Genomic DNA, 138,752 nt, shown 5'->3' with positions numbered 1-138,752 from the left:
GTGCTAAATACATTATTTATGCAATTGTATATTGAATCTCTTTCAAATGTTTCAAACACTACTCATAACAACATAGCAGGAAATTTGATGGGAGATTACGATGAAAATTAAGGCAATCATTTTTAAAAGTCCTAATTCATGCGTATAGTACTATATTGAAGAAGAATGACACAAGAGCTTGTTTGTACCAGTATTGCATCTTAGGTTTCACACTTTTCTATATGTCAAATTTTGTGAAACATATTAGTTGTATTTTTTTCTGAGATATTTCGATAGATAGTATGTAATACTTGTGACTAGTTGTTAAACTTAGTGACTCTGTATTTCCTTTTTTTTAATTCTCTGTTATATTTCTCTGTAGTGTTGTTGTGGCTATTATGGTACTACTGGTTGGACTTTGTGAATGCCCTTGGCACCCTTTTGATATTGCACCTTAGTGTTTGAGATTACAAAACGAAGGCCAAATTATGGTCAAAAGAAAGGATGTCAAATTACTGCTGATGCAATGTGTGCTCAGTTATGGGTATTTTTGCTAGTGTTGTTGATCAGTTGATTTGGTCATGCACATTTATATCCTGCTTTTTTGTCCTTTTAGGAACTAAGTAGCTATGAACAAAGTAGGACATATTTTGTTCTCAATGAACCGCTGCAACATGAGAATTTTTGAAATGATATTAATTTAATATAAAATTATAAAAATAATGCTGGATTTAGTAAAATTGTAAGAATAAAAGCTTGTCGGTATTTAACATTACGAATCCCTCAAACTGGCATATAAAATGCTGACATGCTGGTGTGGTAGCCGCGTGGAGAAAGGAACATCTCCTGCCGGAGCTGGTCAGACCCGACAAGATCGATAAACACTTCCAATCCCAGCATGACTATTGGCATTCCAAATGCCGATACTTGTATTACATGTGCATGCCTCTTTTCTCTCCAACATTTATTCTTGCATGCATATTCATCTAGAGTACTATTTTGCTATAACATTTATTCTTATAGAGAATACCGATAGGTTTTTATTCTTACAATTTTGCTAAAATCGGTACTATTTTTATAATTTTTTATTAAAATACTATTATTTAAAAAAAATTGCAATATGATATAATAGATGTTCTTTATTTTATGGTCTCAGCGTTGATGCTTGGTTATGGAAGCTTGCTTTTCGTTGTTTTCTGTATGATGATTGGTGGTGAATTAATGATACATTTCATTGGTCAAGATAGCTTAGTTTTGATTGTGGCTGCTACATTCAAAATCAAAATTTTGGCGGCAGCAGCTAAGGTTGTAAAAAAAAACTCAAGCTTGCGGGGCACTCGAGTTTAACTCGTTCTAGTTCGATGTGAGATCGGCTCGATCTCAAATGGAGGGCAAATTTGGGAATTTAGACAACATACGTGACCGTATTTGCGAAAATAGACAACATGTCGACGTATTTACAAATCTAGCACTCGTATTCGGTATCTCAAATACCGAAATTTGATTTTCGGAAACTGAAAATCCGAAAACACCGTATTCGGCAACTGAGGTGCCGAATACGGCACTGTGGGCCGTATTCGGCACCTCAGTTGCCGAAATATGCCGGCCGACCGATTTTGCTGCGTCGCATCAATCTCTTTTACGTCACATCAATCATTTTTCCCTTCCCTCCCATGATGCTTTCGGCCGGTGCATGCATTTGTTGTTTTGGCGCCACACGCGGAGAGATCGCTGCTCTGCTGAATAAATTGAGGTCGCAGCAGCAGCAGAGCAGAGAAGGGAGAAGAGAAGGGAGCAGAGGAACGCGAGAAGCATCAGCAGAAGAGGAGCAACGCAAGCACTTAATTAGCTTTCGTACCGGTTAGTCCTTATATTACCTATTTAATACTTAGGTTAGTAATATTATTTAGAGTAATTAGCTTATTTGGTTAGTCCGTTTCGAAGTAGATTAGTTTTTTTTTAATCCGTTCAATTACATTTTTTTAATTATATTAATTTGATAAATTAGAGTACTTTGATTATATAAATTAGATTATTTAATTACGTTATTAGAGTACTTACAGTTTAATTAGAGTACTTAGTTTATTAAATTAGAGTACTTAGATTATACAAATTAGATTATTTAATTACGTTATTAGATTACTTAGATTAATTAATTAGAGTACTTAGTTTATTTAATTAGATTAAATGAATTAAATTATTTGATAAATTAGAGTACTTAGATTAATTAATTAAGATGCTTAGTTATAAGAATGTCTAATTTAAAATAATTTCATGCTATATAGGTTATGTAGCTATAAATGATATATTTTGTGAAAAAAATTAGTTAAAATTTAACTTAAAAACTGAGTAAAAAAAATACATCTGCTATTTTAAAAGTAGAGTGTATGTTGCATGTTCGCAAGATGGGGGCAGATTTTTAGCTAGGATTTGACATTTTTTGTTTGTTGCGTTAGTGAGAGGTCCAAATCGACGTGAATTAGGTAAATATATACTAGAATCTGCTGCAAATGGCTAGAATAAGCCAGACTAATTCTAGACAATGAGTTTTCTAGGCCAAAGTCTTAATCAGATCCATCAAAATTATTTGATAAATTAGAGTACTTAGATTAATTAATTAAGATGCTTAGTTTGATTATATGAATTTGATTAGTCTATATAATTATATTATTTAATTAGTTTGATATCATGAATTTCTTTCAACATTGTAATTAGATTGTGTCCTTAGTATAATTATATGAATGTCCTTATCCGGTAAAATTAGAAAAAATTACGTGTACCTTTATTTAGCAGATACAATATTATGAAGCTTGTAATATATTCTAATTTGTTGTTCACCTATTTGTTGAACCATGAAGCCTTAAATCATTATCATGGCTCATGGTGGTCTTCCCGAGCTTCTTCAGCAGCGGTACGACGAGAACCATAGGGGAAGGATGATATTCACAGGACAACAGGTACCACGTTTATATGTGCTATTTCATTGGTACGAGAATTTTGAACTAACGCTGTACATGTATTGGATAACTCATGCAGTTGGGTCCGTTACGAGCCCGGAGTGTGCACAAGATTAAGGAGTTGGACCCTCGATTCCACGAGCCACTCGCACGGGCGGGACTACTACCTTTCGCTCTCATGATGGCCGGAGCTCCCATGGAGGTCGGTGGTAGGACACCTCTCCCGGCAATTGATGAGGCACTGCTCACAGGTCTCGTCGACCGCTGGCGTCCTGAGACACACACTTTCCACTTTCCTTTTGGTGAGATGGCAGTAACACTGCGGGACGTGGCCATGCTGACCGGGCTGCCAATCAGGGGTGCCCCGTTAATAGTTTCGTGACCCGCAAGGGAGCAGTGGAAGGGTTATGTTGCAGATAGGTAATTATTTGTTATGTAATGCATTTAAAATATTACAGTGCTATTAAAGCGTCATTGACCATCTGCATCTTATAGGTTTGGTGTGCAATACGACGGGAAGGATGCTGGCCTCTCCATGTCCTGGGTTCATGGGCTGACACAGTTCGGTCCATGCCCACTGGATGCGGACGAGAATACACTTATGCAACACTATGAGGTGTACTTATACGTCCTGCTCGGAGGCATCATGTTCTGCAACACGGCAGGCGATTATGTCGTCCCACATATTGTATGGTTAGCAGCCCACCTCGCGTCACATCCTTATGAGCCTACATCTTACAGTTGGGGATCTGCAGTGTTGGCTGCAACCTACAGAGGATTGTGTGATGCAACCCAGCGAACAAAGAGGAAGGCAACCATTACAGGGTGCTTACATCTCTTACAGTTATGGAGTTGGGAGTACCTCCCGATTTCCAGACCTTGGGTGCTCAAGTGCTACTACCCAGTTCACATCTCTGATGGCATTGCAGATGACATAAGGCCAACGATGGGGTATCGGTGGATTCATGCCAGGCTAAGATGGAGTCAGCAGCAAGACCATGGTAACTACTCCAGGGTGATAAGTGACCTGGACATCCTTAGCGCTGATCTAGTGGATTGGGATCCATGGCGTATGGCACGAGTAAAAGAAATTGCAGATGGTGGACTCCTGGCATCCTCTTGTAGCCGTGACGCAGATTTATGGTTGACCACATGCTTCTTGTTGTACATGAACTGCGTGGAAGTATATTCTCCAGAACGTGTACAGAGGCAGTTCGGGTACCGACAGGTGGTGCCTGTTCCAGCACCACGAGACGCCGGACGGGCGCACGAGTAAGTGTGTTATTGTATGTTGCCTTAGTACATTGGTTATCCACGTTAACAAATTATAACTGTTTATGTCACGTACAGGTGGAGCTCAAAGGGGGGCGGAGGCACGCAGGACTGGGCATCCAAGAATGCCGAGTACATACGGAGGTGGACAGAATCAGCTGCGGTGGATGTCATCATTACTGCTGGACAATACGACGAGGCCACGTACTGGGACTACCTTGCTTGGTACCGTCCGCGCACGCGTGCCACCTTACTCAGCGGACCTGTACAGCCGGGCCCCAGACCCTTCCCCGAGGATCGTGCCCGCCTACTTCATGTTGTGGTAAGTGATGCGTTACTTATATTGGTTTTCTTTGGGAAATCTGTGTATTACTGACATGTCCCTCATCTTATACAGACTGAAGAGGCGTATGAGATGCATACGCAAGCGGATCAACCTTTTGGGGAACCAAGCAGGTCATCATCGCAGAGGGATCGTAACCCTCTCCGGGAGTACATGAGGACAAGAGGATCCCGCTTCCTAAACGCTATACGTGGTCTAGGTGGGTGTGCCCCGCAATGGAGGGGGTACGACCAACATGCCATGGACCCGTCTCGTGCCTCCCACAGCAGGCGGTCCTCCCACAGCAGGCGGTCATCCAGTGCTCGTGAGGAACCCGTCCGGTCAGAATCACGACATACATCTTCAGCTTCGGCGCGTCATGTCTCATGTTCCGGTGCTGAGGCCGAGGAGTGCACGCAGCCTCCTGCGCCCGAGCAGGTTACGCTGGGTTCACTAGCACCTCCGGCTACGATGACACCTCCGGCTGCAGCATCTACTCATCAGGAGGACGTCGTTGACTACACGCAGCAGACCCCTTGCTGGAGCGACCCTAATGCTTTTGACTGGGGTGCTGCAATGCATGCGACCGCCACCTTCACTGATCTACTCGGCGGACAGTCCTCCCATGATCTCAATGAACCTGGAAGTTCACATTGGTACCAGCATGGCGAGCCTTCGGCACACTGGACTCCATCGGAGCACGTTCTAGGGCCGTCCACACTTCCGCACGAGGATCCTTCGGCATGGTACATGCAGAGCCGAGTAAGCGGGGCGGGATACACGTTCGGTGGGGTTCCCACAGGGCAGGCAGATGATGATGAAGACGACCAAGGGCATGCAAGGCAGGGGCCTGCGCAGGCTGCTGGGATGAGAGCCACACACCCGCCAGACGCTTACACGCCTGGAGATTGTGTGAGGCATCGTCGCCGTTGAGTAGCCAGGACAATTTGTCATGACACATGTATTATTGATTTTAATGTCGAGGTCATCCCTATTATGTCCTATTCACTGTATTGTTAATTTAAGAAATTCTCAGTACAGAGGAAACAATAGTAGTTGTAAAGCATAAGTAGCATGGAACCCGGTACAGAGGTTACACATAAAGAGCGAACAACAACAAACATTATCATGTACGATACGCCTAAAGAACATAATATCATGCCTTAAGGGAATAAAATATATAGGGTTACAATAGATGCTTAGGGCGAAGGAAAGTGGCGACGCAAATTAGCGTAAGAATTCCAGGTGCGATGGTCAAAGCTATCCGGGTAAGATGGTTGTCGTCTCCGAGGTGGTTCTGGGAAGTTGTAAAAATGAGTACGAGCAAATCCATCATCATTTTCAGGGTCATCGGTGTCCTCCGGAGATGGAAGCCTCGGAGGGCGGGGTCGTTGTGGCATGAAATCGTCATCATCGTCATCATCTTGAGGTTTCTCCGAGGTGGTACCACGTCCTATTTCCCTATCAGTTGTATGGCATCTCGATGTTGTGCGTGAACGTCCTCTTGCAGTGTTCCTAGAACTTTCTCCTGTATTTCTGTTCGAACGTCTAGGCATGGGGGGCATGAAATCGTCATCGTCTTCGTCCTCGTCATTATCTGGATGATTCGTAGAGGTCACCTCTGTACCCCTTTGATTCGCTGACTGTCGTCGTCTTCTACGCGAACCAGGCATCACACCCCCGCCGAAGAGCATATACATCGTCAAGAAGTGTGAGATTTCTTTGTTGATCAACTGTTCGTCTTCCGAGAAAGCCTGACGCAGAAGAGGACCGTTCGAATCAATGAAAATAAGATAAGTAGGGTGACCAAATGTTTATATGACATACCTGAATATGGGATGCATACTGGTCTGGCGACATTACTATCGTTCTTTGCCTCCTAGAGAAACCTATCACAGAAGGATGGTCGGCCAGTTCGCGGACCCTCAGATACATTTGACACCGGTGATACAAGAGGGCCCTAAGGTCCTCGGTGGTTACACATTGGAGTGGCGCGGTTAACCTAGAACATATGGGTCTTGCATGCAATTTCGCCATGGCTTGGATTATGTTGTTCTCCTTTAACGGATCATCGTTTCCTTCGCGTACAACCTGTAAGGAGGCATTAAGTGCTATAGCGATCGTTGCAGGTGTCCATGGAAAGCCTGTACTAGAGGATCCCGCCATAGATTTCTTGCTCACTGACTACCTACGCTCTGTCTCTGCATCAAAACACGGATCCATGAATATTTAAGAAACACGAAATAAATAAATAAAATTACATTTACAATACAATGGTCACTTCTTGTCTAAAGGGGTACAGTGCAAACCACATAATGCACAATAAGTAGTACAACTAACAGGTGAATAACATTTTACAATACAAAGTCTCTAAGACAGTTCAGTTTGACAGTGGGCTGATAGTTTACTGGCGGGTCGGGCAAGTCCTCATGTTATGTCCAGGTTGTTTGCAAAGTTTGCACCTGCGAAGGCCATCAACAGCATCTGCTTCATCCATGTCACCTTGCAGCCTCGTAGATCTAGGCCTTCCAGGATCTGTGCGTCGTGCTCGTGGATAAGGTACCCACTTAGGGCCCTCGATCGATTTGTAGTTGGTTCCGATGTTAAAGGACCGCATCTTTGGAAGCCATGTGCTCCTCAATGCATCGATCGTGAAGTATGGTGATACGTACTGTGATCCGTCATTGCCACCTATGTCCCTGCAAGCGGCTAAGACATGCGAGCACGGGATATGGTGCAGTTTTGGCTTATTGCATGTGCATTTCACCTCGTTAGGTCCAAGTTGACATTGCTGCACGGTGTCCCCGGCGCTATACCCTGAAGCATACCTACGGCGGCACATGACCTCAAAGTCATTGTTGGCCAAGTCGTAGATCCTCGACCGATGAAAGTGTGCCTTGCTCCTCCTTCTTGATATGATTTTCTCCACCTTAGGTAAAAACCGTGTGCTGCACTTCATAGCAGCATTACCACGGTCTCGAAAGTAGTCCGCCGTTCTGTAGAATGTGAGCTCAATAATGGCACACAACGGGAGGCCCCGTACTCCCTTCAGGACATTGTTGAACGCCTCCACTATGTTCGTTGTCATGATGGAGTACCTAACATGGGATACAATAATTTTAGAATGGCTATTTGCATAAGAATCGGTACAATATGATCATTACAATTCTATGCGCTAACCTGGCACCATGAGTGTCATGGATAAGGGCCCAACGCTCCGCCGGCTTCCCCGCTATCCACTGGCTAAATGTACCACGTGAATGACTAATGATAGTTTGGCCCCCAACCATTTGCGCCCGCAGTTGATCCTCCCCTGCTTGCTGGTCTGCCATCATCTTGCGAGTGGTCTCATTTAACTCTCTCCATATCTCGTTGAACTTCGCCTGCTGGTTCTGAAGACATAGCCATTTGAATCTCTTTACAAGCGACTTGCTGCGGTACCTTGTGTACAGGTTCGCGCCCAAGTGTCGCATGCACCATCTTCTCTCCACATCAGGCCATGCAATGGAGCAGTTTGTGCTATCATGCAGCACGTCCAACGCATGCAGAAGACCCTTGTTGCGGTCTGAGATGACGCAAACTCGTTCCCTATTTCCCACGACACGTGTCCTTACCAAGGTGAGGAACCACAGCCAACTATCATTGTTTTCACTCTCAACCATTGCAAAGGCGAGAGGAATGATCTGATTATTTGCATCCGCCGCCATTGCTGTCATAAGGGTACCATGGAACTTACCGCTTAGAAATGTGGCATCCACGCATACAACCGGCCTACAATGCCTGAATGCTTCGATGCATTGTCCAAAGGACCAGAATAACCTAATGAGGTATCGGTCAGTGGTGCTATATGACCCATCATCTAGCCTGATCTGCTCATCCGCCATGGCCCACTGAGTCCCTGGATTCATCATGGTAATCTTCTGCAGCAGTCTCGGAGCATTGTTGTATGACTCTTCGAAGCTTCCAAATAGCATCTTCAACGCCTTCTGCTTCGCTCGCCACGCGGTGTGGTAATTGATAAGCATGCCAGTCTTAGTGTGCACCTCCCCCATAATCGATTTTGGCGACAAACAAATTTCTGTGCCAATAAGCGTGATGAGGAGTTGGGCTACGAACCTCGCATCAATGGCGTGGCTCACATTCCTAATAGCCTCTTCACTGCATGTATGTGGGGTGTGTCTACTAATCACAAAATAGTTCTCATATTTTGGCTGATGTGCTCGTACGAAGTAAGAGCAATTCGGGTGCTTCGTACACCTGACCTCATACTCCGTAGGGTTAGACCGGGCGCACTTGTGGTCCCTTCTTGTTATTACAGCATAGTTGCTAATAAAGTGGATGACCTCCCCTCTGTTACGAAACTGTTGCCCGACCTGAATGTCGCTATTCTGGTATCCCCAGTTAGATAAGGTGTTATACTCAACGAAACTGTTGCCCGACCTGACACACTCCAGGAGCCCAGTACCACGAAAGTACTGGATCGCCGGGACCGGGTCATCATTGTCAGCAGCTTCTTCATCCCCGCTACCACCGTCTTCATTATCCATGCATCCTGCATCGACCTCACCAGGGTCCACTCTACCTCCCTCTCTACTGGAACTGCCCTCCCCGACATGCCCTCCATCCTCTTCATGCATCACCTCCTGGCTTGAGCCTTCCACAGTGGTCACTGCATCACCTTGCACCAGTCGTGACACTATGTTTACGTACACCGCCATATCAAAGTTCTCCTCCAATGCCTTGCGTGAGTATAAAGCCCATGCGTTGTTCCTACTCATCTCGAACAACGTATGGACAACGACCGAGCTATTTGGAACAAGCCGCGGCCGTACACCCTCTAAGACAACAGTATGGGACTGCTGGTTCACACGCAAAAGGCGCATAATATGTGATTTCAGGCCATCTAGATCAATAGGTACCTCAACCGAACTCTCTATGTGCTGGTAGTTCTGAATTGTTACAAGTCTCCTGTGCAAAACTGTGGGACGTTCTCCATAATAAATATGGAAAATCATACCGTATCTCCTAAATAAATATACATGTAATAAATAATAAGTACAAAAATAATACTAATTAAATAGTGCAATATACAACTAATATGCATCTTTGTTGCTACTGGACACTATCTTCTACGGTTCTACCAAACCTAAGTGATTAAACTAATTAATCAAGTTAATTGATTAATTATATTACTTTAATAAAACTAATTACCTAGATTAAATCACGTAAATTCATGTTACTATATTAAGTAAAGAATCTAATCACACTTACTAATAAAAATTATATAACCCAACTAAATCATTAATTTAAATACTCTAATTTACCAAAATAATATAATTAATCAAATGTACTTGAATGAATTTAACAATATACTGACGAAATGACTAATATACTTCTGAACGAACTAAGAAAAATCTAATTATAATTACTAATTAACTACGTAATCTAAAAACTTACCTTAAGGAAATTGAGCGCGGCTGCTGCTCGCGTTGATCCTCTCCAGCTGCCCCCTCTGCTCGAGCTGCTTCTCCTAGCGTTGCTCCGCTGCTGCTCTCTTCCCTCCACTGCTGCTCTCTTTTCTTCTCCCTTCTCTCCTTTGCTGCTCTCTTCTCTTCTCCCTTCTCTCCTTTGCTGCTCTCTTCTCTTCTCCCTTCTCTCTTCTGCGAGCCAGGGCTTTTTATTAAGCGCAAAAGCAGCATCCCGCTGGCACGCACACACCGAAAGCATCGACAGGACGCGAAAGTGACATGATGCACTGAATTCGGCAACTGAGGTGCCGAATACGGCACTGTGGGCTGTATTCGGCACCTCAGTTGCCGAATACAGCAGAGTACAGGGTGTATTCGGCAACTGAGGTGCCGAATACGGCCCACAGTGCCGTATTCGGCACCTCAGTTGCCGAATACGGTGTTTTCGGATTTTCAGTTTCCTAAAATCAAATTTCGGTATTTGAGATACCGAATACGAGTGCTAGATTTGCAAATACGTCGACATGTTGTCTATTTTCGCAAATACGGTCACGTATGTTGTCTAAATTCTCAAATTTGCCCAAATGGAGCGAAACTTGAGCCTAGACCAATGCTCACAATCCTCACAAGCTTGAGCTCAAATAACTCGATAATGCTCGAGTTAATGAGTATTATGATTTTTATTTAATTTTATCACCCTGTTAAGTCTATACGGTCTTTAACTTTTTTATGTATCTTCAAGGCCAAAGAGAAGTTGTAAGGATGAGAAGGGAGAGATCATCTCAAGCCTACTAATTTGATATAATATTTGTCTTCTCTGTATTAATATACTCCTTCGATTATAAATGTAGGTCATTTTAGACTTATGCACAAGGATTAAAAAAGTAGATCAAATGACCGTGTTGCCCCTTATTTATTTATTTGTGAGAGTGATAACATTTATTAAACAAGAGCAAGAAGGGAACAAAAGAGAAAAAAGTGCATAGAAATTTGAGAATGACTTATATTTAGAAAATAGTTGAGGAGACTAAAACGACCTACATTTGTAATCAGATGGAGTAACTCTTGTTTCGTGAGGTTTCTTTTATTATCAAGCTTAGGCAAGCTGAATTCGAGCTCCGTAGCCCATCATAGACTCGTTGGCTCAATCTTTTATCAAACTCAAATATAGCCGAAGAAACTCACTCGAGTTCTACACATTGACAGCAAGACGTTTTGCTAGCCCTCTAAATTGTAGCAGGCAGTGCGAACGTAGGGACGGTTAGCCGCAACCGATCCCACCTATATCCTTAAACCATCCCTAACCGATTCCTGTCAGGGCTTAGAATCTCTTCACAAAGGGATTTTTTTTTTCCCTTTAACGCTTTAAGGGTTTCTCTTCACGATTTCTGTTACGAAGTGGTCTCTAAGGTTATTTTTTTCAGGATGAGATTCTCTCTTTTTTTCTTCATAAATCCATTAAAAAAAGTTGTTGAATATAAAAAAAATAAAAAGAATAAGAATAAGAAAAGGAATCAGAAAATAAGCTAAATGAAAGAAATATAATTGATGATGATATTAGCTGTGTTGATGTCACCGCACCAACCCAAGCACAACCACTACCAGATCGCATCTACCCACAACCAAACCAGCTGGGCGGGCCTCCGTATACAAAACCGCTCGCTCGCTCGCTGCCCTGCCCCGCCCTTCGCTTCTTCTACCAAGGTCCGGTCGGCGGCGGCGATGGCGCGGAAGAAGATCAGGGAGTACGACTCGAAGCGCCTCCTCAGGGAGCACCTCAAGCGCCTCGCCGGCATCGACCTCCAGATCCTCTCCGCGCAGGTCATTCCCCCGCTTCTCCTTCTCTCCCGCCACGCTGCTGCCTGTCGAATCGGTTGTAGAGTTGTGGGGTGAGGCAGGCTTGGGAGGCTTGTCCGGCGGGGGCGGACGGAGTGCTGAATTTGAGGAGCTGTTGGTGATTCCGGCTCAGGATCGTAGGGTGAAGCTGTGAAAGAGCTTGCACCTCTACGCTTTTTTTGGGGGGGGGGGGGGGGGGTTGCTACGAGCATCGCTGGTAGTGCCAGATTTCAGGTGGGTTGTTGTCTTTACCGCGGATTGTGTATGGGTACCATGTGCGAAGATGTCCGCTTTGAAGCGGTTGTTCGCAGCTATCTGATGCGTCGTGATTGCTGTAGTTGGTAATTGGTGAGGAATCTGGCTGGGAACTTGGGGACAAAATGCAATGCACTTGGGCAATTGCAAATTTTAGACAGTTTTTTATAGATCTGTTTATCACTTGATTCATCGTGTTGTTAGTATGTATTTCTGTGTATTATCCAGATCTATATTATTATTCAGTGTATGTAGGAAATCATTGTTAGTAGGTGAAATGGTGAATTGGCTGGGAATGCTCAACTCCTCTTCTTTTTTTAAGGAAATGATTGAGCCATAATAGTTGGTTACCTCTTTTACCATAATGGATTTGTTAGGTGTAGTGCTGCTATGATCTGAAATCTCAACCTTTGTTAGAATCTGAAATATTTAAGTAACAATATCTCCGGTTTGGGTTATGTTCTTTTTTTCTGTGATAAAATAGGTCTGTGTCATTCACTGGTACTGGTAACACTAAAACATTGTCTTAGTTTCTAATCACCAGATAGGAACAAGTGATTCATGTTTATCTGTTTTCTCTTGGGAGGTGTCCTTGCTGAGTATTTTACATTAGCTGGGTTTATCAGTTGGAGAAACTCAGCTTAAATTTGATTACTCTTGACTGGCATGCTTCAAGCTCTGATGTTCTATAGTAGTTATATTTTCCTCTCTATAGCATCCCTGTTTCCGATATATTCCTCAAGATCAATTTGACTGAATTTTCAGCATGCTTATTTGTAGGTCACACAATCAACGGATTTCACTGAGCTTGCAAACCAGGAGCCATGGCTCTCATCTGTGAAGTTGGTCGTGAAACCTGACATGCTGTTTGGTAAACGTGGGAAGAGTGGACTTGTGGCCCTCAACCTAGATCTTGCCCAAGTTCGCCAATTTGTCAAGGAGCGGTTGGGAGTTGAGGTAGTGTCAGAACTAACATCTTGCCATTCTTTTACAACACAAGCTTCATTATTAAAGCTATTTATAATCTATATGGGTATGCTTGTGTATCTAGGTCGAGATGGGTGGCTGCAAAGCTCCAATTACAACCTTCATTGTTGAGCCGTTTGTACCCCATGATCAAGAGTACTACCTTTCGATTGTATCAGAAAGGCTTGGTTGCACCATTAGTTTCTCAGAGTGTGGAGGTATTGAGATTGAGGAGAACTGGGACAAGGTTAAAACAATCTTTATTTCTGCAGAGAAGCAAATGACACCTGATGCATGTGCTCCGTTGATTGCCACCCTGCCATTGGAGGTAAGCTCTTCCACTATTGTTCCCCCATTTATTTGAACTTGTTACAGCTGACAATTCTCAAGTTCTTGATTAGCCTTCCTGTGCCCATTTCATTCTCACTCAAGATTTTTGTCTGAATTTCAGGTACGCACAAAAATAGGTGATTTCATTAGAGGAGTATTTTCTGTCTTCCAAGGTACCTCACTCTTGCTTTTCAATGGCATGCACTTATCAATTATTGCTTTCACTGACATCATATTATGATCGGCAGACTTGGATTTCTCATTTCTTGAGATGAACCCATTCACCTTGATAAATGGTGAAGCGTATCCTTTGGACATGAGAGGAGAGCTGGATGACACAGCCGCTTTCAAGAACTTCAAAAAGTATGATTCAGGATTTGATCTTCCTTAAAGATTCCAATTACCTCCTTCATACTGCTGATATCTATCTTTTTGTTTAAACGAAAGGTAGATCATTCTCTACCTTATATGCAATCATATTGACCGTTGTTTTCAATGTACAGGTGGGGCAACATTGAGTTCCCCTTACCTTTTGGAAGAGTGCTCAGCCCCTCAGAAAGCTTTATCCATGAACTAGATGAGAAGGTAAGCTCATGTAAACTTATATTTCATTCTGCCATTCCCTCCTGAAGTCTGCTATCTGTAAATCATTACTGTCTACGTTGTATATTAAATTATTTGGACAGAGTACTGCATGCTCCATAATATTTTTTGATGTACCATTTCTCTTCTTTCAGACAAGTGCTTCTCTGAAATTCACAGTATTGAACCCAAAAGGACGCATTTGGACAATGGTTGCAGGTGGTGGTGCTAGTGTCATATATGCTGATACAGTAAGCCTGACTTTCTTGCAGACCCTCCTTCAAGTTACTTTGCACCTTTTGATACCATCTTCTTTTAACTTGGATCTATCGTGGAACAAATTTCTGAAGGAACGAAATAATCTCATAGTTCCTCATGCATACCAGGTTGGAGACTTGGGATATGCTTCAGAGCTAGGAAACTATGCGGAGTACAGTGGAGCTCCCAATGAAGAAGAGGTTCTGCATTATGCTAGAGTAGTTCTGGATGTAAGGACTGAAGAGTAACCTTTTAGCCTATTGTTCTGTCCATTAGTTTTATATTTTAGTAATGACATTTTGGATCTGTGCAGTGTGCCACCGCTGATCCTGATGGCCGCAAGAGAGCTCTTCTCATTGGAGGGGGTATAGCTAACTTCACTGATGTTGCTGCTACATTTAGTGGCATTATTCGGGCTTTAAGAGAGAAGGTAAGTTGGACCCCACAGTTGGATTGCTGTTCCATTACCCAACCACTCCCACCTGTCTCCATTTATAATCTTGATGAACCCTGTTTGTTATATCGCTTCCAAATCTGCTTCCAGGAATCCAAATTGAAGGCCGCAAGGATGAACATTTACGTTCGGAGAGGTGGTCCAAACTACCAAACTGGGCTTGCTAAAATGCGCACCCTAGGTGCAGAACTTGGTGTTCCAATTGAGGTATGATCTATTATGCTTCTTTTACAGATGTCATATATGCCATTTTCCTGAAAGAAGATCGCTGGGGACCAGCTCCACCCCTATAGCAGATGACCCGATTACGCTCAACAAGTTGTCAAATTCATGGCAGGTATATGGACCAGAGGCGACCATGACTGGAATCTGCAAACAAGCCATTGATTGCGTCATGGCCGAAGCATAAATCACGGTATAGTTGCGCTGTTTGCAGTCGTATCCATTTTGTACCAGACCTTTAATGTAAGGGGTTGTTCGAGTGAACAGAGAACGATCATTGTTGTGAGTAAACTACCTTTGTAAGACAATTACAGAATAATCTAGATCTTTGTTTGGGGGAATTGCAGTAATCTAGATCTTGGTTTGAGGGGGGAGGTGAGGTATGAATGTATGATGGAATTGTTGTGATCCACCAGATTTCAGGGTTCATGGTTACTTCTTCACATCCAATACTGTTTGTGGTTTTGTTTTGGGTGGTTGCATTTTGAAACGGACTACTGCAGCTACATCAGCTGCCTGTGTTGTGAACCGTGATGTGGCACTCCTTCCCAGCCTTCCAGGGCAAGATATTCATTCATCTTCTGACCTATCCCGTGAAGTATGCCGATCTCAGATCAAGAAAAAAAGGGTGATATATGCCACTGAGAAATAATTTTTTTACCTGAAGTTTTTCACTTTACACTAAAAGTTCCAAAACTCTGAATTGTAGAATATATAAACTTCAATATATTTTTTCCTAACGCGCAAAGCTTTGTATGCCGATTCATTAAAAAGTGGTGCAAGAGAGCACAAAATCGGTACACCACCCAATGGACCAATTGGTTGTTGCAAAAATAGAAAAGGTTTTTAAACTACTTAGTGCCCCCTTCAGCATTCAATTGCAAAGATATGGGCTCACAGCTTTGGCGATGTTAGAGCATCTCCAATAATATATATATATATATATATGTTATTTATAAGAATAATACATGCCACCAATAGATGATAATATAGACAACATACCCAATAACTTAAAGGTAGCAGCGTCTATAATATTAATATAGACCTACATGCAATAGATTGTAAGATCAATAGATTAAATGAGTAGACTATCTACATAGTTAGTAATCTAGCTTTTATCTCTCCTCCTTACTTTTTCTTTACATAGACAAAAAGTCTAAGTAACTATCCTTAGAGCTAGCTCACATATATTATTCGAGACATCTTTACCCAACTTATTATGATGGAGCTTCATAAAAGGCATAGGATTGTGCCAGACCACAACAAGAGAGGCGCAAAATCCCTAGTCATAAAAGATAGACCAAGTGTAACCACAGCCAGAAAGATGCCAAATCCTAAAAGTGGATCAAGGTGTCATCGTTGCTTGCACACGAGCGCGAGGCATCACTCTTGGTGGCTTCATTAGGGTTACGATCGAGTAAGAGTATCTCTAATTGACTTTTAAATCTCACTCCATATATCTTTATATAGGAAACCTCATATTCCCTCTCTATTTCTCTACGCACTTCAACCAATTCTCTAAATCTCGCCCCTAAATTCCACTCACTTATTTTATTAGTATCCTATAAATAAAAAATATTTGCAACGACTATATTTTCAATGGCTATATTTTGTATATATTTGAATTTTTTAAATTTAAATTAAATTAAAAGAAGAATATCATATGAAATGATAAAAATGCATATAAATATAGCATTACAAAGGAATTCAATTTTTCACCATATAAGCTAGGGTTGGATTAATTTTAAAAATTAGTCCATTATATAATAAGAATATTAGTGAATTTTTCTAGATTTTTGAGAATTTATTTGAGGTCCTAATAATTGTTAGAAGTTATAAAAGTAGCATTTTTGATAATTTTAGTTTAAATTCTACACATGTTTTTTAGTTAATCCAATTAAAATAGGTTACATATGGATTATGAAACACATTAAAAAAATTATATAATTTTTAGAGTAACAAAATACTACTATTCTAAATAGAGCGGATGATAAGTAATAGTAGAGCTGTCAAATACTGTTTACATCAGGTCACATGTCATCAGCTAGTCCTTCCTCCGTTTGGGAGATAGCGAGTCCATTCTGGAGATAGAGAGTGCGTTTGCGTTCGAAGGAAGTAACGAGCCATCGAAAGGAGATAGCGAACACCTTAAAATAGTGAGGCTAGGTTGGAGCTGATCGAATCGCTATATGTAGCCATAGCGAGCAGGACAGAGAGTATAAAGAGATGATCTAAGGCAAACGTAAAGGCGGCACATGCGAATTCATGTACGAGAGGGAATTGCCTCGGTCCCTGTGCCTAGGACCGACAGCTCTACCTGTTCCACTCCATTGTTCGTTCAAGATGTGTTCTTGCAGTATCTAATCAAGCTTCACAAAAAAGAAAAAAAATCGAACCAAGCTTTCGAAAACATAAAACCGAATCCAGCAAGTTGTACAAAATGTATCGGACGCACATCCCAGCCAGCTCCCAGTGCTCCATCTGAACCATGGAGACTTTTTTATTTATATATTTTTTAAATCTAGAATTTACAAATATATGTGTTTGTTTTAAAAAATTACAAATGTTTGTCACTCGTCCGTTGGACAATAAGAACCTTTCACGGGCGATAGGAGGAGTTACTGCCTGAGTCACCTAGTTAAAGGGCTACGGTGGTGTGCCACATGTCACCTGTTAAACGAGCTATATGTATTGAGTCTTGTCCACGCTGGTAGGCCTCTTGTTGTCTGTTGGACGGGCAATAGATAGATATGTAAATTTTAAAAATAAGAGTATACATTTGCCCAATTCTGAAATATATATATACACACGACAAGTCATATATACACACATGACAAGTCTATTTTGCGTCTAGACACAGAACAAACTTTGCGTTGCACCACTGTGGCCGATCAAGCCCGGAGGGATTCGCGCGGCCGTGGCACCGCCATTCCATGTGTGGGCCTGTTCGGCGCCGCGCCGCGTGCTTTGTTGTTCACCCAACCATGTTGTGTTACCCTGCATCGCGGCCTTTCATCGGTACAAGTATGACATGTCGTGCCACTCATTCGTGCGGATTCGCCACAGGCCATGACGTCGGATGTGCTTTGGTTGGACAGTGCGAGCTGAGGGCTGCATCTCGCTCGAAGCTTGTTGCTTGCACACCGGATGTTCATGCCAATGTACAAATAGTTATAACATGTTACTGCTTTGTAGTAACTGACCTATCTTGTGGATCGCAACTATACTGCTTTTGTAATTGTAACTGGGGGTGTGCGCAGAGGTGAACGAGTTCGATCATACGATAAAAGTACTTAATTACAATCAGAGAAGGTACTGAATTACGATTAGCGAAGGTACCGAGTTGCAACTATGTATTTGTAATAACTGACATATCTTGTGGATTACAATTATACTACTTTTAGAATCGTAATTAGGGGTGTACGCAGAGATGAACAAGTTATGATCACATGATAAAAATATATACTAACTAGAGAAGGTACCGAGTTACAACCATATATATTTATAGTAACTGACCTATCTTATACATCATAACTATACTGCTTTTGGGATCGTAACTGGAGCGTGGAGCAATAGTAAACTATAGTGCACCTATGCACATAATATATATACACACTGTTGCGCCACCTCCTGTTATTGCTATCACCTTTGCGTCACCCCCAAGTTACGACTAAAAAAATAGTTAGTTACGACAATATAGATAGTTGAGTTACAATCACATGACAAAAGTCAGTTATGTAGTAACTATACTGTTTTTAGGATCGTAACTGGGGTGTGTATAGAGGTGAACAAGTTACGATTATATGACAAAAGTGCATAATTATGACTAGAGAAGCTACCGAGTTACGACCATATATATTTATAGTAACTAACATATCTTGTGGATCACAGCTATGCTACCTTTGGGATCATAACAGGGGGGTTGTGCATAGAGGTGAACAAGTTACGATCACATGACAAAAAATATATAATTACGACTAGAGAAGGGACCGAGTTACGATCATATATATTTATAGTAACTGACATATCTTATGGATCACAGCTATACTATTTTTGGAATCGTAACTGGGGTGGATGCAGAGGTGAACTACGTTGTGCATATATATATATATATAATAATGTGGATGGTAGTGTTCAAATCATATGACTGCTGGATATCATTAATCACTCTTCTAAGCCATGCGTATTTCTGTACGGCTTCATATAAAGCTATTATTTCTAAGTGGTTCATCAAAGTAGATATAAGATTTTACTTTGACGATTTCCAAGATATTGCAGTTCAACCATATAGGAAAATATAGTCAGTCTGTGATTTCGATGTATACGGGTCTGGTAGATACCCAATATTTGTGTATCTAACCAGACTTAGGTCATGATTCTTTTTGTCGAACAGACCCATATATTTGCTACCTTGCAAGTAACGAAGAATATCCTTGACACCCTTCTAATGCCTTTTAGTGGGCTTTACGTTATATCATACAAGTAGGTTTTCTACAAACACTATATATGACATATTATAATTAGCCAGATACATCAACGCACTATTGCACTTAAGTATGAGAATTCCGGTCCTAATACTTTCTCTTCCTTTTCTCTAGGTCTATAGGGATCTTGATATGCTTGCAATGACCTTCCGACCATGGTGATCTTAGTGGGAAATGATTTTTCAAAACCAAACCCCTCTAACACTTTCAGAGTGTAGTTTGACTGATGTACGAAAATTTAGGCCTAAGCAAAACTTGGTTTTACCCTAATCTTTGATTTCAACAGGGGCTGCAATGACATGGCGGCCCAGCGGTGATGCTTTGGGCAATGCATGCGAGCAGGCGGCGTGGTGGTGGCCATAGCGGGCGTGGCACGACGGTGTGTCCCAGCGCCGCATGCAGTGCGGTGCAAGACGACATGGGGGTCTTTGTCAGCGTGGCGTCGAGCGAGACATGGCATGGCCGCGTGTGCAGTGGGCGACCGGTACGACACGTGTGAAAGGATCGAGATGTTTCCTAGAGGGGGTGAATATGCATTTCCTTGCAATTCAAATAAACTCATAGCAGATTATTTAAAATTGGAGTCTCCGCAAATGTTGCTGAGCCTTTGCACTTTTGAAGACCTTTCACAGAAATAGAGGCAACTCGAATGTAAACTATGACTAATGAGTTCTAGCTCATTAGTCACTCGCATGGTTATTCGTAGCCAAGCCATTTGTCACCCCTTCACCATCTTTCCATCTTGAATCACATATAGCGTCACATCAACAATATGTATTCATTGAATTCCATTTCTCCAAAACATGATCATTGCTTGAATATTTGCTTTTATATCAATGTTGTGATCAAATAAGTTTCCATGTTGAATTTCTCTGAATTGCTAAGCCCTTGATCAACTTTTTTCTTTCTTGATTAAGAATACCTTCCATGTGACCAAGCAACCTATCATTGCAATTCCCTTTGATTTACCATTGCTCTTGATCACATATCTCTTCATCATCAATATGCACTCATGTATTCTATTTCTTCAACTTAATCTTCACTTCAATATCTTTCTTCGTATTGATGTTGTGACCGAGCAAACTTCCATATAAACTCTTCTTGATCTACTAAACCTTTGATCACTTATCTTCTTTCTTGATCAAGATACCAATTTTGTGACCAAGCAAGCTCTTAACTAAATCTTCCTTGATTTGATAAGCTCTTGAAATATTAATCCCTTGATCACCTTTGTTCTTAGTATTGCAATCTTGATAAATCTTTATGCATTTTTAATTTTCCTTTGATTATGCGAGCAAACAACCAATAGGACCATACAATTGCACTTGCATCCTTGTCTCCTTTGCCCTTTTTAATCTTTGCTCGCTATTCTTTACTTCTGTATAATTCATATGACATGAGCTTGACTTTGTCATTTGCAAGTAAAAACCTATTCAAGCTCAATAAACTTATTAATCCTTTAACTGTTTTATCATTCAACCACCAAAATCCACTAGGGGGCCTAGATGCACTTTTAATGCCCCCTGTTTTGGTGACTAATGATAACATAATTAAAGTTTACAAATGATTGATAAAAATAAGATTTTGAATCCTATGATATAGAGAGCTCCCCCTAAATATGTGTATTAAATGAATTTCAAATTTTGGTCTCAAATGCCACATGCATATTATTTAAAGTAAAGTGTGGGAACTCCCCCTATATCTTAGCATCAGTGGGGTGCACAAGGTGTGTGAACAAAAGTATTCGTGATGTGTATGACAAGATATATACGACAATAGAAAGCTGAGTCTCTGTCAAACTGTGAACAATTCGTAACTAGATACGGAACCCCCGTATCTCCAAAAGTGCGGAACCTCCATACAAATTTGCGGACTCTCCGCAAATTTCGTAGAAACTAAAATTGCATCACAACACAAAACATATAACCACATACTGACATGATAAGTACCTTAGTTCATAAACAAGTCTAGGGAGTTCAACACACACCATGCGAATTTAAAAAAAAAACTTATATACCTCCCCCTTACCCCTTTAAATCTACGAATCAATATTTACCCCTTATATTGTCCCCAAAAATCTCTCCCCCTTTGGCATCAATCTCAAAAAAGATCTTTCCACCAAAAGGAAGAAATTAAGGTAAACAAGTGAAGGCAAGAGTGGGGTAATAGTTTAACATATATGATTTCTCCCTGATTTGTTCTACCAAGCAAAGTATGCAACACATTAAGACAAGATTATGAGAATAAGCAAATTTAGCTCATACCTCACTTAGATGATAGTTTTAACATGAGACAAACTCATGTCATCATCATAACAAGAGGTATCAACCAAATATCTAAATAATTCTCTAATCGCCACTAAAATACAAACTCATGGTGTGACTAAAATTTTTGCATACACATGCACACACTAGCATGATAAGACCTAGATGCATAAAGGTAATACAAGAGTTCATAGAGCAATGTACCTTTGTTCTAAGGCTCACAATCTTCGTTTATGTGAAAACAACCCAATAGCTTGTATATGACTAATTTTGAAACCCATATGGTATCTTCTTTTGATATCACATTGATTTACTCACAAAGACAAAAGATAGCATCAAATTACACAAGCTAGACTTTCACATTTAGTGACCCTTTGGATGTGGAAGGTAAGTGGATCATTAAATGGTGAAACCTCATAATATAGACTAAATCCCCCCTTTTCCATAATGCATACATATGTATATAGAAGACACATACATATAAACTTTTGATCAATTAAGTCCAAATAAGGGAATTTTAGCTATATTATGAAGAGTAGCTATACAAGAGATAAAAATGCAATCCAATTGAAATTGAGAGATACTTTTACCAATTTGGATTGAGTTAAGGTAGCATATCCTTGAGAAACTACCTTGAGGAAATCATTTTCCCCAAGAGACTACACAAATTCACTAGAAGAAAAGGTTAGTCTCAAAGACACAAGACATATGACAGGCTCTCTCCTTAATACGTGCATCTAGTACTTGAATTACTTAGGACATCCACTTGATTTAATTTAGAGTCTAAAGGAGTTTATCCTACATCTTGGTCGAGGCATAAGAAATTTGCAAAATTAAAATTATGCCAAGAAACTCTTACCGCCACATAGGCATGTAGATCACCATATGATATAGGTAATTTTGATAATCCTCATATGATGCTCTTATCAAGTATAGCTTTGTTGATTTGAGTGATGAATTCCTTCACTCAATGTCTTGTGGTGAACTTGAGTTTTTCTTGCATGTCCAAGTTCCAACTTGAATTCCTAGTTCTTTTCCTTACCTAAAGCAACTCATGGGGAGAAAACAAGGTAAAATTTATAAAATTTACAAATTATGAACTAGGAGTTACCATAATTTGAAGATATGATCATGGATGATGAATGGGATGATCTCTTGGGTATTTGATGAGCTCTAGAGTGGAGGGCTTGTATAGAAAACCAAATTCCATTTTCTTCCTCCAACTTAGTTAAATCCAATTCCAAAGTAGAATCGAACCATCCAGTATTAAACCGGAGTACCCAGTTTATAAAGACTGGGACCTCCCAAAAATAGTTTCGGAGCATCTAAAAATTCCTCAGGAACCATTCCTCTTCCTTTGATATCTTTTTGTGTTCAACAAGTGAGACTACACAATATAAACTTGAAAGAAAGCATTAGTCTCACAAGATATATACTAAACTCCCCCTCAAGGTGTATATAAAATAATACACAAAGTATACTCATGTGCATTCTCAAAAAGAGGTTAAGGGAGAAGTTTACACTATATCTTAGTTCAAGCAAGCAAACTTTACCAAAAGAAAGGAATTTAAGGACTGGAAAGTAAAACATGCATTCATAAACCTCAAACATCACAATGAAGGAGATTAAATGATTTTATTCCACTTCATCCTCATTGTTTGGTTGTCATGAAAGTTCAACTCTCCCTTGATCCATTACTATTTCTTTTGTTCTTTTTATTTCATCCAACCAAGTGATCATGTTCTTCTTACAACTTTACTTGCTTCTGTTTGACAATATTTTGTTTATAAACTCTATCATCAGTGTGTGTTAAAGATGATATGCATGCTCACATGTGTGCTGTCCAAGAAACAAGAAAAAAGAAGAAGAAGAAAGCAAGCACCTGCATGGGCATTCATGTACATGCATGATAAAGAGTGCATACATTCACAAACCACATTCTTCTCTCTCTCTCTCTCTCTCTCTCTCTCTCTCTCTCTCTCTCTCTCTCTCTCTCTCTCTCTCTCTCCAGTACGTACAAGAATATGTACAGCGTGGCGGGAGTCATGGGAGAATGCTTGTTCTTGATCCACCAGTTAGCCTACACGCAGCTACATGTATATGAGATGAACGTCGAGGAACCACCAAGGCTACCAGCCCGCCAACGTACGGCACGCTCGACGCTCCCTTAGGCTCACATACCTGAGGGGTGGGCCTATCCTTATCTAGTCTCGCGGTTCAACAGACGCAAGCTAAGGAGTAGCATGCTTATCCATTCGGCGAAGCGGCGCTCTCATCCAACAACACAGCTAAACTGCTTCCAAGGATCACGCGCCTACTGAACAGAAAAGTGGCGGCACTCTCTCTCTCTCTCTCGTGAAGATCTCCTAGCTGGGTTCCCTACCACCTGCCTATAAAAGGCCATCGACTCCACAGCACCAAGGGAGATCCACTTTCGTTCACCCCTGTTGCCATTCACGTCTACGTGCATGCGGTCATCTTGTCGCCGCCACTTCGCACGCCACAAGAGCCTGTTAATCTCCAACTAGCCGACGTCTCCGACAGCCGACCGACGACTACACAGGCGTGCAGACCATCGCCCGGAGCTTGGAGGTCAATTTGCTAAGGACCGGAAGGCAGAGAAACCATTTGCTAGTAACTAGACATGAAGAGAAGCAAGAAAGCAAGAAGCAGACGTGAAGGCTAGAAGGACGAGGATGGTGTTCACGTCATCCATGGGTGAGCTTGTTTTCTTTTGATTTTTCCCTCTCTCTTATCTCATATCACATGCATGGATGGATGGCCTGCTCCTGCCATCCCAAACGCCATAGCTGAGACCTTAAGCCTGCCGCTGGAGATGCCGTCTGGGTTCATTAGTCAGTGTTGTACGCTGAGTCGCATATCCTCGATCGACAGACGCCCACATGTCCATGTGCGCAGTGAATGGCATCTACGTCGTCACCATGCAACCGTCGCAACAACCTGGGGAGGCGATGCTGGAGTTCACCCTCACGCTGCCTAGAGAGAAGCACTCCACCATGATGACCCATCCGTGATGCATCAGGTCATGGCATCCAATATACCACATTCATCGCCAAGTACAAGACGACGCCATCCAGCGAAGCAACTGCCAAGACGAAGACGAGAATCCCACCCAGACCATGCGCGCCGTGGAGCAACAGCGCTGCCCAGGTCATCTACAAGTCGATGAGGTCGACGCCCAGGCCACCAAGATCACTCGTGAGTCAATGAGGATGTCGCTCCTGCTGCCAACTTCGACGTCCGCTGGGCCTAACTGTGAGTCGGAGGGAGATGTTGAGCTTGCCAAGATGCCACACCAGTGCTCAAATCCTCAACGACACTGCGATGGCTACCAAAATCAACACCTGCAATAGGGAGGCCAAATAATGCACGTAGTGCTTGCATGCGTTTACATGCACGTATGTGTATTAGAGCACATGTACATGCACGTACATTTTACATGCAAGGAGATTGATGCCTAGCTCTGGAGCCTGAAAGTATCTGCGGATGGAGTTCCCTGGTCTACACGCGTCCACTTCCCGACGTCCGTCTCCACCATTTCCTTTCTCCTGCTTCTCACCTCGACCACGCTGCCAAGTCATCGAATCGGACAAGCCGAGTGCCACCATGCATGTTCTTCCATCTACTATGACGACTACGCGCCGTTCATGACCTACGAGGCCATGGATAACGCCGATGCCCCCATCTACACCAACCACATCATCACATGCATGGAGGACGCAAAGCGAAGACCGAAGAACACAACCACATACACAGCTTAATCGGAGGTGTTCTGTGAGCTCGACTCGCGTACGTAATTAACTAGGAGCCTTTCGAGGCCCTGGGAACTAGAGGACCACATCGCCCAAGTTAGATTGCCGTCAGCAGGCTATGGAGCACGCGCACACATATGGGAACCTATATTTGTATTATCTAATATGAATAAAATGTGTTCCCTACCTTTTGTCTTTTGTCTTTTTATTTTGTACTTAGGTACACTGGCACGCCTGCACCCTTACACCCTGGGTTGAGAAATTTTAGATGAATTACTCGCGTCCAAACAGCTTCGGTCCCGATTATGATATCAATTGAGGTGACACCAATTGAAGAGGAGCACACTTGAAGGGACCATGACTTATGTATAAGAACTTTGAAGCCAACTTGAAAGTACTTAGAAGAACCTTGCTACAACTCATAGAAAAGAGAAAGCATTAAAAGCACACGGGAGAGTTTCACGAATAATGATCCTTTGGATGTGGAAGGCAAGTGGATCAATTATTCATGAAACCTTATAATATAGACTAAATCACCCCTTAAAGTAGTGTACACATATGATGGAAGGCAAGTTTTTGTGCACTATTAGACATTTAATTCACAAGATTAATTCAATCTATATTATGGAAGGTAGCCAAAAAAAATACAATAAAGTACCAATTAAAAGAGAGAATTTTGCATACCTTCGAGGGTGTTTTTCACTTCCCATGAGACTAAACACAAATTTCACTTGTAAACAAGTTAGTCTCAATATCACAAAATATGGGATAAGCTCCCCCAAATATGTGCATCGAAGTATTTGAATTTCTTGAGACATGCACGAGTTCATTTAAGACTCAAGAGGAGTGTACCCTATATTTTGGACCAAAGCACAAAAGAGATTTTTTTTAAAAAGAAAATACTTATGTCAAGAACTACTTACAACTATGAAAGCATGTATAGTACCGTAAGATGTGATGATAATTTGACAATCTACCACATATGAGCTTTTATGAGTGGAACCCTCTAGAATTAAATGGTGTGCTCTTTTACTTCATTTGATCTTCACACTTGGCTTCTTTGGCTTTAAATTCATTTTATTCTCCAATGATGTGAGCCAAGTATCATCCATATCTTGCTTGCTGTGGAAGATCAATATGATTCTAATCATGACCTTTTACTTAGTCTTCCTATCAATGATCCAATTCATTCCTTTAAAGTGACTTGAATTTTCTTGCAAGGTTATCAACCAATGTAGGTTCTCGAGTGTTTCTTTTATCTCAAGTGGCACTTCTTTTTCAAATTTCTTCATGAATATAGTTGATGAGGTAGTCTCTTAGATTCTTAGATATGACCCTTTTGGATTGATCTTGACGCGTTCCTTCTACATCATTCTTCTAGAAATTCATTGGAGTCCTCATTGGGTTGATCTTGATCATGAACTCGGGCTTGGCCACTCTTCTAGCAATGTGTGGACTCTCCACACTTATTTGCGGACTCTTCACATTTTGTTGCAGCTGAAGGAATTTGATCATTTTCTTCATCTTCTTCAGCCTTCTTTTGACCTCGAGCTTCCTTGCAGCTTCACTTCTTCGATGGTTAGCTTATTGATTGCCATCACCAAGTATCCATAACCTATATTATTAACAAAATAATCGTGCTCTACTAGAGAGTCGTTAAAAGCATTATATTACACAAAGTATAAATTTTGCTTAAATTTTATCTAGCCACCTTAAAGTGTTCACAACCATGAAAAATTGTAAACATTAGCACCTATGCTAAGCTAAGTGGCTAGATAGCTTAAGTTAGATACTTGTTATCGATATATCATTGAAGATTGAAATAAAGCAATAATCCACACTCATAACACTTCTTTCCAAATATCATGAGAAAGCCCAATTTGAAATAATCTTGAGATGAGATATCCAATATAGTTCCTCTCAAGCAAGCCAAGTCTTTAATGTACCTTCAAGTACCTATTTAGCCTTTTTAAACATATTTTGGTATCCAAGCCATATTGGGTCCATCCCGATTAGTCACAAAAGATTTAGGCACCCAAATGGCCTTCGTGCTAGCAAATGATGAACTAATCATATTAGCAACACAAGTTTCATTTTTGGCCTCCCTAAGCGATAAATCATAACCAATTGAAGAGTTAGGCTTATGGATGTTACTAATGGGATAATTCTTATCAATATGTTCCTTGTCCCGGCAAGTATAGCAAATGTTGTGTATGTCCTTGCAAGAAGTTTCTCATCTTGTTTCTCCCTTGCTTACTTACCGGTGAGCCTCTTTCTTGATCACTTAAAGCCTTCATTCTTCATGTAGGGGCATGATTCAACTTCATGTCCCTTCTCATTGCATCCATAGCACTTTCTCTTGGTTCTTCTTGTTTTTTCTTTGGAAGTGTGGTCTTGTCATCAACCTGGTTGGAACACATAGAGGCATAGTGTCTCATACTTGAGCATTTGAAGCACTTGATATGAGCCATCTTCTTATCTTGGCTCTTGCTCATGTCATTCTCTTCCTTCTTCAAGGCGCAATCTTTCACATGGTGACTCTCATTCTTACACTTGAAGCAAGTGATGAGATCCTTATTCTTCTTTTGTTCTTGCCCCTTGATCTTGATATGATTGGACCTATTCTTCTTGTTGGATTTTTCTTTAAGTCCATGATCCTTGTACTTCTTATTTTTACCTACATGATCCAAGTTAGATATAGTGCTCGGGAAAATGTTTTCTTGAGAGCAACAAGGGTTAGCACAAGGCAATTCAATGTGAACTAGTGAGCATGTGCACTTGTGCATGTAAGATCGATATGATTTTACCATTATTACCACAACCTCATGAGCTATTTCTAGCATAGCATGTCAGTCTACAAGATTCTCATGCGAGCACACAAGCTCATCATGATTTTCTTGCAAAGCTACATGCTTGCTAGTGAGCTCTTCAAGTTACGTCTTTAGCTCATAATTTGCTTTCTCTAATTGAGCTACACAAGAAGTATAATTAGTAGCATAAGTATGCTAAATTAACAATTTTTTATACAGATTGACCAAGGATGCATGAGAGCACTTAAGCTCTTCATACTCTTTGGTCAAAGTCTTCAACTCTTTAATCTTCTTAATGAGGTACTCTTTTTTCTTCTCATGATCTTTCTCTTGTCTCTTGATGATCTTCAAGAGCTTCATCACTTTTAGTTTATCCTTCTTGCTCAAGTGATCAAATTCAAGGTCTTCATCTTCAATCTTATCATCACTATCATCCTCACTTTTATCTTTACTCTCACTTTCCACCTCCTTAGCTAGCCTCTTCTTATTTCTTGCCATATAGCACATGTTAGCTTTGGCAAAGGAAAGTGAGCATCTAGGTGAGGTTGATTCTTTATTTGGCCGGTGGTGGTCACAACCTTCTTCTTTCTTCAAAAGGTTAGTTTCATAAGAACTACAGGAAGTAGAAGTACCATAAGTAAGGTTATTGTTCCTACTCACCATTTCATTACCTTAGTACTAATCATATGTTGGTGAGGATATGAATATGGCAAAATCATCTTCACTATCGGAGAGCACTTCATCATCACTTTTGAACTTTTCATATCTTTCTTTAAGGGTTGTCCAAATGAGATTAGCATCCTTAAGCATACTACCATCTTCGAGCATACTATGGAGTCAAACACATTTTCACTCAAAGCATGAATTAAAACATCAGATGCTTGAGCATTGAGATGTAGGCATTTCTCTTCCTCTTTGGATAAGTTGAACCAATAACACTAAGAGGAGAAATACTCACATGTACAATCCGCTCGAATTGAGGACCCATGGCCCAAAAAATACTAAGCACACGAGCAGACCACAAAGAGTAATTTGAACCATCAAATAAAAGAGGTTCTAAAGATACATCACTGATAGTCGACATCTTCTCTCAAGGCAGTTAAGCTCGAATTTGAGAGCCTCGGCTCTATTCCTATTGAAAGGATTGGTATGTTGCCCAAAGGAGGAGTGAATAAGTGTTTCCTTGTAATTCAAACAAAATTACAGTGGATTAGTTAAAAGTGGAGTCTCCATAAATTTTGTGGACTCTTTGTACTTTTGCGGAGCCTCCGCACTTTTGTGGACTTTTCACAAAAACAGAGACAACTCGAATGTAAACTAGGACTAATGAGTTCTAGCTCAAACCAAACAAGAAGATATGCATCTGGAACTGTCCACTAGCAAATCCACAAAGCACTTGTACTTACAAGTATGCACAATCAAGTAGATCTAGTGGAAATCACAAATCAAAGCAAGAACTCAAAAGTAAACAAATAGAAGTGGAGACACAAAGATCTGTTTTTCGAAGTTCGGATTCACGTCTCTGTTGAGAAAGCTCCAAGGAGCCAAGTCTCTTTCAACGACTTTTCTTGATCCACTAGCTTGATCTCTTTTCTTACAGAGGCGAGATAGACCTTCACAAACTTTTTCGCGGCTCACAACAAGCACGAGGGCTCATCGGGCAATGCCTAGCCATCTAGGAGGCTTCATCTTTAAGAGTAACAAATGCTTTAATAACTGCTTAACGAAGCCCACAAGCGTTCAAGGATGAATTTCTCTCTCTTGTGATCTCAAACACCAATATATCAACCTAACTATTAGGATTTCTCACAAATCACGCACACACCTCAGACAGAGGGGTTGGGAAGAGCTCTAGAAACTTTTGCCTTAGTTGTGGACGTGAGTAACACCAGCACTAGCACCGACACTGTAACACCCTGAATTTTAGCATATAAAAATATAGCAAAATTCGCTCCAAATTAAAACCTTTTCTAATTATTAAACTAGTATAGAACCAAGGAAGTATATATTTGATGTATATATACTCATATGTATATATTCAAATATACTATTTTGGGCTAAGTATTCCAGAAAGAACCAAGTTAATTTCTAAATAAATTGTTGTAATGAATTGATTATATGCATTTTGGTGTATTGGTTCTTATGGTTCATTGTGTGGTGATTCGAATTTGAAGTTCTCTCAAATTCGAATCCATTTTAGTTCTTCTCGGCAATTTCCCAAATCCACATTCAAATTGAATTCAATTCTCCTGAATTCAAACATCTCCCAAATCCCGATGCTTCCAGTTCAAATATTATTCTTAATTCAAATACCCTTATTTGAATTATGCCTAACTCCATTTCAGATCCAAATTCGATTACTCTTTTTGAATCAATCTCAAATCCAGATTCATCAATCATTATCGATTTCGTACCCGCATGCAATTCGAATAATTCGCATTATATTCAATTCTTCCAGTTCTATCATTTTGCAAATTCAATTGAAATCATTCCTTCAATGACCATTCGTCTGTTTTCGAATTCGAATACGTTTATTCAATCAACATGCAATTCGAATCCTCATTACAAAGTCTTATCAATTTCTAATTCAAACTCATTTGAATTATGCCAATTCGATTCAATTTAACCTATTCAAATTGAATCATTACAAACTCAAATACATCAATTGAAATGGTCACAAATATCTTTTCTCTCTCATCTCTCCTTCTCTCTCAGCCCATCCCCTTCCCCATGCTTCTCTCTGTGTGATCACCGACCAAGGCAGGCCCATGCTCCTCTCCCTCTCCCTCTCCCTCTGATCTTTCCACCGCGAGCTCCACCTCCCTCCCTGCTCTCTCTCATCTGCACCAGCAAAGATCACACCCGAGCAGGCAAAACGAATTGGCCAATTGCCCTCCTCAAGCTTCATCTGCAAGCCTCCTCCTCCTCATACACACAACCACATACACACAAATGCATACGCAAAATAGCAGCAACACGGGTGCCCAGTACCACCTCCTCCACTGCCGTGCTATGGCTCGCCCGTGCATGGCTTGGTCACCGCTCCTGCACGCGTGCCGCGCCCAGCCGAGCCGCGCTGCGCACAGCCGTCGCCGTGCTCAGTGCCGAACGCGCCACCGTCGTGCTCGCGCGCCTCGTCGTGCCGCACCATCGTCGTCACTCAGCCGCGACGCGCCGTGCGCCGTCCAGGTGAGCTCCCTGCTCGGTTCGCCTCCCCCCTCTCTCTGTTTAGGGCAGCCACCCACGCATCTCCCGCGCCGTCGTCGTTGCTTGCCCGTGCGCGCCGCGCTGTAGCGCCGCTTGCGCCGCGCCGCCGTCCCGATACACTGAGCCGTCCGGCCTCCTCCCGTTCGCCGCACCGCGTCGCGCTGCGCCGCTGGTGTGTGCTGTTCCGCCGTGGTCGAGCCTTCTTCTTCTCCGGCCTCCCACCGGCGAGCCTTCTCCATCTCCCCGCCGCGTCGGCCCGCATGTCCTCCGAGCCGCCGCCCTCTGCGCCGTCCCGAGAGACCACCGCAGTTGGTCTTCTCTCCGCCGAGCTCTTCCTCCAGCCTCCTTCTCTCTCTCCAGCCCCCATCTCTGGCGCCGCCTCCATCCGCCAGCCGCTCCCTCTCTCCCCGGCGCTGCTCCTCCCCGAGCTCCATCACCGGCAGCCACCACCGTGAGCCCCTTTCTCCGCTGGCGAGCCCTCTCTTCCTCCGGCCACCGCCTCCCGGCCTTCTTCCATCCCGAGAACCCCACCGCCGCTGCTCCCTCCGGTGCTGGCCCATGCCGCGCCTCCGTTCGCCTGGCCGCCACGCCGTCCCTACCGGCTACCGTCTCCCTCCCCTCCCCTCTGCTCGGCCGCCGTCTCTCTTCTCCCCAGCGCCACCGTCTCTCTTCTCTCCCTTTCTTTCCTCTCTGCGCCGCACGCACGGGAAAAATCCCCAGCCGGAGCCGGCCGTGCCTTATCCTTTTGGCCCGCCTCCCCTCTCTGCCATGTGGGCCCACGGACCGGTCCACCGGCCTGGTTCACGGTGGACCGCACACTCGCAGCCCACACCGGTCCACAGCCCATGAGCCGAGTCCACCTGAGCCCGGTCCACGGTGCACCACCCTCACAACCCACTCCGGTTCACAAATCCCATAGACCGAGTCCGTGAAACAGTGGCATTTCCTAAATTCCAGGATTTTCTATTCCGGCAATCTTCCATCCGCTATAACTCCTCCGTTTCAACTCCGATTTCGGCGATTCTTTCGCCAATATTCCTCTAAAATCATAATCTTCATCCCTGCCAAATCTTGTAAATTTTGAAGTTCGTTTATTTTCTCATCCGGTATTTAATTCGTGTCGTCGTGTTTAATCTAGATTTAGATCTCGTCTTTGAATAAATAAAGTGAGTTAAATAATTCGATAATGATGTTTAGGTTGTAATAGTAGATTAGTCACTTATGATAACCTAGCTTAAGCAGGTTAATCCCTTTTATTAATAAGAATAACTAAATGTTGTTTTAATTAAGTGTTTAAGAATAAATTGATATTTCATGTGATATTTTATGCGTTAAGCTATAGGATTAATCTTAGTATATTTAATGATAATTTAACCAGTGTAGCGGTTAAATAAATACATACATGTTAAAAGAATATGATAGCAATAAAATATAACTTAATTAGTGCGGCAATTAAGCAACCCTAGGTAATTAAGTTTAATAGCTAAATAACCATATTTAGTGCTATAGATTAGAATATTTAATCTTCACACTTAAGCACAGATAATTGTCTAGAGTTATACTTATGTATATATGTATACATGCTTACATATTTATAGACATGAGTATTACACATATATTCATGTCTGTACACGTGCACTCACCTACACGTAGAATCTCTAGCTGTCGCCTTCCGGCAGTTAATCTAATAAGAGTTCACCTAGTTAATCGTGATTTGTTCAGGTTTTCTCTTAAGTTGATAAAACAACTAGGTTAATAGCCTAGCCTAACTTTGCTAAATGATCCCGTTATTCTCTGTGTATTAGTTTCATATTGATTAGAGTTGCCGATCGTCTTCCGCTAGGTTTAGCTTTCGTCGTTTTCTCCGTCGTTCTTCTTCCGCTTTGGTATTTCATTGGTTTTGTTCTGGTGTTCATTTGCTTAGTCGTTGTGCGCCTTTTGTCATTCATATGCATAGACTCGAAGTCAAGGTTCTAAGCAAGAACGCGAGGAAGGAACTGAAGGCAAGGCCTAACGATGAAGAAGAACCCCGGGAAACTCAAGAGACAAGATCAATGTTGAATTGACCCTTCAAGAAGGCAAGTCCTATCTCCTTGATCATATTGAACCTATGTTTTCGAATAATATACATGATCAACTAAAACCGGACTTATTATCGCATGTGCTATATATTGCGTTTTCTTTCAAACTACTTGTAGTAGTTAATCCTATCAACACTGCCATGCCTTATATGTCATCATCCTGAATACATATCACCCTAGGAATACCTGTTGTTAAATATATTAACAATAAACAACGCCTTGATATCTAGCATGCTTAGAATGGAATATGTCTCATCGGAGACGTCGCTTTTACAACACTTCTCTTCGGAGGAAAGATTTACTATTATCAATGATAACTCATATACTATGCTTCCTTGATGGTTGTGAATTCCGTGATGGTCGGGAAATCCTTGATGTCATGTGGGACATGGAAGGTGATATGTAAAAATAGTTGAAAACTGTTTTGGCGAGGGCAGGTAGAGTAGTCCTCCGAGGAGGGTGCTCTTGGGGGCGTGAGGTATCGTGGGGGTACTCATTGCTGGAAGATACCTGCCCTGGTCACTTAAGGACCGAGTCAATGCGCCGTCATGCTTAGCCACCCCGTGCAACCATGCGTCCTGTATGGGCAGGATTTGACTTTTCTTTCACCAGACTGAGTTGGGTATAATACCAGAAGGCTGAGAGCAGCGCTTGAGCCAAGTTACCAGTTGTCCTGATGTTTGGAGGTTGCTAGCCGGCTTAGGCTTAAAAATGGGACTGGCCTTCGGAACATGGCCTCTGGTACTTGATGGATCATGTGGAAAAGCCCGACATGAAAGGTGTTTGGAGAATCTCGGTATGATTCGCTCCTCCGCTAGCTACGGTGGAGGCTGAGCATATCGTATGGGTAAAGCTGTACAACCTCTGCAGAGTGTAAACCTATTCGAATAGCCGTGTCCACGGTTATGGACATGCGACAGCAGTAACCGTTTTGACTAGACTCTGGGTGCATGAGTTTTGATGAGTGAGTGTGTGGACTAGATGTCCGTGTGATGTGGTTCCTGGCTCGATCCGTCAGAAGCTGTGTGGTACTAGAGGTACACCAGATGTGATAAAAAGGACTGCAGAGTGAGGTATAGCCCCTCACAGGACTGCAAACCCCCAGATGCAACTTGTTACCCTAGTTTTGGTTTTAAAACTATTTCGACAGCTTTGCTACCAAGTCACCTTCTAATACGTTGGGGATTTGAGGTGATACTCAGTACCAACAGAAGATGCCTGAATTGTTTACTTTTAAAACCGTTTTGACAGCTTTGCTACCAGGTTACCTTCTAATACGTTGGGGACTTGAGGTGATACTCAATACCAACAGAAGATGCCTGCCTTTGTTTTCAAAAGCTTTGTTACATTTATTTCAAAAGGTTAACAATGGAGAATATAACTGGATACTTGCATAAAACCTGCTTTACGCTTGAAACTGTGCCGTAAAGCCTTATCCTTGAAATATTCATTATACATCTATCAACCCCCTTGAAGTAGTATAGGACTTATTGAGTACTTTCCGTACTCAGTCTTGTTGCTTTCAGATTGTTGAGTTGGAGTTCAACCTCAACCCAGATGAAGTCGAAGAGAAGAAGTCTAAGGACGCGTTCGCACCCGAGTTGCCTATGGCATTGGGTTGCATCGTCGTTTCGCTCCGCTGCGCTGTAGGCTTTTCTGCCTGGCTGGTTTGCTGTGGATTCTTGTCCACCGAACCATCTTTTCGTTTTTTAGGTATTTATTTTACTTATTTGTATTCAAAGTATGTATTTGATATCATTCTGTTGAATTCTGTGCGTATCAGCTACTTGATCCAGGGACTGATACAGGAGGCACAGGGGAACCCGGGTACGGGGTCCTGACAAGCACCCCCGTGCAAATGAAGAGGAGAGGGTATAAATACCCCACACACAAGAACTAGCCATTACAATCAGAAAGTTGCGGAGTCTCCGCAAAAATTTGTGGACCCTCTGGACTTTAACATAACTAGTCGTTGTTTAAAAAAAAACTAGCCGTTAGATCTGGAATTTGCGGACTCTCTGCAAAAATGTGGACTATCCGCAAAAAGATGTGGACACTCTGCAGTTTAACAAAACAGTCCAGGTCACTGTAGTGAAAATGCCCTAACTTTTTGCTACGAACTCCGATTTCGATGATCTTGGACTCTACAGAAAGTTTATTCGGAGGGCCATCCATCCCAACCAAAAATAAGCTCCAATACTACCAGATGAAAGTGTTGTGATATGTGTTTCTCTCAAGTTAGTACTTGAGTTTAGTTAGTTTGAGCATCGAGACTTGTCAAACCATTCTATATCGCATCCCTCTTGATAGAGCGGCATACCTATACTCAAGGTCAAATATGAAATCTATTTCAACCTCTTAAGCTTGGTTAACTTCAACTTGCCACTTCTTTTTAATTTCACTTCATGAGGGTGCAACCTTTTCTTATCTCTTCTTCTCGAGCATATCCTCTTGAGATTGTGACTTGAGATTCTTAAACACATATGGTCAAGAATTAACTTGACATCCTCAAGCCACCTTAAACCTTATAATTCAATAATGATTTGATGTTTGACAATATATGACTATTTATGACCTTGATAGGTCCCTCGGCTTTAGACCAATACTTTCTCCTTCTCCATCGCATGAGTCCCTCGGCGCCAAACCCTTTGCTTGCCCTTCTCTACTCGCATGGTCCTTCGTAGCCAAGCCATTTGTCACCCCTTCACCATCTTGCCATCTTGAGTCACACATAGCCTCACATCAACAATATGCATTCATTGAATTTTATTTCTCCAATAACATGATCCTTGCTTAAATATTTGCTTTTATATTAATCTTGTGATCAAATAAGCTTCCATATTGACTTTTCCTGAATTGTTAAGCACTTGATCAACTTTCTTCTTTCTTGATTAAGAATACCATCCATGTGACCAAGCAATCTATCATTGCAACTCCCTTTGATTTACCATTGCTCTTGATCACACATTTCTTCATCATCAATATGCACTCATGTATTATATTTCTTCAACTTAATCTTCATTTCAATATCTTTCTTCATATTGATGTTGTGACCAAGCAAGTTTCCATATAAACTCTTCTTGATCAACTAAGCCTTTGATCAAGATACTAATTTTGTAACAAAGCAAGCTCTCAACTAAATCTTCCTCGATTTGCAAAGCTCTTGAAATTCTAAACTCTTGATCACCTTTCTTCTTAGTGTTATAATCTCGATCAATATTTATGTACTTTTAATTTTTCTTTGATTATGCAAGCAAACAACCAATAAGACCACACAATTGTACTTGCATCCTTGTCTTTTTTTTTTTTGCCCTTTTTAATCTTTGCTCATCATTTTTTTCTTTTGCATACTTCATATGACATGAGCTTTAAATTATTTTATCATTTAACCACCAAAACCCACTAGGGGCCTAGATACACTTTCAACGTGGTGGCGCTTCTTTGGGCAACACCCTTCTCCCCCCCCCCCCTTTCGATCTGTGGCGGTGGCCATCGAGCCACCATGTACTGTGTAGGGGAACGACCGCCAGCGTTCGTTCGACGACATGGTGGTGGTTGCAGGCCCCACCAGTACTGCTTCGTCGATGCATTCCCAAGTTCATTGCGATTTAAGAGATCGGATGCTACTGTTCATCTATACGATATTGTTCATGCATATGCTACTATTCATACATACGCTACTGTTCTTGCAATTCCAGATCTATTTTGATGCAAAAACAGCAGTAGCGAAAATCATATCGAATCAATCGTACCTTTCAATCCTTGCGAAACGTAAAGATCGGATTCCCAGCTTGATCTCCGATAGAATTTCATGCTAATAACATGTTGATGAATCATTGCTACCAGGTGTAGTCCAATGATCCTTCGAGAGAACAACTGCAAAAAGGAGACACAATGTAGGAGAAAAGCTTTCTCTTCTTTATTAATCTATATTCTATAATAAGATATTCTACCCTGTATTCTACCCTGTATATATAATACCAAAAACTTAAAGATAGAATCGAATTATTCAAGACATCAAGACGGACCTACCGTCAATTGCAAACTAGGGATGACAACGAGTCTGCCCCCGTCGGGTTTTGACAGCCCACACCCGACCCGAAACTCGAACCCTAAAATCGACCCAGCCCCGAAACTCAAATCAGGTTCAAAATTACCCCCGCCCCTAGCCCCGGCGGGGACTCGGGACCCACCGGGGACCTAAAACCCCTGCTCTCTGCGCATTGGCCTGTCCCGTCCCTCGCCTACTCCCCATCCCCATGGCGGCACTGCGCGTGCTCATGCGCTGGATGTCCTTGGCCTTGGCCACTCCGCTCACTTCCGCATCGTCATGCTCTGCCTCGCCGGCGACATGGGGTCACCATAAGAGGAGGGAGAGAGGGATAGGAGTATTGGACTTCGCAGGGGGAGAGATCTCAGTCGATCCGCCGATCTGAGGAGCACCCATCTGCCTCCTTTGTCACCATCATCGGGGAGATCAGGGAGAGCGGCTTTGTCTCCTTCGTCACTGGCTCACCATCTTCAGTTGGGCGCCCTCCGCCGCGCGCTCCCTAGCTAGTGCCGCACCGACGAGCCGCACAGGAGCTACCGCTGAGCCCTCCCTCACCAATGACACACCGTGGTCGCGCCTCCTCTAGATCTGTCCCCATTGGCTAGCCGTGGCCGCGCTGCCTCCAGATCCACTGTCGTGGCCACCGTGGCCACGTCGTGGAGGTTGTCGCCCCGTGGAGGTGGAGGAGCTGATGTGGTAGAGGAGGAGATGAGGTGGTGTCAAGGTGCGGGCATGCAGTGTCGGGGGAGGTGGAGATGGGAGGGGGCGGCGATAGGAGATGGGAGGATCGGAGGAGGGAGCTGGAGCGGGCTGCGGGCACTGGCGATTGGTGGCGCGATGGTTCTGGTGACGGCGCCCGTGAGAGGGAAACGGGACTGCGAGAGGCGGAGAAGAGGAGGGAGGAGATGAGAGGCGAAGGAGCAGAAGAGACATTACTACTTTTGATACTCACTCTGTGATATATTTTCGGGTTTCAGGTGACCTGCAGGTGCAAAGTCACTCCTAAACACAGACCCAAATCGGGTCGGGACTCGACCTGATAGCCCCACAAAATTATTTTTTCACCCGAATCCAATCTTATCGGATCTAAAACCTATAAGACTATCTTTAACTGTTTCCCTTCAGGGGTCAGAATTCCTTCACGATGGGATTTTCGTTCTCTTTAACGCTTCAACGGTTTCTCTTTACGGTTTTCATTACGAAGGGATTTTTAAGATCATTCCGTTCAGGATGTAATTTTCTCTCCTTTTCTTCATATTTTTTTTAGAGAAAAACTGTTAAAGATGAGAGAAAATAAAGATAATAAGAATTAGAAAAAGAGTTAAAGACATAATGGTTGAGATGGGTGTAAGGACACGATCCGACTGACCCATTGCCATCCTTATTGCAAACTCCATGTTTCCTTACCCACCCAACCAGGACGGCAGACGGATCCTGCCCTTGCAAACCAACCCACCTCCCCCCAGCCAAGCCAGGCAGCATCGAACCGAATCCGAGGGCATCCTCCGCGCAGCGAGCACGAGCAGGGGGAGAAGATGGGGATCGGCTACGCGGCGGGCGTCCTCGGCGGCGCCCTCCTCGCCCACGCCGCCTACGCCACCATCCAGTGTACCGTCTGCCCCTCCTCCGCCTTCTCCTTCTCCCTTCGTCAACTCTCTCTGTATCTTCGTTTCCGCGGGTGGTTCCGTCTTTCTCGGTGAAAGAAATTGGGGTTTACTCGCGCTCGGATCGGATCCGCTGCTGAACTTTTGCGTGTCTGTGTGTATTTGTCTTGGTTGGAGACGAGAGGGTGGGGCTAAGATCTAGTTTTTGAGCTGGGAGGCTGCGAGATTGATTCGTGGAGTAGTAGTAGGCTAAGTTGACTTGATCGGCCTGCTGGTCCCGTCGAGGTTTCTGGCTAATTGGGTCGAATTTTTGGGTGCTTTTGGTGGCTAGGTTCCATGGATTGATGTTTCTGTGTTGTTGCAGATCGCGCGGTGCTGAAGATCACGGAGGAGTTCTCGCGGCCGCCTATGGATGTACGTATGCTCAGCACTGGCAATCCTTTTCTCCACTCTCCTGATGCAGTGAATTTTGATATGTAGACCGTGGAAGTGGTGCTTTCACTAGGTATCTGGGTAGCTAGCTTGGGGTGGTAATTTTGCATAGAAGTTGGGGTTTCAATGGTGCAGGGTCTTTGAATCATGAAGTGCTTACAAAAATAAATAAATGTTAGTGTTGGTTGTCTGTGATGTAAGTTACTTTACCCGCAAAAAGTTGTTACTAGCACTGATTACATTGGGGATGCTAACTAAAAAACTTGTGGTGCTCTGATGTGTATGATATACAGTGGTACACATATCATATGTTCTTGTATCCTTCAACTCCAACTTTTATGTTAATGATTCTGTTCTAGCTCTAGTTCTCTTGGTATCAACCAACTTAGGCTGTCTTTGCTTTGTATAAAGTGTGCTTCCGATCTTGCAGGTGATGATGCAGTTGCTTCTGGGGTTGGCCTTATGCATGTGGGCAGGTCTTGCTGTTCCAACAAAGTTCCTTTCAGTGCTCCCACATTCCGAGGAGAATAGGTAAGATTATTTGGAGCTCAATATTGTACTTTTGTTGAGTCCTGAACTTGTGATGTAGTATTGTAAGTGATAGTTATAATCTGGCTCCAAAGATAATGCAATCGTAGAAAGTCAAAGTTACTTTGCTTTTCTAAGATGCAATTGGAAATTGTTGATAAAAAACTAGGAAATGAAGTTACAGGAAGTGTGGCTTGCTACCTTTGTTTGGGCTGTTGTCTTGCACTCTTGTAAAATGTCAGTGGAATCAACTGTTCTGTTGTGTATTGTACTATTGTGGACATACTCAACAACGTGAGTTTTCAGTGCAGGCATATTGTGAGATGGACTGAATGAGAATGCAAATAAACACACTGTCTGCAAATCTATACTGTGCGTTAGTGCTTTGATAGGACATAGTAACAATAGGCCGTGTGATGCAGAATATTTGAAACTGCCAAATTCAGTCAAAGTAAATTTTAGAGTCACTCAGAACTGGGATCATATAATGTCCTTACTCTTAACTGTGTAAGCTTATATGAGTTTGATGCAGCGATGGACCTGCTAGTTTCTGAATTGGAGGGAATTCTTCTATGTGAAACATATTGGGCCTTCAAAAAGTAGTTATCTGTATTTGCTGTAGGATCATAACAATAGAATTATATTCATGTTGGTGTAAACATGTTAATTTTATCATTAAATTTGATTCGGTGATAGCACCTGCTAGGTTGAGAATAGAATATAAGAAATACTTGGGAACTATTTTCTAAACTTGTATCTATTAGCACTCATTACGTGAATCAGCTGTTTGCACTCGATGCAATATCTCAAATGTCTGTCTCATAGCAACAAATTAATACGATGATCCCATTTTTTGTCACAAGTTGTTGAAATTCTACTGTAGTCCTGTATTATCTTGAAGTGACATAAAGCACCTGAACTTGGAATTATGTGGTATTCTCCAATGCTTAAGGGTCACTGTTGCACTCGTTTGTGTGATCATCAATAGTTGAGTTTACACCACAATATTCTTTCGAATTATCTGATTTGATGCACAATGGCTAGGGAGGCAGGTCCCCCTGCCATTAAGAAACCCCCCTGTTGTGGGTCTCTGATCCGTCGTTACCATGCTTGCAGGATCGTCTCTCTGCCGGCAAACCTGGATTTCATGATCTTCAACCACCGCGGAAGTGCGCTGCTGTCAGACGCAGACTTGAAGCTGAAGACATAGACGCACGTTTTCAGATTCTGTTCTTGCCTTGTAATCTTTGCCCTCGAGGAGGGTCCAGTTTTTGTGTCGCCATTTGTTTTGGGGGAAAAACCTTCCCTGACCACTATTTATCTACGTGGTAACTGTAGAATTTGTGGCACTGTAATTCTACATTTTGTATGGAGGTAATTCGAGCTTCTGTTGCAGCCTGGGGTGATGGGATCCTTTGTGTGAATCATGGGTAAATCAGCAGCTCAAGGTAACGAGATGATCTTTGAGATCGTCAACATACCTGCTAACATGACACGAGTGCTCGTGCATTGCGACGGATAAGAAGATCACGTCACTCAACGTGTGGAGACACACCGTCCTGGACATTATTTTGCAAACAAAAAATTTGTTCAAAATTGCATAGTAAACACAAACTGAGGGATTATTTTTCAGGAGATCTGCGTTCCTGATCATCTGATCTGAGCCCAAACGGAAGAGGACGAAGGTTCCGGCTGGACGATCCAAGCCGTCCATCCTGGAAGGCGGCAGAAATCCCTCCGAAGCCGTCCACGTTGGAATTGGATTCTCGCCCGCGCTCTCCCACCCACGCCACGCCACGCCGTCCTTGCTCCTTACAGGTGGGCCCCACGGGGCAGTCTCTCCGAGCCCACCCCTATATCACACGAGCTCAAGGTTTTCAGGATCGGATCCTAATAGGATCTTTGTTTTTGCCGATCCGAATCGGGTCGTAGGATTACGTTCTTATGAGATTTTTATTTTTAATATTTAATTTACTTTTACATTAAAATATATATTAACAAGTATGAAATATCATTAAATATATGTTCTAAAGATATTAATTAATAAAACATGTTAAATTAAATTAATAAAAATTTATTATATATAGATCTAAATGATTCTGTAGATCCTATAAAACTCTCTTTTACCGTCATATGATCTTGATGCTATATCGAATCTTAGCAATCCTGTAAAATCATATAGAACTCTTGTTAAAAATCGTGATACTATCTTCACTGTGATTCTCACATCAGGCAGGATGTTCTGCCTCAACTCTTGCAGATTATTTCTAAATTTCACATAAGTTATACACCTCGTACCACTTAATCTCTACTTACTCCACTCATATATATTCTACTCCCATATTCTCGTGCCCGCCTACCCAGCGCGCTGCCCTGTAGCTACTGACTGGCAGAGCACATAGACAGATCTAATGATGAGCAAATTTAAAATACATAGTAGGATTAGTATGGTTTCACCTCGTAAGGCTATTCCTAAGGGTTTCTCTTCGCGGGGGAGATTCTTGTCGTGAAGGGATTTTCGTTCCCTTCAGCGTTCTAACGGTTCTCTTCACGGTTTTTTTCATGACGGGATTCTCAGAATCATTTCTTTTAGGCTTTCCCTTTCTCTTTGTGATTCCTCTCAAAAAGAAGCTGTTAGAGATGAGAGGAAATAAAAGGAATAGAAATGAGAAAAAAAATTAAGAAAAAAACGAAATGAAGGGGATATAGTTAGAATTGGTCTAATATTAGAATCGTAAGATTCTAATCCGTGACAACCTTGCCCGAGCTCCACCAGCTTCCCTTCCCTTCTCAGAAAGGAGACGAGGACGAGACGAGCGCGACGGCACGCGATAGCGACGCGGCCGCCTCCCAAAACCCTCGCCTCCCCTCCCATGTTGGGCCCGCGACCCGCGCCCGCCGCCTCCACCCAGAACCCTGGCGCGGCCCCCTCCGCCCCGGCGGCGGCAGCGGCGAGGGTGCGCGAGGAGGGCGAGGTCTCCTCCGGCGCTGACGACGACGAGGTGAGCGCCCCAACCCGTACGCTAGTTTGCTTGCTTATCTCGGATCCAGCTTCCCGCAGCCGTTCCGCTCCCGCGCGGCGGCGTTGGTGGTGAAGCAGCCGTGCTGCGGATTGCCGTGGATAGGTGCTTGCTTAGATGTTTTGAAGCGTGCTTGTTTGCAGCACGACGGATTATGGGGGGATGGGCGCGTTGTTTTGGTAGTGGCGCTGAGATCTAGCAGCGATAAGGTTTCCAGGATGGGAGATATGCTCATCTGCTTATCGGTTGGTTTTAGGACACCCAGTTTAAATGCGATGTGGTTCTGCAGTTGCGGTTGAGCTGGCTTAAGTTTTAGTACTGCTTAATTGAAGCTGTACAAGCAAATAGGTTGTATGATGTGCGCTTATTGTGTTACTAGTTGCCAAGTTGGTGTTGTAGGTTCGGGTACAGTAGGTGGATGGCGCTGTAGGCTTTGCGGAACTTCGTTGGATGTATTTATGCGCCACATTCATTACCTTTTTCATGTTATGTACTTATGTAGTATGTACATGTTTATGTATTTATCGCCCCTTCATGCTGTGTGTACCTATCAACACATTTATTGCCTTTTCACGTGCTTAGATTTGCAATGTTTGTCGCTTATCGTGCTCATTAAATTGCTGCGGTCAGGCTCTGCAAACTCACATTGCAGCTCCATCGAATGTTGGGAGGTATGTGGAGGCTGGTGCTCAAGTGCCATTGGCAACTTTCCGTGGTAAAGGTAATATTTGATTGGCGTTAAACTGCTACTTTTGTTCTTTTCATGCATAGTCACTGGGAACGTGGAATCATACAGCGTTCCTCGTCCCGGGAACGTTGTCCCCTTTCAGGGAACGCGGGAACAATCTGGTCCCGCCTTGTAAAAATCTATTGCAAGTAGTGTACCGTGTTCCTCGACCCCATCGACCTGGGGATTATGTGACTATGGTATCGTGTTTTTATGTCAGTTTCCTTTAATGGAAGGATATTCTGCCTCTTATACTGATCCTGCTGCCTTACCTCTTATCTTTTGACTTACCAGGCAGTAATACCTTGAGTGTCTCAAATGTGATGACTCACATAGCAGCTGCTCCAAGTTATAAAAAGACCATGAGGTTGAGTCAAGGGCAATTCAAACCTGGCACAAATCGAAATCTTACATGGCAGAAGCCTGTGTCAAGTGATAACCTTGTGATAACTTTCTCTGATGATGATAGTGGGTCTGACTCAGGAAAGACAAAGCAAGATAGAGTTAGAGATAGAAAGGCCAGCTCTCAAGGTACACAGAAAACAGGGAATAATATGCAAACTAGGATCATGAGAGAGGAAGCACCTCAGCACAAAACCCATGCTGCAAAGATAGGATCCGCAAACTTCCCTGCTTTTCCACTCACACTCAGAAATGCAGGGGCTGGTAGGGGATCAGGCACAACTTTTTTTAGGAGGGAGCCATCTGTGCGCCAAGTTACTCCTCTAAAGTCTAAGCAGAAGGATGGAAATGGAGTTGGAGTAAATTCTGCAGATCATAGGCTAGAAAGCTTGCGCCATAAAATAGCTGCTAGAGAAAATGAACTAAAAGGTCAAAAAAGACCTCTGGTGCCTGTTGTTACGAAGAATGCAGATTTCTCTACAGAAAAGATAGAGCTGGAAGCTTCCAGTGGTGAATGTTCACGCCTTAATAGTCCATTTGAACATGATGGAGGACCAATTAAAAGGTTGAAGCTCAATCAGCAGCATTCCTACAACCAAGTTCACAGTGACTTGGTAACACTGGCACCTATTAGCTGTTCATCAGGGAAAAACAACGTGCAATCTTCTGAAGTGACAGATCACTTTGAAAATGGAACTACCATGCACTGTAATGTTGATGAAAGAGAGCATGCAGTCACAACAGAATTTTCAGGTCAAATACAACATGGTGGTGCAACTAAGAACCCTCCATCATCCAAAACTCACCATAAAGGTATGGAAGGTGCTGACAATCATGCTACGGTTGAGTTGCGTGGCAGGCTTGCAGCACCATTTACTAATGGGCAAATTATGCCTGAAACTAGTGCTTTGGTGCCTGTCACTTCTGCCCAGGCTGGGCAACGGGTAATGCCTGTTGGTACTTCAACAGTGTTAAACCTCAGGCCACACTTGCAACCTGGAGAGGAGGTTAGTTCAGCACTGTTGTGTCACTCTTATTCTAGCACTTATTTTTCTTGCTTTTTAGAAATACACTTAATCAGTTGATGATGCTCAGTAAATGCTCTTGCGAACCTGATAGAATGCCCCTTTTCAAAAATTGGGTTCTTTGAGATGCAAATCCTGGCAATGTGGAATCATCAGAAATTATGTGCTGACTATACTTCAATACCAAACTGAGAGGTTTCTTCTGAAAACATGAATTTCACCAGTTCCATGTCTTTATTTGAGTGCTGAACTCATTTTAATTCCTTTGCTGTAATTAAATCTTGCAGTGTCTGCATTTTTTTGGCATTGTAGTGTATTAGTTGTATCCTATTTTGACAGTACACACATAATGAATATGATAATCTGAATCACGATGCCAACCTGTGTGTAGAGTAATGGTCAATTCCCCTTTCCTTTTTTATTTTGGCAGAATGCCGATCTTTTGAACTATAGTGGCCAGATAGGTGTAGAAGGCCAGAACACAAGATTGTTGTCTCTGCTTGAGATGGAGGAACTCCAAGAGAGAGAATTGGAGGACGCTCAAGAGCATAGACAGAAATGTGAAGTTGAAGAAAGAGAAGCTCTTAGAGCTTATCGCAAAGCACAAAGAGCTTTAATTGAGGCAAATGAAAGATGTACCATTCTTCGTAGGAAAAGAGAGATTTGCTCTGCACAAGTTCATGGTTTTATTGCAGAGAATTCTCCTTTGGTGCAGTCTTTGAGTATTCAGAATGCTGGAGATGGCCTTGCAATGCCGTCACTGCTCAATTCTCAGATTCATGCAGATTGTCAGCTGCCTGAAAATCAGGGTGGTAGGTACAGTCTATACCCCGACGAACCTCCTCAGCAGCCAGTTGATAAGCATGAGGCACAGCCACACTATCGTGATGAGCTTGCTGCCAGCACTGCTGATCCGAACTTTGTGAACACTGCCAATGATAACAGCATGCCTTCAGATTACATGGAGGATGATCTTCTTTTCCCTGCTAGGCGTGCAAGATCAGAGTGTGCCTCGGATCTGGAGAATCACATGGAAGAAACTATACATGTACATGCAGAGGAAAACAGACAAGCTTCTGGTGACAGTGTGCAGGACTATGAGCTTTTAGAAGCTTCTTTGAGGTCTAGATTGGTGGAAAGATTTGGTAAGAAACCATGTCTGAATAGCACCGGAGAAGGCACTGAAGAAATTGCTGTTGGAAAAGTAGCTGGGGCTGAACACGACAAGCAGTCTGCACATGAACTTCAGTTGCAGGAAGCAGAGCAGAATGTTGTGACGACTCTTGAAGGTTGTATCACTTGCACTTATATTATAATACTTCTAAATTCTCCACTTATTAATGATATGTATTTGTGTTGAGACACTGTAATGATATACTGATTTACCCTGCGAGCATCATTCATTAAGCTAATCAATTATCTTCTATCTTTGTGATGTCTATGGTCAGTCTCTTCTAAATACACACACAATATGAATGTGCTTTAATAAGTTTCACCAACGATGAGTTTTATTACAGTAATACTATCGTTTTGTTCATCATTGTGTGGAACTTCTATGGAAATCTATTACTGTTTGGAGGCATCAGTTTCTTATGTGGATGTTAATGGGAAGTTCTAACAGTATGGACAGTTGGGCATATACAAATACTCTGTATCTTACTTTAGTTCAGAAGATGATAGGCTTTTCTAGACTGCAAGTAGACTTCTGTGTAACAATACTTATTGTATTGTGCAGATACAATGGAGCTTGGAAATGATGATGCTGGTTGTGCTGAAAAGACTGGTGGTCTCTCTAATTCTAGTAGTGGTCCTTCAATGGGCAACTGTAATCCTAATGACAACATTTCCTCTCTCAAAGAATTATGCATGCCATTGAGTACGAACAGTCCCATTTTTCCTTCTTCAGCTCCACAAAATGCTGCTAGACACATCAAGGGGGCATTTCCTGGGTTTTGTAAGGAAGCTTCAGATTTAAAAAATGACTGTCTGGTCAGTGATGCAGCGTCTGAAGCAGCAGAAAGTGTACAAGATATGATACAAGACCGTGTTGGAGAGAACGTGAAGATGCTTCCAACTACCCAAAAGGATAGTGACATGGCACACAGTGGGATTGATCCCTTCTGGCCCTTCTGCATGTTTGAGCTCCGAGGAAAATGCAACGATGAAGAGTGCCAGTGGCAACATGCTGAGCATCATGCTTGGAGAAAGTCAAAGCACACAAAACATGCAATGACCTCTGTTTCAGGTTTGTTATATTTACAATAAATCTCTTATCATGTTGATTACTTGATTTTATTTTATATCCGTATGGCTTCCGTCTGCATTGTGCTTGGTGAAGATGCCACATTTAATGCATAAAAATGAATTATTGCAGGCCTGAGTCCTTATGGTCTCTTTCGGCATTTTCTTCCTGTACCGGCATATCGGGTTGGTTCGAATCTTATTAAATCTGATCTGAACTTGATGCAGTCGGTGTTGGCTAGCAGTTTATGGCAATATTGGCAAAGGGGGTTTTGCGCTTCCTTTCCTTTACCGATATCTGTTCAAAGAATTCTTCCATCAGATGCACCATTCTTACAGGCTGGTGACGGTTCGATTGCAGATTTCGATACGAACAGACAGCTATTAAATTTTCGAATGCTGGATAGTAGGAAGGTGGGTAGAGTGCACCGTTTTGCAACTATCATCACATCGCGGAAGTGGCATGCATACCGGAGTCTGGTTCTGCACACTGAACTTATTATTGAAATTTTCTGCTCTCCCTGTTCTCATGATGGCATAATAGCATATAGATTATTTTGATTAGCTTGTATTGGTACTCGCTTGATTACAGTGCACCCTTTTCTTGTGGTTTCCTGCACAAATGCATTGAATTTAACATTTTCTTCCGCAGTGGACCAAGTATCCATTACACCACTTATGGTGGTTAAATTTTATTGGCATACATTTCATTTCAGAGTAGCAGAAGTATGATGAATTGACATTTTTTTTCCTTTGAATGAACATATTTACTAGTTCATTGCTATCTGATCTTATAGTTTGATTAGTGTCGTTTAACTTCTTGTTCTGTAGAATAAGATTGTACAGGGATCTGTTGATGTTGAATTCTTCTTAGAGGCCGCACTTGGTTTGTATTGTGGAAAAGTGAACAAACCAGACAGGATCAAGGTGAACTTCTCTGTATCGGATTGCATAGCTTTCACATGATAACATATTTAGCTGCTTCTACACTGTCGCACTCAGGTTAGATTTTATTGGCCATTAGCTTACCTCTAAATGGGGGTTCTGTAGGCTCTTTTACTTCTGGCGCGTGCTATTGAGGCTGATCCAAGTACAGCTATCCTGTGGGTGTTTTATCTCCATATTTACTATCAAAAGGATGAAGGACTTGGTAAAGATGACATGTTTTCCGACGCGGTACACTATTTACCGATCACTCTCTTGCCATTTAATTCAGGCCCTAAAAAGTATTATGGTATAATTCATGAGCTACAAATGCCTTTTGGTATAATTCAGTTTCTCTTTTGATTACCTTGCTTGTCTAATATATATCGATGGAAAAACTAAATTTTGTGTCATTTGGTACAGTTTATGTGCTCCATATAGTATTTACAATAGATTGCACCGTTTCATGCAAGAATATACCTCAATCCCAGTATGGTCCATGATGGAATCTGAGCAATAAAAGCTCATTTTCCAGTTTTTCGCTTTGTTAGGACACAAGAAATAACTAAATGAGATTGAGGGCATTTCATATTTATAATCTGCATCTAACCTATGCTTGTTTGCTCTATAGTTCAGTATCATTTGATACCTACTATTATGAGATTATCAATAAACCTTATACTTTGTTTTCTTTTTAGGTGCAACACAATGTTTATTCCTATGAACTATGGCTTATGTATATTAATAGTAGGTTGCGCTTTGATGACCGATTGGATGCTTATAATGACGCTTTGAGCATGCTCTGCCAAATGACAGCAGACACTGACAAGGATTTGAAAGAAAGAAGTGCTTTCACACTAGATATCTTCTTACAGATGATTTACTTCCTGTGCATGTCTGGAAACGTAGAGAAGGCAATTTCTAGGATTTTTGGGATTCTTCCAACTGCAACTCCTGACAATTCTGGTGACAAGTTGCTTACTGATGTCATTTCTTGCTTGACCATGTCCGACAGATGCATATTTTGGATTTCGTGCCTATATGTCTCAATTTACGCAAAGCTTCCAGAGGAAATTACTGATCAGCTAGAGTTCCAGAAAGCTTTGCCTCGTGCCTTAGTATGGCTTCCTATCGAGCCCAGTGTAGATAACAGAAGTCACATTATAGAGCTTTTGAAACATGCTGCCTACAAGATGGCTATAGATATTAGTGAGAGTGTTAAAAATGGGGATCCGTCTTACCTGACCTTAGCACAATTCCTTGCTGTTAATCACATTAGTTGTTTAGCTGCTCTTGAAGGCTTCAAATCTTCTGCTGATATGCTAGTGAAGTACATGAAGGAGTACCCAATGTGTCCTCAGATTTTCCTTATCTCAGGTCGGCTAGAAAGAAAGTATGGTACATGTTCTGGTATGAAAGGGTTTGATGAGTTACTATTGAATTGGCATAAAGAGGTGCAAGGAATTCAATATCTGTGGAACCAATACGCCGAGCATGCTTTGGCTGATAATATTGAGTTAGCTGAGAAGGTACTTGCTTGCTGGTTTGAAGAATATGGGGAAGATTGTGATCTCCAAAGCAATGTTGCTGTCGGTGCATTACTTGCTTCAGCCCAGGAGGTTGGTTCTGGTCCATCTATATCAGAAGATCAGGTCTTTTGGTTATTAAATCTCTCATTGTATAAGATACTGGAGAACAACCTACTGGAAGCTCAAGTTGCCGTGGATAAAGCACTGAAATTGGCTCATGGGGAGTGCTACGAGTACTGTTTAAGAGAACATGCTGCAATTCACATGCTGGAAAAATCATCATCTACTGCAGATGCTCAAACTCGAGCTACGTTCAGTTTTATCATTGGTTATCTTGCAGATCATCGGAACTTGCCCACAAGGGACCTGCTGTCAAGAAGGTTTTGCCAGAATGTTAAGAAGCATAAGCTTAAGCAGTTAATAGATGACACTATAGGTCCGACATCTGTAGATTCTTCTCTGATAAACTCTGTCCTTGAAGTGTGCTTTGGTCCGTCTCTCCTTCCAGAAAAAATTGGCGAAGTGAAGTACTTGGTTGATTTTGTCGAATCAGTGATGGAGGTTCTTCCTGCAAACTATCACCTAGCCTTGGCACTTGGTAGATTCGTGGGGAAGCATTACACAGGTGCTGACCCTACCTCCATGGGCACCAGGTTCTGGGCAAGCTCTGTTCTGATTAACGCCATTTTCCGGGCTGTACCTGTTGCACCAGAATCTGTATGGCTAGAAGGTGCCAGTCTCCTGGAGAAACTGCAAGCTGCAGAGACCGTGAAGAGGTTCCACCAGCAGGCAACGTCAGTTTACCCTTTCTCCTACAAGCTGTGGCACACGTACTTGAACACGTGCAAAGCCAGTGGAAACAACACTGAGAGCATCATGGAAGCTGCGAGGCAACGTGGCATCGAGCTGAATCTGACCCCGACCTAGTTGTCCCTTTGATCCAAAGATGAGATGTTTCGCCAGGTGGAGCTGTAGGTAAGAGTTGTGTTAACTGGAGATGACGTCAATACATTAGTGATGGGATCCTTTTGTTGTTTAGGCGCAGGTTTAGTGGCACATAGTCGTCGATAGCATACAGCATCTGTGTTACTGATGAGTAACTTTTAGTGGTGAAGGATACAAGGATATGGTTTTGCGTAACAGTGGCAACTTTTGACTGACTGGAGAATGATGTTGGTGGCAGATTTCGTGGTCTGTTCCATTACTAATCTCTGTTTTCTCTATCAGTGTATCACATGCTTAACTGTTGTTATTCAGCATTATGATATGGAGATATGAAATGAGAATTTTTGCTCACCCTACGTTGTATTGCTTATCCAGTTGTGTTAATCTTGATGATCAATGTTGTGACTCTGATTTGGTCCAGCCAGAACCATTCTGGTCCTAGAGGATGGAGTTGGTACCAATCTGACTCACCAGCTGATGTTTTGTGCAATCGTGATTCTTTGGTCCCTCGCCGCAGAATAGACACACGAGCCTAACCGACCACGACTAATCATGTGAAGAGTTCATGCCACTCATGATCGTAAGCACGGTTGATATACCAGTTTTCACTCTGCAAATGGCGTACATTTTACTCACAAGACATGTCGTCCTTCTTGCTCATGTCGATCAGACACTTACACACTTTCGAGGTGCGCGGCTAGGATTCCACTGTAAAGTTTTTTCAACGCCTCTTTCAGCACGTGTCGATCCTCTGAGGTTTCATCATTGTTCATAAAGTGGAGTACACCCTCCACCCCAGAAGCCTCCTCTTGCGCTTTATGGTTCTAGAAAGTACACCTTTTCGTTCCCGCACAACCAAATAACCTTCACAATGTTGAGAGAATAGAGAATTACTTGGCTAGGTCCATCCCATACCGGTCTTATAGTTATACTGTTTTCATAGGTGGATGCTCCACGACCGATCCTTAAAATGGTATGAGCAAGATCACCATCATTCTAACAATAGGGTAGTAGCCAATATTCGACAAGCTCACAATCTGCCTGGAACACATCCACAGGTCAACCATCATGCCACACTTGCCTACACCCTAACTTCCATGTCTAAGCACTTTTACCAAAGTCTTTATCATGGTTCACATTATTAATCAAAAACACCATTTACCTATGTAACCCATGAGTAAGCACATTCTACCCATAACATGAAAACCAAACTGTAGCTATAAGGAATATTGTGGAACACTAGTGTAATACCGAATTTTTTTTTGAGAGAGAGAAAAAAAAGAAAGATTTTGACCAAAAATTGACTTTTTGATCCGTTGCTCGTATGGACGATCGGAGACTGTGGTTGCGTTCATCTCGTCGAGACGAACCCATTTTGCTATTCATATATCCGTTCCGGGCACTTTGTGACCCGTAGCAAGCCCAATAATTTTAGACCGTTGATTGTTTTAAATTTTTTTTAAAAAAATAGGATAAATATCGGATGGATCGGCCCTCAACCCGATCCATCCAGACGCCTCTCGCGTTCTCTCTCTCTCTCTCTCTCTCTCCCCTCGTCGTTGTGCGCGTCGCCTGCGTGCCGCAGCCGCGCCGCTGCTCTTCAGCCGCGCCGCTGCTCTTCGGCTGCGCCGCCGCTCGCGTGCCTCGCCGCCGTGCGTGCAGCCGCGCCGCCGTGTGCTGCTCGCCGACGCGCCTACGCGTCACTGCTGCGTGCGCCGGGCCACCACCGTCGTGCCATCGTGCACGCCGGCCGCCGTGCGTCGCTGCCAGCCGCTGTGAGAAGAAGCAAGCAAGCACAGAGAAAGAGCAGCAAGCATGCAGGAGAAAGCCAGGAAGAAAGAAAAGAAAGAGAAAAGAAAAGGAGAAGAGAAAAGAAAAGAAAAGAAAAGAGAAGAGGAAGGGAAAAAAAAGGAAGAAAAAGGGAAAAGTTGGAATTTTCGCAATTTTGTCGGATTCGTCGTCAATCCTCCAAAGGTGATTCTTCAGTAATTCCTAGACGCTTATGGTTAGATCGAATCAATCAATTCATGTCGTATCATTTCATGTGATCAATAGTCCGATTCGTTTCGATAATCATTATTGATCCGAAGATACGACATCCGAGAAACATTCATTTCTTTCAACGGAGCAAAATCTAATTAGTGAGAACTTTGATTCGACTCTGAATTGAAAATAGTGTATCATTTCATATGATACGGTTTTCTGTTCGGTTTTCCGAAATATAGGCGTATATGCGACGTTTTCAGGCGTAGGATTGACGCTTCATATTTTATGTGTTTTAAATGTGTTTTAGTGCTAATAATATACATGTGTAGGTGGTAATACTTCTGGACGTACCTAATCGAAATTTCTTCGTCGCTTTTGGTAAAAGGCAAGTAATGTGGGGGTGTAATTCAATGCTATGTTTATATTCATGTCTTACTTCTTTCATAGATAAAATTGAAGTATCTGATATTTTCCAATTTATTCATATGCTGAATGATGTCATATTTGATGAATTAAATCAATGTTATTTCGTTGATTTTGTTTATATCGCTGATATCATGAACTAGTAGTAGTGATACTCATCAAAAAGAATCATCAAAAGAAAATTAAGAATTGACGTAGTAGTAGTGATACTCATAAAAAAGAATCATCAAAAGAAAATTAAGAATTGACGTCAATTCACATGCATACATATGCATTTATGCACTTCATATGGTGATAAAGGCCGATCACTGCCACCGTGCGTGATTCGTACCGGTACATGGAGTTGCATGAGAGGTTGGCATCGTCTAGCTCTCAAATGGAGTTGCATCATGACATTCATACATTTTTATGATATCTGAAGAATACAGAATTCTGGGAGTTAAATGCCATATTTTGTGGGAGACCGGGTTAGAGTCTGTCGTTATTTTCTCGACAAATATTCTGAAAGGATATTCTCTTTAAAACTATATGTTTTTTTTACGTTGTGAGAAGAATGATTAATTCCCAAATACTCTTGAATTGGGTGAGATATGTTTATATTCATAGTTGTTACTTACTGAGCTCGTCTCACCCCCCTGTTAAATCTTTTACAGATATGTTTAGAATGTTGACGTGCGTTTTGGGGATAGATCTTGGTAGTTGCACGCACTACCTCATCACGATGTCGATAACTCAACCGGTGTTTAGAAGTTATGTTTTTGGTGGTCTGTCGTTTGTTTTGTATATCTTGTGGTAAGACGCTGGTAGCGTCGTGAAAATTTTTATATGTTGTTTATATTATATATTGTCTACCTGTGGTTTCTTTCTTTTGTGGTCAGTTATACCGCCCCTATAGAGGAAATACTGCTAAAATTTTCCATTTTTGAATAAATATGCTTAGTTGTAAAGTAGGGTGTTACAACTAAGTAAACCCTAACCATGGATATCGCATATTTGACAAGCATGAAATTTATAAAACAAATATTTTCCAAAAGTATGTGCAACATGTTTAAGAACACTTGCCTTGGTTGAATTGCTCAAAATCCCCGAAATCTTGATCCTGGATGTTCTCAAACGCCTCCGAGACAAACTCATCTACACGCGAGCAAACAAGCAACACTAAGAACAAACACTAAACAAAGCAAACATAAGAAACAAACACGGAAACAAGCTAGAGCACGATTTTAGGAAGATTTGGGCGCAAAAGCCACCTAAATCGGAGCCAAGAAGTGAAACTATGGCTAAAAGAATTCTAAATGACTAAAAAAGACAAAAACTATTTTTCTGAAACTATACCTAATTTTTAAAAGGACTAAACATTTATTTTAATATTTTTGCAATACTTTTTATATAGAAAACATTAAATAACATTTACAGAAATAAAAACAGAGCTAAAAAATTTTATAAACATTTACATAAACCATTTTCTATTTTTTGAATCTTTCTAAACATAAAAACCTATTTTTAGAATATTCAAATTATCACGAATTATTTTCTAATGGGAAAATTGGATTTACTGCACAATCACTGGTGTCATCGACTGACTGGGCTGCTGACTCAGCTCTAGAATGCTGACTGGGCTCGCCACGTAGGACAGAGACGCCTACGTGGTCACACACGTGGCATGTTGACTAGGCTGAAGGCTATTTAAAACACGGGTGTCGATCTGAGAATAGACGACTGAGATCCATCTATCGTGAAGGAGTATCTACCATCTAATCTACATCGTACATCTAAGATCGGACGATGGGAGGGTGGGGCTACCTTGGCTCCTGCTGTTCGATGACGATGGCAGTGGCTTCCGTGGTGGTTGATGGACAGAGAGGTCGTTGCGATGGCTGGAACTTGACGACGAGCGGCGGAGTGTGGCCAGGTGGCGACGACGAGCTCGTTTGACGAGTCATGGTGCGTTGGGGAGGCTTGGAGCGGCATGGCAACAATGACGTGTGGAAGAAGTCCGGCGACGGCACGGGGTCATTTTGGTGACGCAAACTCGATGAGAGTTGGGGTGTTGGATGCGGTATGGCAAAGGGAGGCTCGACTGAGGGTCAATCGCAGACTTTATAGAGGGAGGAGGGCAAATCGAGCTGGCTAGCGGGGATTAATGGAAGGCAGAAGTTTAGGGCTCGGTTTCCTTTTCTCCCGTTGTCTTTCCTTTGTGAAATGATCTCATCTTGATGGCGGTCTTCAACGTGGGCCTCAGTTACCAAACAAACGCAACCTCCTTCCTTTACTCGAGCGTGAATTTAATGGATTTTGAATCGATCGGCTGCTCATGGCAAAGAATGAACACAGAGAGATCAGAAGGGGGGGGGGGAGAAAACGGGCATGAGTTGAGTTGCGTTAAATCAAACCGAGAGGCTTGTCCTTTGGCATCCTTCCTTTTTGGTTACTTGTGTAGGAAAATGTCAGATCCTGATGGAGGTAAGAAAACTGATCGGAGAGACTTTTTGCACAAGAACGAATCAGAGGTTCAACAGTCTTGGGAGAAGAACAAGGTTTCTGAGGCTGATCCTGGCAGTGAACCTCCAGGCCCAGGTGAAAAATTCTTTGGCAACTTTCCGTACCCCTACATGAATGACTTACTGCATTTGGGCCAAGCCTTCTCGTTGTCAGTTTGGTGCTGCAAAGAATCGGTGTTGCTCATTTCTTTTTTTAAGGGTACACGCACACTACATACGCGCACCACTCGAGCGCACCACACTCACACCACACATACACGCACGTGCGCGTCCATACACATGTTAGGAGAAATTGAGATGTTAGGAGAAATTGAGAGGTACGAGATCTCTAATGTACAGAAACATGTAGTACCACTAAACGTGCACATATATATATGTACCTAGTACAATCTAAGTGCAACTACCTTTGGAGAAAAACCCCGCGAGTACCCACACGAGCCACCGCTCGAACGCGGGCTGGCTCAGGCGCAACGAGCGCCCTTGCCAACCGAGCTACCGCTGTCATTTCAAACAGAATGAATTCTACAAATACTCTAGCGATAACAGATTGGGTTGCGACAATTGTATAGTCTTCTTCCTCTTCATTTATATCCTTTTCTTTTTTACAGAGCTTTAGGGTTGTAAGTTGCACCTTTTAATTTTAAATAAAGCACAGTAGGGTCCTCCCCTGCTGTATTTCCGTTCAAAAAAGAAGAGAGTTGGTCTGATAGATGTCAATGAGCATTATTACTGGTGGAAAGAGCAATGCTTGAGGGTGCTCCAGTCTAAATTTGATAGCCATGCGCGCTCCTTCGCACCCGACCAAGATATCATAGAGGCACTGAAGAATTGTTCCATCGGACAGGAAACAAACTTCAACCAAGTTCAGAAGCTGTGCATGCCTTCATCAGGTTCAAGAAAGACGAGGCAAGGGAAGTTGGTCCTCAGGATGTGCTTCGGGAGAACTTGGAGCTGATCAAAAGGCAGTTGGGCCTTGAGCATGTAGAGGTCTTGACGTCATCTGACAAAGCCGCTCTTGCTAAAGCTGGGAAACAGGTTTCTCTGCTGGATTAGGATCCGCCGTTCTCGCTAAAGCTGGGAAACAAGTTTCTCTGCTGGATAAGAATCCGGTCGCAATCTTCTAGCAGACAGAAGTTTGAAGCTCAAAACTGAGCTCATGTCATTGTTACTAGTAGTTTTTTTTTTGAGATACCTGTTTCTTATTCTTTTCTCTGCACATGTTGAAGTTATGTTAGTATTGAGCTCTTACAGCAGCCTTTTATTTGGTGAAAACAGCTTTGTCCTTCCCTGTAACTCATTTGTCTGTCAACTCAACGTATGTTCAGGAGATGCCTCTTTATATCTTTCTGTTCTGGATTTCAATTTGAATTTGGATTTGGGAATGATTGAATTTGAGATAGATTTAGGGATTGATCTTGATATAGATTTGATCTGGGAACTAGAAATAAGATTCGAATTTGAATTAGATTCAAATTCCAATCCACACTCAAATAACCAAGAACATAAAGAAACCAAAATACAAATGATCACTTTAATGCATGTTTGAATTTAGAAATTTGTATTTAAGTGACTTTATAAAGACTTAGTCCAATATATATACATATACACACACTTATATGTATATGCATTTGTATAATTGATTATTAATATATGTATATATATATATACACATACTAAAGTTTTTAAATTGAAGTGAATTTTGGGTAATTAACTACATGCTAAACACAAGGTTTTACACCCTCCATTCGAGTAACTGCCTAATTAACCAAAGGACACTTGTGTGCGAACTGCAATAATATGAAGCGGTACTAAACAAAACCAACGCGCTCCTTGAAGCGGCAGGGCTTTGGCAATGTGCTCGAATGGACACGAGTGTTATGGAAGCGCTCGGCGTGCTGTGCCCGACGGGAACATAATATGCGGCGAGACGTCCAGAGCAAGACTCGGCATTCGGTAGAAGAGGGCTATCATGAGCCAAATGGCGTGTGGTGAAAAACACCAAACGATCTGACAATGGTGAAATGGTGATTGAGGCTAAAACCGAGATGCGACGATGGAAGCATGGTTTCATTACTCTAATCAACCGTTTCTTCACTATTAGTTCAACGTTCCCTGGTCTCATCACCCTGAACTCCTTCCAAGTATTTGCAGATTATTAGTAACGGATCCAACCTAAAAATATAGATAGAACAGAGTCAACCACTCAACTATAAATCAGTACCGTCAGAGAAAAAAAATACGGTGCAGAGTGATCGATGTAAAGATCTTGCCGCTAGAGGGCGCCCTACCTCGCCCTATTGACCCATCCACCTATGCAGATTACCGTGCTCCCTCCACTTCGGTGATTCTCAGCAGCGTGAGCCTTGCCGAGACAACGTAATGCGCAATCATCTGTCAATGCTGCAGCATATTCGTTGTACATTTTTTTTATTAGTACTGCACCTCAGAACATGCCAGATATTATTCTTATTTCGGAAACTTTGCTGTGATTTGTTAGCACACCCTGAAGCATATATAAAAGATGCCTATAACAAGATACACATATGGATGATGCTGAGGCGTTCATTGCGTGCAAATCATTAAAAACCTAGATTGATCCTTTCCACTCCAATACATGGTTTCCTTGTTTAATAGGTTTGTGCTACATATTATTATTTCTCTATTTCCAATTTTATTACAAACTTGGACAAATTATGATTTTGTTCAATCCAATTCTATTCCTATATATGGCTACCATGATGATCGTTTCTTACCTTATTCCTTTTCCTTCACTGCGATTGATCTTATAATGGAAAAAGGTATATTAGCACTCTTGCATGGGAAAAAAGGTCTTTATGCCTTGCATATTAGGGAGAAATTGTATAGAATAGCTAAAGCAGTGATATACTAAAATAGAAGATACAATTCTTAAAAGATAGCCAAAATCATATTACAATAGTCCATCCATTCAATATATTTAACCTCTATCAGATACACATTTAAAGCAAACATTTTTAGTTTCAAGATATAGCTGCTGAATGTCTTTCCCGTATCGATCATGACAACTTCTCCTTAATCTCGTATGATTTTAACATTGAAAGAAAGAGATAAAGTCACTTAAGGGAGTTTCTCGATATTAGGAGAAGTTGACATGATGAGTGTGGGAAAGACATTCACCAGTGATATCATGAAACTAAAAATATTTACTTTAAATGTTGTATCTATCAGAGGTTAAATCTATTGGATGGATGGGCCATTTTAATATGATTTTTGACTATCTTTTATGAATTGTATCATCTGTTTCAGCATATCACTGGATTTTAACTATTCTAAACAGTTTCTCTCTAATATGCAAAGCATAATGACCCCTTTTTTCTCCATGCACTAGTGCTAATATTCCTTTTTCCATTATGTTATTAAGAGCAGACTCCAGGCGTCTTGAATAGCGACCGTTGGCCCTGCAACACATGATTCTTATTGTTGGAATTGATCTTGGCCTTAAGTTTTGACGTGTTTCCTAACGTGACCGAGAAAGAAGGAGAGACCGTTTCCTCACCATGCGCCTTGATCGGAGGCGCAACCAATAATTGGTTGCGGTCCCGATCCGTGCAACACTACAATATAAAGGGGAGGAGCCAACACCCACAATGACTAGTTCTCGCGTGGCCGTGCCTAACCCTAACACCTAGAACCCTATCTCGACCATAAGGGTGCCGTCAACGGGTCAAAGACTGCCACCACATCGTCCATGCCAATGACCTGCTTCACCACGCTGACATCCACTACACCAACGGTCTGCATGGCTACACTGACGCTCTTTAACCTCACTGTCAAGCACTAATGGCGTCATCATACGCAGGTACGCACCTCACGCTTCCGATATTAAGAGGTGCTTGATCTAGAGTTAGGCCATCATGTTGATTAGATGAGAATTAGCTCTAACATTTTGGTATCAGAGCCAACTTACCTCTAATCAAGCCAGTCAGACCCAATTAGACCAAATTAGAATATCTTATGTTCGGATGATGACAATCTATGACTTAGGCCAAATTTGGTTCAGTTCAATTGAAATTAGTTGTTAATTATGTGTTTTTTCAAGGTCTATTTGACTCGGATCTATATGTTTACATCATGTTTATAACTATATGCTTATGGTTGTTGTGATCCGACCCATGTTTGACTCTAATTGATGCAAATTAGACTCAATTGACCATTTTTTAAGTTCAAATTGGCCTCGGTTTAGAACTTATTTAGTCATGTTTATGTACTTTTGTGTGTTTGTGTGGCTCCAGAGGCTCGACTAGGGTTTCATGTCTCAGGCAATCATAGAGAAGGAGGGGAATTGTGCAAATTTACAGAAAACTTAAGTTTTCCCCCTCCCCCTCACCATTTTCCCCAAATTGCTAACCCTAATCTAAAGAGGGGGAGGCAAACTTACGCGTTCATGATGAAATCAAAGCCGCCGAAGCCAGTTCTCGAACTCCTCTCCGACAGATCCGCCTCCTCCGCCTCATGTGTGCACGGGTTCCCTCCGTCGCCTGTTTTCTTCCACGTGCGAGTTGGAGATCCATCGTCGTGCTTGACGTTATCGTGGGCACCACCGAAGGTCTAACTGACAGAGCCGCACGCAACTCTCATCATGCACGTGCTCCGCTAGGTAGGCCCACAACGGCGCCGCTCGCCTTGCTCTCCTCTTCTCTCTCTCTCTCTCTCTCTCTCTCTCTCTCTGCCTTTTTCCCTAGTTGCGTTGCGTCGCCGGAGTTCTTATGGCGGCCGCTCAGCTCTCTCGCTTGTCTTGCGGCGCGGAGATCTCAGAGGGAGACGGAGGAAATGGATAGGGTTAGGGTTTTGGGGGAGAGTCAGCGGGTTTTGATCCGGAGAGAAGAACGAAGAACCGTCGATCATGAATGAACGGTTGCGATGTGCTGGGATCTCAGGCTGGAATGGGCAAGATGAGCCGGCACACCACTCTAGGCCATGGCGCCATTGGGTTGCACGTGTTCTCTTAAGGCCGGCTGGGCTACCTGGATCTGGACTGGCCTAATCTTTCGGGCTTCTTTATTTTCAGTGAATTCTAGTGATTCTTTAACATTATCTCACTTATTTACAGGATGCATTAATGTTTATTGCTCAAAATAATGATGTTTTATGCATTAAGATTATGAATTAATTCTCTGGTCGAATTGGAACCAACGGGAAGATTTTTTGGAGAATTTTACGGTTAATTTACGCAAGTTCATAATTACTTTCTGACCAAAGTTGACTGTAATTATGCACCATTTTATGTGTTCATTGAAATTCTTTTCCGTTTTCTACCCAATGGTGATGTGGATTAGAGTTTTAATTTTGCATGATTTTAATCAAACCAATGTTAGGGTTATTTTCGTACAAATTATTTCTTTGTAATAATTTTTTAATCTGGCCCAATTTTTTTCTCTCCACCTCTTAACGTTTCTTCTTTTGCCGTCACAATTGACGGCATAGAGCAACTTAAGGGGGATAACTTTCCCGCTTGGAAAGCTAAGGTGACTGTTGTCCTTGGAGTTTTGAACCTTGACTATACCCTCAGGGTTGACGCTCCCACTGCTTCAACCATTGGCGTGAAAAATTATGATGAATTAAAGAAAACTTATGATGCGCTTTCTAAGAAGTGGGAGCGGTCCAACCGCATGTCTCTTATGGTAATGAGGAACTCGATATCAGATGCTATAAGGGGAGCAATCTCAAACTCAGAAAAAGCTAAGTTGTACTTGGCATCTGTGAAGGAACAATTCAAAGGTACCTCCAAGGTTTATGCCAGTACACTGATCCAGAAGCTCCTCAACACTAAGTACAATTATGGATCCGACGGCATAAGAGAACACATCATGATGTTGACAAACATGGCTGCCAAATTCAAGGGCATGGACATGAAAATCTCTGAATGTTTCCTTGTCCACTTCACTATAACATCTCTCCCTCCTGATTTTACTCCTTTTAAGATAAATTACAACACTCAGAAGGAGAAGTGGAGCATGAGCGACTTGATCGCGATGTGCGTCCAAGAGGAAGAGAGGGTGATGGCTGAGAAGAAAGACTTTGTGAATCAAGTTAGCAGCTCCAACAATAAAACAAAATTCCAAGGGAATTTCAAGTCTAAGAAGAAGTTGCATTTCATCGCTAAGCACAATAAGGCAGCACAGAGGGCGCCCAAGGCACCTGCTCCTTCTGCTCCTGCCTCTCAAAAATCTAAGGATGACAATACCACTTCTGCCACGAGAAGGACTACTACCAAAAGGATTATGTTGGTTTACTGAAGTGGCTCCCAAATAAGGATAATGATTTAATAACATTCATTTATGTATCTCTTTATACTGATTTTTCCCTTAATTCATGTTGGATTGACTCAGGTGTCACTGTGCACCTTACCAACTCCTTAAAGGGATTCCTTACCGTAAGAACTTTAGGAAAGGGGGAGTGAAGTCTTAGAGTGACCAATGGGAAGGAAGCTGAAGTTGAAGTTTTCGGATCCCTTCCATTAGTTCTTGATAGTGACTTCACTCTTAGGCTGAATAATGTAGTTTATGTTCCTTCTATGAGGAGGAATCTTATTTAAGTTTCGATGTTAGACGTTTATGGTTTTCATTGTAATTTTGAAGATAATAAGTGCATTCTTAAGTTTAATTCAAATGTTATTGGTCTTGCCATCCGACAAGAGAAACTTTATATGCTTCCTCTTAATGAATCATATTTGTCTATGAATGTCTGTAATATAAGCCATAAGAGAAAGATAAGTAGAATTAATGAGACTTTTTCGAAACTGTAGCATTGTCATTTAGGCCACATTTCGAGGGGGAGAATGGAGTGTCACATTAAGGAAGAAATTCTCCAACCCTTAGAATTCTCCGACTCTGACCACGTCATAGATTGAATTAAAGAAAAATATGTTAAGTAAATAAAGAAGGGACCACTCGGAGCACATGATTATTAGAATTAATTCACACAAACATCTGTGATCCTTTTCCTGTGACATCGGTTGATGGTTTTGATTCATTCATTATGTTCACTGATGATTTCTCCTGTTACAGCTATATCTACCCCATTAAAGATCGATTTGAGTCTCTCGATCAATTCAAGATATTTAAGGTTGAGGTAGAAAATCAGCACAACCTAAAAATTAAAGTAGTAAGATTGGATTGTGAGGGGAGAGTATTATGGGAGACATACCCCATACGGGCAAATCTCTGGCCCCTTTGCCAAGTTCCTTTAGGAAAATGGCATAATAGCCTAATATTCTACACCTAGTGAACCTCAGCGGAACGGGGTAGCTGAGCGACACAACCATACGCTTATGGATATGATACGAAGTATGCTCAGCTATTCTAGTTTACCAGTTGAATTGTGGATGGAGGCACTTAAGATAGTCGCACACATTCTTAATCAGGTTCCCAATAAATCAGTTTCAAAAACACCTTACAAATCATGGGCTAGAAGAAGACCCTCTTTAAAGTATTTACACGTGTGGGGTTGTATAACTGAAGCTAAAGTATTTAATCCACATATTGAAAAATTAGATCCTAAGATAGTTACTTGTCACTTTATCGGGTATCTCGAGAGATCGAAGGGGTATCGTTTTTACTGTCCAGATATGATCACTAGGTTTGTTAAAATAAGACACGCTGTAAATCTTGAGAATAGAGATCTGGAGCCCAAGGAGGTTGATCTCAAGGAAAAGCGGGTTTATGTTCCTACGCCGCTGATCTAAGAGCCTTACATCCCTATGCCCTAGGTGGTTGCACCTTCAGTAGAAACTAACATCAGTGCACCCCCTGTTGAGGTCTCTAAAATTCCTAACGATACACATAATGATGAGCCTCAGCAGTCCCCTGCAGTACACAGTCCTGGTCTTGCAGTACCTAATGAACCGATCAGAAGATCACATCGTGATAGGAGACCTGCCATCTCGAACTATTACGTTGTCTATATGAATGAGGATGTTAATGATATAGGGAATGCAGAAGATACCAACTCATATAAAGAGGCCAAGATGAGTGAGTATTCGTCTGAGTGTCTTACTATGATCGACGAATTAAAATCTATGAGCGATAATGATGTATAGGACCTGGTAGAAATCCCTAACTGAGCCAAAATAGTAGCCTGTAAATGGGTCTATAAGACCAAGCATGACTCTAAGGGGAACATCGAAAGATTCCAAGTAAGGCTTGTAGCTAAAGGCTTCTCGCAAAGAGAATGGATCGATTATAATGAAACTTTCTCTCCTGTATCAAGTAAAGATCCTTTCAGAATAATTATGGCACTTACATCGTATTATGATTTAGAGCTACATCAGATGGACGTAAAGACGACATTCCTTAATAGTGACTTGAAAGAAAACATTTACATGGATCAGCCGAAAGGTTTTGTCATGGAAGGAAATGAACATTTGGGATGTCGCCTTAAGAAATCAATTTACAAGCGTCTAAGCAGTGGTATCTCAAGTTTGATAGAGTTATTAGAAATTTTGTCTTTAAAGAAAATGAAGTTGATAACTGCATTTATGTAAAGTTTAAAGGGATGGAAATTCACCTTCTTAGTTATTTATATGGATGATATCTTATTGGCCAACAGCGATCCTTTGTTGTTTGAGACCAAGAGCTTTCTTTCGTCTAATTTTGATATGAAGGATCTTGGTGAAGCCTCTTATGTTCTTGGCATTGAAATTCACCAAGATCGGTCTAAAGGAGTATTAGGTTTGTCTCAAAAGGCATACATTGACAGCGTGCTGAAGAAATACAATATGCATAAGTGCTCTGCTATGCCTACTCCTATTGTTAAGGGAGATAAGTTTGGGACATTTCAATGTATGAGGAATCGATATGAAATTGATCAAATGAAGTTAGTTCCTTATGCTTCAGCTATCAGAAGCATTATGTATGCTCAAGTATGTACGTGCCCTAACTTAGCTTTCATGACCGGGATGCTTGGCAGATATCAGTTAAATCCAGGATCGGACCACTAGAAAGCCGTTAAGAAAGTCCTTCGTTATTTGCAAGGCACTAAGAACTACATGCTCATATTTAGAAAATCGATAACCTGGAAGTTATTAGTTATCCGGATGCAGATTTTGTGGGGTGTGTGGTTACTAATAAATCCACATTAGATTATAATATGAACAAGGGTTCCCGATCTTCCGAAAGGTTCTGGTAACTCTCGATTTGGTGGAAACGAGACACAAGTCGATCCGGCTTCCGAACAACACGATCCGAAACCCCGCAATCGCAGCACCACGTCTCCTCTGGTTATCAACCGGCGTTGCACGGTTGACCTCGCCAAGAAGGCTAAAATCCTTGCCTGCGAATCGAAGAACACAAGCAAGAGCAAGGAAGAATGCAACCAAATTGCAGATGAATGATTAATCTCACGAGTTGGGGTCTCACAAACCGACGAAACGGCGAAACTGTTCTTGACAGAATAATCTAAGCAAAACCCAACCCTAATTAGGGCGGCGGCTACTGTATATAAAGGATTAGGGTCGGCCAAGGACCCCTAGACGCGTCCCTAATGGACTCCAACACGATACATGGCCCAACGGACCAAAAACGGTGACGCAGCACCGGGACAGATTCTGGACGCTGACTTGTTTCGACGTTTCCCGTTGACTCAGAAGGACTTTGGACCTCAAACCAACGCCATTGGTTTCCTTATGAAATTATCTTTCCAACCATATGTGAATCGTCGAAAACGGAGTCCGGATGCGTCCTGGGCGTCCGTTTTATTGCTCGCTGGTCCTGGAGGCCGAGGCTGATTCGGACTCGAGTTGGACTGGACCTCCTGCTGTTGTTGGACGTCCTAGCTGCTCCTCCACACCTCCAAGCCTTCCTCTATATGTTTCCTTGTCCTCTCCATGATTCCTAAACAACACATAATCATTAGGTAGTAATCTATTCTCAAAATTATATAAAGAGTTGCTTAGGAACGAGCTCACCTCTAAATTTAATTGTCGTGCGTGAGCTCTTGTGATTGGACCTTGAAAGTTCAATGGAGGATCATTGTATGTATCCGAGGGAGTGATGTCCTCATCAGATTATATCTTCACCCTCGTCGGAGGAGCTATCTCGTGGAAAAGCTCAAAACAGACACTTACAGCATCATCAGCGATGCAAGCTGAGTTTGTAGCATGTTATGAGACTACCGGGCAAGTTGTATGGCTAAACAACTTTATCCCAGGATTAAGAGTGGTCGGCATTATTTCAAAGTCACTTACGTTATACTGCGATAATCAACCCGTAGTTTTCTATACGAGTAACAACAAGTCGAGTGGTGCTGCCAAACATATCAATATTAAGTATCATGTTGTGAAAGATAGAATCCAAGATCAAATAATCAGCGTCAAGCATATAAGCACTAAGTCAATGCTTGTGGATCTACTTACTAAAGCCTGACCACCCCACATTTTTTGTGATCATGTTTTCAGCATGGGGTTATTGGAAAGCCTATGATTTTGGATAAGAGGACCATAATGCAAACCAACTCCCATTAGTAATAACGAATTTTCATTTTGAGATAGAGTGGTATACTATAGGTATTTAGGTTTCAGTGGTATTTAATTAGCCGTTGTAATGCTTTATCTAAGTGTGCTATTTCATTGAGAGTGGGTTTATGATGTTATCCTTACGATCAAGGGTGAGAATGTTAGAATTGATCTCAGCCTTAAGTTTTGACGTGTTTCCTAACGTGACCGAGAAAGAAGGGGAGACCGTTTCCTCACCATGCGCCTTGATCGGAGGCGCAAGCAACAATTGGTTGCGGTCCCGATCCGTGCAGCGCTAAAATATAAAGAGAAGGAGCCAACACCCATGATGACTAGTTCTCGTGTGGCCCTGCCTAACTCTAACACCTAGAAACCCCATCTCTATCATAAGGGCGCTGTCGATGGGTCGAAGACCACCGCCACATCGTCCATGCCATGACCTGCTTCACCACGCCGGCATCCACTACACCGACAGTCTGCACGGCTACACCGACACTCTTCAACCTTACTGTCTAGCACTAATGGGGTCACCGAACGCAAGTATGCACCTCATGCTTCCACAATTAAGAGGTGCTTGATCTAGAGTTAGTCCATCATATTGATTAGATGAGAATTAGTTCTAACACTTATGTCAGTCAAAAGTCTGGCACTCTATGGTACACAATACCATGTATGCTATTGACAACTATATGCCACTAAACCTGTGACTAAAGAACAAAATGATCCCACCACCATCATCATCATCACCGGTATATCTACATCATCTCCAGCAAACACAACACTAACTACAGATCCATCTTGTGATTCGCTGTATTTTTTTACCAAAGGGACAAAACTAGGTAGGGTTCAGCTTGATGCCACGATGCCTCGCAGATTCCATGATGCTCGTTGGGTTCAAGATTATTAATTTAACCTCTACTTACATCTAATTTTCTATTGGCTACAAGGCTAAATCTAATCTAGGTCTAAAATGCTGAAACTAAATAAAACCAACCAGACAACCAAAAGAGCTTCTAAAGACCAGGAATTTGGACAGGGGAATAAATCTAAATTTTAGATGAATTCAGACGAAAGAATTACCAGAATTGGAGTCCAAAAGGAGAAGATACAACCTTCGTTCTCCGTAATATTGATCCTGAATTAATTCAAGAAAAAGAAAAAAGATTAGAATATTCCCTGATTTTATATTATTTTTTGAAAAACCTGAAATTACTGTTGGGTGGGCCTATTGAAAGTTAACGGTCATCGTTCAACAATTGACCATTGACCAGACATGTTGGCCATGTCTAACAGGTCAACTGGACTAGGTCTGGGTTGGGCTAGACTGAGATGGGCTGGACATGGGTTGGACTTGGGTCGATTCAGGTTGGGTTTTAGGTCCATAAGCCAACTGGGTTGAAAGGTCAAGATCCAATAAGTAAGCTCAGCCTACACATTAAATAAAAGGAAACAGGGATGGAAGCTAAATGGGCCAACAGAAGGATTAAGACCCACGACATGTTTTGATATCTAAGACCACGCTGCCCTATCTTCTCAAGCCCGATCCGTCTTCCTTGTCTCCTGAGTCCGTTGTCAACCTTGTGTCCGCGCTCGACACGGTCACGCTGCCCTGCCTCACGAGCCGTCTCCCTAAGCCCAAGCCGTATCTCTACCTCCCCAATTAAAAGAATGGCAAGTTGAGTGTTTAAGATTGTGGCAATAGGCATATCTAAATGAGTGATAGAAAATACATTCGCTTCAAAATGATTGTGTTTTCGTCATTCGTTCAGATTTACTATTGTCACTCAAATAGCGCAAGATGTAAAACATATGGTGCAATACTGTTGTACCAGAAGCTCTTCGGCGTATGGTGCAATACTACAATACTAGATCCTAAATTGGAGAGCTTTCGGGTACAACAACCTTGCAACATCCATTTATATTTGTCATTGCGGTTTCAAGAAGATTGTAGTTTCAAACTAGGATCAAGCTTGAGCATGGGGATCAATGTGCCTTGTGGTGCAAAATTGCTCTACCAAGAGCTTGGAGCCCTAAGCAGTTTTGCACCGTTAGGCACATTGATCCTAATGCTGAATGAGATTCTGCTATGAATTTAGATTTAGATATAAAATACTTTACCACGGATATTTCGGTATGGGGCCTTTGTCTCAAGTTTGAGACAGATCCCTATACCAAAGAGTTTGTGGTAGAGTATTTTTGCACATGTGGATGAATTATAACTGCCGGTTCAAGGATATAACCGATAGTGATAGTTGGATTATCACTGTCGGTTCCAAAACTGAAATTGATGCTAGTTTTGAACTGGTAATGATGCCAGTTTTGAACTGACAGTGATAGTTTGTTCTATAGTAGTGGGTAACCCTAGGTGCCCCGCCCAAGATCTAATGGATCAGGAGAGGCAATAACAATAGTTAGAGAGGGAGTAAAGGAGAGGTAGCCCTAGGTGCTCCACCCAAAATAGGATGGATCTGAAGGGGCAACAATGACGGTGGTAACCTATGTGCCCCACTCAAAATAAGGGAGAGGTGACCCTAGGTGCCTAGTGTGAAATAGGATGGATCAGGAGGGGCAAAAACAATGGTGAGGAAGGCAATAGAGGAGAGGAGAAGTGACCCTATGCACCATGTCAAAATAGAAAGGATTAGGAGGAGCGACAACAGGGATAACCTCTTGATCTATCAAAACACAATACAACATATCAGCAGTATAAGTAAGAAGCATGCGTCAGATGAGTATATGATTATAAACTAGCACAATTTACTTCCTTGCAAATTTGAAGCATGAATATCCTCCATTTGCACTTTTATCCTTTTGCCTTTGCAAACGGTTAAGAACCACATACTATCCTTCTTCATCGTATGAAAAGCTAACCGTTAGTCATCCAGAACAGCATGTTGGGTCACCATGTTCTTGCACTATCAACATTCTAGAAAACTGTACATTCATTCATCAATACAGAGGTTTCAAGGTCATGACAGAAGATTGGCAAACTATCAAGATATTGTTAGCCTAATTTTGATTGTAGATACTAAAGTTTGAATCGTAAAACGTGTGTGGTAGCATTTAAAAAGAAAAACATAAGAATTCAAAATATATGGAATATGGAACATATATCGAAGGATTACTTGTGAAGAACACCATGGTGCAAATGATTTTCAACCTGGAGCAACTTTTGAAAATTAAATCTAAAATCACATGTTTTCTTGCGCCACCCACTTTCCCCGGGCCTATCGATGCACGCCACGTGGTTCACAAACCCTAGAACACGTGCATCAAATAGGGAAAACTAGAAAGATGCATGGCATTGTTATGTCACTTAGTCTGGCCCACCACTTATTCTGACCCACTGAGGTATGACAAAGCATGTTATCTACTGGTTTGAGAAGAATTATGCCATTAGGCGTCAAATTGGTGTGCACCACTATCGTCCTCCCCTCACGCATCCCATTATCTATGTCGCCTTCCACCCTCACGCCGTCCCACCACTGGGAACCCATGGAACTTCACCCTAAAACCTTTGGAACTTCTTAATCTATAGTCGGGAATTCGCAGAACTTTCGCTTGGAACCTTTGGAACTTTGTGATCAAGTAATGGAACTTTCATCACCATGCTTTGGAATGTTTCCCCTTTGCATAAACATCTCTTTTTAGAACTTCAATTTTCATCATCTAAAACTTCTAGTTTTTTTTACCATTTTGCGGTCATGTGGGCTAGGCGAAGATGCTCTTTGGCGCTAGTGATGACACCGAAAAGCTATGGGGAGGCACGGCAAGGACCAATGACCAACGAGGTGATAGTGGTGCGAGCAATGGGTGTGGGGAAGAAGATGGGGGTGCAAGTTATGAAGTGAGACAACATTGGTTTACCGCTGGTGCGGTATATTAATGACCCGCAAGGGGATGAGATCATAGCGTACTTTCACCTGAGAGTATTCCTAGGTTATCGAATCCATAAGGATCTTATTATGCAGCGAAGTGTGCTTTCGGTCACGTGTAGAGGTGCAATGCAAGGAGTTTTGATATAATTTATGCAAGAATAAATAAATGCAAAAATAATAAATTTCAAAAATAAACTAAATTACAAAATGCATCAATGATGAATAAAATGGAGTAGAAGATAGATCCTAGACTTAGGTTCACTGGAACTAATGGTGGGACATGGCGGCATAGTCTACTATCATCAGACGATCTCCATAGCATAGCTACTATCTCGCATCTAGTAATTAGTAGCACTAGTCCACCTTTTGAAATCCCTATTTGGGTAGATGTTCCGGTATTAGACCACAAGGGCCAGACCAAAGAATTAGATTTTGTGGATTAACCATTTCCCCTTAGATAAATGAGGATCCCCTTTGGTAATTGGGCCTGTCCACAAAGGAATCGCCGGTTCACACCCATCAATCTATCTTGTATGTGGTCTAAATCGATGGATTAGACATCTCCAATCATTAGTTATACGAGCAATACGAGAATAAAGAATAAATTATGAAGCAAATAGTGCCACAAAACCCTAGAACATGCTAGATCACCATAGGCCTAAGACCTAATCAATAACTCATGCATACATGATAAAGAACAAGTAGAAGAAGGGAAATGATTAATTCAAACAAAAATGTTGTTTATGGTACAAGAGGAACAGTAGCAACACCAATTACAAAGGGAGAAATGGAGATAATAGCGACAAAGTGGCAGTAGAGGAGAGGCTGGTGCATGGCCTAGGGCCAGCCCGGGTTAGGGCGGTGCCCTCTCCTTCTCCCTCTTGGGTGAAGGTATGGAAATGGTGTTCTCCCTCGGTTCTTAGTGTGCTAGGATCGGCTTGGAGTGTTGGGGACAACCTCATCTTGTAAGTGTGGCAGTGTCTAGCATTGGAGACCCTTATATAGACATGTGAGAGCCTTCCCGTTTGCTTAGATGTCCTTCCAATCCAATGGTTGATAGGTTATTTCCTCCCTCCAAACATGTTCCTTTAAGTCATAAGGAAACTCCAAAAACAAATCCAAAGTGATTCAGCTTTAAACGACGAAGATTCGAGCTTTCTAGGGTTGCTCGCATGCCCTGGTATGGTCATGGTACGATTACTTATAGTGATCATATCGCACCCCTTGAAATTCCTAGAATTCCACTGTGTGCAGCTCGTCTTCAGAAATTCATAGAAAATTCATATAGAGTCAGATCAAGGGAATCTTAATATGAAAATTGTAGCTCTTGACGACATATACAATTTTGATGCTGTGACTTTGTCCATTTAAGGTGATTAAGATGCAAAAATAATTAAAATAAGCTTTAGGTTGAATATTAGGCACATGTAATTCCTCCGACTTCGCTCCAAATTGACTCTTTTCATCGTGGTTCGTCCATAGGAATTCCATATCACCATTATTCTGCATGAAAACATATAAGCAATGCTCAAGTAATAAACATGAATATTGAGTTTTATGCAGCATTTATAATAAAGCACTTGTTGGAGAAGGCATTATTGAAGCATTTTTCATTGAGAGCAAGGTAAAGTGATGATATTTTGGCATCATCAAATATATCTGCCCCCGGAGCAGGGCAACCTCCATATACGAATTGTGCCAGACGATTGAGGGAGACGAGTAGAATAATTGTGAGAAATAGGTGGAGCGGATGCAAAGGCTTGCGATTTAACATTTCTGAGAGGGGATATATTTGATAGGCAAGATAGGCAGTAGATGGTCTAGGGTGATAAAATATTATGTTCGAAGATTTCATTCCCACCTGGACTTTTTTTTATGGCTCTTGTTTTATGAGTGGAAGTGGTGTATTTCTTTATGAGGGGAAGAGGCTCATAGCCCTCTCATTTAAGGTCTAAAACTTAGGGAAAAAATATGTCACCTAATCCGATAAACCTAAATATGGCCCAAGGAGTTCTAATAGGGAGATCCTTTTTTGCAAACTCAACATCATATTATGTGATTTTCATATCTTTCACTCAAGCTTTTGCACATCTCTTGATAAAAAGTTTTGTGATGTATTTTGCTAGTGGTGTTTTCATAAGTTTGCTTCCACATTTCATTTTAATGAAGGACTAGCACTGGTCGTCTTGTTGATGATAAATTTGGTGCTTGTCACGATGTCACCCAATGCTCGGTGAAGGAATGGATTTGTATTTGACTTCCCTTGTCAAGTTGAAAATCAACTGTTTTACTTGGTTATTTGGCTTCCCTTGTCCTATTATGTGTCACACTATAGGCCTCTATGTACCAGTTTATGAAGTGCAACATTCCTATTAAATTGTGATGTCTATCAGTATGTGAAGATCGCAATCTAGTTGGTATGGTACACTCATCTTATGTCAAGTATGCAGAATTGCTCTTGTTTGCTTTGGTTTTGTAGTTTGTCTTAAGCTTGAGTACTTTTGCTTGACTTTCTTGTAGCCTGCTTGTGCATTTGTGCTGGTATACTTGCCATGTAGCCTGTTTGATTGTGTCAGTGGCTTTGTGCCATGTGCAATGCATGTGCTCTACTCCGCTACTGCAATTTTGATGGTCGGCGTTTGGTTCTCTGACCTAGACCAAGACAGATGTTGGTATCATATATAACCCAAAATCTACTAAATGCATACTTAGTCTATATTATCAATGACCTAAAAATTGTATCTATACTGATTTGGACATGCCTCAATTGTGCCTACGCCCTTAGGAGTTTAGGTAATTACATGTTATTGTTGTGACATTTGTAACTGTTGAAATGAGGGCAATGCAATCTTGTAGAACGTACCCATCCCTCCTCTCATGAATCATGATATTTTTTATGAAGCCACTAGATATTGTTGCCATGAAAAAGTTAGAACAATGTAGAACATAAATATTTTGAAATCTTCTAGAACCCTCCCCACCTCTCATGGTATTTTCTATGAAGCCACTAGAAATTTTTTCCATGAAAAAATTAGAAGAATGTAAAACATAGATATTTTGTTTGTAAAACTCTAGAAGGGGGAACACTTGTCACAATGGTATGAACCCCTTTGGCCTATAAATAGGGTGGCATGCCTTCTTCCAATGATAAGCCATGAGGAGCAAGGTAGAAGGAGGCATGGTAGTAGAGAGTGATAGTTAGAGAATTAGAGTGAGAGAAGGGTAAGAGAGAAGGATGAGAGTTAAGATAGTCACCAAAAAGAGTTTTGTATATTCTTGTGCAATAGTTATATTGCTGTAATAAAGGGTATCTTTTTGTAAGTAGTAGTATCCCAATTAAATTATTAGTGTATAAGTACTTAGTACATACTAAGTTGTGATTCATCTTAAGGTTGCCTCTGCAACCTGGAACTCAGCTTCATCTAAAGTTAGGCTCTGCCACTCAGAACTGAGAAGACGGCTCTGACGTCCAAATGACTTAATGCACTAAGTAACTAGAAATTAGAAGGGGCTAACTAACTTATGTGGGTCAGTGTATCATAAGTCAATAACTTAGTGGGTATTAGAGCCACCTCAGGCTTACCAATAGTAATACTATCAACATTCTTAACAAACATGTTCCTTTCTCATAAATGTAATATGTCTTCAGGCTTATAGCTTCTCTAAGTAGATATGAATAATTGGAAGGTACATTGTGAAAGGATCGAATGGCCCAAGAGGAGAGTGAATTGTGCACTAATTAAAAACAACTTCTATCAAATTCTAGAACAAGTAACAACCTTAACCTAGATGAAAGGTAATGCAACTACACGATCAAACTAGAGGAAAGCAAGAAAACAAGATAGAATACAAAATAAATGTGGAATTGAAAGCTCGCCAGAAAGTAAATGCTCAAATCCAAATGCGGAAAAGTAAATAGAAAAGCAAGAAGACACCAATTTTTTCCAAGGTATTGAGGAGTTGGCACCCCCTAGTTCTCATTGAAGCATCCACCAAGGATATCGCTTCCTCTTGAGTCACCAAGACTTAAGTGCTACCTCATGATTGTCACTTCTCCATATCCAGATTGATGGGTATCAAACCAAGTACATTGCTCTTCTCGGGGCTCCCACAAGAACTCTAAGAGCTCATCAAGACAGCTTCAATTACCAAAGATCGGCTAGATGTTGCCAACCACCAAGAGTAACAAGCCAATAGCTTCACTTGACCAATATCAAGCCTAAACTTCAGTTAGATCCAAAAATTTTACTCTCTAAGCACTAATGATGTCCTTAATCTTCAATTAGGGACTTTGCAAATCACTCTAGTACTCTCTCTTGCTTCTTGATGACACACATAGAGTATGATCTCTTATGGGTTGCAAGAGATTGAAGTGAGACCGAGTGAGGGGGTTATATGTAGGCTAGAGGTCCAATTCTAGCTGTTGCCCAACCACCCACACTTTTTGTGAACATCAAATGATCCGGCGCGCAACAGCTCACATACACCGGACCATCCGGCGTGTACCTTTTCTGAAAGCTAGCTGATACCAGCTGTCAATAGCCGTACTGCTTTGAAATACTCTGACAAAGTCTCCTATACTCACGCCGTACCATCCCGCATGCACAACCACACCAAACTGGCTGCGAAACCATCTCTGGAAAAATTGTTGTACTGAAGTCACCATGTGTACGTCTGACCATCAGGCATATACAACTACTTTTTCTATACAAAACTTTGGTTCTATATAAAAAGCTCCGGCGTATTCCATCCTCAATACCGGACCATCTGGTGTATTGACTTGAAGCACCTCTTCTGACATAACACTCCGGCGAGTTCAATTTGTTGAGCACTGGACCATCCAGCGTATGCAATTTTCTCTGGACTCGTCCAATTCAACATTTCTCGAGTTTTAACTTCTCGACAACTTATCCATATGCTTCATTTCACAAATGTGCATCCAACCAATCCTAGAATCATCTAGGTTAAGCTACTACTCTTAGCCCCTCTTTATAATATGATTAAAATACTAAGAAATAGAACCTATACTACTCTAAGTGTCATTCATCTCCTTGTGACACTTAGAACTAGAAGATTCTTAATTTTGAAGCTCATATCCTTTGAGCATCCATAGAATCATCTTAGGGATCAAGAATATTCAATTATCATAGTGAACTAAATTTTTTATACCCTTCAAAGCAAACTTGTTAGTCACGATGATACGGTTATCATTAATTACCGAAACACTTACCACTTACCTATGGATCTAGATGCTACCCATTGATATGAAAATAACAATATTTCTCCTTTTTTTAAGGTCTGGTGGTAGGAGATGCCTGAGCCATTTGTTGGTCTGACGCATCCTTTAGCTTTGTTTTATTGCCATGGCAGCGCATGCTATTTCGTTTGTACCTTTTGCACAACTAGTCCTGGTAAACTAGCAAATTTGGACTAGCAGTTGTTGAAGTCCCGATTATGATTATTGTGTATGATGGTTGTCATCACATCACATTGATGATTCTCTTGCTGTAAGAATACACTTGTATGGTGGTGGTAATGGTGCTAAAGTGATGACGCCTTGCGGATTGCCTTTGATCCTCGTAATACTAATCTGAGCATTTGTTGTAGGGTCTCTTCGGGACAAGCAGAGTTCACCCTCAAGGACAGCTCATGAGGATGGAATAGTAAGTTTATATTCCAATAAAAACTAATAAATTCCTACTATCTATTTCTTATTTGAATTCAAATTATTTTAGTCTCGATTGAAGTGCACCATACCTGTTTCAGTTTCTCTTTATGTTATTGAGATGCGGTGAAGTTTTTCTTCTTGCTATACATTTGAGGTGTCAAATCTATCATGTTTAGATTCATAGCATAATGCATCATTTTTTATGTAAGTGAGATTCCAACTCCCCGAAGCCAGCTAATTGAACTTTAAGAGAGCAATGTTGAAACATAAGGGTTTAACACTAGGTATAAACATGATAAGGTTGCAATATTGGTAGGAATCTCAAAATTCTTAACAAATTCCTCTTCCTTCCAAGGTATGCAATTGTTGAATGTGCACTATGCCACGCATGAAGTTGTATACCTATTCATTTCTTTCAAATATGAGTAGGTGCCCTGTTGAGAAATGTGGTATATGTTTGTCTTTGGTTTGTAGCTTATGCGTAATCAAAATGTACACAAATATCATTCCCTTGTTTTGTGTAGGTTCAGTGGCAAGAGGTGCATGAGCAATGAGAAGCTTGTGGGTCCACCGCCTTGCTCATTCCAGGCACTAGGTTTTGTTTTTTCTTTTAGTTTTGTCATGGCAATTTACATGGTTCCATGCACTATATGCTCAATCAAGCGCCTTATGAAGTAGTAGTTATCCCGTTGATGATAATATGGTGCTGGACTGTTGGTCATGCCACAGAACTCAAGAAAGAAGTGTGTTGGCCGGCTATATTGGGCTTGTCTAGTCTAGTTGTGTGCCTATGTTTTACTTGTTTATCTTGCATGTGGCACACCCATTTTTTTTCTTTTTTGAACTACATTGCTATGTTTAGTTATAATTGAGCTGAGAGTCGAGAGATTTCCCGAGGCAACTCATCCGAGGTGACCCGAGAGAGGAGGCTAATCTAGCCCCTCCCCTCCCGTCTCGGGTTTGCCGGTGGCATGAATAGGGGAGGGACCCATCCCCCTTAGTGGTAAGTAGTACTTAGGCTAGTTGTTGGTGTTGAATAATCAAGCTCTTGGACTCTATCTTCTCCTGTTCGTGGTGGCGGCGGCGTGTGGTGCTGGCTGAGGCACTGCAGGGCTCGGTGCAGCGTCCCCGCTCGAGAAGTAGTAGAAGGTTGTGGTGGTGCAGGAGCATCGACCAAGTTTGTTTGTGTATGTGTGTAGCAGTTTGGTAGCAAGATAGGCTAGTTAGTTTGTTAGGGTTGTTTTGATGGTGTCGTTTCGGCGGCCATTCATGTTTTTGTTCCTTCGAGTCAGCTCCAGTGACGGCGACGATGGTCGCCTTCTCTCTAGCGTCGATTCTAGGAGGCATGTGAGTGTTTCCTCGTTCTGTCAGCTAGAGATTCGCGTTGTTATGCGACGACGCAGTGGCGTGTTGCATCGAGGATGAAGATGGAGATGCCAGATCGCTCATTGTCCGGTGAGGGTAAGGTCGTTGATCGTGTTGCGATGCCAGTGCGTTCAACGTTGTCAAGGCTTGTTTATGATAAGTTGTCCCATATGCTTCTAAAATTTGAAGCTTCCTCGCCGGTAGAGAGATCGGTCTCTGGCTCCTTCCTCGGTGTGGTACTCCGTTCTGTTTCAGCGAGACAACGCCATGTCTGGCTGGGTCGATCGGAGGTGAAACAGAAGCTGAATTCTTCTCAGGGGTTGCGTTGTATTTCCGATCTTCTGGAGAGGCTCCTCTGTAAACAATGGTTTGTTTTATCTCATGTTCCATCTATGAAATGCAAACACGTTTACTAAAAAAAAAAGTTTAGCTACAACCAAGATAGATCCATATTCGTCTTTCTATAAAAATTAGCTATATATTTGTCAAGGGCACACGTGCAAGTTTTGTAATTAATGAAAGGTGTAGGAGAATTGTGCTCTGCTAAAAAAGGTAGCGACTCTCTGGCAACCTTCACAGGTATTGTTATAACTGAAGTTGACAAGTTCAAATCTGTCAAGGCCCCAACCTTAAACTTGAGTGCTAGAACTATGAGCAGGGCCATGCATACCACATGGAGCCTGGCCCAATCCCTAACCATCTTCTATCGTCACTCCCCACCGCCATTAGGTCTAACCTCGGTGGGGAGGAATACGGTGTTGTCGACCGGACACAGGAAGCATTAACTAATGCTTTTAAAATCTCCAGTCTGACTGACAATTAGGGTTTCTATCTCTGATACCACAGCAACGTAATTGCATTCATCCTAGATCATCACCCATCAATCTCTCTGGAGCCTTCCAATCCACACTGGACCAAGGACATTACGGTCATTCTCCTCTCCGCACCAGCACCACACACACGTCACCCTCAGGCCCCAACCAAACGCAAAAGAATTCAACGGGGCGGCCTCCAAGCCGGTTTGCAAAAGACCACCCTCTTCCCGCCTTAGCTCACCTACCTACTCCTCCACGTACGTAACCTCCCCACCCCACTCACTCGCCTCCACCCCCGCGACGCGCGCGCCCACTTCACCAGTTCACCGCCCTCCCCTCCCCTCCCCACGTCCATATAACCACCACCTCGCGCAGGCGCAGCACGGGACCGGGACGCGGAGACAGATCGGCTGAGGCGATGCACCCTCTGGTGGGGGCGTTGGTGGGGGAGCGGCGCTACTGGGGGCCGGCTGTGCGGCACGCGGCGGCGTGGGCGGCTGCGCTGGCGCTGGCGGTCTCCGTGGCGTCGTTCGCGCCGGAGGCAGCCTTCGTGTGGGCGCTGGCGGGAGGAGGCGGAGAAGGGGGGAGGGCGTGCGCGGCGGGGACGGTGCGGGTGCCGCTGGACGGCGGCGGCGACCACGTGTGCGTGCCGGCGCGGATGGCGGTGCGTTCCGGCGTCGACCTGCTCGTGCCGCCAGCGTTCGCGGGCCTTGCCGTCGGGGCCTCCGCGTGTTTCGTCCGGGCGCTAGCTATCGGCCGCCGGCACGACGAGTACTAGCCGTCCTTGGAGCTGGAGGCTTGGAGAGCGCGCGAGGGAGGAAAGGACCGCGCGTCTCAGAGGCTGGTTCTTGTCCAGTTTTTTTCTTGATGCAAAATACACCTCCCTGCTTGGGAAGCGTACTGTATAACAAATACGTTTTCATTATCCGTGACTTGTATATACGTGGTTAACTGAGCAATGAAATTGTGCATATATTCCCAGATAAAAAAAAACCGATTATTGCCGATTAATACAAAATTAAATATCGTGTTGTGTTTGTCTTTGTCAACTCAAACCTGTATTCCTAACAGCGAGTCATAAGCAGCTCATCAGTCATCTCAGATAATATTGAGTGCATGTTTGGTGATCTACTAAACTACTTCTCATACTAGGTAAGACCTCCAACTCCACATTCTATATTATACTTAATGCTTTACCTATCACTTGCAAGAGGAGAAGTGTGTGCAATTTCACCCAAACATGCATGCCGGCACGTCTTCCTTGTCCTGTCAACTGTCAAGCTCTTCCGCGACGACCTCTCTCATGGAGGGTCTCTTCTCGCCGGACATCTACAGGCACCGCTTCGCCAGCGTTGCAACCATCCCAAGCACCTCACCCCTGACTTCACCCTTGATCCGCGCGTCAAGCAGCTCGTCGAGCTTGCCGTCCCTCATCGCCGCGAGGAAGTGCGCGGCCGCGGCGAGGCTCCGCTCCTCCTCGGGCGCGGCCAGGGCCAGCGCCTTCCTGCGCGTGAGCAACTCGAGGAGGACGACGCCGAAGTTGTACACGTCGCTCTTTTACGTCAGCCGGCACGTCGGCATGTATTCTGGGTCGAGGTAACCGAACGTCCCCTGGACCAGGGTCACGAGATGTGCCTCGTCCGTCGGCGCCAACGCCCACGCGCCGAAGTCAGACACCTTCGCCGTGTAATTCTCGTCGAGGATCGGAGTATGTTGGGCGACTTCACGTCGCCGTGGATGAATGGGGAATTTAATTTTATATATATATATATGAGTATGTTGGGCAACTTCATGATCGGAGTATGTCAAGATAGCTAGTATTTTAGGTATAATGTTTTATGGATGGGAGAGATCTATTTGAATTTAGGTAAGAACTCTTGATAGGTATTAGACGAGAATTTATTTTTGATCTTATTTGGATGCATTTTTGTAAATTGCGCATGTAGCGTAAATGATTTTATTAGACTGTGATTATGATTTTAGTGATTAATGACAATATAGTCATTGAGATTAACATGTTTGTAAAGAATATATGTTAATATGTCTCGTGCATGTAATACATCAAGAAGCTACCGTAGCCCAGATAAAATTTGGTTGAATTGGAGAAGCTCTGAGAAAAATGTACTCACTGGATGGTCCGGTGCAGAAGAAATTGAACTCACGGGAATATCTCTGACAAAGAGTGAGAGAAGGCTGAAAATTTCATCGGATAGTCTGGTGCTCAGTAGGTGCAGCACCAGAGCTTTATCTGCAAAGAACAATGAAACTAAAGAAGCCACCGGATAGTCCGGTGTTGATGAAGAATGTGCACACCGGAGTATTTTGGCTCAGAACAGAAGAAGTTGAACTCACCGGAAGGCCTGGTGATCAGCGAAAGATATACACTGGAGCAATTCTTTCAGAGAGGGTTACGGGTATTGAAGATCAGAGAACAATAGACCGGAAGGTCTGGTGATGGGAAGTGGGTGCACCGGAGGCTTTACCAGAATATTTCTTGCATAAGCGATTCCAATTGACAAAGAACAAAGATGAACTGATCGGATGGCCCGGTGTCAAGAGGAAGTGCACCAAAGGCATACACCGGAGTGTTTTTCATAGAGATGCGGCGTAGTCTGGCTCAGGATAAATCATTTGGATAGTTCGGTGATGGAGATGAAGTATACACCGGAGTGTTCAGTGTTCATAGAGGCTTTGAGTGGAAGTCTAGCGGCTAGTTCTAAGGATGTACTCATCGGATGTTTCGGTGATGGTACTATTGTTAACACCGGAACATCCGGTGATTATAGTAAAGTTGAGTCGTTGGGTTAACATCTAGTGCGCAAGTTTAAGGTTATAAATATCCCTCTACTCAGTCATTTGAAGAGGTGTTTGTCCAGAGAAATCCATATACACTTGAGAAAACATCCAAACCATCAAAGTGCTTAGAATGATCATCCAAGGTGATTAAGCACAAGATTAAATAGTGTTTAGTGCTTATAAGCCTAGAATGAGTTGTAGTTTGGTGCTGCAGCTTGGAGAGCGGATTAAAGAGTGATCTTAGCTTGTACCAAGAAGTACACCGATACCTTGGAGTCTTGGTGACTCATCGGCAACTTGAGCCGGAGTTGCTCAAGCTTATTGACCCTCCGACTTGGTGTGAAGTAGTGGCAAGACACGTGTACGGGAACGCGAAGACTCTTACCTTGATGGCTCAGGCTTGGAAGTGATAATGGTGGCAAGCGACCAGAAAAAAGACTAGTGGTGAGACCTTGCATTAATGGCTTGGTGGCTCATCCGACTTGAGACCTTACCTTGGTGGTTTGATGCCTTAAAAGTTGTGATCGCGTGCCTATCACGTGCATATCCTTGGTGGAGCTCGAACACCATGGGATAAAAAATCCCTTATACCAAGTTTGTTTCTCTAATTTATTTATGTTCTCGTATCTACATATTTACAATCTATCTTTACGCATTTATCTTACTATGGTAGTTTTCTAGGATTGGTTATAGGTTGCAAAACTATTTTAAGCGATAGAGTAGACACACTAGATAAATCTAAAGCATGTTTAGATAGAAATTAGGATAATTTTATCTTATAAAATTTTTGAAGCCAGTTAGATTTTCTAAGTGTCCTAACTCATCTTCCCACCCTCTTTTAGGAAGTCACCAATCATTTACTATTCACCATATTTAGTTAAAAACTAATTAAATTGATAATTGATACATCTTATTACTTAAATTTATAGATGGGCAAATGATGAGTGTATGATGCGTCACGAGCTGACGATGAGATTTTATTTAATTACTATTTTTTATCATTGTACATCCCATCACTTACATTGAATTATAATATTATAAGCTACTAAAAATATTTTTATTTAATACAATATAGCTTGAAAAAATTATATACGCTATATATATATTTGGACCATTGTGACTTTGTTCTAGCTCCGCCACTGCGTCTGTCAAGTCTTGACGCCTGTGTCCAAGGGCACCATTAGAAATTCTATTTTAGAAGGACCAACACCATTAGATGGCGGAGTAGGCAGCCGGCGCCATGGACGGCTCTCGGACCAGCTGGTCGAGGTTGATAGGATCGGCGTCTCTTGCGGGGCCGTAGAAGAAGGCGAGGCCGGCGCGGCGGTAGGCCGCCTGCGTGCCGTGCGCCCTGTCCCAGAACAGGTACTCGTCGCGGTCCGCGCATAGACTCGCGCCTGCGGTGCAGTCCACCTCGCCGTTAAACTTGCCTCCGCCGCAGCATCCGATCTCCACCTCACGCAGTCCTGGCCGTGCAATCAATCCAACGGTTTGCAACATCAGCTGATTATTTGGACCTCTGTGCAGTGCTTTTGCATCGGCAAGATATTTTCGTTCTCCGGCAAAAAAAAATTCCGTCGTAGTGTGGCCTCAAACTCGATCATTCTTTTAAAGGAAAATCCAGTATGTGCATGTATGTGTATGTATCCTAAACAATATATATGTACTTACCGGCCATCGTTGGGTTGGCGATCATGTCGGAGAGGATGTTGTAGAGGCTGGCGATGGAGTACTTCAAGCCCGGCATGGATTCCGCGACGGCTTTGGCCATCTCGACACGGAGGAGGGCGTTGAACATCCGCGACAGAGAGTTGACGCCGGCGTCGCACTCGCCGTTGGCCGTGGTGGCTCGCCGGCTCGGCAGGCACCCGACGGGCACCGTGTCGAGGATGGCCAACCTCCTTACTCCTAGCTTGTACAACTCCTATGTGCGTACATATATACCAACTTAATTGTCTGTTAAATACTTATTATGTATTTCTTCTGTTTGTTCTGTCACAAGTTGAAATTTATTTCGTTGGTAACATCCAACAGCATTGAGAATCAAGTTTTGCTTGGACGATTAGTATAAGTGGTTGTACTTCTACCACCACGGATTAAACCACACGTTTTGCTTTTTATGTGTCTGACCAAGGTGAAAAAAATATTCAGTGGTAGACAACGGATCCTTTGACAGCTATTGCGTGTGTTTATGAGTTATACTAGTTTTCTTTAAAAAATTCCAAAAAACCAGTCCCCGGTCAGTAGACACAGGTAGCCATAGATGTTATTTTGAGGAAAGTATTTTGAATATTATTTGGTGGTTACTAATTTACTATACGAAAAAGGTACCAGTCGTCTGGTAACTAAATTAGCATGCATGAAGACCATAGACATACGTACGTTGATGTGCTTGATGTAATTGGCGACCATGCCGGCGATGAACTCCGGCGCCTCGCTCTTGGGGACGCCGCCTTTGCCGAACGTAACCAAGTCGTTGCCTCCGGTGCCGGTGACGAACAGGGACCGGCCCAGCCGGCGATCGAGCCTCTCGCGGCACACCAGGCCAGCCCGGATGATTCTGGCCTTGGTCTGTACGAACAGCTGGACTTGTTCACGCAGGGTGATCGTCCCGTTCCCCTGCATGCATGTGTATAGAGGCATATTTTACTTGAAACGGAAATACTTTACGCACTGCTTTTTTTCTGCAAGACAGTAAAAGAAGGAAAAAAACATTCGAGAGCAAAATTCAGAGAATTACAGGTACATGTGTAAAATTAATTATCAAGTAACTATGCTTTCGCAACCTGTATAAGAGGACTACACTAACTTTGCACGATTTATCCGAAAACTATATTTCCCTTCCTAATTACTCCTTTTTTCAAAAATAATAGACGTATTTCTTTTTAAAAAGTTAAACTTTATATACTTTGACTAACATTTAATTAAATTATAAGAACATTTAATGTATAAAAATTATACAACTAGATTTACTATTTAAAATGATTTCACACTGTATATATTTTGTAGTTATAAATGATACATTTTGTGAAAAACCTTAGTCAAAACCAATTTTGAAGATCGAGCCTAAAAGAAATATACCTACCATTTTTGAACGGAGAAAGTATTAAGTTGGCCGTTATTCCGGCGTGTGGGTCTCGCACGGTAGTATTACGCCGGCGACAATGAATATCATTTACCACAACGACTCCATGTCAACGACACGGCCAAATTTGAATAACTATATTCCGCACACATCACATAGGTGTAGTTAGATTTTTGAAATTTGTTCAAAATTCAAGTGCTCTGGAGTTAGTAACATCTGAATACTTTTTAGGAAATATGATACTCGCTTCGTTCACAAATACATGTCGTTTTAGATAAAATTTAGTTAAATTTTAAAAACTTTGACCATCACTAACTTTTAAAATATGTAACTTCAAAATATAAAAATTTTATGTGTGAAATTATATTCAAAAATACTATCATATCAAATAAATTTATTGGATTTTATAAATACATTCTAGTTGAAAATAGTGGTCAAAGAAAAGAATCAAAGACTATGTTATTTCTAAAAGGTAGCACACTACTTGGTCGAGTTACTTACAGTGGTATCTAGAATGCCAGATCCACCGGAAGCGTAGTTGGCGCCAACTCGGCCTCGAAGGAGATCGAGGCTTGATAATGACGTCAGCGAGAGGTAAGCGGGCGGGCCCATCTTGAATCCCAGATGCTGTGCTGCACATATATATGATATATGCAACATAAGTAATAATACACGTTAGTACATACACTCAAACGAAAAGGGTCAATTGTATTTCTCGCTAGGACTACGCCAACTTTGTGCATGTACACAATTTTTTTCCGAAACGAAACTTTGTGTATGTGCACATAACAATCTAACTCCAGCGATTCTTGGAATCCAATGGCTCGAATTTAGGGTATGTTTAATAGGAATCTAGATTTTTTTTAAAAAATATTTCGGTTTTAGACTCTCTTTGAAAATATTTTTCTAATGAATCAAAATCACCTTATAAATCATTTGGCAAACTGTCTAGATTCAGTTTCTTAAAAAAGAAGATGATGATGTAATTAACTATTTTACCCTTGTCTTGATTTACTGTATTTTTTTGTGTTTTTTGCAATAACAACATCGAAAATGAGTATTAACAAAATACTAATTCTACCAAAAATATATATATTTCAATTTTTTTTTGTTATTCCAAGAGTGATTTGAGTGCTTATTAGTTATTTATCACCTATTTGGTTCACAACTCACACGCAATGATGGACCCACAGGGAAATAAAAAAATCGAACTGTTTTCTTCTCTCCCTCCCACGACCTCTCTTCCTCACGCACAGCTTTCTTTCCCCATTCTCTCTCTTCATCACAGTATGCCTCCACCTCCTTAATCCGTCGTCGGAGTGACCGATTTTGCGACCCCTGGCCGTCAAACGGACTTCTCGTGCACCCTCACTTCCGTTTCTCCATTTTTTTTCAAGTCGATTTGCATCTATATACTTCGATTTGAGCTCTAGATTGGGTACTGATGCCCGTGTGGAGAGGCCAACTACCCTAGGTCCTATTCGTGCCAGAGCGACGACCAGCAGGCGAAGGTGGAGACGACGCAGGCGACGGGCGCAGTAGAGGAGGAACCACACGCGAAGCACAGCGCGCGCGGGGGGCACTTCGAGAACGAGGAACCGATTCGCGCGTGAAACTGGCACGAGGCCGTTTCACGCCTCCAATTCATTTTCTGGAAACGCTTCACCCTGTTTCCGCTAAGAAACATTTCGCCACGCGACGTTTGGAAGTGATTCTCTAGGATCGTTCAAGAATCATAACCGATTCTTGCATCCAAACAGCCCTCATTTGATATGTTGCTAGTAATATTGCAGTAATGATACCTCAAAGATAACGATACCTCAGCTGCTGTATAATTGTTGTGTCTAATTAAATCCGTCAGGCCCTTGGTGTGTTGTTATTTCGATAACTAATTATAATGTTGGGAAGCACATTTTATTGTACTGCGATGAGCCAATAAGGATTCTCTTCGAAGAAAGCTCTGCCGCATCATCGTAGTTTGGCTGGGCAAGCTGTATATGAACATCAAACTCTGGTGATCAAACGCCAGCGAGCGAACATCATGTCATCCATGTTCAGTAGCCTGCAGGTTATAGCATGCGAGGTTGCCGGTGGCCCGGCACCGATGATATGTCTCAGACGGCAACGATGCGCCGAAGAGGTGTGTGTCAACAACACACAGTGCATGCCACGTGTTCGATGAAATGTGTCAACGATGAGGAGTAATGTTTATCTTATTTCTAATATTTGTGAGATGTTTAGAGGTTCTTATTTGTCCCCTTGCAATCTGTGGTTCATCGATGAGATGCGTCAAACAGGTTCATGGATGTTTTCTCTTGCAATTTGTGGGTTGTCTGTGTTCCAGTTGTTTCTAACTTCTCCAAATGACCTTCCTGAACAACTTCCAAATGACCCTGAGGTTATATCTTTGGTCTGGTTTTGACCCTGGCGTGGATTGGGTGATTGGACGTGGATTAACCCAATCCAAGTGGGGGTTAGGCCCCACGTCGATGATTTCACCGGCTTGCCAAACGAAGCCTAAGGGCATTGTTTGGGGAACATTTGTCTGATTTTCAGTATGTATAGCAAGTTACCTTTTTTAAAAAAAAAATCCAGCAAGTTCAGCAGGTTTTGCTTGAACCATTCCAATTTTGACGATGAAGAGGGAAATGAGACAGTTAAAATCCTAGCTCGCAGAGTACTTTACCGATGATGTCGGCGAGGTTGTAGCCGTTGGTGAAGCGCCCGGTCCGCCGGGCGACCCCGCGCGGGAGGTCGACGCCGTTCGGGGGCACCGACTTGGGCGCCGGCGGCAGGAAGTCGTTGTTGCCGTCGTCCAAGAGCGAGTCGCCGAACACGTAGATCGCCGGGACCACCTGGCGCCGAGTACTGCTCCCGGTGCTGAGCTCGGCCTCACCCGCCACCGCCGGCGAGCAGAGCACGGCGGCTGCTAGTACTAGCAGAGCACCGGCGACGGCCATCGCCGGGCCCGCAGCTGGGGCGGCCATGAACAGTGGAGTTAATTATTGAGCTGAGACTAGCAGGCGTGTTAGTCAGTGTGTCGTGGGGTGCGGTGCGCCACATGTGATGGGAATCTAAAGCCTCCATTTTCCAACGTGGAACATGCTCGAACACGGACAAACTTTGGTACCTGTGGTCCGTGATTCCATTTCCCCTGTAGATTCGGGCTAGATTTTTAGCTTCCTTTTGTCTACTTTCGGATATAAAAGGTACCCGGAATTTGGAAGTTTTTTCAAAGCTATATATATTAATTGCGAAATCTTTTCTGAGTTGATAACGGTTTTTCCAAGCAACTGAATTCCGCAACAAAAGAGAAAGATAACAACACAACCACCACGAGCTGCTGACTGTTGGATAACAAAGCTAGGTTTGATTTAAGATAAAATCTAAAAACTCTGCGTGCTTACTTTAGTCTTATGTCATGTATATCTATTTTGTTTTTGAAAAGATATAAAATTGCTTGCGAGTTTGAACCAATTTGTTTTTTTTAAATTTATTTGCAACAAAATTGTTTACAAATTGTTCTTATGTTTTATTGAAAATATACAGCATCTAAATTTTTATATTACCTTTGAATGATTCTAATTTGTGCACATAATTTGTTGAATACCCGATCTGAAATATCTTAACTTGTTTATTAAATTGTTCATGGATACATTTTAATTTGTTTACGATTTTTCACAAAGTTGCTTACATAACTACATTGAAAAAGTAGAGGAGCAGATAGATTTGTTATCAAATACTTCCTCTATTTTTTGGCATGCATTGAAATAGGTCACATATAAGTATTACAAGTCTAGATATAAAAAAGATAAAATACTCATGTTTAGACAAAAAAAAAATTACTAAAGATATGCATGCATGACATAAGTCTAAAACATGCACATGCAATTTTTAGAAGAGTCCTTGATTTAATCTATAGATAAACCATTAACGCGAACCAATAAACTAACATAATCATATGACATGAGTATATCCTAGACATGTTTATAATACAACTACATATATTTCTCTAATTAATTAAATGATAGAAACAACAAAATACTCAGCATGGCATATATGAGAAAAATAAGAGATTTGATCAAAGCGAACGTACCAATCAACAACAAGAGATGCATAGACCCTACGATGACGATGCAACAGATGATGACAGATAGGATGTAGATGAACTAGATTGTAAGCAGTCACGTCAGGCGCTCTTTAAAGATCTTATCCGTCATATCCCAGTGTAGGATCTCAAGGGTGATGTGTTTTAAAGACATGCTCTCCCAATCATCGGTGCATGTCGGTGTAGCGGGATGGAGTAGGTTACATATGATGGCACAACAAAGAAAAAAATTGGTAAAACCCTAACTCATATATTCCTTGTTTAGTGGCCGATACGATCTCTGTCTCGTAATTGTGTTGACTGTTTTTTCATGCAGTAAAAGAATAAAAAACTGAAAAAAGAAATATGCGTCAGCTACTGAATATAATTTTGACGGATCATTTACGCAGGTGACATACGCGCCCTGCCCCAGCGAAGCAAGCATGCACGTGCTCTTTTTGTCCTCTTATCCACTTAAGCTAATGAGATAGAGGGCAGTGGCGGAGGCAAGGGAGGGCTGCCAGGGGCCATGGCCCCCTGTGGATTGTGCAAACCTGCAGCTGGTACTTAGTACTAATGTCTTTGTGGAGGAGATAAGTACTTAATTAAGTTAGTAATGATAGTTCTGACCAGGGGATTACTTAAGCCGGTAACTGTACAAGCTGCACATGCACTAAGATCTTTTAGTGGTATTTCTACTCACCTCTATCCAATCCCAGTAGAGTCTTAAGCTCATGTAGTACAACTGAACAAAATGTATTTCAGATTTTCCTCTAAGAGAAGTTCATATGTTACGTTCATTTGGAGATAGTACAGCTGGACAGAGAGGAAAACAAAATGCCTCCAACTCCTGAAAAATGAGAATAATAGAGAATTATTGATCTTTTACTTTAATAAGAAGAGTGAGGGTTTAAAAAAATCTGCTAGTTATGTTCTTCTAAAATTAGCATTCCCTGCTTTGTTCACTGAATCAAAATAAGCTCAATTATTGAATTGGTATGGGTTATGGCCAGAACTGGAAAAATCATCTTGTTATGCCGCAATGTTATAATAAAATCAACAAAGTTTAGTTCTCAGCTCTTACTAACAATATTGATCAAAGAAGGCTAGAGATACAGGTCTCGAGAAATAGATGCAATAGCATGTAGCTCTAGTGGGATCATTAATTTGTATATTCTGTTTGTCAGTCGTAAAGTTAAATTTAGTTATTAAATTTTTAATCACAAAACATTATTTTCTAAATTTTAATATATGGGTTGTTTGCTCGGCCACCCCTATGGTGAGATCCTGGCTCCGCCACTGGTAGAGGGCACAACTCATTTTAAATTGATATCCTTTCACCTCTACTAGCGAGTTGAGACTAAAGAAGTACATGCTGCTTTTTACATGGTGGGCCTTTCAGATTTATTATAAACTATTCTCAAATATAAATAGAGGAAGCCCATATATTTTAACACTAACACTCAGTCACTTGTTGATGCCCAATGATTTTCTCTACTTCATATAAACATATACAATTCTCTTGTGTATTCTAAAAAAAAACGGTTGATGCCAAACGAAACTAAAACGTGATCCGAAACAAAGGCCAAGTTCTGCTTTATAGTGGATCTTGTTGTAAGGAAACTATTGGAACTATAACTCAATTTCATATTCTTACTCGTCAGCTTACACTTACGATTGAGTTGCTTATTTTATGCAGGTCGATATGATATTCAGGCGCAACGGTACAAAGTAACATTTCGCGAGGGCAAACTGCGGACTGGACTCCTGAAGGAGGGCAAACGCGCAATTGTCCCAAGCATATTAATCTTCTGCGAGCTCTAGGTCCTCACCTTTCAGTGCAATGGATCCATGGGGCGAGTAAGAGCTGGACCAGAAAACTCCGGAAGCGAAGACATTTTTTAACTCATATGGCTATTTTTTTTATAGAACAATATGCACCTAAGCGTGCACACAAATCCCTGTATTTATATAAAACTGAATATGAGGTTTCTACGAAATTCCTGTGGAAATCATGTGTTCAAACGCAACCTCAGAAGGAAAGAACAGTGTAAGAACTGTGTTTTTACTACAACATTGATAAAAAAAAAAAAAAAACCAAAGGACAAGGACTGCAGCAGCAAACCAGATGCAAGCCAGATTGTCACTTTCCCCATTTTGCCCGCTACAACTTCCCTTCAGCAATGGCTGAAACCAATGGCGTAACGTGGTGTCAGAACCCACATCTGATGGACTCTGCATTTCCCTTTCATGTAACTGACGAAGTCCCAACGGCTGAATACAATGTGGGGGAGTACAGGCAGTACACGCCGCTCAAAATACTGACGAAGTCACAACGGCATCGGTTTGGATATCGGAAAACATATTCGCCTCAGGATCTCACAGTCGATGATTTCTCAACGACAAGGGTAAGGAACAGGAATGAGCCAAAGGAGATGAAGAGCGCTGTGGTCATCAACATAAGCATCGCTTGCAGCGTGATGCTTGGGCTCAGGAAGAAGATGACTGCGATGGCACCTGATTGCCAGACCTTCAGCTGTGCAAAGGCAGCCTCCTGCATTTTCCATTATGTCAAACTTGAGTATTCGTTGAAGAGAAGTAGTTATGCCAGCAAAGGAAATGCGTGAAATTATAACCATCAAATATTTAAAGAATGAAATTCATAAGCCAGCAAATGAGATCAAAGCATAGCATTCAAGCCGTATGCATAGATGAAACTCTAAAGAAAGCAAACTAAAATGAGATTACCTTGACATCTTCGAACAGCAGCCCAAGGAGTGCACTTAACTGTGTATTCAAGACACCATCACCAACACCCCATAAGGCACCTATGAATAGTGGCACCGCAGCGCCAAGCAGTCCAGCCATCGGACTGCGGGCAAAGATTAAGATGAGTAAATTACAGTAACATTCACAGGCACAACTGCAAAATGGCATTTACAGAAATCAAACCTGTAAAAAAGAAGCAACCAGAATAGAACTACGGCCTGCACAATAGCTCCCACTGACACTATAAATGTAGCTGAATGAAGTCCGGAGGTCAAACGTCCAGCAACCAATGAACACTGCAATACCAGGCATGTTCAAAAAGTCAGGTACATCATGGAGTACATTTTTTTAGTAGTTTAGAACAGTACAGTTATAGATTGCAGATAACTGGAAAACAATATATGATGCGGTTGCTAGTATGACTAGTGCACTTTGGCAATTCTTGCTGTAAAGTAATGGCAACAACAGAAGCCTTGGTAAAATTAAAACAGAATGCAGCATGAAATGGTACAAAGAATTGAGGACATTTGTCAACATTTTCAGGGCAAAAGGATAAACTAAGTAATTCAACAATCAGGTAATCGTGATTTCACTTACAACTACATCAGCTGCACCATAAATCGCCATGGCTCCACCAACACCAGAGATGCCAAGAACAGGTGTTACAATACTCTTTGTGAATACCGCCCTTCATAAGAAATCCACAGACTCTCTTATAAAATGCATAGTAATAAGTGAACAACCATGGATGTTGAAAACAATATGGGCTACTTACCATACAAATGCCTGTTGTAAACCAGAATATGCTATTAGAGGGATAATAAGAAGCATTCTTCGGTCCTTAAGAGGGGCAACAATGTATTTCAACATTGCTCCAAATGAGGAATGTGTTGGAGCATTATTTCCTTTCTCGTCTCTTTTGGACAGCAAACACATTAACACAATGCCCACAATCATGCAGCCAAGAAACACAACAAACAGCAGATTTTTTCCCGTGACACTTCCACCATCCTGAAGTCATATGAAAACCAGATGATCAAACAAGTGGCACTCACAAGCAAATGTGTATTCAACACTCTACAAAGCAGTCAAAATGACATTAAGGAAAATATCAAAGAAACGAGGAAGTCATGGTAATATAGTGCAAGTCATGAACCTCAATTTAGCTACTAATTATCGGTATCAAGAACATAATGCCAAATGTAGAGAATTTGCAGTTTGAATATAGTACGATTCTAACCTTTCCATTTCTCAGTAGAGCAAGTGAGATCAAATTTCCAATGACCTACATAGTTCAGATGGTGCAGATCAGAAACTATTGTACTGTAAAGGACACATACCTAGAGAGAAATAGATGCTACAGTTGCGCTATGAAGAACAAATACTAGAATATCTCCGGGCATGTCTTGATTAAGAATAGCTCTTATACAATTGTACCTGTGTGCTAGCAAACATTCCCCAAAACTCCCCGTTAAAGCTCCCTAAAGTTGGACCCTCAGGCAAATTATTTTCTCTTGCATGACTGAGGGCAGCTGATGTAAGGTATGTACCCTGCAGTGCAAAAATATAGGTATGTGAGCTGGAAACAAATGGGGACTAAACATTTCATTGAAAAGCAGAGCTGGTACCTGCCCAACCCAAATGATGGATGCAGTAAAGCCAAGGTACAGTGAAGCAGGCACCATCGTGTACCTAACAATTTGTCATTCAAGTTAACATTACATGAAAGGTGGCATGTTGAATGTACTACAACTTTTCATTAGTATTTTACACAATTGAAACACCAACTAGATTGGGAAGCAAATGAACTAGGGCCCAAAGCTATCCATATCGCGTATCAAAGAAACAGAAAAGTGTTTCCCTGGTAGATTGTTTGGTATATAACCTGGAGACAATCCCTAGTGAGAGTCGAAACGCTGAGAGGTCCAAAAAAGTCATGAACAATAAGTTCGAAAACGCATTCTTAAGAACCCAAAGAACCAGAATTCCTGAGTACCTTCCAACCCACTTATTGACCGGAGGGAGGCCGCAGACCATGAAAAGTGGTGGGAACATGACACATACACTACCTCTATGTCCCAATGATCAGGCCCAGACCTACCAATGGTCTGAATTTTTTGCATCCTTCATGCAACACGATCTGCAGCACACAACAAAACAAGAGTTGACCGAGTAGAATCAACACTCATCTCTAACTCAAACGAGCATTGCCTAACTAGTCATTTGATCAGAGAGGCACCACGTATCCAAATTCCAAACCAACATGCCACCGTGGCACAAGCACACCACGATCAGAGTCAGAAAGAGTGCGAACAGAGCCGGTTGTCGAACCAGAAGGAGGTCATTTGACCATTTTCGGCCTGGACAATTGTTACGCCGTGGTAAAAAGGGGATGTAGGGAACTGCTCGTGGAGCAGTTGGTAAAAGCTCAACGTGGGACCTAGCCGGCCAGAGATAGATACCTGGCATCCACAAATTGGCCTCCTAGAAGGCCGGGTCAAGGGACCCTTATCTAAAAAAAATAAAAAAGAGGGGATGTAAACTGACGAATGCAAAAACACATACTACCTCTATCCCACTCATCAGGGCCCGACTGCCCAATGGTCCTGAATTTGTGCGTCCTCTACCCAAACAGGAGTCCATCGAGAGTAGAATCATCACTGATCTCTAATCCAAACGAGCATTGCCTAGCTAGCAATTTCGTCAAACAGGCAGAACGCATCCAATTCCAAAACCAACACGCCACCACGACACCGGCACACCGCCCGTGCCTGTCAAGCAGATCGCGATCCGCAACCAACACGCACGCACCATGTCGGGACGAGGTTGGCGAGGATGAAGAGCAGGTATCCGCTGGTGCCGACGACGAGCGCGCGCTTGGGGCCCATCCGCGTAACCACCGGCGACGAGGCCACCGCGAAGAGCGTGAAGGAGGTGTACAGTATCCCCATCGAGACTGTTCCCAGGTCGCCCTCCTGCAGCGCGAGTCCGCGAGGCCCCCGTCGAAACTGATGAGAACGAGCACGACGAATCGGAGTTAGTAAGGAACAGGGGGAAGGGGGCGGTGGCGTACTGTGTTGACGGTGCTCTCGAGGTTCTGGGCAGCGCAGTATGCGGAGAAGACGAAGAGGAAGGCGGCGGAGAGGACGTGGGCGTCGGCGGCATGGCTCCTCCCGCCCGCCACCAGCGCCGGCGCGGCGAGGAGCGGGGCGGTGGCCGCCTCTTCCTCGTCGCGGTGTCCGTCCATATCTGCGGGGGCGTGGGGCGCGATAGTGAAGCGATGTGAGGGAGAAGCTTCTGGTGGAAGCTTTTATTCCCGGGGAGGGCCTCAAATCCAATTGGTTCACATCAATTTGAAGTCACAGTTGACGAAGTCAGGGAATCCCACTCCGGGAGTAGGGGGCGCCCGTATCAATTCTACGAGGAGGTGGCCGGCGAGGGAGCGGAGGAGACGAGGCAGGCGGCCGCGCTGGCATGTGGGGCCCGTAGGGCAGTGGCTCCTAGTCAGCCGAGGATTTCCTGCGCTTTTTGTCCGTGTGCTCTTGGACGATTCCTGCCGTTTGATATGATATGATCAAGCAAGAGGGTGCACGTGGCCATCGACGTTCTCCCCCGAAACTCTCCCGATTGGATAGAGCAGTTGCAACATCCAATCAAAAAGAAATATCTTGGATCATTATTATACAGTTATCGTACGCCAACCGACACTTGAAATGGTGGGGAAACAAAAAACATTTGAAACATGGGCGAAGCTTGAGTCAAAATGATCATAGTGTTATTTCGTTATACATCTAACGACATATACAAATTTATACAGTTAATATGAGTAGGTTACTAGTAAAAAAATTCTTTAATAGTTTCTTGTGAACTCAATTTTGGCATAGGGACAAGTAAACGAAAACATGAGATCACATACATCAGGTTCTTAAGCGTTGAATCAGTGTCTGCGACTTATACCACATTAGTGACTAGTCCTATTAGTAGTGGTTTGGCTGTGTCATTTATGTATATTTCTTTCCTTGTGAGTTCCAATCTATGATGATTTTGTTTTTCTATATGTACCAAGTCTTACTATTGTCAAAGGTAATAGGTTGTGAGATCATCCTAAGAGAGTCTTTTCACGGACGAGAATATCTTTGTGAAGGGATTTTCGTTCCTTTCGGTATTCTAACAATTTTCTTTTACGGTTTTTATCACGAAGGGATTTCCAAAGCCATTCGCTCCAAGACAAGATTCTCTTTTATTTCCTTTCACAAATCTCTTTAAAGTAAGAGAAAATAAAAAAAGAGATTGGAGAGAAGAATCAGAAAGAAAATGAAATAAAAAATATATGATTAGGATGATCTGAGATCGACACTCCTCGATTGATGAGAGCAAGAGTTGTCCCAGCTCGCAGGATTTGGAGCGCTATTGCTCTCGCCTGCACCCGTGTTGGTGTCCTCTTGAGTCTTGCGATGCTGACAACGACCGTGACAGTCGTCGGCCCAAATCACAGCGGCTGCCGTTGGACGCATCCATATACTTGCATACAGTACCAAACTGCAGTCTGGATATGGATTCCATTTGTCAGGTGACGGACCTGAATGGCAGAAATACTAACCACCAGAAGCAGAAGGTGCCGACGCGACTATTCTACTCCAGCCGCACCGGACACGACCACATTTCTTGGCAGCATTGGACTAGCTCGTCGCTGCTCCATGAGATCGATCGAGCGACGGCAATGCCATTGGCGGTGGTCACACGGGGGCTGTGTGGGCTCAAGCCCCTCTACTGGGGGAACAACAATGGAGGAGGAGGAGGAGGGAGGAAGAAGACAAGAGCCTCTCTACACTTCACCGTCCGCCACTGCTACTAGGATGACCGTCATGAGCCGCCAGCCGCTTCTGGAGGAACAGAGCACGACCACAACAAGGGCAGGTCTCTTGACGAAGTCGACAATCTATGTTCCTGATAGATGGCCCCACTGTCTATGTTTGCCAGGATGGTATCCAATATGGCACGTAAGCTAGGTGTCGATGATAAGTAGGATCCAATTATCCATAGCTGTATAGTTTGAGGGCTCAAATCAACAAAATAATGCTAGAGGGGCTTGATTTAAACAAATAAACGTATTACAATCTAGGGCTTTGCAGCCTGGGAATAAATGAGGGACTTTCCATGTTTGCCCTTTTTCTCTTCCACCTCTCACACAAGAGAAATGGCATACTTATTTTTTTTTCACTAACCATTTACAAAAGGTTATCGTGTGAACGTGCAAACAGGAATTGGATTAATTGCTCCATGATTAGCATAAACACTATTAATTAATTTGGCCTCTCGATGATCCATTTGTAAACAGTTCGTAAGAGTTTTGTCGGTACATATACGTCGCTCCTTACAAAAAAGCTCCAAAACGCATATAAAACCTTCCCCACCCCCAACAGCTCTTCACCAACTTTTGGCCTAGGGAAACCAAATGTCGAATTGCCCACCAACAACATCGTCCTCCCCTCCTCTCTATCCCATTCCCAACATCAATTTCATAGCCCTGGCTATGGACAAACAATATCTAGATGGGTCATCATTGTCCTAACATTAGAGGAGACAAATGATTAAAGAATCGATGTTGGTAACATGTAGCTAACTTAAATTGATAAGATCTTGGTATGATGTCTTTTTTTTTCCAAATCTAATAGGTCATGGCATGACGGGCGACACTAGTGATAGATTTAACTAGATCTAGGTGAGGCTCATATTTAAGATCTAGATGGCGGTTATAGATCTGAACGTATCTGAAGGAGGCAACTTGCCTAATCTAAATATATCTCCATAGAGTCACTTGGTTTTGACGGGATCTAGTAGATGTTGATGTTGTTACATGTGGAGGCAACAAATCACTCGGATCTAACAAATGGTGATGTATCAACTAATTGCTATGAACAGATCAAACATAATTTGGATGAGGAAGATCAAATTCAACCAAATCTTGATTGTGGTGGCACGACTCTAGTGCAAGCAGAAATGTCGATGATACATCTAATTGGATCAAGTGAGGGAGACTTGGATAGACCGCAACTGCGATGGCTTTGTTTTGGTTGGCAGATTGTGATGTGATTGGCGTTAACAATAACCCCGACTATACGTGTTACAATTTCTTAAAGGTTTGATCATGAGGCACACAAACATGAGACAATGAATCAACTACTATATACTAAAGTGCATGAGATCCCTGAATTCTCAGGGCCATGTGTATGTACATGTATATATACGTATAGGTATACATGTATACGTATATACATATGTATATATATACATATATATGTAATTTTCTTTTTCGGGAAATTTTAGAAAAATATCGAAATGAATATTAGTTATATTAATAAATCAGCGGAAAAAAACTAAAATGCAAAGAAAAATATCTAAAACTCAAAAAAAATATGAAACAATTTTTTTAGGTTAGTATTACTTCCACCTACATGTTAAAACTATGTGCATGCATAAAAGAACTATTGTTTTCTCTATAATTAATTGAAAATTTGTGAACCTAATTTATTTTAGTCTTCTTTTGTTGTGCTCTACACAGCAAAATAAAAACGGGCGCAGCATATGCGCGCCAATCAGACTAGTAGTGCTAACAACTACTAGAACTAGAAGAACATTCAAGTGCTCTACATTTAAAAAAAAAAATAGTTTAGAATATGAACACTACTACAAACATCCAGACACTTCTCTTTTAGAGTCTAGACTCTACTGTATACTCATAACATATAGAATTATATTATTTAGAACTCTATTTAATTTTCTTTGTTTATTATCAACAAACAAATATAAAATTATTAATATTCAATCTAAAGTATGCCCATTGGAAAGCACAATATAATATATAACATAAGAAAAACATAACCAACCTACAAAAGCTTCTCATCGTGCTATAATTTCTTAAACATTTTATGGAAATCCTTAGGATAGTTTTCCCTTCTTTTCAAAAAGTCTTATCTTACCATAAAATACCCGATTGACACCTCTAAAATCTTAATTTTATAAAGAAAACCTTCTAGATTGTTATTAAGATCCAATAAATGTATAATTCTTTTACAATACTTTATGTTTCAAGATAATATATAAAATCATCTAAAGCTTGATACTTTCAAATATGTTTCTAGAGAAAAGATATTTATACATAAAAGATATTGATATTGCTATATAACAATGATGTAATGATTAACCTGGGCTATATTTGTTGGTTCCCAACTCTCCTTCCCTTTAATTTCATTCCTCCCTTAAAGCTGAATCTCACCATTCAAGAAGCCACATAATCGTTGACCCCCTTACCAAGTAGACTCTGAAGTCACTTTCGTTCTTTGGTTGTGTATGTTATCTGATTGTGCCCAGTCATCTATGGAGTAAATTCATCAAGAAAGCTATCTGATGTATATTTGTTGGATATTATAATGAACGAAAAGGGTGGAAGTGTTCCCGAAATGTGGTCTTCGATAAAGAAAATCTTATTGGTCGTCCCCAAGCTGTAGTATTGCCAAATTCTGGATACTTAGAAATAGATTTCAAGGAAAGCTAGAATAATAATTTAAATATAGTCATATGAGAGCACTAGTTATTTTGACATGTTGGTTATTAGAACAATTCTTGTGATTTTTCTATTGTGGATTTGAATTTTTTTTGCTCATAGTTCCTTATATGTAGGTTATAGTAAAGATCTTTGCTAGGTTAATATTTTCCTTTGGAATGTCGTGTACTAGAATGACATGTATTTAGGAAAAAACATAAATGCAAGAATGTCTATACATCCATTTGTAGAATCTTGAGTCCGCCGCTATAGCGTAAGAGAAGTAGTGACATGTTGGTTTCGTGTTGATAATACATAGGGTTTACAAACATGGCCTTATAAAAAATTACCAAGCTTCTTGTTAATTTTTAGTTGTATGTTATGGATGCTGATTTTTCACTATGCTTAGTGATTTAATATGCCCAAATAGACCAGTTATCATGTTTTAGGGAACATGGAGTGTGGCCTTGAGTTTGTAGTTCTTTATCAATAGCTTGTTTTTTCTTTGCATACTCCAAGGATGCTGAACATGCAAGGCGGGCAGAAGTGGAGAGGGTGATTGTAAAGAGCCCATGCAAGCATTGTTGCCCACTTCTAGTTGCCATGCTTGTTCATCATCTCTTTGAGTTACAGAAATTGAAGTAATTACGGAAAAAATTATTGCCACACTCCATGTTACCTAAAGTATTGAAAAAATCACATATCATGATGATTGAAAAAACCCAATACTATAGCATATACTGCCTCCGTTTTTTTATTTGTCCTTGTTGATTTTTCACGGTCTTCAAGGTGTCTTTTGGCTACTATTTTTGGTAACATTGTATCAATATACACTAATAAAATTATACTCTTACGAATGCTTTTCTAAAGACAAATCTGGTCATATAATTTTTATATAGCCAATCTTGGTAGTTTCAAACATATAAAAAAAGAGTACATGTAGTAGTTTATAGGTCGCAGGAAGATGAGGGCAGAAGTTCCAGATTTAGGTGTGATAAATTGCCTTTTTAGTCTAGCTTCCTTGACCATTGCCCTTGTCGTTCTTACCTGGTTGTGGTAGCCACACTAGTATATGCATTTCATTGCTCAGCGTCTCTTGGACCATAGCGCCTGCCATGGCTTCACATCAATAGTGTTGCGGCTCACAGCCTCAAGGGCCACTTCCTTCCCCACCGGCGAGGTCGACGAAGGAGAGGCCCAGATTCGTCGGTCTCTCCCTCTTCTTCGTCGCTGGCATGAGGTTGACTCGGCTTGGCGGTGGCATCGACGAGATCGGCTTTGCCGTCGGTCCCCCTTCTCCTCCACTGGCCACATCGAGGCCGATTCGCGCCGCCAGCACTCGGCAGTTCGAGCACACGACTCCAACCGTGTGCTCGCGGGAGGCCGGCAAGAAGGATCCGCGCTCCCACTCCGCACCGCCCTTGTCCCGTACGTGGTGGGACACACGAGCCTGTCATAGTCTGACATGACTATCGGCTAGCGCTTCATCAAGAGCTAACTCTCTCTCCGCAACTAGCCAAAAATCCTACATGGATCTGCCGCTATAGCTAGCTGACTGGGCATTAACGGAGATGCACTGATACTCGAAGGATTCCATTGGTCAGGTGCAAGGTTTAACTTATATTACCGAGCTCGGGCAATTATCGAAAATTCACGATTATCACGACAATCGCTCAAAATTCGGCTGAAATTCGGACAAAATTTATTTGCTAAAATTTAAAATTTGATCAAAATTTATCAGAATCACCTCTCGGTAACCGGTTGAATCGGACTGATTACCGAGCCGAGCAATTTGATTACCGAGCCGAGCAATTTTCTTGATTTATCGAGCGATTTTCTCGAATTTTCCGTATTATCGGTAACCGCTCAGTTTTGTCAGTAACTGCTCGGTTTTCTCGATTTTCAATAAATTCAAAAAAAATCCAAAAATTAGCTCAATCTTGTCAAATCAATAACTAATTCATCTGAGCTCCAAATCAAGTGAAACAAATTTTGTTGGTTTTCTCGTAACATGATCTACATGATAAAATATTTATACTCATTAAAAAGTTGAAAATTTTCTGTGAGAAAATGTATTTGTTAAACCAAGTTAAATGTATAGTTTACTCTTTGCTAATCTAAAAATCATGAAACTAATTTTTTTAATCTTCTCACATGATCCTATGTTTTTTAAAAATATATGAACTCATGAATTAGTTATTGTAACATGCATGATTGTGTAAATGTGTTGCGACTAGATTAATTCATAACTGACCCATCACATCTCTAAAACTAGTGAAACCACTTTTATTAGTTTATTTATACTATGCTTTATGTAAAAAAAACAATAGTAGACATAAAAAAATTAATTACAGTGTTGTTTCTTAACGTATTCACTTTATTCTTGTGAACTTTGTAAAAATCATAGAGAAATTAATAAAATTATAAATGAAGTAAAATCAATTTTAAAAATTCTCTTAAGATACGTCCTATATAAGAAAAATATATATTTGTATGTTAAGCTTTTTCTTAACATGAGTTAATAACTGAGCCGCATATTTCAACTTTCTTATTTTTTTCAAACTTTCTCCGTATAGAATACGATGCAAACGACATTATTTTTGAAAAAAAAAAGTTCACATAAGATCTTAGAATTGTGTCTATTTTTTTAGGATTTTTTAATTTTTTATATTTTTTTGAATTTTTTGAATTTAAATTCGGTTACCTTTGATTTCTAAAATTGGATGGGAGCGATAAGGTCAGTAACCCGCAAATTTATCGATTACTATCGATAAATTGAACCCTGTCAGGTGAGGTGTCAGATGAAATCGCAGAACTCACCAACCACCAGCACCAGCCAACAGGCATCCAGAGGTCCAACAATATCCGTATGACGCTTGGCGTTTGCCAACCTTTTTTTTTTTTTTTGGCAGCACTTAAGTTGCACACACGCTCACACATCGGCACAGTATTGGAAGCAGTTTCTTGTGAGTAAGATTATCCATTTACTCGTAGCTAAATACTCTAATAGGATCAGATATGAATCACCTTTTTTTTTTTTGGCAGCACTTAAGTTGCACACACGCTCACACATCGGCACAGTATTGGAAGCAGTTTCTTGTGAGTAAGATTATCCATTTACTCGTAGCTAAATACTCTAATAGGATCAGATATGAATCACATTTGGTACTTGTAGTTACGTTTGTGAATAAAAAACGATATGATGGGTATATGAGCATGGGTATAAATAAGACTTATCTATACCTGTAACAGTTATTTACCCGTCTATAGTTATGATGTGTGGGCCCACTCCGTAGTTGTGAGTCAAAAATCCAAGACCCATTACCCCATCTACCCAGTCTATCACTCATTCACCCCAACCCCTAACCCGCGCAGTCCCCGCCGCCATCCCAAATCCTCAAATCGGATCCATCATATCCCCATGGGCTGACGCTGTCATCATGCAGGACGCTATTAATGAGAAGCTCGGCAACCTCATCCACTACATGGACACCTTCATCGCAGGCTTCGTCGCCGAATTCACCGCCACCTAGCAGCTCACGCTCGCCACGCTCGCCGTCGGGCCACTCATCGTCGTCATCGATGGCCTCAGCGCACGCACTCTCCAAGCTCTCCTCCAGGAGCCAGGACACGCTCTCCAATGCCAGCAACATCGCCGAGCAGGCGCTCACATAGATACAAATCGGAGCACCAAATGCGGGCATACTCAGCGACGGGCCTACTCGACGGCGCTCGCCGTGGCGCAGAGGGCCGGGTACCGCAGCGGCTTCTGCCAAGGGCCTCGATGGCACCTACTTCACCGTCTTTTGCTACTACTTGCTGCTGCTCTGGTACAGTCACACTTGCTTAGGCATTATATATATCAACTTGGTTACTGATGTCTCGTAAGAACAGATATCAGCAGAAGTTCTTCGCAGTTATTGATGTCTTATAGGTTAGGTATCAACTTGGTATGCACACTTGCTTAGCCGTTATTGACGTTTTCATTTATGGCTAGTTCTCTCGATCTGCTTGGATGAAGTGAATTCAGATTTCAGCCCATATCATCAACGGGTAAACGGGAATATCCATGGATGATGGGTACCCATAGATGATGAATTTGATGTTCACTCTTCGCCCACGAGCAAGTAAAAAACTGATAAGTACGAGTATAGGTGAACACTACACGTACCCGTTATACCCAATTGCTATCTCTACTTAGAACACGGATCGCCTGACTTATTGTTTAAGTACTGTGTATCCACTAACACGTGAGACCAAAATCACATGTCAACAAGCATAGAATTAGATGAGTAGGATTATTACTTTTTTTCTACATGATCTCTAAACACAACTGAGCATAACTGAGACATAGGGACACCAAGCAATAGCAATTTAATGCCTAAATGATACTTTCTCTCCAAACTATGCGTAATGTTATGTCTCCAGATTATTTTTCCTTGGTTCCAGAAAAATTATTGTGAAATTCCTTGATACTGTAGAAAAGAAGTTCCTACGCAAATCCTGTAAAATTACTGTATTTCTAGCAGCCCCTAAAACTTTTGCATCTACCACCTCGGCATTCCCTGCTTTATAGCACTTCCTCTGCTAGTCGTATGATCCGACAGGATTCAGAAAGATTCGATTAGATTTGTCTGAATTGTCAGGGAGATTCAGCTACTGCGCTAGTCTGTCAGAATTCAGACACTTGATGCAATCCAAGTATACCCAGATCCCCAGGAGGAAGTGAACCGCATTGCAGAGAACAGCGAGAGGGGAGGTAACCGGAGGCGCGTGCATACCAGGACGGGGCGAGGTTGGCGGCGATGAAGAGGAGGTAGCCGGAGGTGCCGACGACGAGCGCGCGCTTGGAGCCCATCCACCGCACCACCGCCGACCCCACCGCCGAGAACGCCGTGAACGACGTGTACAGCACCCCCAGCGACATCGACCCCAGGTTCTCGTCCTGCCAAACAGCAGCCACATGTGGATATGCGTCACGGGACACGCGCGACCCGAGCCGGGGAGGCGGTTGAATTGGGTACCGTGTTGACGGTGCTCTGGAGGTTCTGCGCGGCGTGGTAGGCGAGGAAGACGAAGAGGAAGGCCAAGCTCAGCACGTGCACGTCGCGGGGGGCTCCAGCCGCGGCGGCTGCGCGCCGGGCACCGGTGGAGACCAGGGGCGCGGCCTCCTCGTCGTCGCCGGCGGCCGCGGCGAGCTCGGCTTCGGCCGGGGCCATGAAGGGGTCGCGGTTGTGTTGTGCTGGTCGAATTTGGGGGGAGGAGGTGGCGTGCTGTCTGCCCAAGTCGTCGTCGTGCTCGAGCTCGTGACTGACTGATTGTGATTTGGGGAGAGGAGGGAGGGCCGGGGTTTAGAAATTCGTGGCTTGTAAGGGGTGTGATTACAAAAATGCACCGTACCATGAAAATTTCGGAAAACTGTGGTGGGATGCAAACGTGAAAATTCGTGGCAGGAGGTGGCGTGCCGTCTGCCTAATTCCTTCCGGCCGGCCAGGGATTAGAAATTCATGTTTTCAATCATATCAGTGAATTTTTTAAATCCATTTCCTAGAGTTTAGGCATGACGACCGTGTGAACATATCGATATTGACGAATTTATGAGAAAGGGTTGCTGTCGGCGAGAGTTAGGAGGAGCTTTTTTTGTCGCTGGGCTCAGAAAAGCTCCTAGGAGAAGAAGGTCGATCCAGCGGAGAAGACGGACGCGGAGCGGTGTGGCAGCGGGGTGCACCGCCAGCCACAGGCGGAGGACCGCTGGATGGTTCGGTGCTGGGGCGGGGTTTCCAAAACGGAGAGGTTAGCGTGTTGGAGGTGGCAGGCGCGGATCCGTCAGTGGAGACGCTGCTGAAGACAACCGTAGGTAAACGGGAAGTGGGAGAGCAAGCCGGCGTCAAGAGGAAGAAGAAGGCAATGATTCTGTTGTGAGGAAGAAAGAGATGGTCCGTTTGATGTTGATCCGAAGGTTGATATCGTTGATTGAGATTTCTTTTGTTTTCATGATCCTGATATATAGCATCTCCTATTTTCTAAAAGATATGAATCCTACAAAATTCCTCCAAATTTGTATGTCCGAAAGGGCCCCTAAGTCCTTAACACTTTTACTCACAGTGCCATGGGTGGCTTGGGGATGAAAAGAAAAATGTACAGTTAGTCTAATAAAATGAGACTCCTAAATCTGCTGTGACTTGTGATCTTAACTCCTACAAATTGCTATGTTCTACACTCCTTTGTCCCATGTACATTCCTTAACAATACTATGGCACTCCTACAGCACCACTTGTCCAATTCTAACCTAACATGAATTAACTTTTGACTTAGGGGGTATTTCAGTAAAAGGTCGTTACTCCTTCGACGATAGAGACGTCCCTCTACCTAGGAGTATTTGTGGTCCGGCCACATGACCCTTTCTGCTGACCCATCATCGTTAGGGGCTGCTTGATTCTGAATGTAGTTCAAGATCTAATCCATTCAGGTTGTACACGAATTGAGCAAAGCAGCCACATGATGGCCACCCGAGGTTGTTGGCATTGAAGGAGACATTGCCTCCAAAGGTATTGCCTCTGGTGCTTCGTTTCTAAGTGGAGCATCCCTTCCACGTTGGCCTGAGACCGCGGTGGGTGGTCATGTGAATTTTTTTTTCAAAGACTCTGACAGGGACATGTGCGCAAGAAAAGGCTAGGTGGACCAGCTTATCAGCCAGGAAGTTGTCCTTGCGAGGGACGTGCTAGAGTTCAAAACCGAATGAGTGTCGCTCTAGCTTTCTTACTTCGGAGAGATATGTCGCCATCGTTTGGTCCGAGCACAAGAAACCCTCCGCATCCGGTTTATGGCCAGTAGCGAGTCTCTCATCGCTAGTGGGTATTTTGCCCCTCGTGCGGATGCTACTAATAATCCAGATAAGAGGCCATCATAATCCGTAACATTGTTTTATGGCCTGAAAATTTAATTGAAATGTGTACCTGAAGGTATCACTGGCTTGTGGGGTCGAGATTATTTCAGCTCCCGGTCCACTCAACGTGCACAACCTATCGACATGTATAGTCATGTGCCTGTTCGTCTCTGGTCGTAGAAAACCCTCATCGCTCGACGATCAGTATCGCTCCTGTGACCTGTGGGGGTAGTTGCAAAATAGAGCAACGACTCCTCGTCTGGTCGAATAGTGGTCAGTACAGGAGGAGAAACGCGCCCCTACCTGGCACGCCAACTGTCAAGGGTTAGTTTCTGACAATGATTCCAGGGTATACCGGTCGATGGACACTTGAACAACGCTTGCGGTGTGCGTGTGTTTGTGATGAATTTAAGAACACATAGGTTATCCAGGTTCAGGCCTCCCGAAGGATAGCAGCACAACGTCCTGTGTATTTTATTATCAAAGTTTATGAACTGATTACATATCAGTCCTCTCAACTCCTTCCTCTTTGTCCCCTTACAAATTAGGTCCTCCTCTCTTTATATACTAGAGAGATGGAGAACTTACAAGTGGACCTCGTTTAGCAGACACATATCTGGCTAGATATTATACTCTTAGATCATCATTATGAAGAACCAGATGAACCCAACTTGCGCTGAGAGCTCTGCGTGCCCGTCCCATCTGTGGAATGCCTCCACACCTGCCTCCTTGGGTCGCCTGGCCTGTCCCATCGCCATGCGTCGTAAGTTCGTCTGCCAAGCTGTCCCGTCCTTACGCTCCACGAGTCTATCTGCAAAATCATCCACTTTCCTGGTCGTTGTATAGATCCTGTGCTATCTATCGTGTGGCGTAAGTTGGTCCGCAATACCCCACTCTGTAGCAATTAATGCTACGGGACATGCACTACCCATCTACGCTAGCCACGACTTTGTCCGTTGGAGGAGGTGCCTCGGGAAGAAAAACACTTAGTAGGTATCAATAAATGTGTGTTAGACATGTTAGGTATGGATGGCCCGCGATTTGCAAGGGTTGGTCGCGATATCACATTATATCGCAAGGAGGCTAGTCGTGCAAGCCTTGTGCTAGTCGTGTGAGCCTTGATCTGGTCGCGTAATGGGCTAGGGTTCAGGAAATATCCCCTGTCGGTTGCCATATCCCTCATGGGGCCTGTTAGCTAGGATGCCGCATTACCCAATACTCTGACAATTTTATTCCCAAATCGAGTTCTAAAAATAATACAAAATTTCTATAAGCTTAGGAAGCCTCATAAAGTCAGTATATGACTTATCCGGGGTTTAGGGTTATGGACTTTGGACATAATCACTTGTTCCTTAAGGAATATCTTAAGAGAACATCATCTCATCGAATCCTCTGATTCTATTTTCAGGCATTGGACAAGCAACATTGTATCAAACTTTGTTTGATTTCCAGCACTCCGACATCTTTGCTATCTCAAGCAAGTCCCAATCCTTGGTCAAGTTGATAAGTTATTTTGTTTGAGTTTTGCAAAACCAGTACCACAAAGAGTTCACCTTCATGATCTATCTTAATCTTGTTAAACCTGACTAATGACTATGGAGCATGAGGTCTTCAGACCTAGAATGAGTACTAGTGAGGTGATGCTTGTATTGTCCTGCTTACCTGAAATGCCTCACCCCTTTAATTGATCACCTAGCATCATAATTGCACATTAATCATTGACCTAATTGAGTAAGGCTTAGCCTAGTATCACCTATTGGTAAAAGTTTCCAAGAGACCATCAGTGGACTTACTCCCTCTATCTTTGAGGGACGAGAGGGTACGGTTGTTGATCTGTCCTAGTCTTGGTTCAACCAGTCCAGTTATGGAGCAACCTACTAATAGTATGAGAAATGTCATACTGACATTGATCATGCTAGAGTTTAGAATGTGACTGCACTCCTTGCTTCTGGTTAAGAAGCTATACTCACGATAGAAATGGGAACCCCTAGTTGGTTCTACCATGTGGTGACTCAGCCAATAGTCTCACCTTAAAACTTGACCTTTTGAATCACACTCTTGCAAAGTTCATTGTGTTATCCCTCAGATAATTTTGATAATACAGTGATAACACTATAAACCCTCCTTGACCATCATGACTGTGTGATTGTTATTATGGGGCTTGCTGAGTACTTTCATATTCATACTTGCTATAGCAAACTTTCGTATTTATACTTGCTATAGCAAACTTTCGTATTTATACTTGCTATAGCAAGGCTTAGATATCAACTCTTCCCAAACTAAGATAGAAATGAAGGTCTCAAGCTGGAAACCCTAGAGATGGAGTTCAATACGAGACCTAGATCGTGGAGAAGACTAGAATGGGAAAAGAACTTTGACCTGCCCTTAAGGCACATAACTTATGTCTTATGTCTTTATAGGATAAGAATTTTGACCTGCCCTTGAGACATGGAATTTGTATCTTATTTCTTTACCATATTAGTACTTCATCTATGAAGTAATTTAAGTGTTGCTGACTTTTCGACTATGGTCTAAAGCTTAGGATTTAATAAGGCAATCATGTATTACATTAAATAATGTTTTGTAATATTCAGCCAAATAACCGATGAATGACCATTTTTAACCATTAATTTGGTTTACGAGATTGGAAAACCAAAATTATAAATTAGTTAACAGTTTAACAAAACTAACAAAACCAATTAAATGCTCATAGCTAAAGCAGGCTACTGAGGTTGTCATGCAATACATTATTCTCTTCCTTGTTCCTTCCTCTCACACCGCCTCCCACCAGGTCCAACACTCTTGGTGGTTCCGCCCCATCCTTCCTCCCCTCTATCGATGGTAAATCAAATACTGACAATGAGCAAGGAGCACATACAACTGCCCCTAGTCACATAATTAGCTACGAAATTCTACATCAAACATTGAAATTGATTTGAAATTTGAAAACCACAAACCAACTCACAACATAAGAATGTCCTGAGCAAAAGGCACCAAATTATTATGTTCTAGGTCAAATTTGCCTTAAAATTGATTTGAAATTTGAAAGCACCTAGCAAAGCGGGCCCCCTTCGCATCAGCGAGTCAACATGCATCCGACGCAGCCCCATCAGCGTGGATTAGGCCCGACGTCAATGACAGCGGGACCCACTTGCTAGATGGCCCCACCTGCATAGAGCGGAAGGCTCCCCGTCATTACCCGGACAGCGACCGCGACAGGGACCCTCCCCCGAATCCTTCCAGCTCCCTCCTGGCACGGCGGCACCGCTCTCGTGGCCATGTCGCCCGCCGCCGCCGCCACCTCCTTCGCCTCAGCGACCATCGCCGCCCCCACCGGTACCTGTCCCTCCCGCCGCCACCTCCGCCTCCGCCTCCACCTTCTGCTCCACGGGCCCCCCACCCCTCTCCGCGCCGTCGCCTCGATGGCCGTCTCCGCCCCCAGGTCCGCCGCCGCCGCCTCGTTCCTCGAGCGCCGCGAGTCTGAGCGCGCCCTCCACTTCGTCAAGTACCACGGACTCGGCAACGACTTCATCATGGTGCGTATTTTGTTTCTGTTTTCGAACTTTCTTCAGCTGCCACATCCTCTGGTGTTTATTTGGGGGTGACCTGCTGTTACGAATTCGTGCAATCGCTGCTGTGGTATCGCTATTTTTGCTGTTTTGCGTGCTGATTGCTGTGCGGATTTGCAGGTGGACAACAGGGATTCGTCCGTGCCGAAGGTGACTCCGGAGGAGGCGGCGAAGATGTGCGACCGAAACTTCGGCATTGGTGCCGACGGCGTCATTTTCGTCATGCCGGGGGTCAATGGGGCGGACTACACGATGAGGATCTTCAACTCAGATGGCAGCGAGCCGGAGGTGTGGGTGCCCTTTTCATTTCAGTACTGAATATTATAACGTGGTAGGGAATGTCTTATTCCGTGTTGTGCTCAGTGTTGCTCGTAGTGATTCTTCTGTACAGATAAGTTTAGTGCAATGCCAGCCTAGTGTTACCAGTCTCTACTGTGAAATGGGTTCCGATATTTTTCTATCTTGTTCCTGTGAGCTTTGGCTGCACAAGGAAAAATGTAGATGTGTATTTGTAAAGTTCTTCAGGTTCTTAAAATGTTGGGCAGGGCAAACTTTAGCCTTAAAATGAACTATGCTAACTTGGGGTCTTATTAGCTCGCCTAACTAGCAACCCGTGTAGACTGGGACATCTACTAATCTAATCCATGACTATAATATATTGCAGGAAGTAGTGTATCTATATCCACTATTTTGCAGGCCTACAAGAATTATGGTCCTATACCATACATGTCTCACTTCCTATCATGGACTGGGGTTTTGACTTGTGACCTCCAGGTTTTGACTGGCTGCGAAACATTTGAAGTGTTGTGATGTTTCCAATACTAAACAGCTATTTAGTCTATGATCAGATATGCCTTTTTTCGCTCTACCAACTATCAAGTAGACTGAAGAATCCTTTTTTTTTTAATCTCAATACTGTGGACAATCAGAAAATGTTTAATGGAGCTTGTTAGTGCTGAATTGTTCTCAAACAGTACTGTCGATCCCTTATTTCTTTTGGTTTCAGATGTGTGGTAATGGAGTTCGTTGCTTTGCTCGTTTTATAGCCGAGCTCGAAAATCTGCAGGGAACAAATAGGTAAACTCATTGATGCATGGAGATTGCAGCATCCTTATAAAACAAGTGAAAGCAAAGTTCTAACTGTAGATTTAATCATTCATACCATTGTATTATACACGAGGTATTATGTTAATCGAGTCTAATATTCTTTGGAGTTGAATATGAGTCTAATATTATTATATTTAATAATTGAACCACAAGTGTACTAGAAATACGATGACATGCATGTGTCATTCTTTGTTATGGCCCCTGAAATTATATATTTCTAATTTAACATTTCAGCTTCAAGATTCATACTGGTGCTGGACTGATTATTCCTGAAATACAAAGTGATGGGCAGGTAAATGCTTTTATTTTACTTTTTAGTCATTTAAAAATCTAAATTTGTTAGTCCATTTTCTATGACCTTACTTTTCTATTTACCCTGCTTGGGCATGAGCGAAGGTAATCTTTTTCTTTGATTTGCCTGCTAAGGTTTGTTCCCCGGTCTGCATTAATTTTTGGGATGTTTGAAACCTGTTGCATCTTGTGTGCTCTTCTCAAATGTGTTATTGTTGTGTGCTTGGGCTTGATAAGGCGTTGGACGTAGGGTGTAATAGTGAGAGGCGAGGGGAGGCTTAAAGGTGGAGCAGCGAGGCCGGCCCGTGGTGGTGGCGGCCAGCAAGTTATCTTTAGAATAAGGAGTTAAATCATTAGGTCAATGTGCTAAGAACATGTTGTGCGCCACAAAACCCTAAACCCTAAACCCTAGTGTCAGCTTGGAGGAGGGGATGGCTTGTGGCGGCCGTCTAGGGTTTGGCTGGCCGCATGCCCCAGGTCAGTGTGGCAGCATCAGCAGCAAGCCTGCATGCCCCAGGTCAGCGCGGCAGCATCAACCGCCTCCCTGGCTGCTGCCGTGACCACTGGGTTGGGCCCATTGGCCGGCCCATCCGCATATGGGCGTTGTTAGTTATCAACACAAAATTTTATACCACTATATTGATGAAATAGGTAAATGGGCTGTTTGGATGAAAGGTCACTTATTTTGCCAGTGTAGCAAGCTTAACCTTTTGTGGCAGCCGATTTGGCCACAAAAACTCGGGAATCTATTGGAAGAATATGTGTGTATGAGAAGCAGCAGGACAATGTGCTAAGAACATGTTGTGCGCCACAAAAGTTTTGTGAACCAATCAGTAGCCAGAAGATCGTCTAACTTGAGTTTGACAAGTTAAAACCTTAAATTCAGCACAATAAGCCACAAGGCCCCAGTTAGAACCTTACATATTTTCTGGAGTTTGCTATTTCTTCGACACATTTCAGCTACTGAAATCCATTATCTTTAGCTTTCTTGGCTTCTCAAGTAGTCAAGTGTATTTACCTCCTATTTTACAACTCCTTTTCAAGTTCAAACCATTACTTCACTCATTCTTGTTGAACATGAATTTATACTGTTGATATAATTTTATACACTTATCTTGTTTTCAGGTAAAGGTTGATATGGGCGAGCCCATCCTTTCTGGACCAGACATCCCCACAAAACTGCTAGCTACCAAGAACGAAGCTGTTGTCCAAGCTGAATTGGCAGTTGAGGGTTTAACATGGCATATAACATGTGTTAGCATGGGCAATCCTCACTGTATCACATTTGGTACAAAGGAGTTAAAGGTAATCAACTTGCAATTTCATATTCCATTCATGTCAAATTGCCTTTTGTCAAAACTCAGAATTTGATTATTGATTAGCAAATTACATCCATGCATTTTATGAATCCATCTACAGGGATAGCTTTTCCTGTTGAAACAATCAAATCTTTTTCACGTATCTGTACAAATCATGCTTTCTTAGCTCCCAAGATAAATTTCAATTTTTCTTGAATTGTTGGTTGAACATTCTTCGTTGTTATATTTTGTACATCAAACTTTTGGAATTGAAACTTGCTAATTACTCAAAGCTGTGACCTCTGTGATCCCTTTTTTTTCTTTGCCCTGATCATCAAGACCTGCTGTTTTTGTTAGGAATAATTAGGAATAACAACTTGTATTCAATAGTAGCCTTTGAGGGCAATATATAGAGTACATGAGAGAGTACAAGATAAGGACTCTAGTAACACGTAATGGATATGGGCTCTATATTCCTAACACTTCCTCAAATGCAAGACGTATGCAATAGTGTTGCATCTGAAAGAGGTGACACTAAGTAATAAATTTAGACTAATACATCAAAAAACTATCTCTTCAAAGTCGTCGTAGAGTGGAGCTTTGATAATCCTTTTTAATCAAGCCGAAGAAGTGCAAAATGAAGCACACGAGCAGAGTCGTGATGATGATAATAAAAGAATGCCATTGGCTAAGAATTGCAAACTAAGCAATGACGAGTAGCAAGACAACAATAAAGTTTTCACTAAAGCTAGGAAAAGAACTAAATAGCACAGTTGCTTCAATAACGAGGAAAAGATTAGCTGAACATAGATGAACATCTATCTAACTACAAAAGAAATCGACTGACTGATTGACGAAGGAATATGTGGACTCGCACAGCATAGACGAACTCAAAGAAAGACAAACTTTGATGGATGCAGCGGAATTGCAAAGACTCTAATACGAGACTAAGACACTAGCAGGCAGCAATTGCATATTAGCAATGGAGATAAGAGCTACGCAGAGATGCATCAATAGCACAAACCTAGCATAGCAGCAACACCACACATCGACTACCACAACAGCAGCAGTACCAAAGTGCACAGCAGCAGGACCAAATAGCACCGATAGCCATGAAAAATATATAGGCAAGCTTGACACCATAGCCGTTCCACATGATGGTGAGTAGGGAGGCGTATATTGCCAAGCCGAAGATGACAACATAGATCAGTGACTCCAGGGCAAGAGATAACACTCATACACCTTAGGTTTTGCAAGCCTGCAGCATTAGCCATCACCCAAAACCTCCTCTCGCCGACAATAGCAAGATGATGAAGAGTAGGGTCAATGACAGCCTTCCCATAGTGCAAAACGAAGAAGATGTGCAACAGCGCAGAGGGATCGCCTCGAAGCCCCGAGCATCTTCCGCTTTCATCATCAACAAAGGAATAGGTCTTCGTAAGCATTTTGTCTTCAAAGTACGAGTTCTTAGAGAAGTTAAGATGAATAGAGTAGCCTGACTTGATGTCAGAATCATCCACATCAACATAGTTCAAATACTTGAATATCTTTTGATCCTCTTCAGTCAAAAGCTCGCTGAGTAAAGGATGACTCAGAAATGCGGTCAACCAGAAGTCTGGGATTGATTTGATAATGTCACCCCTCTGCAGATAGATAGGTCTGCGGATCTCCTGGAGCTTCTCGATGGAGAGAACGAGGGTGCCATCAATCTGCTCGTTCTCCTCACCGCCCTCGACGTCGGTCTTGGCCTTCTTCCCCTTGTCCGCTGGCACCATCTCCCTTCCCCTTCTTCCTAAGCCCGCACCCTCCCTAACGCGATGCGCGGGCGGGGGAGACCAGCGCAGAAGGGAAGGCCGATCGGGGCACGATGGCTGACCGAGAGGGAGATGGATCCAGCCTGGCGGAAGGTCAGGCGAATCCAGCCCGACGGAAGTCGGATCAGCAGCCGGTGGATCTGGCCTAGCAGGAGGCGGATTATAGGAAGCCGGCTCGGCGTAGGAAGCACTCTGGCGTAGGAGATCTGCGGGAGATCTAGCTACGGGAGGTCATATTCGCCCGGGGGGGCAGGCAGATCCAGCTGTGGACGGTTGTGCGACACGTCAAGATGGGGAGTTGGGCCGACGGCGGCGCGGGGAGGCCGGCGGGAGACCATGCAGCGTGCGGGAAGAAAGCGGGGGGTTAACTTATGATCGATTCGAGGAAGAGGAAGGGCCGGCGGTGAGAGCTAGCGGAGTAAATCTAAATGGGATGAGTTGCTGCGTCCCGAAAAGAAAACCTAGCTGTGATACCATATTAGGAATAACAACTTGTATTCAATAGTAACCTTTGGGGGTAATATATAGAGTACATGAGGAGTACAGATTAAGGATTCTAGTAACCTAACCTATACGTAATGAATAATGACTATATTCCTAACAGTTTTTACTTGCAAAAAGACATTATATATATTGCTTACTTCCAGAGAGAAACAGAGGTTTTGTTAAGATGCTTCAGTATGATTCTTTTATGGTTTATGTGAGGTCCATATGTGCAGATAATAACTAGGTACCGGTACTACAAGTAGCAACCCTGAGTCTCGACTATTGTGAATTAGGCCACAAAAGAGAGTTCTATGCTGGTTGAACTATATACGCTAAGAATCATATTTTCATTAGTCTTAACCAAGCTGCCACATAACTATAGTTCTTGTCTTGGCTGGACTCCAACAGGTCTTGCAGGTTGATGATTTAAAACTTAGTGAAATCGGGCCTAAATTTGAGCATCATGAAATGTTTCCTGCTCGCACTAACACAGGTAACTCTTAATTTCTTGTGTTACTATGTGCTTCTATGCATGCATCCTTGCATTTGGATTTCGTTTAAGTAACTTCCTTTTTGCAGAATTCGTACAGGTTTTGTCTCGCTCACACCTCAAAATGCGAGTTTGGGAGCGCGGTGCTGGTATAACTGATCTTCCCTTAAGCCTCTTGAATTGTAGCATATGCCGTTTGCTTGAATTTCAGAATGCCTTCTTTTTTTTCTATTTGTTTGAATTTTACGTGTTTTAGTTCTAGGTGTCAATATGTCATCAGTACCACATTGTAGATTCATAATGCAAATAGCTCCAATGTATGTCTGAGTTTCAGTGATATCTCTTTTGTATTTATGCATTTATTATTTGGAGTAGTCGAGCTGATGTGAAAAGAAATTTATGATTTTGACTGTAGGAGCAACTCTTGCTTGTGGTACTGGTGCTTGTGCAGTTGTTGTTGCAGCTGTTCTTGAGGGCCGAGCTGAGCGGGTTTGTATTTTCTGTTTTTTTCTTCTTTTTTGCAGTTTCACTTTCATAATCACTAAAATGCGTTATATGTTTTTTCTGTGATACAGAAATGCATAGTTGATTTGCCTGGAGGACCATTGAAAATCGAATGGAGGGAGGATGACAATCATGTTTACATGACTGGTCCTGCAGAGGCTGTCTTTTATGGATCTATTGTTCACTAGGTCAGTTTTAGGAGGTCTAAGATTTATCTACCTTCATCTCTGCAATTATAATCAACATTAGGCATTGATATTAACAGGTACTGCCTGTCCAAAAGCATAATAAACAATATATTTTTATCTGAAAAGAAACTTCGAAATGTATACTCAGATATTATACAGTTCAGCGCTGAAGAGTATAATAGCAGAGGCAAAAGCATGGGAACTTGTTGATATTCGAATATAGTTGTGTTTTGTATCTAAGTTTGCGTTAGCAATATAACAACTCATAGTAATTCAAGAGATGGCATCTGTACTCTTTTGTAATTGCATTCTGTAGGGATGGAACATGAAAGGGTGAAAAACACAAAATTTGGAATTTGCCAGTTGTGATTGTTGATAGCAAACTTCTCAAATCTCAACATTTAGAGTTTTGGAGATGAGCCCTTTGCACTGGCATATGCTTCTGTTGACATTAATTTAAGCCACTAATGTGACCTAACTGGATTGGGGTGTGCATAAATACGCATCTATTGTGCAAAGAAGTAGTGTTGTCATCAAGGATGTTTTCTCTATCCACTTGTTTTTGTCTGTTAGGTTTATCTTATACGGTCAATGATGTGATTAGTATAATGACGTCTTACTATATTATGTGAATGCAATTTTTCATCGCCTAATTTTCTTGTTATGGAAGTGGTAAGCCTATATTGCAAATCTTTAATCGTCTGTACAATAGTTAATTGGACAAAACCGATAGTTGTAATGACATCTGCAAGATATTACTTACAAGTGAAATGACCATTTTGTTACTTTAAATTTAGTGTAAAGCTAATATTTCACTATAGCAAATCCTTTGTGAAACCATGATGCCGTTACACTATTTTGTTACTGACTTATTTATGTATGCAAATGCTTGTCGAGCACATTATCAGGTACTGGGGAGGAAGATAGAAGGGTTACTAGAACTTCGAGTCCAAGAGATGAAACCATCAAGCTTGATAATGTAGTTACCCTTTTTTCTAAAAAAAAAAATAGTTATCGCTTCTCACATTGCATGGACCTTTTATTCAAAGGCGAGTGGGAATTGGGATCTGGTTTGCTCCTTGCTGCTGGGAATGCCTTTCCGTGTCATAAGTAGATCTGCCAGAAGTGGACGCCATGTGTTTTGTGTCTCTTGTGTACTACTTTACATAAAATCAGTGATGCATCATATCATTGTATTTGTGCTTATTTTTTAATCGTCGTGTGACTTCTAGATTTTGCCCCTACCTCTATAGACATTACGTCTATGAGCATGTTATAAAGGGGAAATAGAAAGGGATACAGAAAGGGGGAAACACCCACAATCCTTCCTATCCTCGTCGATGCTAACCTCAGTTATTCATTTTCCTGTAGGCACTATATGACAGTAATGGTTGCGTCCAGGTGGTTAAGCACTGGCCTTTTATTCAATTAAAAGATGACACATGGTAATTAGTTGCAGATCTGTTTCACTAAAGTAGATGGCTGCAAAATCTCAATGCATGCCACTTATCAGCACCTTTAATTCCCGTATCACAGTGAACTTTTCCCTGCATGCTTGACCTGCAAGGCTAATTCCTAATGTGCAAAACTAGCTTTCTTATTGAATCCTAGTGCTGATTCTTTTTCTAAGAAAAAAGGAATAAAAAGCAGCCCACTTTCTCTTTTTCTTGTCATCTCCATGCAAATTATAGAGCCTGATAATTCTTTCATAGGATGAAAGGGTATATGCCTGATGATTCTTTCATAGCATGAAAGGGTATATAAGCCAGGTTTCCGATGTGAAAATGCTAGTGCTTTCCACCTATGCAGCACTGATACGGGTATCGGTATCGGTCCGATACGGATACGGGGATACGCTGTTTTTCCAAAAAATTTGATACGTTTACATTTAAAAAAAAATATTGAATATTCTATTTAAATTCTATTACACAACATACTTAAGAAGTTAAAAGTCTCAATTAAGAACATATTAAAGGACATAACAAATTAACAACCAGGTAGTATGTTCTACTTAAGTTCTATTAGATAGAATACTCAAAGTCTCAAATGTAGGACATATTAAAGGATATAATAACTAGCTATATGTAGTAGGTTCTTCATCCTCACCCTCATTTCCTTCATCCTCTATAATACCTCCATCCACATCTCTAGAAGATACGGCTGGTAACTCTGGTTCATCAAGAGAGAGTTCGGCAACTTCAAGAATGCCTAGACCATTTAGAGAGTCAAAAGAATCTCCTTCCACATCCTTGATTCTCCTTTCTTATATGCATCTATTTTTCTTGAGAGATGTCTTAAATTTAAGTGCACATAAATCAAATTTTCAGCACGCTCTAGAGTAATGACGTTCCTTTTGACGCTATGGATGAAGCTATAAGTACTCTAATTCCTCTCACAACAAGAAGATGAGGCTGGTTGGCTAACCAATTTGATGGCCGAACTCTGCAATAGAGGGATAGATTGTCTATGATTTGTCCATCAAATCATTGGAGAACAAATCCATCTATCATTGATCGAATCATAGTCATTGAATTCATCAGAAAAACTTGACAATCTAGAGTTCTCTTCTTTCACTCTTGCCAATTCTTCTTGTATGGGAAAGAACTTCTTAAAGCATGTCATCTTCATTTTTGATACCTCATTGTCCTTGTGTGGGGGTACACAACCAACACCTCCTTCAAATCATTTTTTGCTATAATATCTATAATGTTAACATTTAGAAAAATGTTAAAACTTAAAACTAGTACTAGTAGAAAATATAAGCAATAGTGTAAAGATAAGTAGGTAACCTTGGATTGAGTGAATGAGCCAAACAATGGAGTAGATTATTACGTTTTGTCCACCTAGCAACCAATATCTCATGAATAACCGAGAACAACTCGCACTCCTGATTTTGTTCCTTCCCTTTCCATAGATATATCTCTTTCTTCACTTTCTCAATCATTGAATCCCACATCTCATAAATTAGATGAAGACATTGTGTATTGGTGTCCGCTGACATATCATCTCATCATAAGAATGTACTCCACATTCTTCCACCATACCTCATTGAGTATCTTTTCTTTGACATTAGTGGAAACTTGAGAATCATCTTTGTAGTAATCCCATTGCTCACTTATTACCATGGTTTGGAGAGGTCTCTTTACCTCGACAAACCTTTGTAATATACACACAACCGAGGCAAACCTTGTTTCAGCAATAGCAAGTAACTTCAAATAGCTAAAGTCATTAAACATTGAAAGTTGCATGTCATGGTTCATTATGAAATTCTTGTTCATTTGTGCATCAGATTTAGCATGACTTATAAATTTAAGTTTGCTCCAAACAATGTATCTTCATCATTCTTTGGTGGTTTAGGATCACAAATACTCTTCAAAGCAAGATTGAGAGTATGCACAACACATGGTGTCCAAAATATGTTACTATACTCAGCTTGCAAAATCATACCTGCACCTTTGCAATTTGTAGCATTGTCGGTGATTATTTGTACCACATTCCGTCGACCCACTTCTTCAATAATAGACTTCAGCTTCTTAGCAATATATTCTTTTGTCTTCACCTTGCCTTCACAATTATCAGCCCTCAAGAACATCGGTGATCTATCACATATGGCAACAAAGTTAATGAGTGGTCACCTCTGCAGATTGGACCAGCCATCGGCACAAATTGTCACTCCTTTCTCATGCCATGTGCTCTTTGTACTCTCCAATAACATATCAATATGAGCCCTTTCTTTCCTGAGCAGCCTAGTTCTAAGCTTGTTATATCCAGACATTTTGTAACCCTGCAAGTCATGGCTGCAAGTATAGGTGAATGCTTCTTGAATGTATGGATTTTTTGCAAAATTGAAAGAGATTCCTGAAAATTAAAAAAAATAGAATAAGCATAAGCAAGGAATAATTAAATTACAGGCATGCAACTATAATTGATTGAATATTTATTGTATTGCTTGCATACCTCCGGAATAAAATGATCTTGCAATTAGAGCATCCGAATGATTGCGCTCGTCCATTGCCCAAGCTTTCTCTAATGCAGATGGAGCCCCCTTCCTCTTCTTCTTATTGCTGCTGCATGAAGCAACATCACTCCCACTAGGCAAGGACACATGTTTTGGTTTTGATCTTTCCACCTCTTCTTTAGCTCTAGCAACATCTCTCCTCATCTGGCTAAGTTCATCCATGGTCATCTTTGGACACATTCCCACTCCATATCCCTTCTTCTTTAGCAAGTGAGCTTCCACTCTAGTGTAGCTACTAAATCCAACAAATGAACAAAAATTGCATTTCCATCTATTATTGCCTCCACCTTGTTTAGGTCTCTCTATGACAATGACATAATCCCACAATGGAGCCTTAATGTCAGTGGAGGTCGCATCAGCACCACTGCTTGAAGTTGCCATCAAGAGACAAGAGCTACAAGGGGGCGGTTGCATATGCAAATAAGTGAATATCATAATATGACAATATGTACTGACGTACTGCTGAACAAACTAGTTGGTTACACCATCTATATCAAAAGAAATGCTAGAACAAGAAGTCAAGAACAGATACTTCGTTTTTCAACAATAGAGAAATGATCAAAGGACCAAGCATCCAGCAACATAGTGACATCATATAAATTGGAAAGCGAACAACAACATATAAATTGGTGAAACTTGGGAGGAAAAGGCATGAAAGTTTACATTGATTTCCCTGTTTGCATTGCCAACTAGAAGCAAATTATAATTCACCTGGAACAAAATAGTCCAGAAGGAAACACAACGACATGTAGCAGAAATATAGGCAAATAGCATTGGTGAAATAAGCAAAAGGGAGAGACAATCATGCTGTGACAGCTGACATGTAGCAAAAAAGGAAATAACAAGTTCTGAGTTTCTCACGTAGCCCACAACTGCTGCTAGCATGTTACTTTGCTTCACAAACACAATGCTAATGACTTAGTAATGAGGTCCTCAGGTCCAAATTCAGCATGTAGATAGGTACATTAATTGATCAGGTAGCAAAAAATCGATTGGAGGCACACAAGTATATAGATTAACTGATTCACTGCTCTCTCCCTCTTGTGTGAGTCGGTCACTTCGGCACTACCGGCTGGAGAGTGGAGGCGCATGGGCATGGCTACTCACCTATCACTAGAACACTTGTGCGCTGTGCCGCTGCTGGCTGGAGAGTGGCGAGGTGCGATCGAGCGGGGATCTGCCGGCTGGAGGCGGCGAGGTGCGGGTGTGTGGCCGAGCGGGCGGGTGGGCGGAGAAGCTTTTGTTCCCGAGTTCTGGGCGGGCGGGCGAGCGGGGATCTGCCGGTTGGATCCGCGGGTGGCCGCCGCCGAGGTCCAGAGCGGTGACGACGAGTCGGCGAGACAGCCCACGTGCTGGCGGCGGCGAGACGCGAGACTGGGAGGCGTCTGCGACTGCAAGTTGTCGAGACGCAATAGCAAGTTAGGGATTTGAGTGGGCCGGGCCGTATCCGTGCGTATCTATGAAGTATCCGCCAGGTATATGAGTTTTTCCTAATTAGTTTCGGCCGGATACTACTTAGATATGTATCCGAGTCAGATATGGTGTCGGACTCGGATACGCATCCGCCTGAGAGTATCCGTGTTTCATAGCTTTCCACAAAAGAAACAGGCGATAGACGGCCTTTGCTTGTTGCTTCTGTTTCTGGTGTGTTTCAGAACTTTGCCATGCTTAATAAAAAACTTTTACCCCCCCCCCCCCCACTTTGAAATATCAATATGCACTTCTACAGTCAAATAGTCACACCAAAACTTAGATGACGTGTAATTATAGCATAAAAATGGTAAGTACTTTATCCTTTTTACCAATATACTACACTGCAGTTTATTTGCCAAAGTTTATTCTTGAAGATGTTTAAAAGAAACTGACATTTTTTTTTGAAACAGAGTGTCATATTATAGCAATAACCTAACTGTCTCCAGCTTCATGTAGCATATATGAATACACATTTCTTTCCTTGAAACTAATGTTGTCAGGTTGGGATGATGAATTGAATAGTAGAATCAACGTTTCTCCTGATTTCAACAAACATATATTTTTTCTGTCTGCCATGCATTCAGAAGTCTAGTGCTTATTTAGCCATTTGACAGATTCTTTGACTAATAAGTGTCATCACTCTCATCTGCTTGAATCCCCTGCTTTAGTTGAGGTTCTACTTCTTGCATTAAATAATCTGTTTTGTTCTTTTGACTTGCATTCTTAGAGGAAATTTACTATTTTTTCTATGTTACAATGCACTCTGAAATCTACTTTATCCAGCTATAATACTTGTTATTGAACTCGAAATTTGTGTGCACAAAATGAAAAAGATGATCATAGGCATGAAGGGCTATGATTGAAAGAAATGCTTCTGATTATAGAGTTAGGTTTAAAATACTTCTAACTGTAAGTTAGTATTTTCCCCTCTTTTTTTGTTGGATTAGGCTGCAACACTTTTGCCTTGAGGCTTTGTGGCTCCTGAGAGCTATGCCTTTTCTTTCCTAATCCCATGACTTGCAAGTTGCCAAGTTGGTACTGTGGAAAAAATACCTTGAGAGCACTAATTTGGTTATGTCAAATGGCATCTTTTTTAGTTAGTAATTCTTTGCGTCAGGCCATTAACTAGCCCATCCACTTGTAGAATTCGATCTTCACTGCTTTAGATAGATGGGTTAAATAAAATTAGACTACATTTTCAATTGGATCAGCCTAATCTTCATCATACCTGCAGCCACTGGTCTCAACCTGTAAAATCATTCTAGTTAATATCATGTAACCATATTACATTTATTCATGAAACAGGAAATTCTCACAGGAGATAACTGATTATATGGTGAATACAGAGTACCCTTGCCCTTTCATACCCTAAAGTCAAGGACAAAGTGACATATGCTTTGTCTTGCACACTAGATAGATGATAGGAAACATGCGTAGAGCCATACTAAAGCTTGTTTCTACAAAAGCACTTCACTTGTGCTAGGTGGATATGCAACTTAGTAATCTGACCCAATATATGTAGCTTCAAAAACAGGGGCCAACTCCTTCACTGTAACCAAAATGCGGCGCCATCTTGATCTCGTCGTCCATCTTCCAGCAGGCCTCTGGGGGGCAATAGTAATCCCACGCCGTACATGGCGGCGGAGGTCCGGAGAGGCTGCTGCATGCATGATCCTTCCCTCCATCGAAGCCCGCCTCTGGTGCCTCAATTTCCATCCATATCTGATCCATGGGGTATCCATCCATGTCCGGAGGGGTGCCCTTGAGGATGCTTGTGATGCAACCACTGCCACCATGAAGCTCCTGGCCCTCCGTTCCAATGATGGATGGCGTATCTGGGTAGCAGGATTGGTAGGTCAGAGACGACGAGGACGATGACGATGACAGCGACATGTTCCCCTTCCTCTCCTGTGCTTTCTTCCTCATGTGAGTCCTCCAGTAGTTCTTGATCTCGTTGTCAGTACGCCCCGGCAGGCGCCGCGCTATCCTGGACCACCTATTGAGGAGAAACATAATCATCAAACGTATCAGTTACAGTAAAAAGATTGTAGAGAAATCTATCCCTATGCTGTTTACATCATCTGTTGGGTCAAACCTGTTTCCCCACCGAGCATGAAGCTCGAGGATGAGGCGCTCTTCATGGGGAGACATGCGCCCACGCTTGAGGCCGGGGTGGAGGTAGTTGACCCACCGGAGGCGGCAGCTCTTGCCTGTCCGGTTGAGTCCTGCATGGAGAAACGGAGGGGGGCAAGCGAGAAGAAAGCTCGGTTAGAGAAGTCGATCCTTTGCGCTGCGACTATGCGCGAAACATCTGCAATATAGCTACCTAATTTTTTGATCCCCCACCCCTCAAACCTGATACTTTGGCAATGAAATCCCAACGACGTTCACCGAAGAGACGCACAGTGCATACCAGTTGCAGGTCCTCCTGCTCTGTCCACGGCCCCTTGCGTGTCTCTTCTCTCACCGTTACCATATCGACCGACCCTGCGATACGATGGCAGCGCACTAACGCTGCTCGCTCCTACCTTTTATCGGCTGGGAGCCGGTCTTCTTGCTCTTCTTCCTTTGCGTGCCTGTTGGCTCCAGTTTCAGGATGATGTCCTTGATGAAATCCAGTCTGTTTGGAGGAAGAAGAAGGAGAAAGGAGGAGCTAGTACATTGAGGAGTGAGCTTCTTTGTCTTGGTTGCATTCTGGTTTGGTGGCTTTTGCCTCTCATTTATAGGTAAGAGAGGGAGAGATCTTGGTGGTCAGGTGATGTGGTTGGTGGGTGTGATTTGGAGCTCCCTAAAGATCCTATATTCCGTCATTTCGGTTGCCCTCAGATTCTAACTTATAAAAGTAGCTTTTTTATTGGCTCACGCTGCGCATATTATTGCAAATTAATAGGTGTGCATGTTAGGACGTCCACTTTTGGTGCCTGGAATTTATGCACTATATGCTTGCTTTGTACATATGAGTGCCGGTGAATCATAGATTTTTTTCGATATTATATTATTTTAATGGAAAACATGTAAAATAGGTATCATTTTCACAAAATTGTAAGACTAAGAAACCTGTTGGTAAGTCCTAATCAGTATTTGAAGTGCCAACAGGATTGTGATACCCCTCCACATTGGATCCATGTACCCTGTCAATTCTGCGGACGAGAAAAGGCCAAATCACCCTATTGGCAAATGGAATGCTGATAGCAGGTCTTGGCATTTGGAATGCTAACATGTGCCAGTGATTAAGTCATGTCGCCGCCCTTCCCTCTCCCCTTTCCTCATCTTGTTCCTTGCATGTCGGGCCGAGGTGCTCTCAGAGCCCTACGCCCAGAGGGAGAGCGAGCAAGGGAGAGAGAAGGCAGGCGGGTGGAGAGAGGAGAGGGAGAGGAAGGCGGCGGGGGGAGTAGGAAGGTCGGCCGTGGAGGGGCTAGGTTGGCTAAGGTAATTTTCCTTTCCCCCCCAAACATGGTAGACTAGCCATTAGCAATTGTAGGTCTAGGGTACAGAAATGTAGCCATTAGAGTAGAACTAGGATTAGAAAAACATTATGAATTGTAACTGTAGGGTTTTAGCAATGTAGCAATTGTTTGTAGAAATACGTTTAATAGTTATCTTAATTTTACTAATCATAATTGATGTTGTTGATATTTGTTTAGGTCTACAGAAAAATAGGCTTTAGCTTATAACTTTAGAATTTTTTTTGCACATTTAATTATGGTACGCGTTATTATAGATTTCAAATAATTCATATATTTTTGTTCAGTATAGTACTCAAAATCTGATGTTTTAGCATAATATATGATGTTGAATCAGGATATCGGAAGTAGTGAACAATTTTAGAGTTTTTTATGGGGGAGGTTATATCATGGAAGCGGTTCACAGTCAATGCAATGATTCCTAAAAAGTGTGAAACCAGGTGGAAGTGTGAATTAATGGATATTCTCGGTTCCAAACACTGGAAGCAATTTATAAGTCTGGGATTTGAAATGATGGTTTTGCCATGTAATGCTTGTACATGAGGGAACGTGGTAGGTTCGACAAGAGGTGGGCTAAATTCCCCCGAGGTGGTTGATGAAAATGTGTTCGCAGTGGAGTAGAATGTTCTGACGTGCTTATGTGGTTGTCTTTGCAAGTTAAAGTAGTCCGAAGATATCTCCTACATATACGGTAGGAGGTACTTCATGTGTGCCAACTATACAACCCACCAAAGCATGACTATGACAATGGTTTTTTTTGGCAAAACACACAAACACCCTCCTCTGTGACTTTATGCACAACTCTCTTGCATATTTCACTTATGCTAACTCTTTTTGCACATAGTCTCTCCCACCACTCTGTGAGTTCCGGTAGTGGCTAGACAATGAACAATCACTCTCCAATGAGAAATATGTACTACATGAGATGGCGTGGAGGAGAGAGGTTAACTAGCTCCATGAGGAGGAGTAAATGCATGAGGAGTGCAAGCATTGGCATAAGGAGCAGCGCAATACATGATCAGAGAGGATTAGTAACGTCGTGCCGCAAAGGAGCGTGAGGTAGACAGAGAGAGGAAACACGAGAGTGTGTCGCACAAGGGTTGTTGGACTAGATGCTCTGAGAAAGGGGAAACATACTCAATAGAGCATTGGTTCTATCCCTAGTAATTTACATTCCCTAAGACATGTTTGGTCTTGCTCTGTTACACGGTTAGGTTAGTCATGATGTGTACCATACATGCTATTGTAACTTGTGTTAGTTTGTTTTGGGCTAGGGTACATGGTGAGTGCACATTGCCAATTCTACCGTAGAAGTAGATAGCTAACAATTGTACTACTATGCGTGATGTACTTTCATAATTCATCCATTAATATTACTATTGGGTTTAAATTATAAATATTGTACATATTAATGATTTGACATTTTTGTACCTTAAACATATATTCTTTACATTCGGATGCTTCACAAAATTATAACATCAAAGAGTACATAAACTTCAAAAAAATGAAAAGAAAGCTGTCAGCATTCGATATGGCGACGTGCTTCTTGGCAATTTGTTTGTCGACATTTATCCGATATGGCGACATGCTTTTTCCACATTTACCAACAATGGGCTGTATCCTAGAAGTTAGTAATGCACAACGGCCTGGGTTGGTGTGTTCTTGCAAGTTACGAAACTTGGCCTGAGGTGTCTGAAAATGCCCGAGTTTGGAGTAGTTTAGAATGAAGATTCGTCGTTTCTAGTTTAGAATGAAATTTCTTCTTTGTAGTCCATACAACAGCTAGTGAATTCCAGAATTTTACCGGCCGCAAACCATTGGAGATGGGCATCTTGGTACTCCATCTTGTTTCTTCCATATTTTTCTGCCCTGACGTGAAAAGCAATAGCCTTTCTGCCAGCCATTATCATTGACACAGAGGACTCCATCCCTCCTTTTTTGTCAGGCATTATCACGAGCACAGGAAAAAGATCTTGTTTACAGCACAAGCCCACCAACACACAGCTCTCACTGTGCTAGTACCAGTCGTTCTGAAGAATCGATCGACCCTCTAGAGCAAAGCTTTTCATGGATCTGTAGTCCTCAGCTGACCGTAGTTCTGGAAAATGGTTCATCATTGTTCTGCTCGTGCTGTCGTGCAGCTGAAACGACGTACAAAGTCTAAAGTTTCGATCATCTTTTTGAACGTTCGGTGGTGTCAGGTCAACATATATATCCTCCATTATCTCCAACTGGAAAATTATCTTCGAATTATGGTTGCTTCATTAAGAAACATTTTGACCTGTGGCACTCGTGTTATACCGCTGATATGCAGAATGATTGATTAGTGACCCGGATGTTAGGGCATGTTGCTCCTTTTTTTGCTTGGATAGTTATATAGTACTTGGCGTATCGAACAATCCGGGATCATCTCATTGTGAGTGGTTCCTCTTTTGCTACCATCATCTATGCTGAGGTATTTGTTTGATGGATAATGACTTTTGCCTGCCTGCCTGCGTGCACAAGACCTTTGTGCAACAGCCACATCTCCAGAACAGTAGGGTAGGGCCATATATAAGAAATTGTTCATCCCTGGGACCTAACTTCTCCATTACTGTAGAATGTAGAGCTTTGTTTGTTTTTGCTCTGAAAAGGCTTTCCTTAACAGAATGGAAATGGCCTTTTTCTGGTGTGAGCCTCAGCAGGGGCACAGCGAAAAGGCCATGGGAGGAGGAGCTCTGATGCGGAGGCCACCGAGCTGCAGTCCACTTTGGCATGGGCATGGGTATGGGTATGGCCTCTCACCCAGTCGCCACCTTTTTATTTTGGCATCTTACTTTTGGAAGGCTCCTCTCACACTGCAGCAGCGCTGTTTCCATCCCACTACAAAGAACGCCTTTATATTTCTCCTCTCTTTTCTCCTATCGTTTCTGCTTGTTGTTTTGCTGCGTTGGATCTCTCATCCGTCCCTATCGCTTGCTGTGGTCTCCCACCTGTGGGGGGCTGCGTGATGAGGCGAGGGGAGAGGAGGATGCACTCCCCCTGCTTCTTCTTCTTCTGGCAGCAGCAGCAGCAGCAGCAGCAGCATGCACTATCGTCAGGATTGGTCGGTCATCATCAGTGCGACGACGACGGAGTTCTTCGATTCAGTGCCCATCGAGTGCTCTGTTGAAATCTATGTGTGTGCGGTGTGCATGCTGCAATGCAATCCTTTCTTGACTTGTGTATGCTACCTGCACAGAAATTTCTGATGTGCAAATGCACTGAACCAGTGGAGGGCCGGATCACGCGGATATCGTCATACTGGGGGTTGCTTGGAGTGGAGGAGTATAGAATTCACCGGTGCGTTTGGGGTAGATTTTACTACATTTTAGCATGTGAACTGGTTGGGCAGGTTTGGCAATGGCGAGTTAGTCAACTGTTCATCTTCTTCCTTTATCTGACACCGACTGTGCGCTTGCTTTACCATGATTTTTTCTGAGACGCCCTGAGCGACTGTTCATGGCCGCAACGGTCAGTGTGGCCATTAGTGTCCCGCAGACTCAGACTCCTTTCCCAGACCTCGCTTGCCATCTGGTTCTTGTGTCTCTTATCTTATTGATCGATCCAAAGTTATCGATTTTTCGTATGTGACCAGTAATCTTACTCCTCTTGCTGCGCTAACCATTATCATATGCTTGCATTTGATGCCTAGTCTTTGATTTATCGGAGAATTGTGCGTGCACTGTTCTCTTTGGACGAAATACTTTCTTGCTAGATTTTTTTAATGAAAAGTGACCTACATACTGCTCCCTGAAAAGGAAAAAATATATTCTGAAGACACTAATGTTTTGTACTTATTATGCCCTTTTCCTTTATTTATTCCTTCCGTAGGCTACAAGGCCACTTGTTTATGATCACAGAAACGGAAGAATTACGGCTCAAGTCATCTTCCTATATTCTTTGTTTAGACCTGTTGCACTTGTTTCCATCCGTGGTGATTTGCCGGAATTGGTGCCGATGACCGTGAATAGGTCGGATATTTTTTTGATAAAAATTGTTCACAACCGCTTTACCACTACTTACAAAACCAGACTTATATACTGGCTTATTACTGCCAATTCGTATATCGCACGAAAAGAATCAACCATCGTGTCTTATGAACCGGCTATGATACGTGTTATCACTGCCGGTCGATGAATTGAGCCAGCCGTGATGCACTGCTCTCTCATCACTGTTGGTTAATCCACCAACCGGTAGTGATAGCATAATTTTACTACCGACCAGTTAAATGAGCGGCAGTGATGCTCTCCTTTCCCACTTTCTCTAAGTTTGAGCTAACAGACAGTTCGATCAGAACTTTCTCTCCCCTCACAAACTCTCACATGATAGCACCCACTTCATTCCTTCTCCCCCTTTGATTCCCCCACAACTCAAGCTCATTTTTGATCGAGAAGGTCTAGATGAGCTCTCTCAAACTATCCAAACAAAATCCCTTCTTCCCTCTCTATTTGCTCATTTGTCTTTTCTTTATTTTTTAGGCAAGTGAACTCTAGATTTTTTTTTTTAAATAATAAGCAAACTTTTAGGAGCCTCTTGAGCTCAAGTAAGTTGAAATCCTCAAGTTAAATCCTATATTTAACATTTTAACTCAAAATGTTACCTTAAAAACCAAAGTTGATCTTATCCCTTATTTTGATTTTTAATGAATTAGAAAATTTCGCCATGATATTTAGATATGTAGCAAGATCCAATTGTATTTTTGATATTTTTTTAATTAGCGCACTCTAATATAGAAACTCTATGCATGAGCGTATTTATTTTTCATGTTTCCTTAATAAGTCATAGATAATGGGTTGAATAATAAAGAATTTTTTTTAGAGATAACATCAACAAATACTCATCAGAAGCAGATGCAAAACAGCAAAAGCATGCAAAAGGCGGCTCCTCCAACCTGGGCCAATTGCCAGTAGGAGATAACGAGGTAATTTATTTATTAGTGCTCGCAAAATCTTCTAGATGTTATGAATTTGGGTTGACAATAATGATATAATTGTAGATGGATAGAAGATAGATATACGGTGCGAGCCGTGTAAGCACAAAGTACAAGAACGGCGTGGATTGTTTTCTGGTACAAGCCGCAACGCACAAGTCAAATACACAGTCTTAATACATATGCTGTCCATACGTCGCTTGTGAGAACAAGAAACAGTTTTTCACCACCTAGCAGATACATTCCCACTTGATGCCAAGGGGCTTTATGCCTGGCTATACTCGTTAGACCGAACACGGTGAAGCTGAGATCGTACAGGAAGGGCAATACATTGGCAGAGAAGATGAAGACTTATGCACCGATATGCCGGTTGACGAATACACCGATATGCCGCTTGCTGGAGATACGTTGGTTGATGATGATCTAGAGGAGATGTTGGCCGACGTTGATGCCAATGCCGACGCTAACGTCGACACCGACACTAACGTCGACGCCGACACTAACGTCGACGCCGACGCCGACGCTGATGATCTGGAGTAGATGTTGCTCGATGGGGAGGAAAACTTCACCAATGAAAGAGAATTTCAAAAGTTCCAGCGTATGGTAGAGGACTCTAAACACCGCTGTTCCTAGGCTGCAAGAAGGAGCACACAAAGTTGCGTACCGTGCTTTCACTCCTACAATTGAAGACAAGCAACGGGTGGTCTGGTACAAGTTTCACATAGTTGTTACTGTTCTTGCAGAAATTGCTTTCAAAGGGAAATGTGCTGCTAGAAAATACGTACCAGGCCAAGCAGGTTATGTGCCCTTTAGGGTTGAAAGTGTAAAAAATATATGCATGTCCAAACGCATGTTGTATCACGGAGAGCATGTAGACTTGGAAGCATGTCTCGTCTATGGTGCTTCATGGTACAAGCGTGACCGTGATGATATCGATGGTTGAAGGAAAGAATAAAAGGCATCCCATCAAGGTTATGTGGTATTTTCCTATAGTCCTCTGTTCGAAGCGTTTATTCGTGAACAAAAGGCATCTGAACTTATGTGGTGGCACGCTGAGGAGTGCAAGGATGATGGAATACTGAGACACCCTGCTGATTCTACGTAGTGGAGAAACATCGATAGGAAATAGAAGGAGCCATTTGTAGAAGATGTGAGAAATATAAGATTTGGGTTGAGTACAGATGGGATGAATTCATTTGGCAACATGAGTAGTAGTTATAGCACTGGTCCTGTGACTCTATGTATTTACAACATTCCTCCTTGGTTGTGTATGAAGCGAAAGTATATTGTGATATCAGTGCTGATACCAGTGTCGAGGCAACGTGGAATGATATTGATGTCTACCTGAAACCATTAATGGAAGATCTTGTAATACTGTGGAACGATGGTGTGCATATATGAGATGCATAAAAACGAGAGAACTTCACCCTACACACAATGCTATTCATAACAATTCAGGATTGGCTAGCCCTTGGCAACCTATCAGGTCAGACTGTCAAAGGCTACTGTGCATGTGTGCATTGTTTGAATGAAATAGAGAGCTTGTGGCTGAAGAATAGCTAAAAAATGGTGTATCTAGGTCATCATAAATTTCTTCGTAAGGATCACCTGTGCCATAATACATTAAAGCTTTTGTTGGGAAAGTTGAGACTCGATCACCTCCTAAGCATCACACTGGAAGACATGTATATGAGATGGTAAAAGGGACTTAGGGTTATTCTTGGAAAGGGACACGGGAGTACAACGGTTCTGAAATCTAATTTTAGAGCTCCTATGTTAAAAAAAATGTTTTTTATGACTTAGCTTATTGGTCGGATTTGATGGTTTGACACGCAATTGATGTCATGCATATTGAGAAGAATATATGTGATAGCTTGATTGGTATATTACTAGACATACCTGGTAAAACAAAGGATACACTCCAAGCACAGAAGGACCTGAAATGTTTGAAGCTCAGACAGGATTTACATCCCGAAGATATGGAAGAAGGCGACAAATATCTTGGTCCCGCTAGCTACAGTTTGAGCAAGGGGAAGAAAATTGCAATGTGCAAGCGCTTGTATGGAATCAAAGTTCCATCCAGTTACTCCGCTAATATAAAGAGACTAGTAAACATGAAGTATTTGGAATTAACCGCATGAAGTTTCATGATTGTCATGCGATGATGACACATATGCTTTCAATTGTAATTAGAGGTATTCTTCCACCGAAGGTCCGAAACCCAATCATAAAGTTGTCTTCATTTTTCAACATGATATCATAGAAGACCATCGATCCAACCAAGCTAGATAAGCTGTAGGAAGACATGGTCGAGACTTTATCCCAGCTTGTGGCGTTGTTCCCTCCATCATTTTTTGATATTATGGTGCATCTTATTGTTCACATTGTGAAAGAGATACATATTCTTGGCCCTATGTTTCTACATCAGATGTACCCTTTCGAGAAGTTCATATGAGTTCTGAAGAGATATGTTTGTAACTGAAATCGGTCAGAAGGCTGCCTGACCGAGGGCTAGGGAACTGAGGAGGTCATTGATTTCTGTGTCGACCACATGAATCTCAAATCGATTGGTGTGCATGTATCTCGCCATGAGAGGAGGTATAGGGGAAAGGGACGATAGGTGCAAACTCATTCCACACTAACGACCCCATTTCATTCACGCAAGCACAATTCATAGTTTTGCAACAATCAGTTTTAGCGGACCCATATGTCGAAGAACACAAGAAGATGCTACGCACCAGAAATCTAGGGAAGTCCAATGCTTGGATCGTATGAGAGCATCGAGATCATTTTGGCACCTGGTTACATAGACATGTGATGTATAAGCAGATAGAGTTGACTCAGTTGACTGTGTTGGCTCATAGACTGTCAACTACAATCCTCACATTTTAAGGATATGACATAAATGGCTATACATTTTATACGAGAGCTCAGGATAATAAGAGTGACAACTAAAATAGTGGTGTCCGTATAAATACCTATGACTGCAATAAAAATAGGGAGAGCTACTACGGATTCGTAGAGGAGATCTAGGAGCTTAACTATGGAGTGTTAAAGGTTCCTCTTTTCCGGTGCCAATGAATCAGACTCCCAGAGGGTGTGAAAATCAACAAGTGCGATATGACTACAGTGGACCAAAAACTCGTTGGATACAGAGAAGAACTATTTGTATTTGTGAATGATGTTATGCAAGTCTTCTATGTAAAGGACTCGGACCCGGCTAACAAGGAGGAGCGTCACGTGGTTCTTCAAGGAAAAAGAAGAATTATCAGAATGGAGAATGTTGTTGACGAGGAAGACTACAATCAATTCAACGCACTACCTCCTTTCGAAGAGGAAGTCGATCTAGGCCCCACGGAAGTCATCGATGAACCTCCCTATGTACATCGTGATCACAATAAAGGGCGAATTGTTAAGACAAAGTAGTTAAATTGTATTAATTACTATGTATGAATTTATTTTAGATGCAATTATACCTCACTTTTGTTATATATAAGCTTCAATTTGTATTTTATTGTGGAAGATGTCTTTATTATTATGCATATTGATTTTTGATTTTTAATAATGAATTAGCAATAGAACAAGCTAGCACTATTGCTATGTATTACTATTTTTTATTTTTAATGAATTATCTATAGTTATGAGCTTATTTATTTTTATTTTTTAATGATTTAAAATATTTATCGATGAAATTAAGATATATAGGAAGCTCCAATTATATATTTTTAATTAATTAGCAAGCCCTAATATAGAAACTTAGGTATGAACATATTTATTTTAATTTTTTATTGAATTAGAAAATTGAATCAGGAAATTAGGTATATAAAAAACTTAATTTTGGTATATAGCAAGTTCAAATTTAAATAAATATGTATTAGGATTTTAGGTAAACAAAATGTTAATAAATATAGGTAATACAAACTCAATCGAAATTACTTGAGTAGCATAACAGTTTATTCGGTCTTACTTGGTGCAGGTCGTGGGTTCAAGTCTTAGCACACGTGCGAAACTAAAACAATTTATTTCACCCCGCGGTACCAGCAGTGAAAGGGGTTTTACTGCCGGTGGACATATTAGGCCGACAGTGAAGCTTCTTTCACTGCTTGTGGACTTATTAGGCCGGTAGTGAAAGTATTTCATTGCCGGTAGTCCTTTTATGTCAGTAGTGAAGGTATCATTTCACTAATTAGCAAGCCTCCATGTAGAAACTTAGGTATAAACGTATTTATTTTAATTTTTTTTATTGAATTAGAAAATTAAAACAGAAAATTTAGTATATACAAAAACTTAATTTTGGTATATAGCAAGTTCAAATTTAAATAAATACGTATTTGGATTTTAGGTAAGCAGAATGTTAATAAATATAGATAGTACAAACTCGATCTAAATCACTTGAGTAGCATAGAGGTTTGTTCGATTTTACTTGTTGCAGGTCGTGGGTTCAAGTCTCTGCACGTGCGTGAAGCTAAAACAATTTTTTTTCACCTCGTGGCACCAGCAGTGAAAGGGGTTTCATTGTCGGTGGATATATTGGGCCAGTACTAAAACTACTTTTACTGCCGATGTACTTATTGGGCCGGCAGTAAAAGTAGTTTCACTGCCGGTAGTTCTCTTGAGCCGACAGTGAAGGTACAATTTCTCTAATTAGCAAGTGTCAATATAGAAACTTAGGTATGAATATATATATTTTTTTAATTTTTATTGAATTAGAAAATTAAACCAGAAAATTTAGGTATATACAAAACTTAATTTTGGTATATAGGAAGTTCAAATTTAAATAAATATGTATTAGGATTTTAGGTTAACATAATGTTAATATATAAAGATAGTACAAACTCAATCGAAATCACTTGAGTAGCGTAGCGATTTGTTCGGTCTTACTTGGTGCAGGTCGTTGGTTCGAGTCTTTGCGCGCGCGCACATGAAGGTAAAACAATTTTTTTCACCCTGCGATACCAGCAGTGAAAACCCTTTTCACTGCTGGTGGATATATTGGACCAATAGTGAAACTACTTTCATTGTCGGTGGACTTATTATGCTGACAGTGAAAGTAGTTTCACTGCCGGTAGCCCTCTTTAGCCGGCAGTGAAGGTACCATTTCACTGTCGGTGGTCATATTGAGCCGACAGTGAAAATCCTCCCCTAGAAAATGGCTTGACGCCTTGTGCCATTTGACACTTAGAATTTTTTCCCCTTCCCTGTGCCCTCTGCCAAAACGCCTCCCGACGCCGAGGAGCCCACACCGCTAGAGAACCACGAGCCCACACCAACGAGCCCGTGCCCGTTGTCCCTGTCCTCCTCGATGTCGTCTTCCTCCTCTCCAGCGCCATTGTCATCCTCCTAGGCACCTAATCCGTGCACCCCGCCGCCCAAACCCTTGTCGTCTTGCAGGTACTAGCTATTCTGAACCTCATGCTGACCTTCTTACCTCACTTCCCAGTCTCCTAGCTATTGTAATGGTGGCAAGTGGTATATAATCCTTAGTTGAAATTCAAGCATTAATTTTTTTTATCAATTCTTTAAAAAAGATTGTATTTGTGTTATGTAGTAGTAGTACTGAGTCTGTATTTTTTTTGCTGACCTTGTTATCAAGGTCAAATTTGTGCTTGCTTTGGGATTGTACACTTGCAGTGGGGTAAATATGGGTGCATAATTCACTGATGCTGAGCTTGTGAAGGTGTTCTTCTTATTACATAACCGTTCACCATCTTACAATCTTTTGAATATGGGAAGTATGTTGAGGTAAAGGGTTGTTGGTGTTTTCTAGAGTTGGCCAAGGGGTATGTAGGAAACTAGTTGAATAAAAGGTCGTCTCACTGAACAGATATGATGATTATATCTCGCATAGTCATGTAGGGATCTCATTGTCAATACTCTTTAGAAAAGTAGCGGATGACACTAGATAGTTAATTGAACTTGAAGTTGTTCCTTTACTGCAGTGGGAGATGTGAATGAAGTTGCAAAGTTTAATTTGATGGTCTGCATAACATGTACAAATCATGATCCTTTTAGTCAAAGGTAGATGAAGAAATGAGTGATAGAAGTAGCAAATATTGTCTTATAATTAGCATGTCCTTTGGCATTAGTGTGAACATTGTTTCAAAATATGCACAATAATCTACAAAATTTTGTGATGATAAAGAAAGCAAAAGTAGAAAAGTTGTATGCTTATATGACAAGCTATATGTATTAGGATAGATGTATCTAATGATAATTTTCATTAATGCTTAATAACTTGATAATAATATAATTAGAATCCTAATCGCACAAGATACACATAATAATTTGTAGCAAGTATGATCCAACATACTGATAAAGCCATACTCAGTAATCAGGAGTTTGTATTCTTGTTCGTTTGGCAAGTTCAAAACCTGTGAATATTCTTGTCGCAGCAGTAACTTTATAATAGCACTTTGATGCCAATTCGAGTTGAGAACATTGGGCTATGTATAAGGGCGATTATGATCCTACTACTGAAGCCTATTCTATATAATTTTGTTACCTTCTGCTGTTCGTTGTTAGATGAGCAAATGATGAAAGGAGATAATTATCTCCATAATCTGATGCAAATGCTGCTAGGTTTTCTAGATTTTACATTAATATTAAGTTGTTATACACCGTTTTTAGGTAAATGCTCTCTACGGAGAAGAAAACATTTCTTTTGAAATACAATAAAATAGTGGCGATGATGATATGGCTCGAGACTGTATTTCTTTATTACTTCTAGTACTTTAGTACTAACTACCTGTTCGGAGAGGAAGGGCGTCCAGCTCATCTTGAGAGAGTTGCTCTCTGAACTAGTAGGGCTGGCACATAAATGCTAACTTGAGAATAATGCTTTCTCTATGAATTGGTAATCAGCACTGAAGTCCTAATAAGGCCATTTGCTAGAGCCACCGTGGCTAATAGTTTTTTTGCAAGAACATTCTTTGGTGTTAGTGTGGTTTCTAGTATATCATTTTTGGATATTTTCTAAAATTTAGGACTGCTATGATATGGTATATTGTTCATCATGGTTAGAAAAGTGGAGTGTTCTCCAGTTGGGAGGAATGCCACGTACAAGTTAATGGATTCAAAGGAGCATGTTACAAAGGATACAAATCCAAACATGAAGCTGTTTCGGTATACACCAGTCAAGTTATCTAAGTTGAGTTAAAATTACCTAACTTCGAAAATAAGAAGAAGTGTGATTTCATGTGTTAAGATATCATAATTCTAGTTCTGGTTGTAATCATCATTATTTTGCTATGTAAGATAATGTGACTTGTTAGATCAATGTGTCAATTGTCAGTACCTTTATGTCAATTTTTCTATATAAGATGTGACTTTTTTTTATTAAATATAGTCGTAACATACTCATTTACAATATTATATATGTATGCATTCTATCTATCGACTCCTTCATGGTTATCTCACTCTCTCGACAACCTCCCTCCCTTCCTCATTGGCTTTATCTCTATCTCCCTCCTTCCTCTGCTCTTTATAGGTAGAATACTCAATCGCTCGTCATCATCATATGCAGAACTCCTAGAAAGGGATGGCATCAACAACCGTCAATCTAGCCCAGGTGCTAGAAAGAGATGTAGTGCTGCCGTCAAACATTGAAGAAGGTAGCCCGAGCCATTACCTAAACTTGAACCAGATATATGCCCATAGAGGCGATGAGGTAATTCATAAGTAGATGAATGCATATGTTCTACATATTATCGTATAGGTTCCTAATAGTTTTTTTTTTCATTTATGCGCAGATGCTTGATGCTCCGGAGGGGCACGACAATGATCAATCCCAGGAGCGGCATCATGTCCGAGGTCCCTCGAAGATGCCTACAAGACAATTTGTGATCACAGAGGTCTCACCAGCAGGGGAGCCAACTGCACCAGAGAGAGTTCTGTGATCATATAAGTTAGTCTATGAGATTGCTATTAAGGATCATGTGCCCATTTGCTACAAATTATAGACTGTACAAGTTGTTGGAAGAAGCACAGAGGTTGAGTGAGGTGAACAAAGCAAAGTCGAAGAAGAACCTGTAGCCCCACAAAGTCGACAGTCGTGGGTACGTGAGGAAAGAAAGGCACTGACAACAACATCTAGATGAACTGCGAGAGAGAGGTGTCACACCTGAGATGGAGGGCTAGATCAAATGATTGACACACTTCCTTCTTGGGAGGGGTGCTTCTTACTCGTCTGATGAAAGCTTATCATTTACAACCTCCAAAGACCAAGAAGTGATGCAAGATCTTACAAAAAATCTTGCGGAAGCCCACTAGCAGTCTGCACAAGGCTCTTTCAAGTTAGACAGGGATAAGGACGAGCTCACCTTGGCCCTGAGAAACAAGGAACACAGTGGTCACACACGAGGCGTTAGGGTGATGAATTGGAAATATGGATTCCCAGGCGACATCGATATTTACAAGAGTCGAAAGAGATTCCAGGCAGAGCAAGATGCAGAACGAGAGGCAGAATAAGCTAGGATGATGGAAATGCTTGAACAAGCGCTAAAAAAAGAGAGGAAACATTCAGAAGAAAAAATAGCACAAGCAATACGACTTATTGAAGTGTCTGCTTCACCCCAAATACAAAAAATTCATAATCTTATCCTACAAGAGTACGTGTTTACGCATCAGGGCATCTTCATTTTATGGGCAACTCGATTGTAGTACTAATTTGCTATGGTGACATATTCTGCAGTTTTCATTGGATTCTCTTTGTCATCCACCTAGACTTGAGTAAGATCATTGTCTTGGACTCACAAAAGAGAGATAAGACGATTTACCAACACCTCATCGATATGCTAAACATGTTAACTCCATCATTTAATCTTCTCGATGATTGCATCTAAATTTAATTGGTATTTACATTCACGTAGAGGGCACACACAAGATACCGCAAAAAAGAGTGTTATCCACTTTCTATTTAGGAAGCAGTACGATGTAATAACTGACTTTTCAGTACACAATCCATATTCATATCTTGCATTTACTACTAAATAAAAAGGTTTAATTCATTTCACTGACGAATCATTTCCTCTTAAAGTGTATGAGGCAGCCACCTGACAACAATCTCTATATGTTTTATGTTCTTACTTTCATGCACGCATTCAGTCCGGACAGAGACGCTGTTAGGTTCAATGATCTTGAGGTATGAAATAACATATCGATGCATTCTTTTCAATTTCTACACATGCTCAAGGACTAATTGTTTCGATTCTTCAAACGTAGCGCTCCAAGCTACGCACAAGTGTGTGTTACAACCTGTGAAAATATATGTCCTTCAAGAACAGATAGTCGGATTCTTCTTGGAACATGTTATCAACCCAAACGATGAGTTTCATAAACCGATCGTGCCGTCCCTACGTGAGAGACCTTCAGATGACATTGTACATTCTAGCAGAGAGTATACGATAAGGAGGAAGGCTACCAAGGGGCTTGATAGCGTATTTTATTTTGCCAATTGACATAATATTAATGAATGATATTAATTTCTATAATGATATGAATTACTATATACGATGTGAAGTTGGTATCGTCGGATGACTCTTCGACAGAATGACCTTCCAACGATGATGCGAAGGAGGAGCAAGAAGTAGCGTCCCGTAAGCGTGCCCAGGAGGAGAAGGATGAGAGGCTGGCCCGTTAGCTGTGCACTGTGGAGGAGCAAGAAGCAGCGTTCCGTAAGCGTGCATAAGAGAAGGATGAGAGGGTGACCCGTCAGTATGCTGCGGAGGAGGCCGAATGCTCAAATCGCAGAGGCATTCAGGCATCAGATTTCGATGTCTTTGACACGCTGGTAAGCCTAGAGCATAGGCGATGTTGTGGTCGATTAGGCGTGGCCGAGTCCTCCGCTCCACCACCATTAGTCC

The 138,752-nt window shown here is 42.0% G+C and overlaps 9 protein-coding genes and 1 long non-coding RNA gene across 16 annotated transcripts; 7 read left to right on the top strand and 3 right to left on the bottom strand.

The window, feature by feature from the left end:
- The first annotated feature begins 2,794 nt into the window (after window positions 1-2,794).
- Window positions 2,795-5,525, top strand: LOC133904245 (uncharacterized). The gene is made up of 5 exons (XM_062345703.1): window positions 2,795-2,936; window positions 3,016-3,356; window positions 3,432-4,208; window positions 4,287-4,530; window positions 4,606-5,525. Exons 3-5 carry the CDS (start codon window positions 3,472-3,474, stop codon window positions 5,461-5,463), a joined length of 1,839 nt encoding a protein of 612 aa, XP_062201687.1. The 5' UTR covers window positions 2,795-2,936; window positions 3,016-3,356; window positions 3,432-3,471; the 3' UTR covers window positions 5,464-5,525.
- A 6,061-nt stretch (window positions 5,526-11,586) lies between these two features.
- LOC133905100 (ATP-citrate synthase alpha chain protein 3-like) lies at window positions 11,587-15,346 on the top strand. Its single transcript, XM_062346808.1, has 11 exons — window positions 11,587-11,819; window positions 12,870-13,046; window positions 13,141-13,383; window positions 13,507-13,558; window positions 13,634-13,748; window positions 13,889-13,970; window positions 14,123-14,218; window positions 14,354-14,455; window positions 14,539-14,655; window positions 14,770-14,886; window positions 15,017-15,346. Exons 1-11 carry the CDS (start codon window positions 11,721-11,723, stop codon window positions 15,086-15,088), a joined length of 1,272 nt encoding a protein of 423 aa, XP_062202792.1. The 5' UTR covers window positions 11,587-11,720; the 3' UTR covers window positions 15,089-15,346.
- A 23,603-nt stretch (window positions 15,347-38,949) lies between these two features.
- On the top strand, window positions 38,950-41,533 carry LOC133905568 (membrane magnesium transporter-like). Of its 2 annotated transcripts, XM_062347394.1 has the most exons (5): window positions 38,950-39,179; window positions 39,540-39,589; window positions 40,038-40,138; window positions 41,252-41,367; window positions 41,406-41,533. In XM_062347394.1, exons 1-4 carry the CDS (start codon window positions 39,107-39,109, stop codon window positions 41,343-41,345), a joined length of 318 nt encoding a protein of 105 aa, XP_062203378.1. In that variant the 5' UTR covers window positions 38,950-39,106; the 3' UTR covers window positions 41,346-41,367; window positions 41,406-41,533. The 2 variants fall into 2 exon arrangements, with proteins under 2 accessions (XP_062203378.1, XP_062203377.1); XM_062347393.1 differs by having other exon boundaries at window positions 38,958-39,179; window positions 41,252-41,533.
- A 1,343-nt stretch (window positions 41,534-42,876) lies between these two features.
- Window positions 42,877-51,299, top strand: LOC133905004 (uncharacterized). 2 transcript variants are annotated; one of them, XM_062346689.1, is made up of 9 exons: window positions 42,877-43,137; window positions 43,786-43,876; window positions 44,177-45,291; window positions 45,740-46,598; window positions 47,045-47,554; window positions 47,684-47,964; window positions 48,382-48,477; window positions 48,601-48,726; window positions 49,173-51,299. In XM_062346689.1, the coding sequence occupies exons 1-9, from the start codon at window positions 43,009-43,011 to the stop codon at window positions 50,928-50,930; spliced, it is 4,965 nt and encodes a 1,654-aa protein (XP_062202673.1). In that variant the 5' UTR covers window positions 42,877-43,008; the 3' UTR covers window positions 50,931-51,299. The 2 variants fall into 2 exon arrangements, with proteins under 2 accessions (XP_062202673.1, XP_062202672.1); XM_062346688.1 differs by having other exon boundaries at window positions 47,684-48,030.
- Window positions 51,300-52,476: 1,177 nt separating this feature from the next.
- LOC133905545 (uncharacterized) lies at window positions 52,477-54,208 on the top strand. Its single transcript, XR_009907638.1, has 2 exons — window positions 52,477-52,922; window positions 54,011-54,208. It is a non-coding gene; the product is annotated as an uncharacterized LOC133905545 (long non-coding RNA).
- Window positions 54,209-78,369: 24,161 nt separating this feature from the next.
- LOC133905267 (uncharacterized) lies at window positions 78,370-79,098 on the top strand. The gene has a single exon (XM_062347011.1). It carries the CDS (start codon window positions 78,492-78,494, stop codon window positions 78,849-78,851), a length of 360 nt encoding a protein of 119 aa, XP_062202995.1. The 5' UTR covers window positions 78,370-78,491; the 3' UTR covers window positions 78,852-79,098.
- Window positions 79,099-81,810: 2,712 nt separating this feature from the next.
- On the bottom strand, window positions 81,811-87,013 carry LOC133904843 (GDSL esterase/lipase At5g33370-like). Of its 2 annotated transcripts, none has more exons than XM_062346435.1 (5): window positions 86,641-87,013; window positions 84,456-84,586; window positions 83,252-83,488; window positions 82,541-82,790; window positions 81,811-82,335 (listed from the first exon to the last, which is right to left on the bottom strand). In XM_062346435.1, the coding sequence occupies exons 1-5, from the start codon at window positions 86,939-86,941 to the stop codon at window positions 82,082-82,084; spliced, it is 1,173 nt and encodes a 390-aa protein (XP_062202419.1). In that variant the 5' UTR covers window positions 86,942-87,013; the 3' UTR covers window positions 81,811-82,081. The 2 variants fall into 2 exon arrangements, with proteins under 2 accessions (XP_062202419.1, XP_062202418.1); XM_062346434.1 differs by having other exon boundaries at window positions 82,541-82,793; window positions 86,641-87,011.
- Window positions 87,014-89,989: 2,976 nt separating this feature from the next.
- On the bottom strand, window positions 89,990-103,861 carry LOC133904698 (UNC93-like protein 3). 2 transcript variants are annotated; one of them, XM_062346184.1, is made up of 10 exons: window positions 103,378-103,861; window positions 103,135-103,298; window positions 92,439-92,502; window positions 92,248-92,361; window positions 92,051-92,095; window positions 91,586-91,821; window positions 91,408-91,498; window positions 90,994-91,106; window positions 90,790-90,913; window positions 89,990-90,595 (listed from the first exon to the last, which is right to left on the bottom strand). In XM_062346184.1, exons 1-10 carry the CDS (start codon window positions 103,570-103,572, stop codon window positions 90,413-90,415), a joined length of 1,329 nt encoding a protein of 442 aa, XP_062202168.1. In that variant the 5' UTR covers window positions 103,573-103,861; the 3' UTR covers window positions 89,990-90,412. The 2 variants fall into 2 exon arrangements, with proteins under 2 accessions (XP_062202168.1, XP_062202169.1); XM_062346185.1 differs by lacking the exons at window positions 103,135-103,298; window positions 103,378-103,861 and adding exons at window positions 93,622-93,785; window positions 93,884-94,363.
- Window positions 103,862-108,424: 4,563 nt separating this feature from the next.
- On the top strand, window positions 108,425-116,200 carry LOC133904867 (diaminopimelate epimerase, chloroplastic). The gene is made up of 10 exons (XM_062346487.1): window positions 108,425-108,775; window positions 108,929-109,096; window positions 109,815-109,885; window positions 110,150-110,207; window positions 111,332-111,511; window positions 114,213-114,297; window positions 114,384-114,443; window positions 114,710-114,783; window positions 114,870-114,986; window positions 115,895-116,200. The coding sequence occupies exons 1-9, from the start codon at window positions 108,518-108,520 to the stop codon at window positions 114,984-114,986; spliced, it is 1,071 nt and encodes a 356-aa protein (XP_062202471.1). The 5' UTR covers window positions 108,425-108,517; the 3' UTR covers window positions 115,895-116,200.
- Window positions 116,201-121,739: 5,539 nt separating this feature from the next.
- On the bottom strand, window positions 121,740-123,218 carry LOC133905519 (myb-related protein MYBAS2-like). Of its 3 annotated transcripts, none has more exons than XM_062347329.1 (3): window positions 122,833-123,218; window positions 122,573-122,702; window positions 121,740-122,473 (listed from the first exon to the last, which is right to left on the bottom strand). In XM_062347329.1, exons 1-3 carry the CDS (start codon window positions 122,951-122,953, stop codon window positions 122,002-122,004), a joined length of 723 nt encoding a protein of 240 aa, XP_062203313.1. In that variant the 5' UTR covers window positions 122,954-123,218; the 3' UTR covers window positions 121,740-122,001. The 3 variants fall into 3 exon arrangements, with proteins under 3 accessions (XP_062203313.1, XP_062203314.1, XP_062203315.1); XM_062347330.1 differs by having other exon boundaries at window positions 123,006-123,212; XM_062347331.1 differs by lacking the exon at window positions 122,833-123,218 and adding an exon at window positions 122,804-122,823.
- Window positions 123,219-138,752: the final 15,534 nt, after the last annotated feature.

The sequence above is a fragment of the Phragmites australis genome, chromosome 22 (assembly GCF_958298935.1).
Source record: "Phragmites australis chromosome 22, lpPhrAust1.1, whole genome shotgun sequence".
In the NCBI taxonomy this organism is placed as follows: Eukaryota; Viridiplantae; Streptophyta; class Magnoliopsida; order Poales; family Poaceae; genus Phragmites; species Phragmites australis.
Note: the sequence above shows the minus strand (reverse complement) of the source record. Positions and strands in the feature narration are given on the sequence as shown.

Bases quoted from the DNA above. Each gene is read 5' to 3' on its own strand.
- LOC133904245 (XM_062345703.1), top strand. From the start codon at position 3,472: ATGTCCTGGGTTCATGGGCTGACACAGTTCGGTCCATGCCCACTGGAT. The intron at 4,209-4,286 runs GTAAGTGTGTTA...TGTCACGTACAG, and splicing joins GACGCCGGACGGGCGCACGA to GTGGAGCTCAAAGGGGGGCG. The intron at 4,531-4,605 runs GTAAGTGATGCG...CATCTTATACAG, and splicing joins CCCGCCTACTTCATGTTGTG to ACTGAAGAGGCGTATGAGAT.
- LOC133905100 (XM_062346808.1), top strand. From the start codon at position 11,721: ATGGCGCGGAAGAAGATCAGGGAGTACGACTCGAAGCGCCTCCTCAGG. The intron at 14,456-14,538 runs GTAAGGACTGAA...GGATCTGTGCAG, and splicing joins ATGCTAGAGTAGTTCTGGAT to TGTGCCACCGCTGATCCTGA. The intron at 14,887-15,016 runs GTATGATCTATT...AATTCATGGCAG, and splicing joins AACTTGGTGTTCCAATTGAG to GTATATGGACCAGAGGCGAC.
- LOC133905568 (XM_062347394.1), top strand. From the start codon at position 39,107: ATGGGGATCGGCTACGCGGCGGGCGTCCTCGGCGGCGCCCTCCTCGCC. The intron at 39,180-39,539 runs GTACCGTCTGCC...GTGTTGTTGCAG, and splicing joins CGCCTACGCCACCATCCAGT to ATCGCGCGGTGCTGAAGATC. The intron at 39,590-40,037 runs GTACGTATGCTC...CCGATCTTGCAG, and splicing joins TCTCGCGGCCGCCTATGGAT to GTGATGATGCAGTTGCTTCT.
- LOC133905004 (XM_062346688.1), top strand. From the start codon at position 43,009: ATGTTGGGCCCGCGACCCGCGCCCGCCGCCTCCACCCAGAACCCTGGC. The intron at 43,877-44,176 runs GTAATATTTGAT...TTGACTTACCAG, and splicing joins GGCAACTTTCCGTGGTAAAG to GCAGTAATACCTTGAGTGTC. The intron at 45,292-45,739 runs GTTAGTTCAGCA...TTATTTTGGCAG, and splicing joins ACTTGCAACCTGGAGAGGAG to AATGCCGATCTTTTGAACTA.
- LOC133905267 (XM_062347011.1), top strand. From the start codon at position 78,492: ATGCACCCTCTGGTGGGGGCGTTGGTGGGGGAGCGGCGCTACTGGGGG.
- LOC133904843 (XM_062346434.1), bottom strand. From the start codon at position 86,941: ATGGCCGCCCCAGCTGCGGGCCCGGCGATGGCCGTCGCCGGTGCTCTG. The intron at 84,587-86,640 runs GTAAAGTACTCT...ATATATGTGCAG, and splicing joins CAACCTCGCCGACATCATCG to CACAGCATCTGGGATTCAAG. The intron at 82,336-82,540 runs GTAAGTACATAT...TTGCACGGCCAG, and splicing joins CGCCAACCCAACGATGGCCG to GACTGCGTGAGGTGGAGATC.
- LOC133904698 (XM_062346184.1), bottom strand. From the start codon at position 103,572: ATGGCCCCGGCCGAAGCCGAGCTCGCCGCGGCCGCCGGCGACGACGAG. The intron at 92,362-92,438 runs GTACCAGCTCTG...TTTGCACTGCAG, and splicing joins CCATCATTTGGGTTGGGCAG to GGTACATACCTTACATCAGC. The intron at 91,499-91,585 runs GTAAGTAGCCCA...TTTCTTATGAAG, and splicing joins TTACAACAGGCATTTGTATG to GGCGGTATTCACAAAGAGTA.
- LOC133904867 (XM_062346487.1), top strand. From the start codon at position 108,518: ATGTCGCCCGCCGCCGCCGCCACCTCCTTCGCCTCAGCGACCATCGCC. The intron at 114,298-114,383 runs GTAACTCTTAAT...TCCTTTTTGCAG, and splicing joins TCCTGCTCGCACTAACACAG to AATTCGTACAGGTTTTGTCT. The intron at 114,444-114,709 runs GTATAACTGATC...TTTTGACTGTAG, and splicing joins AGTTTGGGAGCGCGGTGCTG to GAGCAACTCTTGCTTGTGGT.
- LOC133905519 (XM_062347329.1), bottom strand. From the start codon at position 122,953: ATGGTAACGGTGAGAGAAGAGACACGCAAGGGGCCGTGGACAGAGCAG. The intron at 122,703-122,832 runs GTTTGAGGGGTG...TTCTCCATGCAG, and splicing joins TTTCATTGCCAAAGTATCAG to GACTCAACCGGACAGGCAAG. The intron at 122,474-122,572 runs GTTTGACCCAAC...TCTCCTCAATAG, and splicing joins CATGCTCGGTGGGGAAACAG to GTGGTCCAGGATAGCGCGGC.